This window comes from Oncorhynchus gorbuscha, linkage group LG01 (assembly GCF_021184085.1).
Source record: "Oncorhynchus gorbuscha isolate QuinsamMale2020 ecotype Even-year linkage group LG01, OgorEven_v1.0, whole genome shotgun sequence".
NCBI lineage: Eukaryota > Metazoa > Chordata > Actinopteri > Salmoniformes > Salmonidae > Oncorhynchus > Oncorhynchus gorbuscha.
The window spans coordinates 63,889,277-64,033,455 of record NC_060173.1 but is presented as its reverse complement, the minus strand read 5'-3'; the positions used below and the strand labels follow the sequence as shown (position 1 = coordinate 64,033,455).

At 43.6% G+C, this 144,179-nt stretch overlaps 1 protein-coding gene, 1 long non-coding RNA gene and 1 pseudogene across 3 annotated transcripts; 1 reads left to right on the top strand and 2 right to left on the bottom strand.

Annotated features, from left to right (window-relative positions):
* Positions 1–47,969: 47,969 nt before the first annotated feature.
* Positions 47,970–53,994, bottom strand: LOC124013478. Its single transcript, XR_006834885.1, has 4 exons — positions 53,839–53,994; positions 49,020–49,252; positions 48,833–48,923; positions 47,970–48,758 (listed from the first exon to the last, which is right to left on the bottom strand). It is a non-coding gene; the product is annotated as an uncharacterized LOC124013478 (long non-coding RNA).
* On the bottom strand, positions 50,426–51,477 carry LOC124013390 (annotated as a pseudogene).
* Positions 53,995–63,053: 9,059 nt separating the features above from the next.
* slc39a10 (solute carrier family 39 member 10) lies at positions 63,054–123,279 on the top strand. Of its 2 annotated transcripts, XM_046358202.1 has the most exons (12): positions 63,054–63,192; positions 79,860–79,942; positions 80,474–80,502; positions 87,866–89,068; positions 89,250–89,427; positions 101,581–101,756; positions 107,481–107,660; positions 113,924–114,044; positions 114,372–114,683; positions 114,843–114,923; positions 118,741–118,931; positions 120,048–123,279. In XM_046358202.1, the coding sequence occupies exons 3-12, from the start codon at positions 80,500–80,502 to the stop codon at positions 120,198–120,200; spliced, it is 2,598 nt and encodes an 865-aa protein (XP_046214158.1). In that variant the 5' UTR covers positions 63,054–63,192; positions 79,860–79,942; positions 80,474–80,499; the 3' UTR covers positions 120,201–123,279. The 2 variants fall into 2 exon arrangements, with proteins under 2 accessions (XP_046214158.1, XP_046214166.1); XM_046358210.1 differs by lacking the exons at positions 63,054–63,192; positions 79,860–79,942; positions 80,474–80,502 and adding an exon at positions 82,552–82,644.
* Positions 123,280–144,179: the final 20,900 nt, after the last annotated feature.

The following is a 144,179-nucleotide window of genomic DNA, read 5'->3' as shown; positions in this document are numbered from 1 at the left end:
CATTTAAATATCACATTTACATAAGTATTCAGACCCTTTACTCAGTACTTTGTTGAAGCACCTTTGGCAGCGATTACAGCCTTGACTCTTCTTGGGTATGGTGCTACAAGGTTGACACACCTGTATTTGGAGAGTTTCTCCTCTTCTTCTCTGCAGATCCCCTCAAGCTCTGTCCAGTTGGATGGGGAGCGTTGCTGAACAGTTATTTTTAGGTCTCTCCAGAGATGTTCGATCGGGTTCAAGTCCGGGCTCTGGCTGGGCAATTCAGAGACATTCAGAGACTTGTCCCAAATAAACTCCTGCAGTGTCTTGGCTGTGTGTTTAGCGTCATTGTCCTGTTGGAAGGTGAACCTTCCCCAGTCCCAGTCTCAGTTCCGGAGCGCTCTGGAGCAGGTTTTCATCAAGGATCTCTCTGTACCTTGCTCGGTTCATCTTTGCCTCGATCCTGACTAGTCTCCCAGTCCTTGCTGCTGAAAAACATCCCCAAAACACGATGCTGCCACCACCATGCTTCCCCATAGGGATGGTGCCAGGTTTCCTCCAGACGTGACTCTTGGTTTTCAGGCCAAAGAGTTCAATCTTGGTTTCACCAGACTACTCAAAACGGGCTGTCATGTGCCTTTTACTAAGGACTGGCTTCTGTTTGACCGCTCTACCGTATATGCCTGATTGGAGTGCTGGAGAGATGTTTGTCCTTCTGGAAGTTTCTCCCATCTCCACAGAGGAACTCTAGAGCTCTGTCAGAGTGACCATTGGGTTCTTGGTCATCTCCCTGACCAAGGCTCTTCTCGCCCGATTGCTCAGGTTGGCCGGTCGGCCAGCTCTAGGAAGAATCTTGGTGGTTCCAAACTTCTTCCATTTTACAATCAAGTTGTAAAAACATCTCAAGGATGATCAATGGAAACAGGATGCACCTGAGCTCAATTTCAAGTCTCAATGCAAAGGGTTTGAATACTTGTGTAAGTAAGGTATTTCAGTTTTATTTTATACATTTGCGAAAGATCTAGCAACCTGTTTTATGTCATTATGGGTTCTTGTGCGTAGATTGTTGAGGATTTTGTTTTATTTTATCCATTTTAGAATAAGTCTGTACAAAATGTGGGAAAATTCTAGGGGTCTGAATGCTTTCCTAAGACACTGTACCTGTCCTTGCATTTTATAGATCAAGGAATGAGGGGGATTCCAGAAATACTGACTTTGCCTGCTTGTATGCATGTCATGTTTCTCATATAAAAAAGAAGATAAACCATAAAGAATGGTGGCCCTTTCCACACCATGAACATGGTTTTGTCTGTTGATTTGTGTTTTTCCACTGTGTGTCACTTCTCTGTGTAGCCCTGTTTGGTCACGAGCAGTGCTTTTGTATCTTGGTCACCTAGAGGAAAGGCAACTTAGTGTTTCTTATATAGCCTCTACTGGTCTTTGTTCGTAAGAATTGTTGTTTCTTTTATTATTTATTTTTAACGAGCCATGATTTTAGCTTTCTCTGAGGGAGGGGCTGAATCCATCTGCATTTGTTCTGACAGGGCTGTCACAAAGACCTACCACTAATCTGTCCTTTATTAGATCATCACGTAATTGTCCATAATCACAATGTTCACTGAGCTCATGCAAAGCAATGATGAACCTGTCCACTGATTACCAACTTTCCTGAATGTGTTTATTAATTTGAGCTCTTTAAAAATCACATTCCATTTTGGCAGAAAGTGGCTGTTTAGCGCTGCTGTGACAGTGTCATATATCATTAGCTTGTTAGCTAACAGATTTCAGGAGCGTACTATAGCTTTGGCCTTTGCTTCCTCTGCGTCAAGAAGCAGTGTGGCTTGGCAGGGACGTGTTTCGACCTCTCGACCTTCACCTCTCCCAAGTCCATACAGGTGTTGCAGCGATAGAACAAGACTGTAACTACCAATTGGGGAGAAAAAGGGGTAAAAAGAATTATGAAAATAAGCTATTCTTACCCCTTCATTTATTCAAAATGTTGTTGTGTTACAGACTGAATTCAAAATGGATTAAAATAGTTAATACCCCATAATGACAAAGTGAAAACAATCTTTGTGAAGGCAAGTAAAAGCCTTCTGCATCTAATTCTAGTCCTATATTATACATTAGAATGATGAAGATAAGAACAACAATAATTATTTAATTTAACTGTTGAAAGTGAGGAAGGAATGAAGCAACAATAGAGAAAGAGGAGGTAGGCTAAAGAAGTTAGGGGAAATGTTATGAAAGGTATATATGCCTCAGCCTACTAATTATACAAATAGGCCCTATTATATTTTTAAATTTGCTAGACTATACTCGTCACTTTGTAGGCTGCATGTTCTGCACCAGAATCGCATGTTCTCACCTGCTTTATCATGGTTTGAACGATTCCAGTCCATATAATAACATATAATACAATTTTTGTTTTAAAAAAATCCACCTTTATTTAACCAGGTAGGCTAGTTGAGAACAAGTTCTCATTTACAACTGCGACCTGGCCAAGATAAAGCATAGCAGTGTGAACAGACAACAGAGTTACACATGGAGTAAACAATTAACAAGTCAGTAACACAGTAGAAAAAAAAGAGTTGATATACATGGTGTGCAAAAGGCATGAGGAGGTAGGCGAATAATTACAATTTTTCAGATTAACACTGGCGTGATAAATGATCAGATGGTCATGTACAGGTAGAGATACTGGTGTGCAAAAGAGCAGAAAAGTAAATAAATAATACAGTGCAGTAATGCAGTTCACGCTCAAAAAGATAAGCCAACTGGAGATAGTTTAATTTATTTACCCAAGAGAATAATAAACATAAATGTCACACTTACATAAATATTCAGATGGTTTACTTTGGAACTTTGTTGAAGCACCTTTGGCAATTACAGCCTCAAGTCTTTTTGGGTATGACACTACAAGCTTCGCACATCTGTATTTGGAGAGTTTCTCCCATTCTTCTCTGCATATCCTCTCATGCTCTCTCAGGTTGGATGGGGAGTGTCGTTGCACAGTTATTATCAGGTCATATTTTTTATCGGGTTCAAGGACATTCAGGGACTTGTCCTGAAGCGTTGTCTTGGCTGTGCGTTAGGGTCGTTGTCCTGTTGGAAGACTCCGAAGTCTCCCAGTCCTGCTGCTGAAAAACATCCCCACAGCATGATGCTGCCATTTGCATGCTTCACCGTACTGACGGTGCCAGGTTTCCTCCAGATGTGACACATGGCATTCAGATTGCCAAGGATTTCAGTCTTGGTTTCATCAGACAAGATAATCTTGTTTCTTAGGATCAGAGAGTCCTTAAGGTGACTTTTGGCAAACTCCAAGCGGGCAGTAATGTGCCTTTTACTGAAGAGTGGCTTTCGCCTGGCTACTCTACCATAAAGGCCTGACTGGTTGTCCTTCTGGAAGGTAATCCCATCTCCACAGAGAAACTGTGGAGCTCTGTCAGAGTGACCATTGGGTCCCTGGTCACCTCCTTGACCAAGGCGCCCCCGATTGCTCATTTTGTCCGGGCGGTTCCAAACTTAAGAATGATGGAAGACACTGTGTTCTTGGGGAAATGTGTTGGTGTTGGTACCCTTCCCCAGATCTGTGCCTCTACTGACAATTCCTTCAACCTCATGGCTTGTTTTTTTCTCTGACATGCACTGTCAACTGTGGGTCCTTATATAAACAGGTGTGTGCCTTTCCCAATCATGCCAATCAATTGAATTTACCACAGGTTAACTCCAATCAAGATGTAGAAACATCTCAAGGATGATCAATGGAAACCGGATGCACTTTAATTAAATTTGAGTCTCATAGCAAAGGGTCTGAATACTTATCTAAATAAGGTATTTCTGTTTCTGTTTTTGATACATTTGTTAAAATTACTAAAAAACTGCTTTTGCTTTGTCATTATGGGGTATTATTTGTAGATTGATGAGGAAAAACATGTATTTAAGCCATTTTAGAATAAGGCTGTAACGTAACAAAATGTGTAAAAAGTAAAGGTGTCTGAATACTTTCCAAATGCACCATAGATGGATACATCTATGGGTTTTATGTTTTTCCCATCACTTGTAATGTGCAGTAACCTATATCATACGTGTGTTGAATAATAGCACAACCATTTGTTTTTTGGGGGGCTTGGCCTCATTAAATGCCTTTAATATAGGGCTCATAAAATGTACAGTTGAAGTCGGAAGTTTACATTTACATTTACATTTACATTTAAGTCATTTAGCAGACGCTCTTATCCAGAGCGACTTACAAATTGGTGCATTCACCTTAAGACATCCAGTGGAACAGCCACTTACAATAGTGCATCTAAATCTTTTAAGGGGGGGGGTGAGAAGGATTACTTTATCCTATCCTAGGTATTCCTTAGTTTACATACAGTTAGGTTGGAGTCATTGAAACTAATTTTCTAACCACTCCACAAATGTCTTGTTAACAAACTATAGTTTGGCAAGTAGGTTAGAACATCTACTTCTAACATTTAAGCAATTTTCCAACAATTGTTTACAGACAGATTATTTCACTTATAATTCATTGTCTCACAATTCCAATGGGTCATAAGTTTACATACACTAAGTTGACTGTGCCTTTAAACATCTTGAAACATTCCAGAAAATGATGTCATGGCTTTAGAAGCTTCTGATAGGCTAATTGACATCTTTTTAGTCAATTGGAGGTGTACCTGTGGATGTAATTCAAGGCCTACCTTCAAACTCAGTGCCTCTTTGCTTGACATCATGGGAAAATCAAAAGAAATCAGCCAAGACCAGCCAAGAAAATTGTGGACCTTCACAAGACTGGTTCATACTTGGGAGCAATTTCCAAACGCCTGAAGGTGCCACGTTCATCGGTACAAACAATAGTACGCAAGTATTAACACCATGAGATCACGCAGCCGTCATACCGCTCAGGAAAGAGACAAACGTACACTGGTGCAACAAGTGCAAATCAATCCCAGAGCAACAGCAAAGGACCTTGTTAAGATGCTGGAGGAAACAGGTACAAAAGTATCTATATCCACGGTAAAACAAGTCCAATATTGACATAAGCTGAAAGCCCGCTCAGCAAGGAAGAAGCCACTGCTCCTAAACCGCAAATAAAAAAGTCAGACTGGTTTGCAACTGCACATGGGGACAAAGATTGTACTTTTTGGAGAAATGTGTTATGAAATGTAATGTCATGTAATATTTTAAATTGTATATAACTGCCTTAATGTTGCAGGACCCCAGAAAGAATAGCTGCTGCCTTGGCAGGAACAAATGGGGATCCTTAATAAATACAAAATACCGAAACATACAGTTTTGATTGACGCAACAGTCAGCTGGCCACACTGTTTTTTCACAGAAACATTTTGCACAAACACAGTCTTTACAAATGTATGTACAGTGGGGCAAAAAAGTATTTAGTCAGCCACCAATTGTGCAAGTTCTCCCACTTAAAAAGATGAGAGATGCCTGTAATTTTCACCAGTCTCCATCATTCAACTATGACAGACACAAAACACACCAAAAAATCCAGAAAATCATATTGTAGGAGTTTTAATGAATTTATTTGCAAATTATGGTGGAAAACAAGTATTTGGTCACCTACAAACAAGCAAGATTTCTGGCTCTCACAGACCTGTAACTTCTTCTTTAAGAGGCTCCTCTGTCCTCTGTCCTCCACTCGTTACCTGTATTAATGGCACCTGTTTGAACTTGTTATCAGTCTAAAAGACACCTGTCCACAACCTCAAACAGTCACACTCCAAACTCCACCATGGTCAAGACCAAAGAGCTGTCAAAGGACACCAGAAACAAAATTGTACACCTGCACCAGGCTGGGAAGACTGAATCTGCAATAGGTAAGCAGCTTGGTTGGAAGAAATCAACTGTGGAAGCAATTATTAGGAAATGGAAGACATACAAGACCACTGATAATCTCCCTCGATCTGGGGCTCCACTCAAGATCTCGCCCCGTGGGGTCAAAATGATCACAAGAACGGTGAGCAAAAATCCCAGAACCACACGGGGGGAACTAGTGAATGACCTGCAGAGAGCTGGGACCAAAGTAACAAAGCCTACCATCAGTAACACACTACGCCGCCAGGGACTCAAATCCTGCAGTGCCAGACGTGTCCCCCTGCTTAAGCCAGTACATGTCCAGGCCCGTCTGAAGTTTGCTAGAGAGCATTTGGATGATCCAGAAGAAGATTGGGGGAATGTCATATGGTCAGATGAAACCAAAATATAACTTTTTGGTAAAACCTCAACTCGTCGTGTTTGGAGGACAGAGAATGCTGAGTTGCATCCAAAGAACACCATACCTACTGTGAAGCATGGGGGTGGAAACATCATGCTTTGGGGCTGTTTTTCTGCAAAGGGACCAGGACGACTGATCCGTGTAAAGGAAAGAATGAATGGTGCTGTTTATCATGAGATTTTGAGTGAAAACCTCCTTCCATCAGCAAGGGCATTGAAGATGAAACGTGGCTGGGTCTTTCAGCATGACAATGATCCCAAACACACCACCCAGGCAACGAAGGAGTGGCTTCATAAGAAGCATTTTAGGGTCCTGGAGTGGCCTAAGCCAGTCTCCAGATCTCAACCCCATAGAAAATCTTTGGAGGGAGTTGAAAGTCCGTGTTGCCCAGCAACAGCCTCAAAACATCACTGCTCTAGGGTAGATCTGCATGGAGGAATGGGCCAAAATACCAGCAACAGTGAATGAAAACCTTGTGAAGAAAATGTTTAACCTCTGTCATTGCCAACAAATGGTATATAACAAAGTATTGAGATAAACTTTTGTTATTGACTAAATACTTATTTTCCACCATAATTTGCTAATAAATTCATTAAAAATCCTACAATGTGATTTTCTGGATTTTTTCTCTCATTTTGTCTGTCATAGTTGATGAATATTACAAGCCTCTCTCATCTTTTTAAGTGGGAGAACTTGCACAATTGGTGGCTGACTAAATACTTTTTTGCCCCACTGTATGTACTGAATGTGACCAGTTTATTTTTGGAAGCAATGTTTAGACATTCACAGAAGTAGCATCAACATAACACAATCATCCAAACCTTAAAATATAGAATACATCAGTCCTAGTGCTAACTGATTAAATATTGACATAACACAAGCGGTCATACTTAGCTAACTCTCGCTGGACAGAAACCACAATATGAATTAGCTAATAGCAATTTACATTTACATTTACATTACATTTAAGTCATTTAGCAGACGCTCTTATCCAGAGCGACTTACAAATTGGTGCATTCACCGAGTTCTCACTGTTAAGTTAAAATCGAGACATTAACATCTGCAGATCAATATTAAATTAACACCATCTTCTAATAGACAATAATAATAGCAACAACAACAACAACAACAACTCAAATAGAATCCGCCCGTAGAGCTGCTCACGGCAGGAATGTACACTCGCTTAAAAAAAATAGGAAGAATGTTTTAAAAAGTGAGAGGGACTCAACAACTGAGGGTGAGGCGTCAGCCAGTAAGTAACTGTTTCACACAGCTCTCAGATCAGGCACTTTAAAGTCAAACGCAGGTCATTGGGTTTCATAGCTTCAAGGCGGTCGGTTTCTACTGATTCAGGGCCAGTTTCACAATATAAATATAATTCCTAGAAGGGAAATAGCCCTTCAGATCACGGCAATTTGACTGCACCCTTCATTGGTACACTCAAAATGGCCGCTAGCCAACCCATCAGCTCCCCACTGACTTGAATGGGGATGCCCACTGTAGGAAATATATTTCTATAAGATTGGTGGTTGGTTCCATTCGTTCATTTAGGCGTTGGTGTTGTTGTACTCATTTCATAGCAATTTACAAGCTAATTACTATTTACAATTCATCACATCATGGGTGAGCTCAACATTGATCGAAATAATTTATTAAAACACTTTCTAAAAATGTAAAGTAATCCGACGATGGGAAGTTTGTGCCCGCCACCATGTTTGTTTTTTCACGGCAACCTAAGATAAGAAGAGGAGACAAGATTAGTTTGGATTGTTTGTAGAAGGTATGTCACTTCCCTTCATTCACTTCCAGAAGTTTACTCAAAAGATGAGTGAACCATTCCATCACCTCATTTTGTTATAACATCTTTGGTCTGACAAACATTTACTTGCCACCCAGTATGCATTGTATAATGTCAAAAACATACCGCCACACATAGCTGGCAAATAGCTTAGCATTAGCTCATCATAATCAGTACAAACTTCAAAAAAGTGTTTTACACACATCATAGGTGTCCATTACCATCTGTGCAATAATCGAAATGCATGATTTGGCATCAGTATTTGAAAATGTGAATAAAACTGTAAATACATTATGCGCCATACATACTGTATGGTTCAGTAGATCCGAGAACACAATATACAAAAAATAAGGCACTTACTTTGATAGGAACGCACACATGTCCAAAGTTATTATTTGTAAGGAGAAGAACAATGAAGGCAATGCGAGCGCCAGCCAGAAAATGTCCCAGGTGAAGAAGTTAGTGGAAGACTGTGCAAATGTCTGCATACTTGGTCTGCATCTGTGGAAACACTGGGAGAGTGCTTGGGCTTTCCTCAAAGAGAGGGAAGTTTGTCCTGGTCAGAAAACTCTCAGACATAAATTGTCTGCAACAGTGAAATGGGTTATTTCTATGTGAATTTATGAAGGGAGGTGGAATACACCTCAAATAAAACTGTTCTTAGAAAATAAACTTGTTAGAAAATAATTAGAAATGTACAAATTGAAACACAGCCTTTAGATAACTAGCAGGCAGAGTGTCTTGGTTTGAGGGCAGTTCGGGTTAACTGTCCTGTTGCGTAACAATAACATTTTGGAACAGTGAGTGAGTGCATTCTGACATCATGTGCATGAAAAAACTCACACTAGGGGCGACCGTAAAAAAATACCAAATTGAAAGCTGAAATGTCTTTAGTCAGTAAGTATTCAAACCCTTTGTTATTTCAAGCCTAAACAAGTTCAGGAGTAAAAATGTGATTACCAAATCACATAATCATTTCAAGGGTGTCACGCCCTGGTTGAAGTATTTTGTATTTATCTTCATGTATTGGGTCAGGCCAGGGTGTGGCATGGGTTTTTTGTATTGTGTTGTGTTTGTCTTGGGGTGTTGGTATTGGGATTGTAGCTTAGTGGGATATCTAGCAAAGTCTATGGCTGTCTGGAGTGGTTCTCAATCAGAGGCAGGTGTTTATCGTTGTCTCTGATTGGGAACCATATTTAGGCAGCCATATTTTTTGAGTTTGTTGTGGGTGATTGTCCTTAGTGTCTTTGTTCCTGTCGCTGTGTTAGTTGACAAGTATAGGCTGTTTCGGTTTTCGTTACGTTTATTGTTTTGTAGTGTTTGTGTTTATTCGTGTTTACGTTTGTTTGATTAAACATGGATCGCAATCTACACGCTGCGTTTTGGTCCGACTCTCCTTCACCACACCTAGAAAACCGTTACAAAGGGACTCATTCTGTGTTCAATAATAGGGGTTAACATGATTTTTGAATGACTACCACATCTCTGTACCACACACATACAATTATCTGTTAAGGTCCGTCAATTGAGTTGTGAATGTCAATCACAGATTCAACCACAAAGACCAGGGAGGTTTTCCAATACCTCACAAAGAAGGGCACCTATTGGTAGATGGATAAAAAAAGCAGACATTGAATATCCCTTTGAGCATAGTGAAGCTATTAATTAAGCTTTGGATGGTGCATCAATACACCCAATCATTACAAAGATACAGGCGTCCTTCCTAACTCAGTTGCCAGAGCGGAAGGCAACTGCTCAGGGATTTCACCATTAGGCCAATTGTGATTTTAAAATAGACAAAGAGTTGAATGAATGTGATAGGAGGAAACTGAGGATGGATCCACATCATTGTAGTTACTACACAATACTAACCTAAATGACAGAGTGAAAAGAAGGGAAAAATGCATGCTGTTTGCAACAAGGCACTTAAATAATACTCCCCCACCCAAAAAAATAATAATTGGGGGCAATTCACTGAGTACCACTCTTCATATTTTCAAGCATGGTGGTGGCTGCATCATGTTGTGGGTATACTTGTAATCATCAAGGACTTTTGTTTAAGGAAACGGAATAGAGCTAGGAACAGAATACAGATATAGGCACAGGAAAATCCTATAGGAAAACCTGTTACAGTCTGCTTTCCAACAAACTGTTGGAAAGCAGTACAATAACAGAAAACACAAGGCCAAATCTACACTGGAGTTGCTTACCAAGATGGCACTGAATGGTCCTGAGTGGCCTAGTTACACTTTTTACTTCAATCTACTTGAAAATGTATGGCAAGACTTGAAAATGGCCATCAAGCAATCATCAACAATCAACTTGACAGAGTTTAAATATTTTTTTAAACAATAATGTCCAAATAGTGTACAATCCAGGTGTGCAAATCTCTTAGAGACGTATCCAAAAAGACTAAAGTTGCTTCTAGAAAGTATTGACTCAAGGGAGTGAATACTTGTGTAAATGAGATATTTCTGTATTTCATTTGCAATACATTTTAAAACATTTCTAAAACATGTTTTTACTTTGTCATTATGGGCTATTGTGTGTAGATGGGTGAGAAAGAAAAATAATATTAAAGTCATTTTGAATTCAGGCTATAATACAACAAAATATCAATGGGTATGGGGTATGAATACTTTCTGAATGCACTGTACCTACACTGTACCTGGCACACTCATTTGCTAATTCATACAATGTGTTGTATGGCTTTGATGAATATCACCAATATTGCAAATAACAGATAATTAAGGGGGGAAAATTCAGGGAAAGAATCTAATTTAGTCCGTTCTTTGAATTTTTTATCTCAATTACAAATAAGGAATTATTGCACAGTGGAACTTTGATATAAGATAAGGGAGTCAGAACTGTCACAAGCTGTCTTGTGACCATCTAAATATAATTATTAGAATGTGACTACCCATTCAAGTCAATGTGCCATGATGGGTGGACCAGCAGCCAGAAAGTAAAACAGGAAATAAAACTGGAAAGTTTCCGCCGGTGTAGAAACCCAAATGGCACATGAACTTCAAAGAGTGGAGTGTTCAATGATCAATCTATTCCTTGACGGATGTGTCGAGTAGTATGTGTGAGTTATTTTTAATCCCAGCATTTGGATAGATCCAAATAAAACAGATATTTCCTAGGTTGTATCATAATGTCTCCATTTACATCACACACACACACACACACACACACACACACACACACACACACACACACACACACACACACACACACACACACACACACACACACACACACACACACACACACACACACACACACACACACACACACACACACACACACACACACACACACACACACACACACACACTGTTCCAAAAAAATGGAGCTCAATAGGAGAAAGCCCTGCCACCAGCTGTTTGCTTAGAAATTCTAGGGACAATTAGGAGGCCTGTGTCTTGTGACTGTAGCGTACGTGTAGGTATGCACGGCAGGACCAAATCAGAGAGATAGGTAGGAGCAAGCCCATGTAATGCTTTGTAGGTTAGCAGTAAAACCTTGAAATCAGCCCTTGCCTTCACAGGAAGCCAGTGTAGGGAGGCTAGCACTGGAGTAATATGATAAAATGTTTTGGTTCTAGTCAGGATTCTAGCAGCCGTATTTAGCACTAACTGAAGTTTATTTAGTGCTTTATCCGGGTAGCTGGAAAGTAGAGCATTGCAGTAGTCTAATCTAGAAGTGACAAAAGCATGGATACATTTTTCTGCATCATTTTCGGACAGATGGCACTTGGCTCGATGCCCACTCTAGCCCGGCCGATACGCGGAGTTGGTATGTAAAAAAAACATGACATAATACAGAACATTAATAGACAAGAACAGCTGTCACGTTCTGACCTTTATTTAATTTGTTTTGTCATTATTTAGTATGGTCAGAGCGTGAGTTGGGGTGGGCAGTCTATGTTTGTTTTTCTATGATTTGGGTATTTCTATGTTTCGGCCTAGTATGGTTCTCAATCAGAGGCAGGTGTCATTAGTTGTCTCTGATTGAGAATCATACTTAGGTAGTCTGGGTTTCACTGTGTGTTTGTGGGTGATTGTTCATGTCTCTGTGTTTGCACCAGATAGGACTGTTTAGGTTTTCTCACATTTATTGTTTTGATAGTCTATTCATGTATAGTTTTCTTTATTAAAGAACCATGAATAAGTCGCTCTGGATAAGAGCGTCTGCTAAATGACTTAAATGACTTAAATGTAATGTAAATGTAATAGAAACCACGCTGCATTTTGGTCCGCCTCTCCTTCAACTCAATAAAACTGTTACAACAGCTCAAGGACATAACTACATAATTTTTAAAAAGGCATATGTAGCCTACATATCAATACACACAAACTATCTAGGTCAAAATAGGGGAGAGGCGTTGTGCCGTGAGTTGTTGCTTTATTTGTTTTTTAAACCAGGTTCGCTGTTCATTTGAGAAATATGAGATGGAACAGAGTTCCATGCAAGAATGGCTCTATATAATACTGTACGCTTTCTTGAATTTGTTCTGGATTTGGGGACTGTGAAAATACACGTGGTGACATGTCTGATGGGTAAGTGTGCGAGTCAGAACAGTGTGTAAATTGACTACAAACAATTCGGGATTTTTATAATAAAGAATTGATGCAATTAGTCTCTCCTCTACTTTTAGCCAAGACAGACTAGCATGCATAGAATTAATATTTGCACTTTGAATACAATGAAGAGCTAGGCATGCTGCTCTGTTCTGGGCCAGCTGCAACTTAACTAGGTCTTTCTTTAATAATGAAAATAAGACAACTAGAGCCTGCAGGACTTGCTTTTTGGAGTGTGGCGTCAAAAAAGCAGAGCATCTCTTTATTACAGACAGACCTCTTCCCACCAAGTAATTTAGTCTCCTCAACTTTGTCAACAGCCACACCATTCATTACCAGTTCTAGAGGTCTAGAACTTGGGGAATGATTTGTACCAAATACAATGCTTTAATTTTTAGAGATGTTCAGGACCAGTTTATTACTGGCCAAACATTCCAAAACAAACTGCAACTCTTTGTTAAGGTTTTCAGTGACTTCATTAGCTGTGGTTGATGTACATACAGTGCCTTCGGAAAGTATTCAGAGCCCTTGACTTTTTCCACATTTTGTTACGTAACAGCCTTATTCAAAAATGTATTAAATAGTTTTTTCCCCTCAAATCTACACACAATAACCCATAATGCAAAGCAAAACAATTTTTTAGAAATATTTGTTAATTTATCAAAAAAAATATATAATGAAATATCACATTTACATAAGTATTCAGACCCTTTCATCAGTACTTTGTTGAAGCACCTTTGGGAGCGATTACAGCCTCAAGACTTCTTGGGTATGACACTACAAGCCTGGCACACCTGTATTTGGGGAGTTTCTCCCATTCTTCTCCACAGATCTTCTCAAGCTCTGTCAGATTGGATGGGGAGCGTCACTGCACAGCTATTTTCAGCTTTCTCCGGCGATGTTTGAGCGGGTTCAAGTCTGAGCTCTGGCTGGGCCACTCAAGGACATTCAGAGACTTATCCCGAAGCCACTCCAGTGTTGTCTTGGCTGTGTGCCACTCCTGTGTTGTCTTGGCTGTGTGCTTAAGGTCGTTGTCCTATTGGAAGGTGAACCTTCGCCCCAGTCAAGGATCTCTCTGTACTTTGTTCCGTTCATCTTTCCCTCGATCTTGACTAGTCTCCCAGTCCCTGCCACTGTAAAAAAATCCCAAAGCATAATGCTGCCACCACCATGCTTCACCGTAGGGATGGAGCCAAGTTTCCTCCAGACGCTTGGCATTCAGTCCAAAGAGTTCAATCTTGGTTTCATCAGACCAGGGAACCTTGTTTCTCATGGTCTGAGAGTCCTTTAGGTGCCTTTTGGTAAACTCCAAGTGGGCTGTCATATGCCTTTTACTGAAGAGTGTCTTCGTGTATCATCAAATTAACTATCTAAGTGAGTCTCAGAAATGTATATATGTATATGAACATTATATGATGTTAGAAAGTTGACTTCATGAACCTTATTTCTAAGGCTACACATATTAATATGGGCTATTTTCAGCCATTTGCTGGGTAGATTATCAAAGATAGAAATAATATATGTGTGTTGCTGGGTTGAAGCTAGGCTTAGCACTCTCATCCCTTCCAGGCTTTTGGGAGGGAGGGTGGACAATGAGCCTGTCATAGTGGGAGCAAAGCAAGGTCCCCACGCTCTCTGGCAGCTTTCATGGCTGGGATAAGTTCTTTCCTCTTCTGGCGCACAGCTTCGGGATAGTCCTCATTGAGGAAGGTATATGTTCCTCAAGTTCTTGGCTCTTTCCAGAACAGATACAGTGCAAAAGTATTCATCCCCCTTGGCATTTTTCCTATTTTGTTGCATTACAACCTGTAATTTAAATAGATTTTTATTTGGATTTCATGCAATTGACATACACAAAATAGTCCAAATTGGTGAAGTGAAATGAAAAAAACTACTTGTTTCCAAAAAAACAACGGAAAGTGGTGCATGCATATGTATTCACCCCCTTTGATATGAAGCCCCTAAATAAGATCTAGTGTAACCAATTACCTTCAGAAGTCACATAATTAGTTAAATAAAGTCCAGCTGTGTGCAATCTAAGTGTCACATTAAATCTATTATTTAAAAAAATAATTATTGAAATAATATGGCACCACAACAAACCTGCCAAAAAGAGGGCTGCCTACCAAAACTCATGGACCAGGCAAGCAGAACATTAATCAGAGAGGCAACAAAGAAACCAAAGATAACCCTGAAGGGGCTGCAAAGCTCCACAGCGGAGATTGGAGTATTTTTCTTCGTATATGTTTTGTGAATATTTATTTTATTTTATCTCAATTTCCATCTACGGACTGAACATACTCTCCTGCAACCTGCCTCACCCAATGTGGTATGGACCTGCTATTTTTTACACTTTAGAAACCGAACCCCCATCAGAAGCTAGCCAGCTAAGTAGCTACTAGCTAGCGGTCATCACCGTTAACTTGTACACCAGCGTGAAATCAACGCAGAGAATATCGGACTGCTTTTTCTCTACCAGATCTCCGGATTCCTAACGCAAGCTCTGAACCTTTACAAAGGATCATCGCAGCTAGCTAGCTGCTATCCGAGTGGCTAGTCCTTGCTAACGTCTCTATCCCGAAGCAAGCACCAGTTAGCCTGGAGCTAGCCTGGAGCTAGGCCCATCTCCCGGCTAGCCAAAGAGGTCCATCAGCCAATTCTTTGGCTACAATACCTATTTTACCAATTGGCCTGGACCCTTTAATTGCCGACACGGAGCCCCACCGATCCATCACGACTGGTCTGCCGACCTAACCGTCCGAGGGGGGTTTCAACAGGCTTTTCCGTTGCGACGTCCACCGAAGGCCCATCTGCTAGCCTGCTACCCCCGGCCCGCTAGCTGTCTGAATCGCCGTGTCTCCAGCTCGCCTAGCTACTCACTGAACCCTATGATCACTCAGCTACACATGCCTCTCCCTAATGTCAATATGCCTTGTCTATTGCTGTTTTGGTTTGTGATTGTCTTATTTCACTGTAGAGCCTCCATCCCTGCTCAATATGCCTTAGCTAGCCCCTTTGTTCCACCCCCCACCCCTCCACCCCCCCAGTGACGTCAGCTGACTTAAAGGGTGTCTCTAGAGAAAAAACCTCTCTCATCGTCACTCACTGCCTAGGTTTACCTTCGCTGTATTCACATCCTACCATACTGTACATCTGTACATTATGCCTTGAATCTATTATTCCACTCCCAGAAATCTCCTCCTTTTACTCTCTGTTCTGAACGCACTAGACGGTCAGTTCTTATAGTCTTTAGCCGTACCCTTATCCTACTCCTCTTCTGTTTCTCTGGTGATGTAGAGGTTAACCCAGGCCCTGCAGCCCCTAGCTCCACTCCCATTCCCCAGGCGCTCTCATTTGTTGACTTCTGTAACCGTAAAAGCCTTGGTTTCATGCATGCATTAGAAGCCTCCTCCCTGTTTGTTTTATTCACTGCTTTAGCGCACTCGGCCAACCCGGATGTCCTAGCCGTGTCTGAATCCTGGCTTAGGAAGGCCACCAAAAATCCTGAAATTTCCATCCCTAACTAAAACATTTTGCGACAAGACAGAACTGCCAAAGGGCGCACAACCCCCCTTGGGTTGTGCCGTGGCGGAGATCTTTGTGGGCTATACTCAGCCTTGTCTCAGGATGGTAAGTTGGTGGTTGAAGATATCCCTCTAGTGGTGTGGGGGCTGTGTTTTAGCAAAGTGGGTGGGGTTATATCCTTCCTGTTTGGCCCTGTCCGGGGGTGTCCTTCGATGGGGCCACAGTGTCTCCTGACCCCTCCTGTCTCAGCCTCCAGTATTTATGCTGCAGTAGTTTGTGTCGGGGGGCTAGGGTCAGTTTGTTATATCTGGAGTACTTCTCCTGTCCTATTTGGTGTCCTGTGTGAATTTAAGTGTGCTCTCTCTAATTCTCTCATTCTTTCTCTCTCTCGGAGGACCTGAGCCCTAGGACCATGCCTCAGGACTACCTGACATGACTCCTTGCTGTCCACAGTCCACTTGGCCGTGCTGCTGCTCCAGTTTCAACTGTTCTGCCTTATTATTATTGGACCATGCTGGTCATTTATGAACATTTGAACATCTTGGCCATGTTCTGTTATCTCCACCCGGCACAGCCAGAAGAGGACTGGGCACCCCTCATAACCTGGTTCCTCTCTCGGTTTCCTCCTAGGTTTTGGCCTTTCTAGGGAGTTTTTCCAAGCCACCATGCTTCTACACCTGCATTGCTTGCTGTTTGGGGTTTTAGGCTGGTTCTCTGTTCAGCACTTTGATATACTGTATCAGCTGTTGTAAGAAGGGCTATATAAATACATTTGATTTGATTTTAACTGTAAAGTTTGGTGGATGATGAATAATGGTCTGGGGCTGCTTTTCATGGTTCGGGCTTGGCCCTTTAGTTCTAGTGAAGCGAAATCTTAATTATCCAGCATACACTGACATTCTAGACAATTCTATACTTCCAACATCGTGGCAATATTTTAGGGAAGGCCCTTTCCTGTTTCATCATGACAATGCCCCCGTGCACAAAGCGAGGTCCGTACAGAAATGGTTTATTGAGATTGGTCTGGAAGAATTTGACTGGCCTGCACAGAGCCCTGACCTCAACCCCATAGAACACATTTGGGATGAATTGGAATGCCGACTGCGAGCCAGGCCATATTGCCCAATGTCAGTGCTCTTGTGGCACTAATACTCACGTGGCTGAATGGAAGAGTGGAGGCTGTTATGGCAGCAAAGGGGGGACTAACTCCATATTAAGGCCCATGATTTTGGAATGAGATGTTTGACAAGCAGTTGGTGACCACATACTTTTGGTCATGTAGTGTATATAGGGTTTATTGTCATGTATTGTATTGTCATGTCTTGTCCCTGTGCTTTCTCTTCTCTTCGTTTCCCCCTGCTGGTCTTATTAGGTTTCTTTCTCTCTCTCTATTCCTCTCTCTCTCTATCGTTCCGTTCCTGCTCCCAGCTGTTCCTCATTCTCCTAACGACCTCGTTTACTCTTTCACACCTGTCCCCTATTTTGCCCTCTGATTAAGTCTCTATTTCTCTCTCTGTTTCTGCCTTATCTTCAGATGCTGCGTGTGAGCAGGTGTCTCTGTCAGCTACGGCCCGCGCCTACGCGAAGGGACCTGCAGTCTGTTGCCGCTTATCCTGCAATTCCCCTCTACAACTAGAGGATTTCTGTTTTCCCCGTTTGGACATTTCCTGTAAAGGATTGAGGATTATGTTATTTCTGTTTGGACTTAAATAAACTCAGTTTCTGATAAGTCGCTTTTGGGTCCTCACTCACCTGCATAACATTTATACATCACAGAGTCTTCATAAGCACATACATGCTTCACACAATATCTACAAGTTTATGGCATACTGTATAAACGTGTGTATAAAGGATGTAGGGCGCATCGAAGAGGAGTCTCTGGAGTAGAGGTCTTCACGGGTCTGGGTGGACCCAAAATAGCAGAGACCTGGGCCCGATCTGACAATGCTGTTTGATTGAGTGGACCCGAATCCACCCGACCACGACTCTGCATAGCCTATAGCGTATTTATTTTACACTAATAACGCTGCATTTATTGACATATAGAATGCCTAGCCGACATGTAAAAACCCATTTGTTAACCAGAAGAGCACGCCCCCATCCTAAGGTAAGTGCTGTGTGTGAAGAGGGTGGCTGTCATCAGTTGTGATAGTGTCCATTTCTCCATTTCTCAAGCACACCACAACCATCAGCTCTTAAAAACTGTCTGTGACAACCATAGGCCTGTGGATTAATGCAGAGATTAATGCAGGGGTTTACCGGTGATGAAGCACTTGTTAGAAGGCCCATGGTGGGCCCAAATGTCAGAATAAACAACAACAACAAAATATATATTCTTCACATGTTCAGTCAGAAGTTGTCACGCCAACTCATTCAAAGGTTTTTCTTTATTTTTGGTATTTTCTACATTGTAAAATAGTAGTGAATTACATCAAAACTATGAAATAACACATGGAATCATGTAATAACCCAAAAAATGTTAAATAAATCTAAATATATTTTGTATGTGAGATTCTTCAAAGTAGCCACCCTTTGCCTCGATGACAGCTTTGCACACTGTTGTTATTGTCTCAACCATCTTCACCTGGAATGCTTTTCCAACAGTCTTGAAGGAGTTCCCACAAATGCTGAGCACTTATTGGCTGCATTTCCTTCACTCTGCGGTCCAACTCATCACAAACCATCTCAGTTGGGTTGAGGTTGGGTGATTGTGGAGGCCAGGTCATCTGATGCAGCCCTCCATCACTCTCCTTTTTGGTCAAATAGCACTTACACAGCCTGGAGGTGTTGGGTCAATGAAAGTCCCACTAAGTGCAAACCAGATGGGATGGTGTATAGATGCAGAATGATGTGGTAGAGTGCCTTGAATGCTAAATAAAAATCACAGACAGTGTCACCAGCAAAACACATCATACCTCCTACTCCATGCTTCACGGTGGGAACTACACATTAAGAGATAATCCACTCATCTACTCTGTCTCACAAAGACACAGCTGTTGGAACCAAAATTCTTAAATTTAGACTCACCAGGACACATTTCCACCGGTCTAATTGTCCATTGTTCATGTTTCTTGGCCCAAACAAGTCTCTCTTCTTATCGGTGTCCTCTAGTAGTGGTTTCTTTGCAGCAATTTCGAATCAAATCAAATTGTATTTGTCACATACACATGGTTAGCAGATGTTGCAAGAAATGCTTGTGCTTCTTGTTCCGACAATGCAGTAATAACCAACAAGTAATCTAACTAACAATTCCAAAACTACTGTCTTATACACAGTGTAAGGGGATAAAGAATATGTACATAAAGATATATGAATGAGTGATGGTACAGAGCAGCATAGGCAAGATACAGTAGATGGTATCGAGTACAGTATATACATATGAGATGAGTATGTAAACAAAGTGGCATAGTGAAAGTGGCTAGTGATACATGTATTACATAAGGATGCAGTAGATGATATAGAGTACAGTATATACGTATGCATATGAGATTAATAATGTAGGGTATGTAATATTATATTAGGTAGCATTGTTTAAAGTGGCTAGTGATATATTTGACATAATTTCCCATCAATTCCCATTATTAAAGTGGCTGGAGTTGAGTCAGTGTCAGTGTGTTGGCAGCAGCCACTCAATGTTAGTGGTGGCTGTTTAACAGTCTGATGGCCTTGAGATAGAAGCTGTTTTTCAGTCTCTCGGTCCCAGCTTTGATGCACCTGTACTGACCTCGCCTTCTGGATGATAGTGGGGTGAACAGGCAGTGGCTTGGGTGGTTGATGTCCTTGATGATCTTTATGGCCTTCCTGTAACATCGGGTGGTGTAGGTGTCCTGGAAGGCAGGTAGTTTGCCCCCGGTGATGCGTTGTGCAGACCTCACTACCCTCTGGGGAGCCATACGGTTGTGGGCGGAGCAGTTGCCGTACCAGGCGGTGATACATCCCGCCAGGATGCTATCGATTGTGCATCTGTAGAAGTTTGTGAGTGCTGTTGGTGGCAAGCCAAATTTCTTCAGCCTCCTGAGGTTGAAGAGGCACTGCTGCGCCTTCTTCACGATGCTGTCTGTGTGAGTGGACCAATTCAGTTTGTCTGTGATGTGTATGCCGAGGAACTTAAAAATTACTACCCTCTCCACTACTGTTCCATCGATGTGGATAGGGGGGTGTTCCCTCTGCTGTTTCCTGAAGTCCACAATCATCTCCTTAGTTTAGTTGACGTTGAGTGTGAGGTTATTTTCCTGACACCACACTCCGAGGGCCCTCACCTCCTCCCTGTAGGCCGTCTCGTCGTTGTTGGTAATCAAGCCTACCACTGTTGTGTCGTCCGCAAACTTGATGATTGAGTTGGAGGCGTGTACAGGCGTGTACAGGAGAGGGCTCAGAACGCACCCTTGTGGGGCCCCAGTGTTGAGGATCAGTGGGGTGGAGATGTTGTTGCCTACCCTCACCACCTGGGGGTGTCAGGAAGTCCAGTACCCAGTTGCACAGTGCGGGGTCGAGACCCAGGGTCTCGAGCTTGATGACGAGCTTGGAGGGTACTATGGTGTTGAATGCCGAGCTGTAGTCGATGAACAGCATTCTCACATAGGTATTCCACTTGTCCAGATGGGTTAGGGCAGTGTGCAGTGTGGTTGAGATTGCATCGTCTGTGGACCTATTTGGGCGGTAAGCAAATTGGAGTGGGTCTAGGGTGTCAGGTAGGGTGGAGGTGATATGGTCCTTGACTAGTCTCTCAAAGCACTTCATGATGACGGAAGTGAGTGCTACGGGGCAGTAGTCGTTTAGCTCAGTTACCTTAGCTTTCTTGGGAACAGGAACAATGGTGGCCCTCTTGAAGCATGTGGGAACAGCAGACTGGTATAGGGATTGATTGAATATGTCCGTAAACGCACCGGCCAGCTGGTCTGCGCATGCTCTGAGGGCGTGGCTGGGGATGCCGTCTGGCCTGCAGCCTTGCGAGGGTTAACACGTTTAAATGTTTTACTCACCTCGGCTGCAGTGATGGAGAGTCCGCATGTTTTCGTTGCAGGCCGTGTCAGTGGCACTGTATTGTCCTCAAAGCGGGCAAAAAAGTTATTTAGTCTGCCTGGGAGCAAGACATCCTGGTCCGTGACTGGGCTGGTTTTCTTCTTGTAGTCCGTGATTGACTGTAGACCCTGCCACATACCTCTTGTGTCTGAGCCGTTGAATTGAGATTCTACTTTACATTTACATTACATTTAAGTCATTTAGCAGACGCTCTTATCCAGAGCGACTTACAAATTGGTGCATTCACCTTATGACATCCAGTGGAACAGCCACTTTACAATAATGCATCTAAATCTTTTAAGGGGGGGTGAGAAGGATTACTTTATCCTATCCTAGGTATTCCTTAAAGAGGTGGGGTTTCAGGTGTCTCCGGAAGGTGGTGATTGACTCCGCTGTCCTGGCGTCGTGAGGGAGTTTGTTCCACCATTGGGGGGGGCCAGAGCAGCGAACAGTTTTGACTTTGTCTCTATACTGACGCTTAGCTTGTTTGATAGCCTTTCGGAGGGAATAGCTGCACTGTTTGTATTCGGTCATGTTACCAGTCACCTTGCCCTGATTAAAAGCAGTGGTTCACGCTTTCAGTTTCACATGAATGCTGCCATCAATCCACGGTTTCTGGTTCGGGAATGTTTTAATCGTTGCTATGGGAACGACATCTTCAGCGCACGTTCTAATGAACTCGCACACCGAATCAGCGTATTCGTCAATGTTGTTATCTGACGCAATACGAAACATATCCCAGTCCACGTGATGGAAGCAGTCTTGGAGTGAGGAATCAGCTTGGTCGGACCAGCATTGGACAGCGTTGTTTTAGTTTCTGTCTGTAGGCAGGGATCAACAAAATGGAATCGTGGTCAGCTTTTCCGAAAGGAGGGCGGGGCAGGGCCTTATATGTGTCGTGGAAGTTAGAGTAACAATGATCCAAGGTTTTTCCACCCCTGGTTGCGCAATCGATATTCTGATAAAATTTAGGGAGTCTTGTTTTCAGATTAGCCTTGTTAAAATCCCCAGCTACAATGAATGCAGCCTCCGGATAAATGGATTCCAGTTTGCAAAGAGTCAAATAAAGTTTGTTCAGAGCCATCGATGTGTCTGCTTGGGGGGGAATATATACGGCTGTGATTATAATCGAAGAGAATTCTCTTGGTAGATAATGCGGTCGACATTTGATTGTGAGGAATTCTAAATCAGGTGAACAGAAGGATTTGAGTTCCTGTATGTTTCTTTGATCACACCATGTCTCGTTAGCCATAAGGCATACGCCCCCGCCCCTCTTCTTACCAGAAAGATCTTTGTTTCTGTCGGCGCGATGCGTGGAGAAACCCACCTCCGATAGCGTCTCTCCAGTGAGCCATGTTTCCGTGAAGCAAAGAACGTTACAGTCTCTGATGTCCCTCTGGAATGCTACCCTTGCTCGGATTTCATCAACCTTGTTGTCAAGAGACTGGACATTGGCGAGAAGAATGCTAGGGAGTGGTGCACGATGTGCCCGTCTCCGGAGTCTGACCAGAAGAACACCTCGTTTCCCTCTTTTACGGAGTCGTTTTTTTGGGGGGGGTCGCCGGCTGGGATCCATTCCGTTGTCCTGGTTGAAAGGCAGAACACAGGATCCGCGTCGCGAAAATCATATTCTTGGAAGTACTGATGGTGAGTTGACGCTGATCTTATATTCAGTAGTTCTTCTCGACTGTATGTAATGAAGCCTAAGATGACCTGGGGTACTAATGTAAGAAATAACATGTAAAAAAACAAAAAATTGCATAGTTTCCTAGGAACGCGAAGCGAGGCGGCCATCTCTGTCGGCGCCGGAAGTGTGTCAATTTGACAATGAAGGCCTGATTCACACTGTCTCCTCTGAACAGTTGATGTTGAGATGTGTTCATTACATGAACTCTGTGAAGCATTTATTTGGGCTGCAATTTCTGAGGTTGGTAACTCTAATGAACTTATCCTCTGCAGCAGAGGTAACTATGGGTCTTTCTTTCCTGTGTTTTGATCCTCATGAGAGCCAGTTTCATCATGGCGCTTTTTGCGACTGCACTTGAAGAAAAAGTTATTTTCCGGATTGACTGACCTTCATGGCTTAAAGTAATGATGGACTGTCATTTCTCTTTCTATTCTGCTTATTTGAGCGGTTCTTGTCATAATATGGACTCGGTCTTTTACCAAATAGGGTTATCTTCAGTATACCACCGCTGCCTTGTCACAACACAACTGGCTCCAATGCATTAAGAAGGAAAGAAAATCCACAAATTAACTTTTAAGAAGGTACACCTGTTAATAGAAATGCATTCCAGGTGGCTACCTCATGAAGCTGGTTGAGAGAATGCCAAGAGTGTGCAAAGCTGTCAAGGCAAAGGGTGGCTACTTTGAAGAATCTCAAATATAACATATATATAAAGATGTTTCTGGTTACTGCATGATTCCATATGTGTTATTTCATAGTTTTGATGTCTTCACTATTATTCTACAATGTATATATTTTTTTTATAAATAAAAACCCTGGAATGAGTAGGTGTGTCCAAACGTTTGACTGGTACTGTATATTTAAGTGATAATGCCAGAGAAGGCGTGTTTGGAGGTTATATTTGTGACAATACAGAGGCGGATGCAAGATGCAAGCAACGATGGTTTAACCTGTTAGTCCTACCCACACCGTATTCGGTAGCGTAATCATAGCCTCAAGCTCATTACCATAACGCAACGTTAGCGATTTCTAAAAATCGCAAATGAAATGAAATAAATATGCCTATCCTCAAGCTTATCCTTTTCTTAACAATCCTGTCGTCTCAGATTTTCAAAATATGCTTTAGAACCAGAGAAAATCAATAATTTGTGTAAGAGTGGTGATAGCTAGCTTAGCATTTAGCATTAGCATTTAGCACGCAACATATTCACAAAAACCAGCAAAGGGATCAAATAAAATAATTTACCTTTGAAGAACTTCAGATGTTTCAATGAGGAGACTCTCAGTTACATAGCAGATGTCCAGTTTTTCCTGAAAGATGCTTGTGTAGGACACAACGTTCCGTTTTGTTACTATGCATTTGGCTACCGAAACTAACCGAAAATTCAGTCACCTACACGTCAAACTTTTTTCCGAATTAACTCCATAATATCGACTGAAACATGGAAAACGTTGTTTGAATCCATCCTCAAGGTGTTTTGTCATATATCTCTTCATTGAAATGCCATTCCTGGAAGCCTGCATTGTTCTCAGATTCGGATGGAAAAATACTGGTAGGTGACTTTTGCGCACCAATTTCCACACAGACACCGTGCGGGACCCCTGGTAAATGTAGTCTCTTATGGTCAATCTTCCAATGATATGCCTACAAATACGTCACAATGCTGCAGACACCTTGGGGAAACAATAGGAAGTGTCCGTTCATTCCTGTCGCATTCACAGCCGTATAAGGCGATCATGGAACACATGCCATCAGAAATCCTGTTGATTTCCTGGTCGCTCAAACATCTTGGTTTTGCCTGTAGGTTTTGTTCTAAGGCACTCACAGTGAAAATCTTTGCAGTTCTGGAATCGTCAGAGTGTCTTCTTTCCAAAACTATCATTTCCAAGCATAGTCGAGCATCTTTTCGTGACAAAATATTGCGCTAAAAACGGGCACGTCTTTTTATCCAAAAATGAAATACTGCCCCTAGAGTCTTAACCGGTTAATGCATACAGTTTACAGCAGCAACAGGACAGACAGACTGTACTCAGATGGAATCCGACCCAGGGACTAGGGCGCATCTTCCGAAGATAGCGTGCTGAGAAATCCACTGGAGTGTGTCCGGATGGGTAGGAAGGAGCACAGCAGATAATCCACACAAGGGTGGCGAGAGAAGAGCACAGACACACGACACAACCTCAGGGAAGTAACAACGATCTGACAACAAGAAACACTGGTTACAGAACATATAAAGGGAAGATAAGTGGTCCAGCTGGCGCAGACAATCAGGCCGAGATTGGGAACCACGCCCACACAAACACGGGAGAGAGAGAGAGAGAGAGAGAGAAAGAGAAAGAGAGAGGGAGGCAGTGGATTCATGAACCGTGACAATACCCCCCCCCCCCCCTAGGAACGCCTCTTGGCGTTCCCAGGCGAATTTACCTGTCGATTGAAATCATCGATAAGGGAGTGATCCAGAATGTCCCTAGCAGGTACCCAACTTCTCTCCTCCGGGCCGTAACCCTCCCAGTCCACCAGGTACTGGAATCCGCGTCCCCTCCTTCTAGAGTACAAAATACGATTGACAGAAAAGGTCAACAAGTCGTGGCGGCGGGGGAACCGGGACCGGCGGGTTAATGTGTGCCTGAAACAGAGGTTTTTATTTTAGACACATGAAAGGTAGGATGAATTTTCCTATACGCCGGAGGAAGCTTGAGCCGGACCGCCACCGGACTAATGATCCTGGTGACTTTGAACGGGCCGATAAATTTGGGGGCAAGCTTGTTCGAAACGGATCGGAGTGGAATGTTCTTAGTAGAAAGCCACACTCTTTGGCCAACGACGTATACCGGAGGCTTCGACCGGTGGCGATCGGCCTTAGCCTTGGTGCGCGCCCCCACCCGGAGAAGAGTCTCACGGGCTCTGCTCCATGCGTGACGGCACCTCTGGATGAAAGCGTGAGCGGAAGGAACAGTGACCTCGGACTCCGTACTGGGAAAGATAGGTGGCTGGTAACCTAAACTACACTCAAACTGAGAGAGACCCGTAGCTGCCACTGGCAACGAATTGTGAGCGTACTCAACCATAGAGAGTTGTTGACTCCAGGAAGAGGGATTCTTAGAAACCAAACATCGCAACACTCTCCAAATCTTGGTTGGCCCTCTCCGTTTGACCGTTGCTCTGGGGATGAAACCCTGAAGACAGGCTGACACTCGCTCCCAGTAACCTACAAAACTCTTGCCAAAACTTGGACACAAATTGGGGCCCCCTGTCAGAAACTACGTCCATCGGCAGGCCATGTAAGCGAAAGACGTGATCCACGACAGTTACCGCTGTCTCCTTGGCAGATGGTAATTTAGGCAAGGGAATAAAATGAGCCGCCTTCGAGAACCGGTCCACCACGGTCAACACAACCGTCTTGCCCTGGGAGGGCGGGAGGCTGGTAACAAAATCTAGCGCGATGTGGGACCAGGGTCTCGAAGGGACCGACAGCGGTTGGAGTAACCCATCTGGGGGTCGATTAGAAGTCTTCCCAGTGGCACAAACCGAGCAAGCCAAGACAAAACTGTGAATGTCACGAGCCATCAGTGGCCACCAAAAGCATTGCTTAACCAAAAAGCTAGTGCGGCTGACAACTGGATGACACGCTACGTTGGAGCAATGCCCCCACCGAATAACATCGGACCGACACCCCTCCGGCACAAACAACCGATTAGGCGGGCAACCGGGCGGAGGCGTTACCCCTTCTAAGGCCGTTTTGACCCTCGATTCAACCTCCCATGTGAGTGTGGATACCACTAGGGTCCCGGGTAGGATGCACTCAGGAGTGGATGGGCGTTCGGAATGGTCAAAAATGCGAGAAAGGGAATCGGGTTTGACATTCTTGGAACCCGGGCGATACGAGAGAGAGAAGTCAAAACGTCCGAAAAAGAGTGCCCACCGCGCCTGCCTGGAGTTGAGTCGCTTGGCGGTTCTGATATATTCCAAATTTTTGTGATCGTTCCAAACTATAAAAGGTACCCCCGAACCCTCTAACCAATGGCGCCACTCCTCCAGTGCTAACTTCACTGCCAACAACTCTCTGTTGCCAATGTCGTAGTTGCGTTCCGCAGGTGATAACCGATGGGAAAGGAACGCACAAGGGTGCATCTTGTCGTCAGAAGAGGAACGTTGGGAAAGTACCGCACCTACCCCCACCTCTGAAGCGTCCACCTCCACTACGAACTGACGCGAGGGATCGGGAGCTATGAGGATGGGAGCCGAAACAAAGCGGCTCTTGAGTTTGGCGAATTCAGCCTCGGCTGTATCGGACCACCTGAACGTCACTCTGGGGGAGGTTAAGGCGGTAAGAGGAGCGACTATCTGACTAAAGTTGCGAACGAAACGCCGGTAGAAATTGGCGAATCCCAGAAACCTCTGTAGGGCCTTACGGGAATCTGGGCTTGGCCAATCCACCACAGTCTTAACCTTGTCAGGATCCATGCGAATACCTTCAGTCGAGACGATGTAACCTAGGAATGGAACGGATTGTGCATGAAAAATGCATTTCTCCGCCTTGACAAAAAGTCCATTCTCCAACAACCTCTGAAGCACTCGTCTGACGTGCTGAACGTGTTCCTGGAGAGAAGAAGAAAAAATCAGTATGTCATCCAGGTAAACATATATGAACTGATCAATCATATCTCTCAGCACGTCATTGACGAGTGCCTGGAAAACCGCTGGGGAGTTGGATAGCCCAAAAGGCATGACCAAATATTCGAAGTGCCCTCTGGGGGTGTTAAACGGTCTTCCATTCGTCCCCCCCTTATGTGAACCAAATGATATGCATTACGTAAATCCAACTTAGTGAACACAGATGCTCCCTGTAACCTTTCGAAGGCTGAGGACATCAACGGTAAGGGATAGGTATTCTTCACTGTGATGTTATTCAACCCACGGTAATCAATGCAAGGACGCAGAGATCCGTCCTTCTTCCCCACAAAGAAGAACCCGCCCCCGCTGGAGAAGAGGAAGGACGAATGAATCCAGATGCCAGAGAATCAGAGATGTATCTCTCCATAGCCTCCCTCTCAGGAACAGAGAGTGAATATAACTTGCCTTTAGGCGGAGACTCACCTGCCAATAATTCTATTGCACAGTCATAGGGACGATGCGGAGGAAGAGAAGCAGCACGGGACTTACTGAACACCTCCTTCAGGTCGAGGTATTCAACGGGCACGTTAGACAAATCCACTGCCTCCTCTAGAAACACAGAATCAGACACAGACGAACAGGCAGACACTAAACAGGACTCAAGACACTTGTTACTCCACATGAATATGGAGTTATGACCCCAGTCAACTCTGGGGTTGTGTTGGGTGAGCCAAGGGTGGCCGAGAACTAATGGTGCAAGGGGTGAGTCCATGAGTAGAAATGATAGTGTCTCAGTGTGATTGCCAGAAGTGATGAGGGTGATAGGTTCAGTGGTGTGAGAAATGTTGGGGAGTTCTTGACCATTGAGAGCGTTGACGGATATCTTGTGCGTGAGTGATGTGATAGGAATCTGGAGTTTGTGAGCGAGCTTGAAGTCCATGAAATTACCCTCTGCACCTGAGTCCAGTAAGGCTTGGGTGTCGTGCGTGTGGGTGGCCCATCTTAGTCTTACCGGGAGGAGAGTAGATGATGAGGTCTTCTCTGTGGTGACACCACCCGATAGTAGCCTCCTGTTTACTACCGGGCCTGATCTTTTACCGGGCAGGAGTGGATAAAGTGGCCCGCTCTACCACAGTAGAGACAGTCCTTGGGATCTCCGCCTCTCCCTCTCTTCCCGGGAGAGGCGAGCTCTCCCCAGCTGCATGGCTTCGTGAGTGGAGGCTGAACTGGCCGTGTTCCCGCCGCTGGCATGCCCGCCCTCCGTGTCGTTATACGGTCTGTTAGGGCATGCTCGGCGGCCAATACGACTCAGACGAGCATCGACCCTCAAGGCTAGTTCCACTAGTCCATTTAAACTCCTGGGAAGGTCCAGAACATAAATCTCCTTCTGGATCCGGTCCTCCAGCCCATGCAGGAACATGTCCCACTGCGCCTCCTCGTTCCACTGACACTCTGCGGCCAGAGTGCGGAATTGGATGGAGTATTCCGATACTGAACGGTCTCCTTGGCGAAGGTCAGCGAGTAGTCTGGCCGCCTCCCTACCCGCCATGGCCCGATCGAAGACCCTTCTCATCTCCTCGGAGAGTGTCTGGAAAGAGGTGCAGCATGGGTCCTGGTTCGCCCACACCGCCGTTCCCCAAAGAGCCGCTTTGCCTGATAGCAGTGTGAGTACGAATGCTACCTTAGACTGTTCACGGTTGAAGGTCCGTGGCTGCAACGAGAAATGCATGGAACATCTCGTAAGAAAAGCTCTGCAATAGTCAGGATCATCTGAATAACCCTCTGGTGTCGGTAGCCGTGGCTCTAGCTGGGAATCCGGCTCTGGCGGGGCGGGTTGAACTGCCGGTGTAGGTGGCGCAGCGGAACCCCTCAGATGTTGTAATTGTTGGGTCAGCTGGGATACCTGCGTCGCAAGGGCTTGTACTGCCCGACCTGTGCTGGAGATGTTCTCCTCTTGTTGATCCATTCTCGTGATACTGCGGGAAATGAATTCGGTCAGACTCGTTGAACTCGCTGCATCCATGGTCTGGTCAGATCGTTCTGTGACAATACAGAGGCGGATGCAAGATGCAAGCAACGATGGTTTAATGCATACAGTTTACAGCAGCAACAGGACAGACAGACTGTACTCAGATGGAATCCGACCCAGGGACTAGGGCGCATCTTCCGAAGATAGCGTGCTGAGAAATCCAGGGGAGTGTGTCCGGATGGGTAGGAAGGAGCACAGCAGATAATCCACACAAGGGCGGCGAGAGAAGAGCACAGACACACGACACAACCTCAGGGAAGTAACAACGATCTGACAACAAGAAACACTGGTTACAGAACATATAAAGGGAAGATAAGTGGTTCCAGCTGGCACAGACAATCAGGCTGAGATTGGGAACCACGCCCACACAAACACGAGAGAGAGAGAGAGAGAGAGAGAGAGAGAGAGAGAGAGAGAGAGAGAGAGAGAGAGAGAGAGAGAGAGAGAGAGAGAGAGAGAGAGAGAGAGAGAGAGAGAGAGAGAGAGAGAGAGAGAGAGAGAGAGAGAGAGAGAGAGAGAGAGAGGGAGAGAGAGAGAGAGAGGCAGTGGATTCATGAACCGTGACAATATTGGCACGGTATTGTCGAGGGCCAGCAAACCATTCCAATATATCCTCCAAACACTGGCTTCGAGGCCATTATCACTTTTAAACAACGGGTTACCAACATATTCAAATAATGATTTACAGTGCATTCGGAAGGTATTCAGACCCTTTCCCTTTTTCCACATTTTGTTACGTTACAGCCTTGTTCTAAATTGGATTAAATGAATGCTTTTCCTCATAAATCTACACATGACCTTTAATGATGAAGCGAAAACATTAAAAAACAAAATACCTTTGTTACATAAGTTTTCAGACCCTTTTCTATGAGACTCGAAATTAAGCTCAGGTGCGTCCTGTTTCCATTAATCATCCTTGAGATGTTTCTACAACTTGGTTGGAGTCCACCTGTGGTAAATTCATTTCATTGGACAGGATTTTAAAAATATAGATATTTTACCTTTCTTTAACTAGGCAAGTCAGTTAAGAACAAATTTTTATTTACAAAGACGGCCTTGGAACAGTGGGTTAACTGCCTTGTTCAGAGGCAGAACAACAGATTTTTATCTTGTTAGCTCGGGGATTTGATCTAGCAAACTTTCAGTTACTGGCCCAATGCTGTAACCACTAGGCTACCTGCCACACCTGAGCTTGAGCCTGTCTATGTAGACACACCTGTCTATATAAGGTCCCACAGTTGACAGTGAATTTCAGAGCAAAATTCTGTCTGCAATGAAGCCTTTTTGTGAGAAACTCATTCTGATTGGCCAGGACTGTCTCCCCAGTGGGTGGGCCAATGCCCTCCCTGGCTGTGCCCCTGCCCAGTCATGTGAAATCCATAGATTAGGGCCTAACAAATTCATTTCAATTGACTGATTTCCTTCTATGAACTGTAACTCAGTAAAAAAGTTGAAATTGTTGCATGTTGCGTTTATATTCTTATTCAGTTTAAATCTCTATTGTAGCCTAATACCTCTGAACAGCTCACATACAGAATCCATTTCTCAATTGTCTGAAGGCTTAAAAATCCTTATTTTAATAACTCCTCTCCTACCCTTTATTTACACTGATTGAAGTGGATTTAACAAGTGACCTCAATATACAGGTGTCCATAATGTTTTGTACACTCTGCAATATACACTATCTATGTGTCGCTTCACTGTCCTGGGCTATTGTTTGTTTGAATTCAAGACCAGATTGATGTCAGTGTCTGAGCAGCCACTTATTTCAGTCATTTGTGTGGTATTAAAAAAGATTCAGCTACTTCCTTCTGTCATGTAAATTCTGTAGAATTGCATGAAATGCATTTTTAAAAGGCAAACAAAATTTCAGGACCTCGGTAAAAAAAAATCCCCATGTGTGGAAATCCTATAAACAACTCTGCTTAACTGTAACGCATGCCACATCGCAAATGTTATTATGGGTTTATTATAAAGGGGATTTTTCTTCAACAGAAAATTGACCATGCATCAAATTGCTTCTTGGTGCACAGACAGAATTAGCATGACAGTTTGTATTTTTACCATCATATCAAAAAGAGGAAGATCAAGGAGCGAGTAATGTAACAGATTTCAAGAGCTCATTTTGGAACCGAGAACATAGGAGCGGACCTTGAAATACTTCTTGATATACCAGGTACGGTTTCGCCTACTCTGTGCTTTTCTCACATGTAACTAAAAAGCAACGAAAGTTCCTCCCATTTCACAGATGTGTGTTTCTCATAGCCTTTGGGAGATAAATGTTTTACCTCTTGTCATTTGGTACTATGCAACTTATAGTTGCCAACTTTATCTAACAGTAAAGTAATTTCCCTAACAACAATATATGGGTTACAAATAACTAAAATACCTTAATCTCAAGAAAGCAGCTTTTACACAGAGTACCCACTGAAAAGTCTGTGCACAGCCCTGGCTGTAGGCTATCGCTGGTGGTGGAGTTGCTGGTGGGACTGCTGTGTTTGTGGGTGGCTGGGTGCGAGCAAGCATTTTGAACTGACATTTATTCTGTATCCGGTATTGTTTTTGATAAATTAGAGATAATAGTCAAGTTTAAGTGTCACAGCATTAAGACAGGAGGTACCCAGCAATTGTGAGACAGCCTACTGTCCCCAGTTTTCTCTTTCACCAATTTTTATGTGGACATTTTCAGCACCCTTGACACGACTTCCCTAGAACTCTGAACCCCCCCAGAGGCCGCTTCTTGGAGGACAGCCATTACCGACAGCACTCCTTGGGCCGACCGGACACCATAGAGCGGGGAGTGTTGAACAGCTCAGGACTTTTCATTCTTGGTTTTGTACCACAGACCTTTAGGGACATTCACATACATTTAAATAGGTATTTTACTCCAGTATCAGCCTCTTGTCTGGGTTACTTGCTCCAAACAGAATTAAATAACCTGTGTATTTAGAGTATTGCGTAAGAGTCCTAAACTCTATAAACTTGGTTGCTGACAGTATCACTATACCTGGTTAGCTGGTTAGCCGGGAGCCAGCGCGAGCATCATGCGGTGACATCACCCAGCCTGACTTGAAGTAGTGTCGCCCCGTGGCTCTTGTTCAATTAAGAAGTCTGGTTTTGACTAGGGGAAGATCTCAATTGCATACTCCTCACATCCTCTTACCTTTCTCCTTCTCAAAACCCATTGGATGAGAAAGCCAGAGATCGCACCCCTCTGACCTCCTCAAATGTGACGAGGATGCTAGGTTTTTTGACAAGAAGGAAAATATGGCGGAATTGGACGCAGATGTGGATCTTGAATCTAATGGCGGTAGAATCATGAAGAATTGGACTATTGTCTAAAAGAATGGAGCAAAGTAGCATACAGTGGTGAGAATGTTATAGGGTTATGGTTTGTTAATGAGGAACAGCTGATTGGTAATCCTATCTTGAAGAATCCATTTGATATATCAAATCTGTTGGAGAGCATACAGGGTAAAGTGAAGGCTTTGAGGATCACGAGAGGCGGGCTTGTTAAGATCTTTTGTACTTCTGAGGATCAACCGATTTGAAAACTTAGACATGTCGTGTGTGTCTCTTCAGGAACAGGGCAACGCCAAAGGGGTTAATATCTGGTCGATGTTGCAGAGATTAAAAATATTCTTGGATGAATTGATGCATGTCGGATGACTCGTGTGGTGAATAAAGAAAAAGTGATGAGTATTTGTTATTTTGTTTTCTAATATGGAGTCTCTCCCTCAAGTGCAGTTGGTTGTATAAACTAGAGTATAAGCATTTATCCAAAGAACAATGCAGTGTGATCACTGTAAAGCTTTTGGACATGTTCCAAGTGTTTACAGAAGGGGGAAGCCGAGCTCATATGTGTTTTAAAAGTGATGAAAATGTTGCAATTGTGGTGGGAAAAATGAAGCCATGTTTTTGGAATGCCCAACAAGGGTGAAAGAGAATGAGGTGGCCAAAGTCAGGGCTGCACAGAGCATTTCATTTTCAGCAGCTGTTAAAAAGGTTGAGGGTTGAATGGTGCTCCTGAAGAGTCCATGATGGTGGCCTTCACTGCAGGCTGCTGAGGTTGCCTTTCCACATCAGGACCCGGCTATTTTAAAGGTGGACTTTGTGGCCTTTATAGCTATGGTGATTAATTGCACTGCCAAGATGGAGAGGAAGTCCAGGGAAATAGAGATCATTGTTGATTCGGCAGAAAGGTTTCTGGGACTGAAAGACTTCACGGTGGAGGAGATACACGGAGTATTGTCACAATCCGTACCCTACTCAGGGCCCTAGAACAGGCCCTGAGAAGAGAGATATGGAGATTTGAAGGATGGAAGAAGTGGGAGTTTTGTTTTTGTCAGTGTACTATTTTATTTGGGGTGGATTCGTTTTCCCTATCACGTATAGATTTTCTTTTAATCTTTTTAACCCCATCCAGTTGGTGATGGCAATAAACCCACAGGAGAGAGGATGTGAGGAGTACGCAATTGAGATCTTCCTCAAGTCTTCAATCACAAAACAGACTGGGAAATCCTTGAGCACTCTATCATTTCCAAAAGATAGCATTGGCTCATCGAGCGCTGCTGAGGTCAATGGGTCAGATGGCCATCCCCACCAGACATTTTTGTGGTGTTAGCAATATCTTCAAAACTTGTAAATCAGGTATTGCGTGAAGTCCGTAGACCAGCATAAACCATTCAGCTGACCCCTAAAGAAGACTTGCAAAGTGCATTGGTGAATGGTATTTGCACATACCCATCACTGAGCTATAATAAGAACGAGACAACCTCCAACCGTTTTCATCGAAATCTACTAATGGTCGCATACGCCAAACTTTCTAGTTCCAGTTTTACTGGGACTACTCTGCCTGTGCACTAGTACCGGAGTGCGTGCATGAGCAGCAACATCACAGGCATGAGCGCAGGAAGCTTTTGGCCATTCTGCCATTGTTTCTGGATGTGAATCTGCGTGAATGTGATAAGTAGGGGAGGGGAAATCTGCTTTTGCAGCACCACTGGTGGGGACCACAACCATGCACTCTAAACATACAAGTTGTATGCAAGTAACTTATTGAGGACTAAATCAAACTTACTCTAGCTGGCTCTATATGTGTACTTCAGGAGCCCTTGAATTTGTATATGTTCTATTCACCACAATGCAATCATAACAATAGATACTTGTTACACAATGAAACATTTGTGAAAAGTTTCTGCAAAAGTTCTGCAGTGACGATTTGCCTGTTAATAATTTGATCTGTGTCCCAGCTAATCAATAAGGTTACCTAGTGTATAACATGTACACAAATTCAAAATTATACAGTATTTGATAAAGGTTTTATGTACAAGAAGTATAATATTCAAACTCCAGGATTCTAGAAGATGATCACAACATTATATATTTACAGAGCCACTGACATTGTGAGTTATGGCAAACAAATATTAGGAGTGAAATCAGATATACTGTTTGCTGTGATATTACGGGGTCCATACTTTCTAACCCCTGCAAAGAGATCTCTTCGACCTGCCTTTTCAACATGAGTACGGCACGGGGTACTTTATTTCTGTTCTGCTATTCAAAAACAAGTGCTGCATCAGAGTAAAAAGGACAAGATAAAGAACCCCTTACAGAAGTGAAAGGTTGTGCACCCTGATGTAAACTACATGCTAATCTGCTTCTACACGTTATCAGTAAATAGTTCAATAAAGTCACCTGATTGTTTTCTTTCTTGTTCTACACAAATGCCATCAAGACCTCCAGTGGGGTCAGGTTACTTACCGACTGCTGCTGGTCCGGTGTCAGTTGATATAAGAGAATGGAGTTGGACGTTTACATTTACATTTACATTTAAGTCATTTAGCAGATGCTCTTATCCAGAGCGACTTACAAATTGGTGCATTCACCTTATGACATCCAGTGGAACAGTCACTTTACAATAGTGCATCTAAATCTTAAAGGGGGGTGAGAGGGATTACTTATCCTATCCTAGGTATTCCTTAAAGAGGTGGGGTTTCAGGTGTCTCCAGAAGGTGGTGATTGACTCCGCTGTCCTGGCTCCGCTGTTTAACATTGCAGCCCTGAGGGATTGGTGGAGGAGGAACTGCACTTCACATGACTACAGGAGACTGTTTAGTAACTCTCCGACCAGTCATACTAGAGTGAAATTCCACAGTCTATTCATATGTAATAAATAACCAATTATGAGCAGATATTAAACAATAAAAATGTTTAAACTTCAGAACAGCCCACCAACTAACCTTCCAGCTTCTAAGAAACACACACAAAATGTGAAAATACAACAGCGAAAGGATTTGTGCGTAAAAACGTTAATCTGTTCGGCTGGGTAGCAAACAGGCCAAATCAAGGGAAATTGAGCAATGTCTGTTGTCCCTTACAGATATTTGACAGTTTGATGAGCTGAACTGGTGATGGCTCTTCTCTGCATCTGGGGGCATAGTGTCCATCAACAGGGCACGGATATGAGAAGCCAGAAGGAGGAGGAGTTAAGGGGTTCCCCAGGCATGCGTGTAAAAAATATACTGGATGGAAATTATAGTGAGCAGACTACGTCATTGTAAGTAAGACATTTGTGCAACTAGAAATATATCACACATCTAAACAGCTGAAGTTGGAAGGTTACATACACCTTAGCCAAATATATTTAAACTCAGTTTTTCACAATTCCTGAACTTTAATCCTAGTAAAACTTCCCTGTCTTAGATCAGTTAGGATCACCACTTTATTGTAAGAATGTGAAATGTCAGAATAATGTTAGAGGGAAGGATTTATTTAAGCTTTTATTTCTTTCATCACAATCCCAGTCGGTCACAAGTTTACATACACACAATTAGTATTTGGTAGCATTGCCTTTAAATTGTTTAACTTGGGTCAAACGTTTTGGGTAGCCTTCCACAAGCTTCCCACAATAAGTTGGGTGAATTTTGGACATTCCTCCTGACAGAGCTGGTGTAACTGAGTCAGGTTTGTAGGCCTCCTTGCTCGCACAAGCTTTTTCAGTTCTGCCCACAAATGTTCTATGGGGTTAAGGTCAGGGCTTTGTGATGGCCAGTCCAATACCTTGACTCTGTTGTCCTAAAGTCCTTTTGCCACAACTTTGAAAGTATACTTGGGGTCACTGTCCATTTGGAAGACCCATTTGCGACCAAGCTTCAACTTCCTGGCTGATGTCTTGAGATGTTGCTTCAATATATCCACATAATTTTATTTTCTCATGATGCCATCTATTTTGTGACGTGGACCAGTCCCACCTGCAGCAAAGCAACCCCACAACATGATAATGCCACCCCCGTGCTTCACGGTTGGGATGGTGTTCTTCGGTTTGCAAGCCTCCACCTTTTTCCTCCAAACATAACAAGGGTCATTATGGCCAAACAGTTCTATCAGACCAGACGACATTTCTCCAAAAAGTACAATCTTTCTTCCCATGTGCAGTTGCAAACCGTAGACTGGCATTTTTTATGGCAGTGGCTTCTTCCTTGTTGAGCAGCCTTTCAGGTTATGTCAATATAGAACTCGTTTAACTGTGGATATAGATACTTTTGTACCTGTTTCCTCCAGCATCTTCACAAGGTCATTTGCTCTTGTTCTGGGATTGATTTGCACTTTTCGCACCAAAGTGCGTTCATCTCTAGGAGACAGAATGCGTCTCCTTCCTGAGCGCTATGATGGCTGTGTGGTCCCATGGTGTTTATAATTACGTACTATTGTTTAGATTAATGTGGTACCTTCAGGCGTTTGGAAATTGCTCCCAAGAGTGAACCAGACTTGTGGATGTCTACAATATGCGTTTAAAGGTAGGCCTTGAAATACATCCACAGGTACACCTCCAATTGACTCGAATGATGTCAATTAGCCAATCAGAGGCTTCTAACACCATGGCATAATTTTCTGGCATTTTCCAAGCTATTTAAAGGCACAGTCAACTTAGTGTATGTCAACTTCTGACCAACTGAAATTGTGATACAGTGAATTATAAGTGAAATAATCTGTCTATAAATTGTTGGAAAAATTACTTGTGTCATGCACAAAGTAATGTCCTAACCGACTTGCAAAAACTATAGTTCGTTAACAAGAAATTTGTGGAGTTGTCATGCAGGTGATAGAGGACCCAAAAGCGACTTAACAGAAACAGAGTTTATTTAAATCCAAACAGGGAATAACAAAAATCCTCTAGTCTGTAGAGGGGAATAACTAGAGAAGCGGCCACAGACTGCAGGTCGCTTCGGGTAGGCGCAGGCCGTAGTTGATAGAGCCACCTGCTCACACGCAGCATCTGATGAAGGCAAAAAACACGACAGGACAGGGCGAAACACAATCACAGCATGGTGAATACAAAACAAGGAACCGACGGGACAGGAACGGATCACAAAGGAATAAATAGGGACTCTAATCAGGGGAAAGGATCGGGAACAGGTGTGGGAAGACTAAATGATGATTAGGGGAATAGGAAACAGCTGGGAGCAGGAACGGAACGATAGAGAGAAGAGAGAGCGAGAGAGTGAGAGAGGGAGGGGGAGAGAGGGGATAGAAGGAGGGAAAGAACCAAATAAGACCAGCAGAGGGAAACGAATAGAATGGGGAAGCAAAATGACAAGATGATATAAGACAAAACATGACAGTACCCCCCCACTCACCGAGCGCCTCCTGGCGCTCTCGAGGAGGAACACTGGCGGCAACGGAGGAAATCATAGATCAAACGGTCCAGCACGTCCCGAGAAAGAACCCAACTCCTCTCCTCAGGACCGTAACGAAAAACGATAAAAGGGAAACTAGGGTACTACTCTAAAAAAAAAAAAAATAGAACTAGGGACAGACTGAGACACAGCAAGGGCAGGAACAAGAACAGGAGAGATGCGATGGCAGGGAACAGACTGAGACCCAGCAAGACCAGGAGCAGAAGCAGAAAAAAATTACCAGACTTCTTCTGCGCGCAGTCTGAACACGCAGCCACGAAACGGCGCGTGTCACGCTCCTGAGTCGGCCACCAAAAGCGCTGGCGAATAGACGCAAGAGTGCCTCGAACACCGGGATGACCAGCTAACTTGGCAGAGTGAGCCCACTGAAGAACAGCCAGACGAGTGGAAACAGGAACGAAAAGGAGGTTACTAGGACAAGCGCGCGGCGACGCAGTGTGCGTGAGTGCTTGCTTAACCTGTCTTTCAATTCCCCAGACTGTCAACCCGACAACACGCCCATAAGGAAGAATCCCCTCGAGATCAGTAGAAGCCACAGAAGAACTAAACAGACGGGATAAGGCATCAGGCTTGGTGTTCTTGCTACCCGGACGGTAAGAAATCACAAACTCGAAACGAGCGAAAAACAACGCCCAACGAGCTTGACGGGCATTAAGTCGTTTGGCAGAACGGATGTACTCAAGGTTCTTATGGTCTGTCCAAACGACAAAAGGAACGGTCGCCCCCTCCAACCACTGTCGCCATTCGCCTAGGGCTAAGCGGATGGCGAGCAGTTCACGGTTACCCACATCATAGTTGCGCTCAGATGGCGACAGGCGATGAGAAAAATAAGCGCAAGGATGAACCTTATCGTCAGACTGGAAGCGCTGGGATAGAATGGCTCCCACGCCTACCTCTGAAGCGTCAACCTCGACAATGAATTGTCTAGTGAAGTCAGGAGTAACGAGGATAGGAGCGGACGTAAAACGTTCTTTTAGAAGATCAAAAGCTCCCTGGGCGGAACCGGACCACTTAAAACACGTCTTGACAGAAGTAAGAGCTGTGAGAGGGGCAGCAACTTGACCGAAATTACGAATGAAACGCCGATAGAAATTAGCGAAACCTAAAAAGCGCTGCAACTCGACACGTGACCTTGGAACGGGCCAATCACTGACAGCTTGGACCTTAGCGGAATCCATCTGAATGCCTTCAGCGGAAATAACGGAACCGAGAAAAGTAACGGAGGAGACATGAAAAGAGCACTTCTCAGCCTTTACGTAGAGACAATTCTCTAAAAGGCGCTGTAGAACACGTCGAACGTGCTGAACATGAATCTCGAGTGACGGAGAAAAAATCAGGATATCGTCAAGATAGACAAAAACAAAAATGTTCAGCATGTCTCTCAGAACATCATTAACTAATGCCTGAAAAACAGCTGGCGCATTGGCGAGACCGAACGGCAGAACCCGGTACTCAAAATGCCCTAACGGAGTGTTAAACGCCGTTTTCCACTCGTCCCCCTCTCTGATGCGCACGAGATGGTAAGCGTTACGAAGGTCCAACTTAGTAAAGCACCTGGCTCCCTGCAGAATCTCGAAGGCTGATGACATAAGGGGAAGCGGATAACGATTCTTAACCGTTATGTCATTCAGCCCTCGATAATCCACGCAGGGGCGCAGAGTACCGTCCTTCTTCTTAACAAAAAAGAACCCCGCCCCGGCCGGAGAAGAAGAAGGCACTATGGTACCGGCGTCAAGAGACACAGACAAATAATCCTCGAAAAGCCTTACGTTCGGGAGCCGACAGAGAGTATAGTCTACCTCGAGGGGGAGTGGTCCCCGGAAGGAGATCAATACTACAATCATACGACCGGTGAGGAGGAAGGGAGTTGGCTCGGGACCGACTGAAGACCGTGCGCAGATCATGATATTCCTCCGGCACTCCTGTCAAATCGCCAGGTTCCTCCTGAGAAGTAGGGACAGAAGAAACAGGAGGGATGGCAGACATTAAACACTTCACATGACAAGAAACGTTCCAGGATAGGATAGAATTACTAGACCAATTAATAGAAGGATTATGACATACTAGCCAGGGATGACCCAAAACAACAGGAGTAAACGGTGAACGGAAAATCAAAAAAGAAATAGTCTCACTGTGGTTACCAGATACTGTGAGAGTTAAAGGTAGTGTCTCAAATTTGATACTGGGAAGATGACTACCATCTAAGGCAAACATGGGCGTAGGCTTGTCTAACGGTCTGAAAGGAATGTTATGTTTCCGAACCCATGCTTCGTCCATGAAACAACCCTCAGCCCCAGAGTCAATCAAGGCACTGCATGTAGCACCCGAACCGGTCCAGCGTAGATGGACCGACATAGTAGTACAAGATCTAGATGAAGAGACCAGAGTAGTAGCGCTCACCAGTAGCCCTCCGCTTACTGATGGGCTCTGGCCTCTTACTGGACATGAATTAACAAAATGTCCAGCAACTCCGCAATAGAGGCACAGGCGGTTGGTGATCCTCCGTTCCCTCTCCTTAGTCGAGAAGCGAATCCCTCCCAGCTGCATGGGCTCAGTCTCAAAGCCAGAGGAGGGAGATGGTTGCGATGCGGAGCAGGGAAACACCGTTGATGCGAGCTCTCTTCCACGAGCCCGGTGACGAAGATCTACCCGTCGTTCTATGCGGATGGCGAGAGCAATCAAAGAGTCCACATCTGAAGGAACCTCCCGGGAGAGAATCTCATCCTTAACCACTGCGTGGAGTCCCTCCAGAAAACGAGCGAGCAGCGCCGGCTCGTTCCACTCACTAGAGGCAGCAAGAGTGCGAAACTCAATAGAATAATCCGTTATGGACCGTTCACCTTGGCATAAGGAAGCCAGGGCCCTAGAAGCCTCCCTACCAAAAACTGAACGGTCAAAAACCCGAATCATCTCCTCTTTAAAGTTCTGGAACTTGTTAGAGCAATCAGCCCTTGCCTCCCAGATAGCTGTGCCCCATTCTCGAGCCCGGCCAGTAAGGAGTGAAATGACGTAAGCAACCCGAGCTCTCTCTCTAGAGTATGTGTTGGGTTGGAGAGAGAACACAATCTCACACTGCGTGAGAAAGGAGCGGCACTCAGTGGGCTGCCCGGAGTAGCAAGGTGGGTTATTAACCCTAGGTTCTGGAGGCTCGGCAGGCCAGGAAGTAACAGGTGGCACGAGACGTAGACTCTGGAACTGTCCAGAGAGGTCGGAAACCTGAGCGGCCAGGTTCTCCACGGCATGGCGAGCAGCAGACAATTCCTGCTCGTGTCTGCCGAGCATGGCTCCTTGGATCTCGACGGCAGTGTAACGAGCGTCTGAAGTCGCTGGGTCCATTCCTTGGTCGGTTCCTTCTGTCATGCAGGTGATAGAGGACCCAAAAGCGACTTAACAGAAACAGAGTTTATTTAAATCCAAACAGGGAATAACAAAAATCCTCTAGTCTGTAGAGGGGAATAACTAGAGAAGCGGCCACAGACTGCAGGTCGCTTCGGGTAGGCGCAGGCCGTAGTTGATAGAGCCACCTGCTCACACGCAGCATCTGATGAAGGCAAAAAACACGACAGGACAGGGCGAAACACAATCACAGCATGGTGAATACAAAACAAGGAACCGACGGGACAGGAACGGATCACAAAGGAATAAATAGGGACTCTAATCAGGGGAAAGGATCGGGAACAGGTGTGGGAAGACTAAATGATGATTAGGGGAATAGGAAACAGCTGGGAGCAGGAACGGAACGATAGAGAGAAGAGAGAGCGAGAGAGTGAGAGAGGGAGGGGGAGAGAGAGGGATAGAAGGAGGGAAAGAACCAAATAAGACCAGCAGAGGGAAACGAATAGAATGGGGAAGCAAAATGACAAGATGATATAAGACAAAACATGACAGGAGTGGTTGAAAAACGAGTTTTAATGACTCCAACCTAAGTATGTAAACTTCCGACTTCAACTGTATATCCTCATAGTCCGCCCCATCCCGCATGCGGTCTCGTTATTACAGCCTCAAGCTCATTACCATAACGCAATGTTAGCGATTTCTAAAAATCGCAAATGAAATGAAATAAACATGCCTGCTCTCAAGCTTATCCTTTTCTTAACAATCCTGTCGTCTCAGATTTTCAAAATATGCTTTAGAACCAGAGAAAATCAATCATTTGTGTAAGAGTGGTGATAGCTAGCTTAGCATTTAGCGTTAGCATTTAGCACGCAACATATTCACAAAAACCAGCAAAGGGATCAAATAAAATAATTTACCTTTGAAGAACTTCAGATGTTTCAATGAGGAGACTCTCAGTTACATAGCAGATGTCCAGTTTTTCCTGAAAGATTCTTGTGTAGGACACAACGTTCCGTTTTGTTACTATGCATTTGGCTACCGAAACTAACCGAAAATTCAGTCACCTACATGTCAAACTTTTTTCCGAATTAACTCCATAATATCGACTGAAACATGGAAAACGTTGTTTGAATCAATCCTCAAGGTGTTTTGTCATATATCTCTTCATTGAAATGCCGTCCCTGGAAGCCTGCATTCTTCTCTGATTCGGATGGAAAAATACTGGTAGCTGACTTTTGCGCACCAATTTCCACACAGACACCGTGCGGGACCCCTGGTAAATGTAGTTCCTTATGGTCAATCTTCCAATGATATGCCTACAAATACGTCACAATGCTGCAGACACCTTGGGGAAATGCTAGAAAGTGTCCGTTCATTCCTGTCGCATTCACAGCCATATAAGGCGATCATAGAAAACGTACCTTCAGAAATCCTGTTCATTTCTTGGTCGCTCAAACATCTTGGTTTTGCCTGTAGCTTTTGGTCTAAGGCACTCACAGTGAAAATCGTTGCAGTTCTGGAAACGTCAGAGTGTCTTCTTTCCAAAACTATCAATTCCAAGCATAGTCGAGCATCTTTTCGTGACAAAATATTGCGCTTAAAACGGGCACGTCTTTTTATCCAAAAATGAAATACTGCCCCTAGAGTCTTAAGAGGATATCCACCATATCTACCATTATGAGCAAAAATCATGTTAAGAATCAGAGAATACTGAACACTTTTAACTTTATCAGGAGGGCTGCAATATCCACGTCCTGCCTGTAGAGTCTTATTACATACAGCCGGGAGGAACTATTGGATATAAGAGCAACGTCAACTTACCAACATTACGACCAGGAATACAACTTTCCTGAAGCGGATTCTCTGTTTGGACCACCACCCAGGACAATGGATCGGATCCCAGTAGGCGACCCAAAACAACGGCTCTGCAGAAGGGGCAGACGGAGAGGTCTACTGGTCAGGCTCCGTAGACAGGCTCGTCGCTCACCGCTCCTGAGTATGCTACTCGCCAATGTCCAGTCTCTTGACTACAAGGTATACAAAATTCGAGCAAGACTTCCCTTCCAGAGAGACGTCAGAGATTGTAACATTCTCTGTTTGTCACGATCGTCGTATGGAGTAGACCAAAGCGCAGTGTGGTTAGAATACATTCTTCTTTATTGAAGGAAGAACACGAAGAACACTTAAACAAAACGATAAGATGAACGTGACCGCTAACGAAACACTGAGCTAACGGGCAACATAACATAGACAATAACCCACAAAATACCCAAAGAGGATGGCTGCCTAAATATGGTTCCCAATCAGAGGCAACGATATACACCTGCCTCTAATTGAGAACCAATCTAGGCAACCATAGGCATATATAAACACCTAGATGGTAAACAACCCCATAAACCTACAAAACCCTCAGACAGTACAAAAAACACATACATCACACATGTCACACCCTGACCTAACCAAAACAATAAAGAAAACAAAGAATACTACGGTCAGGGCGTGACACTGTTTCACTGAAATATGGCTCAATTGGGATATGTTATCAGAGTAGCTTCAGGCATCACGCCGACAGCAACAAACACCTCTCTGGTAAGAAGAAGGGCGGGGTTGAATACCTTATGATTAACGAGTCATGGTGTGATCATAACAACATACAGGAACTCAAGTCCTTTTGTTCACCTGACCTAGAATTCCTTACAATCAAATGCCGACCACATTATCTACCAAGAGAATTCTCTTCGATTATAATCACAGCCGTGTATATCCCCCCAAGCAGACACATCAACGGCCCTGAAAGAACTTCATTGGATTCTATGTAAACGGGAAACCACATACAGTGAGGGAAAAAAGTATTTGATCCCATGCTGATTTAATGACTTGGAGAAGATCTGCAAAGAGGAGTGGGACAAAATCCCTCCTGAGATGTGTGCAAAACTGGTAGCCAACTACAAGAAACGTCTGACCTCTGTGATTGCCAACAAGGGTTTTGCCACCAAGTACTAAGTCATGTTTTGCAGAGGGGTCAAATACTTATTTCCCTCATTAAAATGCAAATCAATTTATAACATTTTTGACATGCATTTTTCTGGATTTTGTTGTTGTTATTCTGTCTCTCACTGTTCAATTAAACCTACCATTAAAATTATAGACGGATGACTTCTTTGTCAGTGGGCAAACGTACAAAATCAGCAGGGGATCAAATACTTTTTTCCCTCACTGTATCCTGAGGCTGCATTTATTGAACCTGGGGATTTTTTAACAAGGCTAATCTGAAAACAAGGCTCCCTAAATTATATCAGCATATCGAATGCGCGACCCGGGCTGGCAAAATTTTGGATCAATGCTACACTAACTTCTGCGACGCATACAAAGCACTTCCTCGCCCTCCTTTCCGGCAAATCTGACCACGACTCCATTTTGTTGCTCCCAGCCTATAGACATAAACTAAAACAGGAAATGCCCTTGCTCAGGACTGTTCAACGCTGGTCCGAACAATCTGATTCCACGCTTCAAAATTGCGTTGATCGTGTGGATTGGGACATGTTCCGGATCGCCTCAGACAACAACATTGATGTATATGCGGATTCGGTGAGAGAGTTTATTTGCAAGTGCATCGGTGATGTTGTACCCACAGTGACTATTAAAACCTTCCCAACCAGAAACCTGGATTGATGGCAGCATTCGAGTAAAACTAAAGTGCGAACCACTGCTTTTAATCATGGCAAGGCAACTGGAAACATGACCGAATACAAACAGTGTAGCTATTCCCTCTCCAAGGCAATCAAACAAGCTAAGCATCAGTATAGAGACAGTGTAGAGTCGCAATTCAACGGCTCAGACACAAGACGTATGTGACAGTGTCTACAGTGAATCGCGGATTACAAAAAGAAATCCAACCCCGTCGCGGACATTGATGTCTTGCTCCCAGACAAACTAAACAACTTCTTTACTTCTTTGCTCATTTTGAGGACAATACAGTGCCACTGACACGGCCCGCTACCAAACCGTCGGTTTTGAATGCTTCTTCAGAACACCATGTCTCAAACTACGCCTCAGGAGTTCCAGAGTCGCGTTTGGGTCCTCCTTCACTGCGGTGTGAGATTGTGTTCTCTCCAACCCCACACATACTCTAGAGAGAGAGCTCGGAGTTGCTTTCGTCATTTACCTGGCCGGGCTCGAGAATGGGGCACAGCTATCTGGGAGGCAAGGGCTGATTGCTCTAACAGATTCCAGCTCTCCTCTCGCCATCCGCATAGAACGACGGGAAGATCTTCGTCACCGGGCTCGTGGAAAAGAGCTCGCATCAACGGTGTTTCCTGCTCCGCATCGCAACCATCTCCCTCTGGCTTTGAGACTGAGCCCATGCAGCTGGGAGGGATTCATCTCGAATAAGGAGAGGGAACAGAGGATCACCGCCTGCAGCCAATGTGATTAAAACATTTAAACGTGTTAACCGTCGCAGGGCTGCCGGCCTAGACGGCATCCCTATCAGCATCCTTAGAGCATGCACAGACCAGCTGGCTGGTGTGTTTATGGACATATTCAATCAATTCTTATCCCAGTCTGCTGTTCTCACATGCTTCAAGAAGACCACCATTGTTCCTGTTCACAAGAAAGCTAAGGTAACTGAGCTAAATGACTATCGCCCCGTAGCACTCACTTCCGTCAACATTAAGTGCTTTGAGAGACTAGTCAAGGATCATATCACCTCCTCCCTACCTGACACCCTAGACCCACTCCAATTTGCTTACCACCAAAATATGTCCACAGACGACACAATCACACTGCCCTAACCCATCTGGAAAAGAAGAATACCTATGTAAGAATGCTGTTCAGCGATTACAGCTCGTCATTTAACACCATAGTACCCTCCAAACTCGACCCCACCCTATGCAACTGTGGCCACGAAAGAGCCGCTTCCTTATGTCAACGGTTTTCAGGCATCTAGTTGGCTTTGAGACTGAGCCCATGGCCTTTTGTTAATGATGTTCTTCTGAACATTTTGCTTATTTCTCCGTCATCGAGATTCATGTTCAGCACGTTCCAGTATCATGGACTTTCTGAAGGGGCGCCCTCAGGTGGTGAAGGTAGGAAACAACATCTCCACCCCGCTGATCCTCAACGCTGGGGCCCCACAAGGGTGCGTTCTCAGCCCTCTCCTGTACTCCCTGTTCACCCATGACTGCGTGGCCATGGCAACTCAATCATCAAGTTTGCAGACGACACTACAGTGGTAGGCTTGATTACCAACAATGACGAGACGGCCTACAGGGAGGAGGTTAGGGCCCTCGAAGTGTGGTGTCAGGAAAATAACCTCACACTCAATGTCAACAAAACAAAGGAGATGATCGTGGACTTCAGGAAACAGCAGAGGCAGCACCCCCTTATACACATCGACGGGACAGTAGTGGAAAAGGTTTAAGTTCCTCAGTGTACACATCACGGGCAAACTGAAATGGTCCACCCACACAGACAGCGTGGTGAAGAAGGAGCAACAGCGCCTCAGGAGGCTAGAGAAATTTGGCTTGTTAACAAAAACACTCACAAACGCAGGATTAAGAGTTGACTCGTTGGCTTTCCACATTGGTCCTTGAGTTCCGTGTCTCCCAGGTCGTCAATCCCGTCAAGCTCATCTTCGTCGCGTCCATCCTGTCTTCCATGTCTCCTGTGTTAAGCCCTTTCTTAGCACCCCGTTCGTCTTCCCTCCCCCCCTCCGTCCTTGTCGAGGCGCACCTATTACAAGTCTTTTACAGATGCACAATCGAGAGCATCCTGTTGGGCTGTATCACCGCCTGGTACGGCAACTGCACCGCCATCAACTGCAAGGCTCTCCAGAGGGTGGTCCCGTCTGCACAACGCATCACCATGGGGAAACTACCTGCGCTCCAGGACACCTACACCACCCGATGTCACAGGAAGGTCAAAAACATTGTCAAGGACAACAACCACCCGAGCCACTGCCTGTTCACCCCATTTTCATCCAGAAGGCGAGGTCAGTACAGGTGCATTAAAGCTGGGACCGAGAGACTGAAAAACAACTTCTATCGCAAAGCCATCAGACTGTTAAACAGCCATCACTAACATTGAGTGGCTGCTGCCAACATACTGACTCAAATCACTAGCCACTTTAATAATAAAAAATGGGATGTAATAAATGTATCACTAGTCACTTTAAACAATTCCACATTATATAATGTTCACATACTCTACATTACTCATCTCATATGGATATACTGTACTCCACCATCTACTGCATCTTGCCTATGCCGTTCAGCCATAGCTCATCCATATATTTATATGTACACATTCTTATTCATTCCTTTACACTTGTGTGTTTAAGGTAGTTGTTGTGAAATTGTTAGATTACTTGTTAGATATTACTGCATGGTCGGAACTAGAAGCATAAGCATTTCGCTACACTCACATTAACATCTGCTAACCATGTGTATGTGGCCAATAAAATTTGATTTGATTTGAGGAGACAGGGGAGAGCACAGAAGAGAGAGAGAGGAGAGGGGTGACAGAGAGGATAGGAGTGAGAAAGACAGAGGACATCATTTAACCTCATCATGACTTGCCCAAAAGTCTGATGACATCCAAGCTATTCCATATCTAGGCTTTCCACAAAGGTCACTTAGATCACAGTGTTGTACTTCTAAAGCCATATGATGATGGCTCTCATCAAAGATCATAAAACATTTTAGATGCACACAAGCACCATTGTCAATCCAACTGTAGAGAGTAAAGAATTCGTATTTAACCAAGAAGCTGTACTACTGTGCCATTGAAGATCTCCAGCATGGTTTGTCGGTATTGGATCCTTTGCTCAGCTGAGGTTTGGGAACATCGCCTGGTGACATCAGCGGCATGTAGTCAGCAAGGTAGCTCTCTAGTAGAGGCAAGGAATCAACAGCAGCTGGCCTGGAACTGGCATGCGATTACCAATTTTAGCTGGAACACACAGGCAGAACTCAGTTAAGTGGCATCTGAAAACAAAAGGTAAATGACACCCAATAAAGAAAGGGCCATGGGTAAGGGTTATGCAATGAAGAAGCATGCAAAAAAATAAAATCACAGCCAAATGAGATGGAGAGCAATGGTTTGTCGTCATTGGATCCACTGAGGTGTGGGAACATCGCCTAGTGACGTCAGAGGCCTGCAGCACCACTGTAATAAGCCATGTAGTTCTCTGGTAGAGGCAAGAAAACAGCAGCGGCGGCAGCGTTGCTTTGAGACTGAAACACACAGGAGGACCTCAGGTGAGTGGCATGTGAACACAACTGATACTCACAACAATGAAAAATCTTACCTCTGCAGGGCTTCCTCCTCGGCGGCGTCCTGCCAAGGTAGACACCAGTCAATTCCAGGCCGCCGCACTACTTCTGAGTGAGGGCACCTGACTATAACAAAAGTACCTCAGCCTCATCTACGCTACTTACACAGTAATTGTTATCCTGTGCAGCAGATGATTTTGCATGATCGATGTAGCTACTTACCTCTGTACCTACTGTATTCCTTGTCTTTCCCTGGGGAATTGTGACTACTCAGCGAAGAAAAAAAAAGGTGGGCACAGAAATCGGGGTGAGGTAGAATTTTCTCTTGTTATCATGCCCAAAACATTCATCTTCAAAGAGATGGGCAGAGACGAGAGTGTTGGGTTGGTTTCCAATTCATCCACCTGACATTTGCTACCAACTGCTGCAGCCTGGGATGGTCATTAAATGGGAACCTGTGGAAAAATATGATGTATTTTATAGCAGGCTAGTTCTTAGCCAAGTGTAAACAGTAAATCTGACAAATATACTAAATATTCCCTAGGAACAACATCCCAAGGAACAAATTAAACACAGTGAAATGGATTCCAGTAAAAGTTCAATAGTGTGTCTTTATACATTTAAGCAAAAAACCATTAAACAAGATCATTTGAGACCTATGAAACCCACCTACACCACCAATAGAATAAACCATTACACCTCCCATAGAACCCCACAGTGGAGGAGTCATAATACCCATAAAACCTGGCTGTCAAACAGGGAAATGGTTCCAATTGTTTTTCCACCATCCATTTTTCCTCATAGGGGAGTTTTGTGTAGGCTTTACCCGGGGGGGGGGGTAGATATTTACTATCTACTCTGATTAGAAAAATAGCATCAATGTAGACCTCATGCAAAACTACAAATCCCTGTAAGCTCCTGTCCATTATCGCTAGCTGACACCTGACACCAACAGGTATTGTCTTTATTATATAACTTGCAAGAGGCAGTTCACAGAATTGTCCATTTAAAGAAATGTAGCCAATTTATTAATTACTACATTTAGCTAACAGATAGTTAATCCAAAGATTCTTACCTTTGACTCGATTCGGCAGTCTCGTCCAGATTATCATGGCATTTGTAGTTATTTATGATAGCCACATCAGCATTTAATTGTTGTGAGGTAAATACACATATATATATATATATATATATATATATATATAAATAAAAAACAAAAAATGACAAAATATGTAGTGTTCATCCCATGTTTCATGAGCTCAAAAAAAGATCCCAGAAATGTTCAATACACACAAAAAAACATATTGCTCTCAAATTTGGTACACAAATGAGTTTACATCCCTGTTATTGAGCATTTCTCCAAAGATAATCAACCACCGAACTGACCCCAACCTTTGAACGATAGTGTATATATCACATTCACATAAGTATTCAGACCCTGTACTCAGTACTTTGTTGAAACACCTTTGGCGGCGATTACAGCCGAGTGCCATCTTCGGTATGACACTACAAGCTTGGCACACCTGTATATACCATTCTTAATATATAATAATAATATATGCCATTTAGCAGACGCTTTTATCCAAAGCGACTTACAGTCATGTGTGCATACATTCTACGTACATTCTTGTTGGCGTTCAAGAAACAGAACATTGATGGATTCCTCCACCGATCTAGATTTGTACGCTGTTTATGAAGAGTTAAAAGATTCCAAATAAACTGTAGTAGAAACAGTTTTAGCTTAACACTGTTGGTTAACTGAGGCTTACACAGCCACACACACACAGACAGACTGTGTTTCAGCACCTCCAAAGAGGACTCTTGGCTGTGTGACTCAAAGCAATGACTCATTCATTGCACGGTGCCATGAGGTGTGTGCACCACACTGTCATACGCTGACTACTAAAGTCTTTCCTACAAGTAAAAGAGACCAGGTGTCACTGCAGGAGTGTTATGGGAAGAACATGGACATTGTGTGTTTCATTTCATTTGGTGCCTTTAAAATTTCTTACTGGAGTCTAATTTTGTTCTTTTGAATATATATATATATTTTTTTCCCCTTTTTAAATCTATATTCAATAAATGTTCATAAATGTAAGAGGAATTAAAGTTATGTTATCTCACATTATGTCATGGGTTACATGCTGAGTTTAACTTTTAATCCAGGAGCTGCCTTGTTGTGGAAGCCTCCAATCCAAACAAGTCCCTGAGAGTCGATGAACTCCCCGTCACCCTCCAACCTGTTCTTGCTGAAGCTGCCGCAGTATTTGCTGAAGCTGCCGCAGGTCCCGTCAGAGAAGCTGTATGTCCCTGTGCCATGATACATGTTGTCTTTGAAGTCCCCTTCATACAGGGCCCCAGAGGGATGCTCCAGAGTCCCTCGGCCATTCATCTTGTCATCATGCCACTCTCCAGTGTACGTGACACCACTGGCTGAGGTGTGTTTGCCCATACCACGCCTCACCACGACTCCCTCTGTGGACCCGTGGCACTCTCCTTCATATTGGGAAAATGTAGGATACTTGCAAATTCCCTTCCTCTTCGCTTTCTGTGACCTTTCCTTTTTTCTTCTCTGACATTTTAGTAATGCTTCGTCAAATTGAATTTACTCAATATAGTTAGAGCTTTTAGCTAACTTTAGCTGGCTGTCAAGCTAGTCAATACATTTCGGATTTGTTGCTAGTTCAAACATGGCAATATCTTATTCAATTTTGTCGTGCTGGTCTAGCTGATGTTGTCGCGATGCATTTCCTAAACTTTATATACATTCTTCTCTGCATATCCTCTCAAGCTCTGTCAGGTTGGACGGTGAACGTCGCTGCACAGTTATTTTCAGGTCTCTCCAGAGATGTTCGATCTGGTTCAAGTCCGGGCTCTGGCTGGGCCACTCAAGGACATTCAAAGACTTGTCCAAAAACCACTCCTGCATTGTCTTGGCTGTGTGCTTATGGTCGTTGTCCTGTTGGAAGGTGAACCTTCACCCCAGTCAGAGGTCCTGAGTGCTCTGGAGAAGGTTTTCATCAAGGATCTCTCTGTACTTTGCTCCGTTCATCTTTCCCTTGATCCTGACTAGTATCCCAGTCCCTGCGGGTGAAAAACATTACCACAGCATGATGCTGCCACCACCATGCTTCACGCTTGGCATTTAGGCCGAAGAGTTCCATCTTGGTTTAATCAGACCAGATAATCTTGTTTCTGTTTCCTTTAGGTGCCTTTTGGCAAACTCCAAGCGAGCTGTCATGTGCATTTTACTGAGGAGTGGCTTCCGTCTGGCCACTACCATAAAGGCCTGATTGGTGAAGTGCTGCAGGATGGTCGTCCTTCTGGAAGGTTCTCCCATCTCCACAGAGGAACTCTGGAGCTTTAGAATGAAGGAGGCCACTATGTTCTTGTGGACTTTCAATGTTGCAGACAATTTTTGGTAGCCTTCCCCTACACAATCCTGTCTCAAAGATCTATGGGCAATCTATGGGCAATTCCTTCAACCTCATGGCTCAGTTTTTGCTCTGACATTCTCTGTCAACTGTGTGCCTTTCCAAATCATGTCCAATCAATTTAATTTACCACAGGTGGACAATCAAGTTGCAGAAACATCTTAAGGATGATCAATTGAAACAGGAGCTCAATTTCAAGTCTCATAGCAAAAGTTCTGAATACTTATGTAAATAAGGTATCTGATTTTTATTTTTAATACATGAAACATTTCTAAAAACCTGCTTTCACTTTGTCATTATGGGGTAGTATGTAGATCAAGTTTAATCAATTTCAGAATAAGGCTGTAACGTAACAAAATTTGTATAAAGTCAAGGGGTCTGAATACTTTCCGAATGCGCTGTACAATCATATTCACTCCATTGTAGGTCCCCTAGGGCTGTTCCAACACAAAGTAAAGACGTCAAAGTCCATAAACATTTTATATATGTAATTTGTTTGATAACATTACAGATTTTACCAGGGGTCTGAAACGTTTCCATTTTAAGGGACCCCGACCCCACGTTTGGGTAGAACTGGCAGTGGTCTAGATTATCAGGATATCTACTCCCCCTTAGACCACGTTACCTGATTCTTCTAAAATAACTTTGCCGTCAAGCAATTTAGACACAATGATCAATGTGTCTACACTCTGTCTTATTTTTACTTTACATTTGAGCTATACTGAACAAATACCTGAAAGGCAACATGAAACTTAAAAAAAAAATTGTACTTATTTACAGTTCTAATAATAAAATTGTTACATTTAATTAATTTCATCAGGCACTAATCTATGGAATTCACATGACTGGGCAGGGGTGCAACCATGGGTGGGCCTGGGAGGGCATGTGTGTTTTCCTCCCACAAAAGGGCATTATTATAGACAGAAACACTCCTCAGCATCCCTACTCCCTTCATACGATCCCCCAGGTGAAGAAGCCGGATGTGGAGGTCCACGGCTGGCGTGGTTACACGTGGTCTGTGGTTGAGGCCAGTTGGACGTACTGCCAAATTCTCTAAAACGACGTTGGCGGCAGCTTATGGTTGAGAAATGAACATTAAATTCTCTGGCAACAGCTCTGGTGGACATTTCTGCAGTTGCAATGCCAATTGCATGCTCCCTCAAAACTTGAATCTGTGGCATTGTGTGACACAACAGCACATTTCAAGTGGCATTTTATTGTCCCCAGCACAAGGTACACCTGTGTAATGAGAATGCTTTTTAATCAGCTTCTTGATATTTCACACCTGTCAGGTGGATGGAGTATCTTGGCAAAGGAGAAATGCTCACTAATAGTGAGGTAAACAAATTTGTTCACTACATTTGAGAGTTAAGCTTTTTGTTGGTATGGAAAATGTCTCCATTTCATTTTCCAGCTCATGAAGCACGGTACCAACATGTTGCTTTTATATTTTAGTTTAGTGTAGATAGTAATGGTGTTTACCTAGCCAACTATAGATACATAGCTATCCTAAATCAATGACATTCAATTTGGGCTAACAATGTGGGCTAACCCACACAGACAGCTGTGTGTTGTGTTATGCTATTAGTTGGTTGTGTTGTACTTACTAGTACCCAGTGTTCACGGGGTCCAACATTCCAATCAACGTGCTATATGTCAATCACGGGAATGCCTGGAAAGTTCTGATGCCGGGTGTAGTGTCTTAACACTTAGTACTTATTTATGTAATAAGAAAGACTCTGAATACAAGCAATTGAACTGGAGCTTCACATTTACTCAAACTAGTTAGTACCAGAATAACATAGAACAACACTGCGCATGACCAAGGGTACTCCATCCTTAAAGGGGACATCAGTAATTAACAGAACATAACATTCCTTCTCTTATACAATCAGAGTTACTTTTACCAAACCACAACTGAAACATTTCCCAGAACTTGTTGTAGTTATTTTGCATCTTTTAATTTGAACTTGAACCGTTTGTTTTTGTTTGTTTGTTTATAAGTCTAGTCTGTCTGGTGGACGGTTCCTTCGTTCTGGGTAGCGCCTCGGATTGTCTGGAGGCTCCTGAACATCCTCAGTGTGTGCTTGTTCCATCATAGCTTCTGCTATAGCAGCACTTTCATCGACACGTTCCCTTCTTTCAGCCTGGGGTCTCTTTACTGACCCACCGTCCTCTACAGTTCCCTGTGTGTCACTCTCAGGAGCTCTCTGTGCCTGTTTCTCTCGATTGTTGTGCTGTTTTCCGTGGAATGCATTTGGTTAATTGTAAAGTGACTGTTCCACTGGATGTCATAAGGTGAATGCACCAATTTGTAAGTCGCTCTGGATAAGAGCGTCTGCTAAATGACTTAAATGTAAATGTTAATGTGATGCCGCCACATTATGTCGGGGCTAACTTGAACCTGGTAAGTTCTGGATCCCGTTTGTGTGTGTACGGTCCCTCTTGTCCATTTCCCTCCTCTTCTGTAGTCTCACACCATCACTTCCTGTCCTGTTTGGAGATGGCGCTCCCGGCCACCGGAGAGCATCTTGGCTTGTTTGTTCAGCACTTCATTACGCCTGTTTGGCTTCATGATGTCCAGCTGTGTGTGGAGAGGCCTCCCGAACATCAGTGCGGCTGGGCTTTCATTTGTCGTGGCATGTGGGGTGTTTCGGTAGGAGGCCAGGAACTTGGCCAGTTTCGTTTGCAAAGTCCCTTCGTCTCGTTTTGCTGCACGGAGTCCTTGCTTTAGGGTTTGCACAAAGCGTTCTGCCAACCCATTGGTGGCAGGGTGGTACGGAGCTGAGGTTGAGTGTTTGATTCCATTTACTGACATGAATCTTGTAAACTGGTCACTTACAAAAGCTTGCGCGTTGTCACTTACCAGCTGCAGCGGCAAACTGAAGCGTGCAAACGTTGTTCTGAGACACTCTATCATCTGAGTTGAGGTGGAGGAGTCAGTGCAAAACACCTCTGGCCATTTGGAATGGGCATCCACTATAACCAGAAACATGTGCTTTTCAAAGGGACCAGCGTAGTCCACATGAATTCTCTGCCATGGCTCTGCGGGCCATTCCCATGGGTGTACTGGGACAGGAGCAGGCATGTGAAGGATTTCCAAACATCCGCTACAGTTCTTTGCCATATTTTCTATCTGTTGGTCCAGACCTGGCCACCAGAAGTGGCTCCTTACGAGCAGCTTCATTTTGACAATTCCAACATGACCTTCATGTAGTTGCTGCAAGACTTGATGTTGGCATTTCTGGGGTATCATGACTCTCATTCCCCACATCAAACATCCTTGGTACGTTGTAATTTCGTTTCTCCGCTGGAAATTCGGAGTCAGCTCCTTTCTGCCAGTAGCTGGCCATCCTGACATGGTGTAGGTGTACACTTTTGACAAGGTCACATCTTTCCTTGTCTCCTGTTTGATAACTGTGCTTGTGACTGGTAGGGCCTCGAGCTGAGCGGTATGGAACATGTCCACTGCATCCATCCTCTTTTGTCTTTCTCTTGTACACGGCAGTCTGGATAATCCATCTGCATTTGTGTGGAGGGATGACGGCTTAAACTCAATGTCATATACATATGACTGGCAAGGAACAGGGCATATCGCTGTAACCTAGCTGCTGTCATTGCCGGAATGCCTATCTTTGGACTGAAAATGGAAAGCAACGGCTGGTGATCTGTAACCAGTGTGAAACGCTTGCCATATAGGTATGCGTGGAATTTATTGACGCCCCACACTAGTGCCAGTGCTTCTTTGTCGATTTGTGAGTCATTTTTCTCTGCATCATTCAATGTTCGTGACGCAAATGCAACTGGCCTCTCTGACCCATCTTTCAGTGTGTGTGAATGGACTGCCCCTAATCCATAAGGGGACGCATCACAAGCCAACTTCACTGGCATTTCAGGGTCGTAATGCATCAGGACTTGTTCAGATGTTATGAGATGTTATGAGCCGTTTTGCCTCCAGAAATGCATTTTCACAATGCTCTGTCCACCGCCATGTCCTTTTCTTCTCCAGGAGCTGATTTAGAGGCTGGAGTACTGCTGAAAGGTTTGGGAGGAATCTTCTGTAGTAATTGATCAGTCCCGTGAAAGATCTCACTTCTGTGATATTTTGTGGTCATGGTGCCTGTACCACTGCCTCGATTTTGTCCTGTGTTTTGTGCAATCCATTGCAGTCAATCTCATGTCCACAGAAGACAATCTTGTCTTTGAAGAACTCACACTTCTTTAAGTTTGCCTGTAGACCATACTCTTTCAGTCTTTTCAGGACCTCTTCCAGGTTAGCCAGGTGCTCTTTGTCGGTGCGTCCTGTTATGATCATGTCGTCCAGGATACACTGGGTTCCTGGGATTCCTTGCAGAATCTGGTCAATAGTTTGTTGCCAAATGGCTGGGGCTGATGCAATGCCAAAAACCAGGCGGTTATACCTGTATAGACCTTTGTGTGTGTTTATTGTCAGGTACTGTTTGGAACTCTCTTCAACCGGTAGCTGCAGGTAAGCCTGTTTCAGATCGATTTTACTGAAGTGTTTCCCACCAGCTAGTGCATCAAAGATGTCATCCAGACGTGGTAGGGGGTATTGGTCCACATGCAACATTGAATTCACAGTTACCTTGAAGTCACCCACACATTCTAACAGACCCGTCTTTCTTCACAATAGGAACTACGGGTGTGGCACATTCACTTCTGTCCACTTTCGTCAGGATCCCTGTACCCTGCAAGCGATCGATTTCCGCTTCCACCTTTGGTCTCAGGGAGTATGGAACAGATCTGGCTTTGCAGAAATTTGGGGATGCGTCATCTCTTAGTACAAGTTTTGCTGTGAAGCCTTTTACTGTTCCCATCTCATCACTGAAAACTGTGTTGTAATTTCTTTCGCAAGTGTTCCAGTGTTTGGTCTGTGCCTTTATCTTTGGACTGGAATGTGTGGTGCATTTTCAAGTTACACCAATTCAGCTTTATTTTTGAAAGCCATTCCCTGCCAAATAATGGGGGGCCAGTTCCAGGCACCACATACAGCTGTAACTGCTGTGTTTGCCCCCCATAATGCACTTTGACCTACAACGCCCCCATTGGGCTCAATCTCTCTCCTGAGTATGTCTTCAGCAACACATTTGTGTTCTTCAGCTTGATAGCCTTAAAGTGCTCATTGTAGACAGTAGTGGAAATTATAGACACTGCAGATCCTGTGTCCAGCTCCATTTTGAGGGGTTTGCCTTCGATATCTGAGGTCACCCATATTATGCTACTGCTGGAAGAAGTCACTGTGTTTAACTCCATTGTACCAATTAATCGTTCATCTGAATCACTGCCACTGTTCTCTGCTAGTGCATTCACAGACCCTTTAATTTTCTCAGTTTTCCTGTTGTGACTGAATTTAGCTTTGCATGCTCTTTGAATATGCCCCCTTCTACTGCATTTGTGACAAATTTCGTCTTTGAAACGGCAGTCCTCTGCTCTGTGACCATCTCTGTCACACCTGTTGCATTTGTTGGCCACACGGGGGCGCTGTCGACTGCGTGAAAACTTGTGCAGGGAAATTTGTGACAGGTCAGTACTTCTTTCACTTTGCAACTCAAATGCATCTTTAGACGCGATTTCCATAGCCACAGCAATTTCAAGAGCCTTTGCAAACGTGAGCTCTGATTCTGTGAGCAAACGTTTTTGAATGTGTTCATGTTTCAGTCCACAAACAAATCTATCTCTTAATGTGTCATTTAGGTTCTCTCCCATTTACATTTAAGTCATTTAGCAGACGCTCTTATCCAGAGCGACTTACAACTGGCAATGTTCAGACAGTTTCTTCAACACTGCTACATATGTACTAACACCCTCCCCCCCATTCTGATCTCTCTTGTGGAAACGAAAACGTTCCGCGATGAGGAGTGGTTTAGGTGATAGGTGATTTTGCAATATCTCCACAATCTCTGTGAATGTTGTATTTGAGGGCTTCAGAGGGGCAGTCAGATCTCTTAGCAAACTGTATGTTTTTGGGCCAATTAAACTCAACAACGGTGGTACTCTTTTGTTATCAGCAATGTCGTTTGCAATGAAGTACTGTTCCAGTCGTTCAATGTAAGTTGCCCAGTTTTCTTGCGTGTCATCAAACACATCTATTTTCCCGATGCTAGCCATTCTCTTTACCTCCGGCTCCACGGGTCTTTGATCTGCCGCCTCGTTCTCGTCAGCTCTCCCCTCATCTTCACTGCTTGCTAGCTGTTGTGCTACAGGGTCAAAATCTCCCTCTCTTCCTACGAACTCCATCTGTATTCGTGATGCACACTGCAGGTAATCATCCTCGTCGCCATTGTAGTGTCTTAACACTTAGTACTTATTTATGTAATAAGAAAGACTCTGAATACAAGCAATTGAACTGGAGCTTCACATTTACTCAAACTAGTTAGTACCAGAATAACATAGAACAACACTGCGCATGACCAAGGGTGCTCCATCCTTAAAGGGGACATCAGTAATTAACAGAACATAACACCGGGCATCCTGGTGGTTGGTGGAATGGCGTGGTTTGGCAGGCGAATGGAGCATTGCAAGTTAAGACCATTTTTAGCCATTGTTCTCTCTCTTACGTCTGGTCTTCACAAGAGAATGTCACGGTTGTTTTATAGGGTACCTTTAATTCATTTGGCGTGAGCTACAGCCAAACAGCCTGTGTGGTGTTGGGTTAACAAATCGTAAACTCAACCCTCTGGACAATTGTTCCTTTATCATCTAGCCAGGTCATTACATTGGTGTCAGAAGTAAAAACATAGATAAATGTTAGCCAGCTAGCTAGCTGACTACCGTGGCTCGCTTACGTACGTGAGAACGGGGGTTTAAAATGCCCTCTCTCGGCAGGCGTATGCTCACATGCCCCCCTCCGTGCAGAGCGAGCTAGCACGGGACCAGTAGATACAGGTGCTCTCTCCTACGGAGCTGCGCATACAGACCAGCTGGCTCATCCTGAGTCACTGCAGATAGCCTCGGAGATGGCTTTGGAGATGGAGCTTGTGTGGGCTGGGGCTTCGGTTGGGGTGCAGGGAGACAGACCAACTGTGCGGCTTGGGGGCAGAGCAGCCCAGAGCCAGAAAAACCTGCATGGGTGGCTGAAATGACTGAACTCATTTGTGCTGTGTCGCTACAGGCGAGACGAAACACACACCCTGGTCCCGGGGGTCTTCTGGGGGTGTAGCCAGCCAGGCTATCTGCGCCGGGATTGCCCAATGTCCCCCAGGGAGGGCTGGCAGTCACCATGCCCCTCCTAATGTGACATTCACACAACCCATTTCCTCCAACACTTAAAGCAGCAGAGATTAATGGCTGCCCTGCCTCCCCCACATATGTGTGTGACTTTTCCCCCCAGCCCAGCTACCCCAGATGGGAGAGGATAGGACACTGTCTGCAGTGAGGGAGATATGGGGGAAGAACTGTGTTGGTCTTGAACCTGAGCAGCAGAAACAGTTGTGGCAGTTGCTGTTTGAACTCAAAGACAGCTTTGCACTGAGTGAGGAAGTGGTGGGTCAGACTCATCTGGTGCAGCATGAGATCGACACAGGTGATGCTCGGCCCATCAAGATGCGTCCCCGTCGTATCCCGCTGGTACGCCAGCAGGCGGCAGACAAGGTTGTGTGGGAGATGCAGCGGGCAGACTTAATCAAGTCCTCAGGCAGCCCCTGTCGTCATGGTTCCTAAGAAGGGGGGCAAGCTGAGGTTCTGTGCGGACTACAGGCAGCTGAATGAGGTAACCAGGAAGAACTCATATCGATACGTGGTATGGGGTGAGTTGATGGAACTGGTTAGGGGGTCCTCTTGGTTCTCCTCACCAGACCTCTGCAGTGGCTACTGGCAGGTGCCCCTCTCCCCAGAGGCCAGAGCCAAAACTGCGTTCTCCACTAAGAGAGGACACGTGTAGGTCAAGGTCCTGTGCTTCGCTCCAGCTACTTTTGAGCGTTTGATGGACAGGGTTCTGGATGGCATCCCCCAACAGCAGTGTCTGGTATACCTTGACGACATCCTGGCCCACGGCAGCTCCTTCCAGTCAGCCCTGGGGGCACTACGGCATGTGCTGGAGAGGGTGGCTGCCGCAGGCCTGAAGCTTCACCCCAAGAAGTGCCACTTCATGAGGAGAGAGGTGTCCTTCTTGGGCCACCGAGTGGGGAAGGAGGGTACCAGCACCATGGAGGACAAGGTGGGGGCTATCCAAGACTGGCCCACCTCCACTGACCAGCAATCAGCTGAAGAGCTTCCTGGGCCTGGCCTGGTACTACAGGAGGTTTTTACGGTTCTTCTCAAGCATTGCTGCTCCCCTGAACCGCCTGCTGCCGAAGGACAAGGCCTTCACTTGGACAGCAGAGTGTGAGAAGGCCTTCAACAGCCTCAAAGGTGATCGAGGCCCCAGTGTCATCACCTTGCCCTTTATCCTGGACACAGTCGCGAGCAATGTGGGCATGGGTGGGGTGCTGACCCAGTTGGGGCCAGAGGGGACAGAGAGAGTGGTGGCGTACTTCAGCAAAACATTTGACAAACATGAGCGCCGCTACTGTTTCACCCAGCGGAGGCTCCTTCCTTTTGTGGCTTCCATCAAACACTTCAAGTACTACCTGGGTGGCCTGCCCTTTACTGTAAGGGCTGACCACTCTGCTCTCCAGTGGCTCATGTCTTTCAGAGAGCCAGAGGGGCAGGTGGCACATTGGTTGGAGGAGCTTCAGCCGGACGACTTCACTGTGCAGGGGCACGCACAGGGCAGGGGCACGTCATTTCAATGCCATGTCCCGTCAGCCTTGTACTGTAGACGGGTGCCGCCACTGTGAGCGGAAAGAGGTCCATGAGAGAGAGCTGTGTGCAGAGGAGGGGGTCTGTACCACAGTGTGTTAGGCGAGCGGGCCGGTCTGCTGTGAGCTGCAGACTGTTGACGTGGTGGAATGGAGACAGCAGCAGAGACGGACACAGACCTACAGCCGGTGCTACAGTAGGTAGAGGAGCAGCTGAGGCCACCGTGGGAAGGGTTGGCAGCTCTCTCACTCACGACCAAAAGCTTCTGGTCAAAGTTTGAGAGACAGCGGCTGGCTGATGGCATACTACAGCGGGCATGGAAGGAGTCAGCTACGGGAGAGGAGAGGTGGCAGGTGGTGGTTCCAAAAGCATTATAGAAAGCTGTGCTCCAGAGCACTCATGGGGGGGGGTGGGGACTGGACACTTTGGGGTCACAAAAACACTCCGCCGCCTCCGTCAGGACTTTTACTGGGGGCAGCACAAGAGGGATGTGGAGGACTTTTGCCGCCGCTGTGACAACTGCACAGTGAGAAAGGACCCTCATGCTCAGCTCCAACAGTTCCCAGTTGGGGCTCCCATGGAGAGGGTGGGAGTGGATATAGTTGGGCCTTTCCCCACCAGACACTGGAAGCCACTGGGTGCTCACGGCCATGGACTATTTCACAAAATTGCCCGAGGCCTATGCTCTGCCTGACCAGGAGGCAGAGACCATCGTCGACGCCCTGACAGCGGGGATGTTCAGCAGGTTTGGAGCTGCGGAGTCCATCCACAGCAACCAAGGGAGAAACTTTGAGTCCCGTGTGTTTGCCACCATGTGTCAGAGGCTGGGTAGGCACAAGACCCCACTACTCCTCTCCATCCTCAAAGTGATGGCTTTGTGGAGCTCTTCAACAAAACGCTTGGACAGCAGCTGGCCATCGTCTCTTCCAAACACCAGCGTGACTGGGGCAAGCACCTGCCTATGGTCCTCATGGCATGCAGCTCCGCTGTCCAAGACTCCACCTCCTGCACACCTGCCCTCCTCATGCTGGGGACAGAGATCCGCACCACTGCAGAGACGGCGCTTGGTCGTCCCCTGAATAGCCCTCCTGTTACCCAGGGGCCCGGAGACTCTAGGACCGCCTGGAGACAGCCCACACCTTCGCCAGAGAGCAGCTGGTGAATGCAGGTGTGAGGCAAAAGAGGAACTATGACGTGCACACCCGGGGAAGGCACTTTGTGGCTGGGGAGCTGGTCTGGGTCTATAGCCCCCTAAGAAAGAAAGGCAGACGCCCCAAGTTGGACAGCCACTGGTTGGGGCCCTGCAGCATCCCGGAGAAGGTAGGGGAAGTTGTTTACCGGGTGTAGCATTCTCCCAGGAGGAGAAAGGTGGCACTGCACCGGGACAGGTTAGCCCCATACAGAGGGGCCTCTTCTCCTCAAACCCCAGGGACCCCCACAATTCCCCTATCTGGCAATGACATTCTCCAGGCACCACTGACAAGGCTCCAGACAACAGTCTCCCTCCCTGTGTTCCACAGCGTGGTTCCCCGTTCCCGCATCCTTGTCCCCCATATCCCTGCCTTCATCCCCTGGGCACCAGAGGTGCAGCCCCCTGCCACAGACTGTGCCCCGTTTCACATCTGGCCACTCTGCGACCATCACGGCCATGCAGGCAAAGGAGACCTCCGGGTTGCTTCAGAGACTTTGTTTGTTCTCTCAGGGATGAGGGACTTTGTGGTGGGGGGGCTGTGTAGCGACTTCTCTTCCTATTGCTTTCTATTCTTCTGGCAATGTTCAACAGGTGCAAAGAACCCCCCCGCACGAGAACGCGTGAATGATTTCCCTTCAGCGTGTTCATGTGACAGAAGATCGCAACTTCACAGCATGAATCTAAAATGTTAATAACTTAGTCTGTGAATGATGGGATAAAACCTGCCTCTGAGACAATTATTTGAATAATTCAATTTATGTTTTGTTCACAAAGTTGATGACTAAAGTGTCTTATTTGGAATTAAAAAACGTGACTTCTCTTTCGGGCGGTCTATAAGAATTGTCTTTCTAGGCCTGTAAACTGCAGTACCGAAAAGGCCCTCTTGATTGTCGTGGGAAGCAGGCCCCCTTGGAAACCCATTGGCTGTTTGTGAGTCGCTGCTCAGTGAACGGGTTGCTTTTTTTTTGAGTACGGAGCTGAGAGGAGATGCACACGGCACTCGAGTGAGGTAACTATATAAAAAAAAACCATTTGTTTTCTTTCACTCCCACAACATGGAACCGGACAGAATTTGCTACAACATGCAGATGTAGCTAGTTGGCTACATTCATTTATCTGTTAAATTAAATAACGTAGCAGAAGTCTAAAACGCCCAGCTTTGTTTAAATGGCTAACGTTAGCTAGCACATTTCCTGTGCGTTGTCGGCTAGCTAACCTTAGTTAGCTATTTGGAATTTTGCATATTGTAGTACTTTGACGTCTTGAAACTAAAATGGCTAGCTTGCTAGCTAGCTAACTTTGTCAACTAGGTGCATTAATTTATCCAATGCCACTACGGTATGAGTAGCAACGTATTGTGAAAGTAGCTAGCTACGTCTTGTAAAAATATTTAACAGCAAGCTAACTTAGGCACGCTGTGTTGCATGCAGCCATTGCAGGGACCAGACTACGCGTGGTGCACCATAGCTAATGTTAGCTAGCTATTATACCGGCCTAACTGGTTCCGCGTGGGAGATTAACGCAACTAGCTGGTTAACTAACCACAACAAACTGCGTTTCAAACTTTAACCGACCTACGATGGGAAGCCGAGAAACTAAAACGGCAACTAGTTTACTAGCAACCTACGTTGGTGGCTTGTAACGTTATGCAGTCCATGTGTACGGCTGTGCTTGTCTGAACGATAACATTTCCGTTAAATTAAATGTCGAATAATTTGTTGGTGGGTAAATCAGTCCTTGTTAAAGTAGCTACGCTAATGTGTCCTAAGCCTGTGTTGTGATTCAGTATTAGCAATGCGCGATAGTTCTATTTGTAGCTAATTTGGTGAGAAATTACAATAGTATCTACGAACTATAACTGCAGGTATTGGGCCTGGTAGACAGGCACTGAATCAATGTTTGCCTTGCATCTAGACCACTGCAGTGGCTCACAGCCTTTTTCTTAACCGCGGCACAATGATGAGATAAATTGTGGCACACATACTTTTCTTAATTTAGTTAGTGGCAATGACCTCATTCGAATCCGTACTTTGTCATAGATTAAGTAGGGTTTAAACTATTTGTTTCCTTACTCACGATGGTTAATTCGTGTGTACCCGTTTAAAACTGTCCCGCTGAAGGTGCACATTTCTAATAAAAATATGTGTAGCGCAGGTAGAATAGGTCGGGACGGTCTAGAGATGAGCATTGTAAAGGTGCTACCACAGATACAAGACTAACTTTTTTTCTGTAGCAGAGGCTTTGCATAAGCACAGGCAAATCCTAACGGTTTTCAGACTAAGAAAAGTGATAAATGACTTTGTTCATGATGCACACCCCTCAAATATAAGAACTGCTTCAGTGCACTGAACTTGAATCAACAATACAGATGTACATTTTATTTTACTAGGCAAGTCTGTTAAGAACACATTCTTATTTTCAATGATGGCCTAGGAACAGTGGGGTAACTACCTTGTTCAGGGACAGAACACTTTATTTATTTTTTTACACCTTGTCAGCTCAGGGATTTGATCTTGCAACCTTTCGGTTACTAGTTTAATGCTCTAACCACTAGGCTACCTGTCGCCCCATCTGCATAATCATCTGCTATTCAATGTATTATCTGATTCACTTTCTTTCTTGCTGCGCTGGTGCTCAAGTCGAAATCCCACGTTCATTCTACAGGCCACTTTTTTTTGAGTGTTCCGAAGTTGAACCATTTGTCTAGACACAGGTCTAGTGGCTATTTTTAAGTCTGTTACAAGGTCACACTCAATACCCCACATTTAGCTGAACATGTTCCCAGAAATGTTAAAGGTTCAATGCAGTGTTTTTTTTTTATCTCAATATCAATTAATTTCTGGGTAACAATTAAGTCTCTTACTGTGATTGTTTGAAATTAAAATGGTCATACAGACACAGCTTCTTAGCAATGAACAATTTTGCTAGGGTTGTTGCTTTACGTGGGATGGGGGTAAACTGAAAATTTGCTGTTATTGGCCAAGCGGTTTGGAACTCTCTAATTGGTTTAACTTATTTACAGCATGGCAACAACACCATGGATGACCAAAACAGGCAGAAATGTCAGGCAGTCTTTTCAATCTGCTCTTACATTGAAATGGCATTATCATCACCATTTTCACAATTTCATTGTATACTTTTTCCAACCTTGTAGTGTGGAAATATATTGAGTGTACAAAACATTAGGAACACCTGCTCTTTCCATGACATCAACTGACCAGGTAAAGGCTATGATCCCTTATTGTCGTCACCTGTTAAATCCACTTCAATCATTGTAGATGAAGGGTAGGAGACGGGTTAAAAGATTTAAGCCTTGAGACAAAAGACATTGATTGTGTATGTGTGACATTCCGAGGGTGAGTGGGCAAGACAAAATATTTCAGTGCCTTTGAACGGGGTATGGTAGTAGTTGCCAGGCACACCGGTTTGCGTCAAGGACTGCAACACTGCTGGGCTTTTCACATTCAACAGTTTTCAACGTGTATCAGGAATGGTCCACCACCTATAGGACATCGAGCAAATTTGGCACAACTGTGGGAAGCATTTGAGTCAACATGTGCCAGCATCCTTGTGCAAGGATTTTGACACCTTGTAGAGTCCATGTGCTGATTAAATTGAGGCTGTTCTGGGGGTACAAGGAGTTGCAACTAAATACTATTATTTAGTTTCCAATGTATTCCCAATGTTATGTACACAGTGTGTATATAGAACAGTTAAATCACATTTTTGACTCCACTATGCCTTTAAAAGCAAAGCTATATGTGCATTACCATTATCTACATAAGGAGATAACCTGATCAAAAGGTATAAGGCGACCATACAGATGTAGTTAAATTTCAATGAAAGCCATTATGTTGAAATTTTAGTTGTTTGTAGGAATATGTCTTCTAAAGTCTTAAACCTTGGAAGCCGATAAGCCTACCGTACCCTCCCAAGAACTATGCATTATGGGAAATTCCAGTAGTTTTGCAACCCTACACTGGAGCAATCTCTGGTTATTTGTGAATGTGGACATATTTGTTCCGGTATTGATGCTACTACAAATGGTACCCAGAATGTTCTGTTAATTTGCCCTATAGCTTAGAAAGTACTTCAAAACACAAATACTGCCTTAAATTGTTGAAGTAGAATGGTCTATTTTGTTTCAAATTATATTTACATTTTGTGCTTACTGAACATTACCTGGCCGGGTGGTGATCTCGCCAGAGTCATCCTAAGCATGTCAGGTGCTTGCACTGTACATGGAGGGTCCATGCTTAATGGTTGCGTAATACATATTTTCTTAACACTCCGCACATTATTTTTGTGTGGATTTGGAAATCCCACAAGCTTAGCCCTATGTAATGACAAGGTGGGGTATTGGCAAACATTTCCACCGTGTCTAGGCCTATGTTTTTGTTATTTAACAGCAACTTTTTACCTAGCCCTATATAACATGAATATATATTATGACTTTCATAACTTGCATTTTGTGCAGTGTCTCTATTGTACTTCTTACGGCTGAATGCAAATTTCCTTCAACAGTGGCAAACACGCATGTACACTGACCAGCCTGGTAACTAGATGCAGTAGAATTAAGCTTTACAGAGTAGCCTTATTCAGAATTACTGTAACACTGCAAATCAGGTGCAGCTGGACAACGTATTGTAAAATGCACAAGCAACAGCTCTAATGTTAATCATTGCTTGTAAACATTTCCTTCCTCTTTTAGTATGTCTGAGGGATTGTATAGGGGGAAATATCTATGTGTATAATGTGGATATCATATTGGGCCAGTATATTTGTGACTTTTGAGTCTAATTTCAGAATGTGTTCTATGGATATTGTCATTCCAGTCGGTTTCTTAAAAGTACACCAATGTGAAACTGCACAATTCCAAGGTCAACTTTGAAAATGAGTTTTTGCCGAAACTGAACAGGACACGAGTAAGCAGTCAAAGCTTCCTCTAGCCACAAATATTTTCCACGAAGATTCACAGTATGCCTAATGACATATCCGGTTTTCCAGACGCCAATATAAAACCCCATATCCATATTTGAAACAAGCCATTCCACTGCGTTATTATTATTCAGGTTATTACTTATAAATATTAAGAAACAAATTAAGAAATGCCAGGTTGGAGAGGATACTGTTGCATTTTAGTATTGACACACAATATTAACAGTCAAAATGAAGATGTGTGTGTGTGTGTGTGTATATATATATATATGCCTACCTTGTCTGTTGGCTTTTCTGTATATCTTTTTATATATATATATATATATATATATATATATATATATATATATATATATATATATATATATATATATATATATATATATATATATATATATATATATATACACACACATCCTATTTTCTGCATATTCTCTCAACCAGCTCAATTGGAATGCTTTTCCGGCAGGCTTGAAGGAGTTCCCACATAGAATGAGCACTTGTTGGCTGCTTTTTCTTCACTCTGTGGTCCAACTTATCGGTTGGGATAACTCTCCTTCTTGGTCAAATAGCCCTTACACAGCATGGAGGTGTGTTTTGGGTCATTGTCCTGTTGAAAAATAAATGATAGTCCCATTAAGCGCAAACCAGATGGGATGGCTTATAGCTGCAGAATGCTGTGGTAGGCATGCTGGTTAAGTGTGTCTTGAATTCTAAATAAAGCACAGACTGTGTCACTAGCAAAGCACCATCACACCACCACCTCCGTGCTTCACGGTGGGAAATGTACACGTGGAGATCATCCTTTCACCTTCTCTGTGTCTCACAAAGACAGTGGTTGGAACCCCAAAATCTGGACTCATCAGCCCAAAGGACAGATTTCCACTTGGCCCAAGCAAGTCTCTTCTTACTGGTGTCACTTAGTTGTGGTTTCTTTGCAGCAGTTAGACTACGAAGGCCTGATTCATGCGGTCTCTGAACAACAGAGGTACTCTGGGTCTTCCCTTCCTGTTGTGGTCCTCATGAGAGCCAGTTTCATCATTGTGCTTGATGTTTTTTGCGACTGCAATTGAAGATCCTTGGTTGTTAATTTTCCGCATTGACTGACCTTCATGTCTTCAAAGTAATGCTGGTATGTCGTTTCTCTTTGCTTATGTTAACTGTTCTTGCCGTAATATGGACTTGGTCTTTTACCAAATAAGGTTATCTTCTGTATACCACCCCTACCATGTCACAACACAACTGGCTCCAATGCATTAAGAAGGAAAGAAATTCCACATTTTTAACAAGCCAGAAGAGGAATACTGGTCCTGCGCTGTTTTTCATTGTTCAGGCTTGGCCCATTAGTTCCAGTAAAAGGAAATCTTAACGCTACAGCATATAATGATATTCTAGATGATTCTGTACTTTCAAGAGAATTCAGTGCCTGACCACCCTAATGCTCTTGTGGTTGAAGCAAGTCCCCGATTGAAACATTCCAACATCTACTTGAAAGTCTTCCCAGAAGAGTGGAGGTTGTTATAGCGGCAAAGGGTGGACCAACTCCATATTAAAGCCCATGATTTTGGAATGAGATGTTCATTGAGCAGATGTCCACATACTTTTAGTCATGTGTATTTTCTTCAAAGGCAGGACACCTTTTTTAATGAAATAATGTAGCTTAAATCATGACCAGGACCATTTTGATTCTTATTAAAGTGATTTTTGAGTCCAGACAGGCTACTTAGGAAACTTTCTTGATGGACAAAAATGGGACTAGAGAGAATCGGCAAACTCAAACAAGCACACCCTCGTAAAAGCGCCCATAAATCAACACCAACAGTGTATGTCAGATGAGCAAACATTCCTCCATTCATTAAATGTTTTTTTTAATGTATTTTTATTTTTTATTACGCATAGATTATATGATATTGGAAGTATGAAGGGGACGAGTATGAAGATAAACTTGGCAATCCTTCAAATAGGCTATGGACAAGTTGCGTGTAGGCTATTTATCAGTGCCACTGATGGAGGGGGAGTGTTGGAAAGATTTTTCAAATACTGTAAGGAACTATTACATTTTTGAAAGGATAACATTTTGTAAAAAAAAAAAAGGTGAAGAAAAAATGACAGATGCCCGGCTGAGCACTTTCCTAGATTTGACATTTGCAAGAAGCAGGCCAGGTACTTCTATGCGTGCCCAGGTGCGCACTCTGTCAACATTAACAGGGCAGAGAAACCAGATGCATGCGCATTGCTCACATGGAGCGCGTAAATGATGGGAGCCATTGAAATAAACCAATACTTTTTTTTCTCAAGTGTAGCCGGTTTTGAATTCTGTAAACAAAGTTTCCACTGAGAATGAAATGGTAAACTACTGTAATTAGCACATGCAAGACATTAACATAACCAAATGACTAATAAATGGAAATTTGCCTGTTTTACAAACTGTAGGTTACCGCATGGGCATTCATGAAAGTGCATTGCTGGCTGTGCACTAACCTAGGCTACTATTCTACTTTATCACCTAGGGCATCATACTGGGCAGGATCATTGCTGATTAGTCGATACATTAAGAATTATACCATACCATGCCAGGTTGGAGAGGAATGGTGCCTTGTCCATTTGAGCCAACATCAGCGCATTCTAGTTAAAGCATCAAAGGAAAGTTTGAAAGATGTAGAAAGTTTTTAATAGACAAAGTCAGCTGAACAATTGCTTATAATCATTAGTCAACACTCCCACCATTAGGTAAAATTTATCTACATGAAAATAAAGTTATAAAACATTTTAAATGTCATCCTAAAATGAATGTAGGCCTATTTTTTAAACGGTTTTTACAGTTATTTTCATGAGTCTTCATCCATAACCAACCACGGTTATTCAATAACCGTCACATGTCTACTCATCATATCATTTGGTTCTTTCGCTCTGTCAGTTTCTCGGTCTCTTTCACTCTCCCAATGATATGTCAGCATGTTGCCTCACGAATGTCATGCCCATTTGTGCCCTCTTGCGTAACTCACCAGACTCTGGCTTCTTGCTCAGTCTGTATACGCATGCACAAATCATCTGGACCCCCACCCCTTCCAGAAAATGTCCGGTTCATTAACTCTGATCCCATCTCCAAGACATGCACACACTCTGTCCCCTCCCTTTGTACACCACGTCCCACACACAAACGAGTTAGCCTACGTCAACTGATTTAAAGACTTTAAAACAGCCAACCAGTTCCAATAGTAACCCAGAAAAGCATTGGGTGTGAGAGGATTCCTTCTTTTGTTCCTCTAGGTCTTGAGATAAAGGTAAGCTGTACCTTTTTGAGCCCTCCCCAAGTGCTGTTTAGGTTTCAGTCGTCCCTGTTTTGACATGGTTTGCTAATAAGTTTTTACCTGGTTGCAGACGTAGCCTCGGTCCGTCCCTCTCATCCTGCGGTTAACTCGTCCCCAGCCTGTAGCCGTCAGCATCACACATACATTCAGTTTTAAAGATCTCATGCTGAATTGCACCAGCTTACGGTGGGACTCACGCTAGGAGCCTGAGTCCATCCACCCCTTGTTAAAGTAACCAAGGGTCATTGCCGTGTTTCTAACGGGATGGATTGGTTGTGAATGGCCGTGCAACACTGCACTATCCCGAGTGAGTGGAAAAACTAGCTATCCATGTGACCAAATGCAGTTGATAAGTGAACATGTCAATGTTGAATGAATGAATTTATGTTGCTTCTCCAGTGTACAGTGCATTTGTAAAGTATTCATACCCCTTGAATTTTCCACATTTTCTTACGTTACAGCCTTATTCCAAAATGAATGAAAGTTTTCCCCCTCAATCTACACACAATACCCCATAAGTTGTTTTTTAATGTTTGCAAATTTATGAAGAAAACTATCACATTCCCATAATTATTCAGACCCTTTACTCGGTACTTTGTTGAAGCACCCCTGGCAGCGATTACATCCTTGAGTCTTCTTGGGTATGACACTACAAGCTTGGCACACCTGTCTTTGGAGTTTTTCCCGATCTCCTCTTCAGATCCTCTCAAGCTCTCAGGTTGGATGGGAAGTGTCGTTGCACAGCTATTTTCAGGTCTTTCCAGAGATGCTCGATCAGGTTCAAGTCCGAGCTCTGGCTGGGCCAATCAAGGACATTCAGAGACTTGTCCAGAAGCCACTCCTGCATTGTCTTGGCTCGATCCTGCGGCTGAAAAACATCCCCACAGCATGCTGCTGCTGCTACCACCATGCTTCACTGTAAGGATGGTGCCAGCGTTCCTCCAGATGTGATGCTTGGCATTCAGGCCAAAGACTTCAAACTTGGTTTAATCGGACCAGAGAATCTTGTTTCTTATGGTCCGAGTCCTTTAGGTGCCTTTTGGCAAACTAAGCGGGCTGTCGTGCCTTTTTTTTTTTTACAGAGGAATCGCCTTCATTTGGCCCCTCTACCACGAAGGCCTGATTGGTGGAGTGCTGCAGGATGTTTGTCTTTCTGAAAGTTCCTCCCATCTTCACATAGGAACTCTGGAGATCTGTCAGTGACCATCGGGTTCTTGGTCACCTCCCTGACCAAGGCCCTTCTCCCCCCGGTTTCTCAGTTTGGCCGGGCAGCCAGCTCTAGAAAGAGTTTTGGTGGTTCCAAACGTATTCCATTTTAAGAATGATGGAGGCCGCTGTGTTCCTGGGGACCTTCAATGCTGCAGAAATCTTTTGGGACCCATCCCCAGATCTGTGCTCTACGTTCAATTCATTTGACCTCATGACTTGGTTTTTGCTCTGACGTGCACTGTCAACTGTGGGACCTTATATAGACAGGTGTGTGACTTTCCAAATCCTGTCCAATCAATTGAATTTACCACAGCTGTGCTGACATAATTGCAGAAGGGTTTTCTAATGATCAATTAGCCAATTCAAGTTTATTATTTTAAAAGGCTAACACAACATGCCAGTGGAATACAGGAGTGATGGTTGCTGATAATGGGCCTGTGTAGATATTCCATGAAAAAAATCCACTGTTTCCAGCTACAATAGACATTAACAATGTCTGTCAACACTGTATTTTGATCGATTTTAATTTGCATTTGAACGCTAGTGTATTTTTAATTAATACATTTGCAAAACATTTCTAAATCTGTTTTCGCTTTGCCATTATTGGGTATTGTATGTAGTTTAATGAGGATTTAAAACATGTTTTTAAACTATTTTAGAATGATGCTGTAAATTAACTGTAAAAATTCAAGGGGTCTGAATACTAAGTACTATACCAGTTTAGTTGCCCTTTCTGCTCTGTAAAGTCTGGCTCACAAACCAGTCAGATATACAGTAGAAAAGTAGCCTAGTTAAAACCCAAAACATTTCTTAGTCTCCACTTTTATAGGAGTTTATTTTCTATTGTTGTGGTCTGTGTTCAATTCAGTTTGATATAGTCTGCCAAAGTGGAAATTTCTAAAATGTAGATTCACAGTTTACATCTTATGAAGGCTGAGATGTATTATTAGTAGTGAGAGCTAACCAGGTGCATGATTCAGTGACAGGGCACTACCCTTGTCCTGACTTCACCCCCCCCCCCCCCCCCCACAGTACTGTCTGCAGAGATGCAACAACAGACCTGGACATGTTTCACACACACACACACACACACACACACACACACACACACACACGGTGAAGAGGATCGAGCACTTCAAGTTCCCCCATGTCCACATCGTTAAGGAATTATCATGGCCCACACCAACACTGTCGTAAAGAAGGTACAACAAAGCCCTTTCCCCCTCAGGAGTCTGAAAAGAGTCGGCATGGGCCCTTACGTCCTCAAAGTTCTTCAGCTGCACCATTGAGAGCATCTTGACTGGCTGAATCACCGTTTGGTATGGCAACTGCTTGGATCTGACCGCAAGGGTAGTGCGTACAGCCCATTACATCACCGGGTCCAAGCTCCCTGCACTTCAGGACCTCTGTACCAGGCGGTGTCAGAAGAAGGCCCTAAAATGTTCAGACTCCAGCCACTTAAATCATAGACCGTTATCCCTGAGAACGCGCAGTACCGATGCAGTTAGTCTGGAACCAACAGGACCCTGAACAACTTCTACCCTCAAACCGTAAGACTGCTAAATAGTTAGTCCAGTAGCTATTAGTTATATAGGTAACCACCTTCTATGACAATTTTTGCCCCACTCTTTTGACTCCTCACATACAGTGGGGCAAAAAAGTATTTAGTCAGCCACCAATTGTGCAAGTTCTCCCACTTAAAAAGATGAGAGGCCTGTAATTTTTCATCATGGGTACACTTCAACTATGACAGACAAAACGAGAGAAAAAAAATCCAGAAAATCACATTGTAGGATTTTTAATTTATTTCTAAATTATGGTGGAAAATGCGTATTTGGTCAATAACAAAAGTTATCTCAATACTTTGTCATTGCCAACAAAGGGTATATAACAGAGGTCAAACGTTTTCTGTAAGTCCTCACGGTTTTCACACTGTTGCTGGTATTTTGGCCCATTCCTCCATGCAGATCTCCTCTAGAGCAGTGATGTTTTGGGGCTGTTGCTGGGCAACACTGACTTTCAACTCCCTCCAAAGATTTTCTATGGAGTTAAGATCTGGAGACTGGCTTGGCCACTCCAGGACCTTGAAATGCTTCTTATGAACCCACTCCTTCGTTGCCCGGGTGGTGTGTTTGGGATCATTGTCATGCTGAAAGACCCAGCCACTTTTCATCTTCAATGCCCTTGCTAATGGGAGGTTTTCACTCGGTCTCACGATACATGGCCCCATTCATTCTTTCCTTTACACGGATCAGTCGTCCTGGTCCCTTTGCAGAAAAACAGCCCCAAAGCATGATGTTTCCACCCCCATGCTTCATAGTAGGTATGTATGGTGTTCTTTGGATGCAAATCAGCATTCTTTGTGCTCCAAACACGACGAGTGGAGTTTTTACCAAAAAGTTACATTTTGGTTTCATCTGACCGTATGACATTCTCCCAATCTTTTTCTGGATCATCCAAATGCTCTCTAGCAAATTTCAGACGGGCCTGGACATGTACTGGCTTAAGCAGGGGGACACGTCTGGCACTGCAGGATTTGAGTCCCTGGCGGCGTAGTGTGTTATTGATGGTAGGCTTTGTTACTTTGGTCCCAGCTCTCTGCAGTTAATTCACTAGGTCCCCCAGTGTGGTTCTGGGATTTTTGCTCACCGTTCTTGTGATAATTTTGACCCCACGGGGTGAGATCTTGCGTGGAGTCCCATATCGAGGGAGATTATCAGTGTTCTTGTATGTCTTCCATTTCCTAATAATTGCTCCCACAGTTGATTTCTTCTAACCAAGCTGCTTACCTATTGCAGATTCAGTCTTCCCAGCCTGGTGCAGGTCTACAATTTTGTTTCTGGTGTCCTTTGACAGCTCTTTGGTCTTGGCCATAGTGGAGTTTGACTGTTTGAGGTTGTGGACAGGTGTCTTTTATACTGATAACAAGTTCAAACAGGTGCCATTAATACAGGTAATGAGTGGAGGACAGAGGAGCCTCGAAGTTACAGGTCTGTGAGAGCCAGAAATCTTGCTTGTTTGTAGGTGACCAAATACTTATTTCCCACAATTTGCAAATAAATTAAAAATCCTACAATGTGATTTTTCTGGATTTTTTTTCTTCTAATTTTGTCTGTCATCGTCAAAGTGTACCTATGATGAAAATTACATGCCTCGTCTTAAGTGGGAGAACTTGCACAGTTGGTGGCTGACTAAATACTTTTTTGCCCCACTGTATGTTGCTGCTACTACTACTGTTTATTATCTATCCTGTTGCCTAGTAAATTGATCCTTACCTATATGTACAGATCTACCTCGTACTGGTACCGTGTGTGTGTATACCTAAGTTATTGTTACTTGTGTATTTGTTCCGCATGTTAATATTTTTCTAGTTATTTTTGTTTTCTTCTGCAGTGGTGGGAAGGGCCTGTATGTAAGCAGTTCACTGTTAAGTCTACACCCATTTTTATTATTTTTACGAAGCATGTGACAATTCTATTTGTCTCACACAGACTGAGATGAGGAGGAAGCTGTAGCCGTGTGAGAGTCATATGACGCGGCTTAAGGGCTCCCTTCTCTCCCACCACCTCGTGTCTAAAGATGAGCGATAGAGAAAAAGCCTTGACTGTCTGCACGCCAGGAATGCACCGCTGCTTCTGCCAGGCACTCTGATAATTTTCACTAGACTGCTAGTTATTGGACCATGTTGTATAAGCCTAGGTCGTGTATAAGTCAAAGCCTGTGAGGCTTAGGTGTTTGCATAACCATCAGATAATAAACTGTGCTAGTTCTTTGAATGTGGAGGCCTGTGGATTTGTGCAGAAAGTATTCAGACCCCACAATTTGGGAAAATTCATGTTTCAGCCTTATTCTAAAATTGAGGGGACAAACTATTTAATCAATCTACAGACAATACCGCTTAATGATAAAGAACATGTTTTATTTTTTAGCCATTCTTTCTACTTTTTTTACATTTACATTAGTTGAGACCCTTTACTCAGTACTTTCAGTACTCTACTCTTCTTGGGTATGATACTACAAGCTTGGCACACCTGTATTTGGAGTTTGTCTCAAGCTCTGTCGGGTAGGGTGGGGAGCGTCACTGCACAGCTATTTTCAGGCCTCCAAAGATGTTCAATCGGGTTCGAGTCCGGGCTCTGACTGGGCTGCTGAATGACTTTCGGAGACTTGTCCAGAAACCACTCCTGCGTTGACTTGGCTGTGTGCTTAGGGTAATTGTCCTGTTGGAAGGTGAACCGTTGCCCAAATCTGAGGTCCTGAGCGAACTGGAGCAGGTTTTCTTCAAGCATATCTCGGTACTTTGCTCCCTTCATTATTCCCTCAATCCTGACAAGTCTCCCAGGCCCTGCCGCTGGAAAATATCCCCACAGCATGATCTGCCACCACCATGCTTCACCTTAAGGATCGTGCCAGGTTTCCTCCATATGTGACGCTTGGCATTCAGGCCAATAGGTCATCCCCCTATTGTTCAGTTTGGCCCGGCGGTCAGCTCTAGGAGGGTCTTGGTGGTTCCAAACTTCTTCCTTTTAAGAATGATGGTGGCTGCTGTGCTCTTGGGGAGCTTCAATGCTGCAAACATTTTTTGGTACCCTTTCCCAGATCTGTGCCTTGAGACAATTCTGTCTCAAATTACATTTTATTTGTCACATGCGCTGAATGCAACAGGTGTGAACCTTTACAGTGAAATGCTTACTTACAAGTCCTTAACACATTTTCTTAAAGCATTGTTGGTTAACCTCTCTAGGGTACTTAGGATGCTAACGTCCCACCTGACCAACATCCAGTGACAGTGCAGGGCGCCAAATTCAAACAGAAATCTCATAACTACAATTCCTCAAACATACATGTATTATACACCCTTTTTTTAAAGAAACTTGTTAATTCCACCACAGTGTCCGATTTCAAAAAGGCTTTACGACAAAAGCACACCATGCGATTATGTTAGGTCAGTACCTAGTCACAAAAAACACAGGCATTTTTCCAGCCAAAGAGAGGAGTCACAAAAAGCAGAAATCGAGAGAATTAATCACTAACCTTTGATCTTAATCAGATGGCACTCATAGGACTTCATGTTACACAGTACATGTATGTTTTGTTTGATAAAGTTCATATTTGTATCCAAAAATCTCTGTTTTACATTGGCGCGTTAGGTTTTGCCTCTAAAACATCTGGTGATTTTGCAGAGAGCTGTCAATTTACAGAAATACTCATCATAAATGTTGATAAATACAACCATTTTGCATGGAATTAAAGATGTTAAGGAGAAGTACCTCTTCAGTCGACTCTACTTTTTCGAACATTCTGTTAAAAATCGCGCAACATTTCAGCGCCCTGCTACTCATGCCAGGAATATAGTATATGCATATGATTAGTATGTGTGGATAGAAAACACTCAGACGTTTATAATACTGGTTAAATCACGGCTGTGACTTTAACAGAACGTGCGTTTCATTGAAAAGTGCAGGAAAATCTGATCACTGAAAGTGGAAAAATATATCCATCCGCCGCTTCAACCCATTGTTATGGGCGAAAGACATTAAATAGGGCTGAGGTTGCAGTACCTACAGCTTCCACACGATGTCAACAGTCTTGTCATTTGCCTAGGATTTGTTTCTTGGTCAAACGAACAAGAGACAGCCCATTTCTTCTGGTCTCCGACCGGATATTTTGGTTGAGAAATACACGGACAGTATTTCAAGATGGATCCCTATAGAAAACACTTCGTCTCGTGATTAATTTGATCGCTTATTAACGTTTACTAATACCTAATGTTGAATTACAAAAGTATTTCGAAGTGTTTTGTGAAAGTTTATCGTCAACTTTTTTAATTAAAAAAAATGATGTTACAAGACGCTATTTTTTTCCGTTTATCACAGTCTTCATAGATCGATATCTAGGCTATATATGGACCGATTTAATCGAAAAAAAAGACCCAATAGTGATTATGGGACATCTAGGAGTGCCAACAAAGAAGATGGTCAAAGGTAATGAATGTTTTATATTTTATTTGTGCGGTTTGTGTAGCGCCGACTATGCTAATTATTTTGTTTACGTCCCCTGCGGGTCTTTTGGGGTGTTACATGCTATCAGATAATAGCTTCTCATGCTTTTGCCGAAAAGCATTTTAAAAATCTGACTTGTTGCCTGGATTCACGAGTGTAGCTTTAATTCAATAACCTGCATGTGTATTTTAATGAACGTTTGAGTTTTAACTAATACTATTAGCATTTGCATTTTCAGAGTTCTAGATGGGCCGCCTGCGTGCCAGGTAGGAGCAAGAGGTTAATGCAACCGCTGTGTCAGATTTCAAAAAAGCTTTACGGAAATAGCACACCATGGAATAATCGGAGTACAGCGCTCCGAGACCAAAATAAGCAATACAGATACCTGCCATGTTGTGGAGTCAACAGAAGTCAGAAATGGCATTATAAATATTCACTTACCTTTGCTGATCTTCATCAGAATGCACTCCCAGGAATCCCAGTTCCACAATACATTTTAGTTTTGTTAGATAAAGTCCATAATTTGTCCAAATACCTCCCCTTTTTGTTCGTATTTAGTACAGTAATCCAAATGTGCAGGCACTTGGTCCAGGCAAAGTCAAAATATATATTACAGTTTGTAGGTACATGTCAAACGATGTATATAATCAATCTTGGTATAGAGGTCCTGGATGGCGGGAAGCTTGGCCCCAGTGATGTACTGGTCTGTATGCACTATCCTCTGGTGCCTTGCGGTCAGATGCTAAGCAGTTGCTGCTCTCGCTGGTGCAGCTGTAGAACCTTTTGAGGATTTGAGAACTAATGTTAAGTCCTTTTAGTTTCCTGAGGAATTGGCTTTGTCGTGCCCTCTTCACGACCATCTTATGTTTGGACCATGATAGTTGGACACCATGGAACTTGAAGTTCTCATCCTGCTCCACTGCAGCCCCGTCGATGAGAATTGGGGCATGCTCGGTCCTCCTTTTCCTATAGTCCACAATCGGAGCTCTACGGACAATTCCTTCGACCTCATTGTTTGGTTTTTGTTCTGACATGCACTGTCAACAGTGGGACCTTTTTATATAGACCGGTGTGTGCCTTTCCAAGTCATGTCCAATCAATTGAATTTACCACAGATGGAATCCAAGTTGTAGAAACATCAAGGATGAACAATGGAAACAGGATGAGCTCAATTTCGAGTCTCGTAGCAAGGGTCTGAATACTTTAGTAAATTGATTTTTTTATTTGTAATAAATTAGCAAAAATGTTTTGTCTATTTGCTTTGTCTTTATGGGGTATTGTGGGTAGATTTGACTTTGTTTAAAAAAAAAAGTTATAAGGCTGTAATGAAACAAAATGTGGAAAAAGTCTGTCTTAGTACTTTCCAAATGCACTGTATGTGAGGGTCCTACAAATAGGACCTCTGTATACATATTTTGAAGGCTTCGAATGAGCTTCAATTTGCATCGTCAAATTCATAAAACCACTGACATTTTACAATATGTAATACGTGTTTTCGGATTAATGTACTCCCAATGTTTTTGTCGTCCAAGAAGAAGCACGAAGTATAAATTAAAACCATTTCATTTTTATCTAGGCCTACACATTTTAACCACAATTCTCGCCAGCTGTATGTCTTTCTTTCGAACAGCTTGCCAGTCTAAAAATGTTTTTTTTAGAAGTACTGGCTGGCAGCGTTCAGTAAAAAAAAAAAAAACACTGCGTAATCTAATGTAAAACACAAAACAGCCTGTATCTAGCGGTTTTTATGGTTCTGTGAGTCTTTAGCTCGAGCGACTCGAGTGTGTCTAATCCAGTACGCGACCAAAGCTGCGGGAGGTGTAGCTACTTGAATTTAGGAAAGTAAAATGTATAAATTACATTTTAATTGACTGCATTTTTATTTAATTATATTGTCTTGAAGCCTATTCAACACAGAATGGGACTGTATACGGAAGTAAATCAAAGGTGGTAATTTTCCCACTGTATTCTGTTTACCAACTCTGTTCAACCCTCTTGGAAAGCTAGCCTATCCTCCGGCAGGATTTCCACCCCAAATCTATTCTAACACACTTGCTTCAACTGATCAGCTGCTTCTCTGTGAACTGATTAGCTGATCAGGTGTGTAGGACTGGCCACTCCAGCTGGACATCAAATAAGCCATTTGATATCTGTCAAAACCCTGCATTTCAGTTGTCATTGACGTTTTTGATAATTGGTCACACGTCTCTCTTCAGCTCAACAGTTGGTATTTCTGAAAGAACTGGAAAAGGCCCTATCACGTCAGCATTGGGGGCCAAGGCGGAGCAGTATTACTACAGTAAGTTTAACGTTTCCAAACAGTTATTTTGTTTAATTTGGTTAACTAGGAAATGTGTTTGCTACTAAAGATGGGTTATGTTGAGTCTTTTCTTGGAACCCAGAACCAAACCTCTTGTGCGCTGGCTAGTTATTCAATTTGACTTTGGGGGTTGGTGTTCAAACCTGTACTGAACGGAAGCGGACAGTTCTCTCTAGCTGTCTCTGAATGCTGTTAATCCGCTGTCTGTCACAACAGGCTAGGTATAGCAGAGTCAAAAATCCCTAATTGTTGTGTAAATTATGGTTGAAATTGTATAACTTAAAAGAATATCATGTGAATTCACGAGCTGGGTTGTAGTGCGTTGGGTTACATCACTCGCTGACCTTTTTAATTGGCCGTCTGAAATAAAAAAACAAACACTGGTTGTGGTGCATAACACGCAAGCCTGACTAAATCCTGAAAATACACTAAGCCCGAGGGGTCTCGAGTTGTGTGTGTCAAAGTATATGTGCTTTATACTAAACAGAGAATTGGTCTTTTCATTCACAGTTGAATTGAAGAAGGCGCCCTTGGATATGGTGAGTTAATGACCCGCCCCCCCTGGCTAGAAGTTCAAGTACAGTATTCTTTGGCTACTGTAACCAAAAGCTTTACCTATGTGTTTAGACCCCACCCACACAGCGGGGTATACTACAAAGCAGGATTAATGAGTTAGCTGGCAAACTTTGATAAACAAGAAATTGATTTTCTTGTTTAAGAAGGCAATATATGTGTGTTTTGGTTGTTGGGTCATTTAGGTCCTGTCCATTTCAAGCTTTCAATAAAAACTTTTCAGAATATTTAGGCAAGTTGGCTAGTGTACCCCTCCCCAAAATATTTTTTGTTTAAGGTTGTTTGTATCTCATAAACAAGAATGTTTTTGTGTCATTGAACATTTTTGAATGTTTAATTTAGAATAACTAGGTACTTTTTAGTTGCTTGACTTTAGGGGTCCCTGAAAAACAAGGATATAATGAACGAACTGAAATTAACAGCTGCACAGCCAAAACATCTCGCATTTTATGAAACGAAAACAGTTTGACAGAGATTAAAAAATATTAAGTAACTTCATATTTTGAGTGTAGATTAAACTTTTGGCACGATGTTCCTTAGAGGGCCCAGTGGTATCGAAATTTTGGGGCGGCAGCATAGGTTAGAGTGTTGGACTAGTAACCGGAAGGTTGCGAGTTCAAACCCACGAGCTGACAAGCCCGTAGCACGCGCTCCAGCAGGTATATTTCACGGGTCCCCACAAAGCAAATTCCTCCTTTGGCCGCCTTTCCTTCCAGTTCTCTGCTGCCAATGACTGGAACAAAGTGCAAATGTCACTGAAGCTGGAGACTCATATCTCCATCACTAACTTTAAGCATCAGCTGTCAGAGCAGATTACAGATCATTGCACCTGTACATAGCCCATCTGTAAATAGCCCTCTGTCGTTCTGCCCCTGAACAGGCAGTTAACCCACTGTTCCCAGGCCGTCATTGAAAATAAGAATGTGTTCTTAACTGACTTGCCTGGTTAAATAAAGGTAAAATAAAAAAAAAGATTTGTCTTGTGTATGTCTCAAACCTTTAAGGAGCATTAGTGGTGTGGATATGACTTATAGGTCATAAGTGGGTTTTTTCCCCAGCACATTCTTCAACAAATTGTTTTATTTATTTCACCTTTTATTTAACCAGGTAGGCCAGTTGAACAAGTTCTCATTTACAACTACGACCTGAGTTACATGGAATGGAATAAATAAATGTGGAATACATGGAATAAATAAATGTACAGTCAACACAATATAAAATTATATATACAGTGTGTGCAAATGAAGTAAGATTAGGACGGTAAAGGCAATAAATAGGCCATAGTGGTGAAATAATTACAATTTAGCAATTACACGAGTGAAAGGTGTGCAAGTAGAGATACTGGGGTACAAAGGCTAAAAAACAATAATAATATGGAGATGGTTGGGTGGGTGGGCTATTTACAGATGGGCTATGTACAGGTGCAATGCTCTGTAATCTGCTCTGACAGCTGATGCTTAAAGTTAGTGATGGAAATATGAGTCTCCAGCTTCAGTGACATTTGCACTTTGTTCCAGTCATTGGCAGTAGAGAACTGGAAGGAAAGGCGGCCAAAGGAGGAATTTGCTTTGTGGGGACCCGTGAAATATACCTGCTGGAGCGCGTGCTACGGGTGGTTGCTGGTTTGGTGACCAGTGAGCTGAGAAGGCAGGGCTTTACCTAGCAAAGACTTATAGATGACCCGGAGCCAGTGGATTTGGCAACGAATGTGAAACGAGGGCCAGCCAACAAGGGCATATATTAACCTGTCACAACACACAGGTCGCAGTGGTGGGTAGTATATGGGGCTTTGGTGATAAAGTGGAAATTATTGTAGTTCACATATCTCAAACCTTGTGAAAGCACTCAACAACGAATGTATTCAGTAGACCACACACACCATGCTCTGTTTTGTTAGAGGTGTGTTCTTAAAATAGGTTAGTCTTGCCCTATCTCCACGTGGGTTCATAGGTCAGCCCAGACTCATGTTTATAAACGGTGTCTTGTCGGAAGCAGCTGCGAAGTAGCCTTGTAATCACATTGCCGTTTGCAACCGAAAAGCTGCACTGCTGTCACACTCTGCCTTAACTTGATTTCACGCATCACTTGGGCAAGCAAGGCACTCTTTGGTAAGTAGCCTACTCTGCTTTCCTTGGATTTTTGACTGGGAAAGGTTAGTATCACATTGATTTGACTGTACATCATTTTTAGCAGTTCATTCCCACTTTAATTGTTACATGGTAATATAGTGTGCAACAGGCTGCACTTGGCAATACGTTATTTGTGTCTTGAAATAATTGTCAGTATATTGCTTGTGTTTCACAAGTGTATAAAGTCACTCATATAAATGTTTTATATTTGTAAGTATCATGCATTGGATGCATATTATCAAGCAGCCCTTTGGTACCACTTAATGACTGGATCCTAGTATTTGCACCTCCTTATCCTAAGTCTGGTATAAGGAAGTTGGTCATTGATTAGCTCTGGTATTGGCAGGATTATCGACTATGCTTGGGTAGAAGACTAGGGATCTGTACTAGGTTTTCAGAATTGCCTGAGATGCGCATGGTGATCTGACATCAACACTACCACAAACATATGTTTGCCTAAAAGGTAGTATTTATATAAAGTAGCCTGACGTAATGAAGCATGGGTAGCAGACAGTCTTTCTAGCTGTAGAATGTTTACAAATAATTGTATGATGCAGTACTCTACCCTAGGAGGGGCAGATCATAGCAAAAATAACATGGCCTGTTTAATCTCAGTTACTGATATATAAAAATGAGAAGAAAAAAATCTTTATGCACCAGTCCATCAATTTAAGTACCCCAATAAAAAAATGAATCTGTCAGTTCAAGCTACAGATACCAGTTTCAATTGCAGTCTCTGCGTCTCAATCCACCGCATCTGCTTATGTCGCCCTTCTGCATCTGCTGTCAAAAGTGGTAGAACTACAGGGCCGTTTGGCGGACCAGGAAACACCCCGAAAATTGGTCTTCTCACAAACGTCTGTAGCAGTTTTGCATACAAACTCATTTAACCACTCTATAGAAAGGGGAGACTCTCTTATGAACAGGATGTTCTCTGTTTTGCTCTATGACGCCCCCCCCCCCAACAATGCCCCTCATCTCTGTCAATTTTGCCATTTTATGAATGCTTTTAATCTTTTCCATGGCATAGTGTGTTAATGGCCATATTCAATAATTTATCAAAATGTTCATTTTTGGGGGATACTTAAAGGGTTCCTAAATTCCAAATCAAATAGCTAAATGATCCACAGTATGACCTTAAACAATTCCATATGTCATACAAGGTTGTATTACTCCAGGGTTTACGAATGACAAGAATTTAAACAAAATATGTTTAAAACAATCTTATGGATGCAAGGACTGACAGATCATGACATCTAGAGCACTGTCTAATGAATTTTAACTTTACCCCAGGCCCATCCCTTAGCTGTATACCAAAACAAGTGGCGGAGCTGCCATTAAACATATCCCAGACTGTATCTTTAAAGGCATACAATCCTCAAATCAAACTCTCTGCTTTCAATCATATTGGGATTGTCCTAAAGTCAAGATGTGTCCATGTCCCCCCCCCAAATTCCTTAGCGGTCTTAATGGGCGTGTAAAGAACCTTCCTGTAATGTGACCAGAAACGGGATGCACACTTTGAATCTGTAGATGACTAGCCTAGCAATAACCAATGCTAAATACATTAAATGTATTCGATACAGAATCCCTTGAATCTAAAAAAAAAAATGTTAGCTGACACAAGCTAATTCAGTGCCTTTCAGTTACTGACATAATGAGAGAAACTGCTTATGCACAACCAAATAGAAACATTTCCCCTTGTACATTCTCTCTTCTCACTCTTTAACAGTATGTTTTTTTTGGGGGGGGGGATTGATCCGATGGCCTGTAAAAGGCCACCAATTGCCCATCCCTGGTCTAGAGGATCCTGTATGCCAATCATGGCTGTGTATATAAATCTGTTTGACACGATCAGACAGCATTTTGATGACAAGGCTCAGGGAAATAAATGATCAAAACCATATTTGGAGTTATTTTCATGAAATAAACACTGATTTTTATTAGACAGAGTGATTAAAACACAATTATAAAGACTGCATGTGGCGTTGAACTACACATAAATCGCTCTGCCATTTCCTGGTTGCTAAAATTCTAATATTTCAGTTCATGTGACAAAATAAGTATAGTGTAGAGAATCATTGTACCATCTAAACCACTGTGAAATATATTTTCCAGTAACAAAAGTATTGTATTTTCAGCTGTTTGAAGCTGGTGTACAAAATAAAGACTCAACTTCAATGGGAAGCTTAGAAATGGGGCACAGAACAATTCTACAGCCTCTTAGACTTGCTTTCAGTGTGTTACAGATCTTCTTACTTTTCTATGATCATTTGCTCTGGTCTCCCAAAAAGTTAAACATTGCCACTTTTTTAAATAAAAAAAATTATATGGAGCCAAGGATGCAGAGCAGTGATCACCTTTCAAACAATTACACCGTTGACCGATTTTTTTTTTTTTTTTTTTTTTTTAATTTTAATGTCTTGGTGCTTTGTTGCACAATTGTTGTATTTGTTCCATTCCCTCTAGGACTCAAGACTGCTAAAGATTGTCTAGCTACTTTTTCTTTGAACTTCTCATTTCAAAGATCATGGGCATTAATATGGAGTTGGTCCCCCCCCCCCTTTGCTGCTATAAGACTGCTCTTCTGGGAAGGCTTTCCACTAGATGTTGGAACATTGCTGCGTGGCTGCTTCCATTCAGCCACGAGCATTAGTGAGGTCTGCCACTGATGTTGGGCGATTAGGCCTGGCTCGCTGTTGGCGTTCCAATTCATCCCAAAGCTGTTAGATGGAGTTGAGGTCAGGGCTTTGTGCAGGCCAGTCAAGTTCTTCCACACTGATCTCAACAAACCATTTCTGTATGGACCTTGCTTTGTGCATGGGAGCATTGTTATGCTGGAACAGGAAAAGTCCTTCCCCAAACTGTTGCCACAAAGTTGGAAGCACAGAATCGTCTAGAATGACATTGTATGCTGTAGCGTTAAGATTTCCCTTCACGGGAACTAAGGGGCCTAGCCCAAACCATGAAATACAGCCCCAGACCATTATTCCTCCTCCACCAAATTTTACATTGGCACTATTTATTTGGTCCGGTAGCGTTGTCCTAGTATCCGACAAACCCAGATTAATCTGACGGTGCTTGATTTTGTACAGCTGTCAGCAATGGGTTTGGCTGAAATGGCCAAATCCACTAATTTGAAGTGGTGTCCACATACTTTTGTTTATATAATACGCGTCAAAGGTTTGGACACCTATTCATTCCAGGGTTTTTCTTTATTTTTACTATTTTCTTCATTGTAGAATAATAATGAAGCCATCAAAACTATGAAATAACATGTGGAATGATGCAGTAACCAAAGTCCAGATATATTTTATGTTTGAGATTCTTCAAAGTAGCCACCCTTTGCCTTGACAGCTTTGTACACTCTTGGAATTCTCAACCAGCTTCATGAGGTAGTCACCTGGAATGCATTTCAATTAACAGGTGTGCCTTAAGTTAACTTGTGGAATTTCTTTCCTTCTTAATGCATTGGAGCCAATCAGTTGTTTTTTGACAAGATAGTGGTGGTATACAGAAGAGAACCCTATTTGGTAAAATATCAAGTCTGTATTGTGGCAAGAACGACTCAAATAAACAAAGAGAAACAACAGTCCATTACTTCAAGGCATGAAGGTCAGCCATTCTGGAAAATTTCAAAAGCTTTGAATGTTTTTTTCAAGTGCATTGGCAAAAACCATCGGGCCCTATGATGAAACTGGCTCTCATGATGACCGCCATTGGAAAGCCAGACCCAGAGTTACCTCTGCTGCAGAGGATAAGTTAATTAGTTACCAGCCTCAAATTGCAGCCCAAATAAATACTTTGAAGTTCAAGTAACAGACATCAACATCAACTGTTCAGTGGAGACTGCATGAATCAAGCCTTCATGGTCGAATTTCTGCAAAGAAACCACTACTAAAGGACGCCGAGGAACACGACCAATGGACATTAGACCAGTGGAAATCTGTCCTTTGGGCTGATTTGAGGTTTTTGGGCCAATTTTAGGTTTTTGCTTCTGTTTGCCGTGTCTTTGTGAGACACATGTAGGAGGAAGTGTGATGGTCTGGGGGTGCTTTGCTGGTGACACTGTCTGTGATTTTATTTTAAAATTCAGGGCACACTTAACTAGCATGGCTACCACAGAATTCTGCATCGATACGCCATCCGATCTGGTTTGTGCTTAGTGGGACTATAATTTGTTTTTCAACAGGACATTGACCCAACACCTCCAGGCTGTGTAAGGGCTATTTAACCAAAGAGTGATGCGGTGCTGTATCAGATGACCTGGCCTCCACAATCACCCGACCTCAACACAATTGAGATGGTTTGGGATGAGTTCTACCGCAGAGTGAAGGAAAAGCAGCCAACAAGTGCTCAGCATATGTGGGAACTCCTTCAAGACTGTTCAAGGTGAAGCTGGATGAGAAAATCCCAAGAGTGTGTAAAGGCAAAGGGTGGCTACTTTGAAGAATCTAAAATGTTTTTTGGGGGGGGGTTCTGCATGATTCCATGTGTTATTTCATAGTTTTGATGTGTTCACTTTTTCTACAATGTAGAAAATAGTCAAACTAAAGAAACCCTTGAATGAGTAGGTGTCCAAACTTTTGACTGGTAAAAAGTGCAAATATATGAATTCTGTATAAACGACAGAACACAGCACACTACAAATGTTTTGAAAATGTAATAAAAATAAGTGATTTGGTAGTGTGGTGTACTTTCAATCTGTGTCTTCAATACGGTTGCTGGTCTACGGGTTTCAATGCTCTCTTTAGTTTGGCTTCTTCAGTTTGTCTGGGGTCTGTCCCAAGCACTGTCTGTGTGTCTAGCATCAAAGCAAGGGTACCCTTGCTAACCTTGCTAACAATCCCCATTGCCTTCAAACTCTGATCTTTGCAGTTAGTTATTCCCATTCAACTCCCTAGCATCCCCCTTACCCCCAGGCCCCTCTGGAGATCTTATGAAGATCATTTGACTGGAATGCTATGTCTGCCTCTGGCGGAAAAACATGAAGGGAAAAAAGCACATTTCTCACACTTTCTCCGGCTAGCTCTTTGGGGAGTTTATTGTGCTCAGGCTGCAATTAGATGAAAGCCCATTTGTCCAGTCTTTTATTTTAAATCAGATTGGTTATTATGAGATCAGTTGGGTAGCTACTTCATCAATTTCTAGGCTTATAACAAAGTTTCTTATGTGTGTGTGTTCTCTTTACCCATTTTAGGGGTGTCATAGCGGGGAGACGATGCGGGTCCACACTCACACCAAGTTCTGCTTCCTATGTGTTCTCACCTTCCTGTTCCACCAGTGCAGCCACTGCCACGGTGACAGCCAGCACCATCACCACGGCCATCACCAAGGCGACCATAGCGGCGCTGGTGAACATGATGGTCATGAACACGCCCACAGCGACCTGCAGATCTCCCAGGCTCCTTACGTGGGCGGAGGAGGGTCTGGTGGGGAAATGGATGTGCAGAACAAGGGTCCTGGTGAGGTGCTAGAGCTGGAGCAGCGCTTCTACATCCACCAACTGTTCCGGCGTTACGGCCAGCGCGGCCAGCTGGACTTCCGTGGCTTCCAGAGCCTGCTGCTCAGCCTGGGTCTGGGGGAGGTGAAGGTGGTGGGCTTGGAGCATGAGGAGCTGGGCCACGATCACGTTGCCCACCTGGACCTGCTGGAGGTCCAGGAGGGGCTCCACTCACACTCGCCCACCCACGAAGAGCCAGGGCATGGCCATGGGCATAGACACCAGCATACACGGGGGAAGCCCCATGCACACTACCACCCACACACAGATCCAGGGCCAACTCACTCCCCCTGCAACCAGCTGGCGACTGGTGCCAGTCTCACTGTAGATGATGGTCCATTGGAGGATCACGACCACAAACATGACCACGGCCCAGTAAAAGACGGTGACCACACTCATGATCATAAACCAAATCATGACCACAAACAAGACAAAGAGCACAAACTCAAAGAGAGCCAACAGCTCAACCATGAAGACCACAGCAACAAGACTCAGCCTCATCATGATCATGACCTCAAATCCCACACACACCCCCATCACTCACAAAACAACACAGACAGTCCTCAAGCACATCAAGAGCAGCCGTCCACAGCCCCGGCACAGGCCAGCCAGGAGCAGCAACCAGGGGCCGAGGCTTCAGAGGTCCCCAGTGCCAAGCCCTCTGCCCCACTTACCCTACCTCCAGAATCCAAGCCCAGGAGGCCAAGGAAACCCAAAGGCCAGTGGGCACGAAACCAAGACCACCATAACCACAGTCAGGAACATGACCACGTGCATGATCACAGTCTTAGTTCTGCGCCTAGGGGGAAGAGGGCGGCAGGTGAGCCCCACTTGAGCCCCATGTTACCGGTGCCAGCCCTGCCCAGGCATCAAGAGGACGTGGTTCATCAGCATGAGGAGGTGGGGCTTATTTATGTGTGATGAATACACAATGTTTTTATTTATATATATAATATATATATATATATAATATATGAAATGGATTTGCATAAACTGAGTAGTAAAGGATGTGTGATGACATGGTACTGTTTGATGAACCTTTTCACCCTTGTCCACCATCTCTTCCTTCCTCAATTTCCAGTGTCTGAATCTGACCCAGCTCCTCAACTACTATGGCCTGAGTCCAGACTCCCGCATCTTGCCCAGCCAGTTCACCTACTTGTGCCCGGCCCTGCTCTACCAGATTGACAGCCGCGTCTGTATCCGCCACTATCACCAGGTGGACTTGGGGCAGGCCGCCCTGGAACCAGCCAACTCCGGTAAGGCCCTGTGATTTCACTCGGTGACAGTAATGCATTTATGTATCTTACCTCATCCACTAACAAGGTGCCCATTGTGACTTTTGTGTCAATGTGACAATTGCAGTACTCGTGTCCAAAAGCCTAGATAATAATATTGGATTGTTCTGTGGATGTAAGGCTTTGAATCTGTTTTGAATGGTGCAACTCACACATGGGTGGCAGTATTAGGGCCTATGTACACAATAGATGTCAGTCACACCCTTCTGTACACACTTAGCTTCTGTTTCAAACAAAATGAGCACTGCAAACTACAGTATTTTTTTCAGCAAATACAACCCTGCTTCTTAGGTAGCACATAGTGAGCTTGAAGGCTCTTCTGTGTCGAGTGAGAACACATACTCAGAAACATGCCAATAGCTTTGTGACAGTCTCATGATTTGACGTGTGCCTTAACTTTTATGTCAAAGTTTATTTGCCATCAGCATTTCCCAAGGCTCTGCAGAACTTTGCCAAAACATAAGGGCTGCACAAAGGTTGATCTTACTTATGTTTTTGTCCTTTTATTGGTGTGGTGAATTGATACTACTTGGGGCTGGATAGGCCTAAGTGTTTTTCTGTTTTGACATGCGTATGATGCAATGGCACTCTCAGTACTGCAATTTAGCTTTTAGCTGCCAAGTACTACTACTAAAGTGTTCTTACCCATGACAATACATCTAAATGGAAAAGGCCTTTGACAACAACATTTAGCAAAACTACCAATCGGGGAATACTTCCTGTCGAACCTCAATTCTTCACAGTTTCAAATATCTTCCAACTCGCTTAATCATATCACATGGTCTCCACTGGTCATTTCACAGTAGCTCCATCATTTGATATGTTTAATATTCAAAAAAAAATTTTTTGAAGAGTAAGCATAGCCAAAATATTATTAAAATCAGCACGGCCAATTCAGTTGTTTGTCTCAATGCTCTTTAAACGGCAGGGTTCCAAACTGTTTCATGAGGGATTGGAAAAGGCTGTCAAACCATCACACTGAAGTGCGAAGGGTGTTCCATTTTGTTTTTGTTGCTCATATTACATGGTTTATACGTTCCGAAAATACCTCATATTGTGACAACTTAGCATGTCACACCTAAGCATGTAACTGTGTTGACAGTCATTGTTCTAAAAGTAATTTTGCATGCTGAAAAACTCCAGGCAATATCAGTAGCATACTGTAATCAAACTGCACACTGTGCCCAGCTTTGAGCGATGACCAGCGAGCGGTAGATGGCCTGTTCTTGCACATCTGCGAGGCACCTTTATCATCCAAATGCAAAAATGGTTTGTGATATTAGGCTTTATTAGTTGAGTGACAACCTACAGTATATAATTTGCTAGGTTATTGTTGTCAATGCACGATGAAAGTAAGCCCTCATCTGGCTACACAGTGCCTTCAAAGTATTTATACCCCCTTGACTTATTCCACATTTTGTTATTACAGCCTGAATTACCCATCAGCCATCTACACACAAACCCAATAATGACAAAAATGATCATGACAAATTTGGTACGTTTACTGAAAATTAAATACAGAAATGCACTGCTCAAAAAAATAAAGGGAACACTAAAATAACACATCCTAGATCTGAAGAATGACATTTTATTATTAAATACTTTCTTTACATAGTTTAATGTGCTGACAACAAAATCAGACAAATTATCAATGGAAATCAAATTGATCAACCCATGGAGGTCTGGATTTGGAGTCACACTCAAAATTAAAGTGGAAAACCACACTACAGGCTGATCCAACTTTGATGTAATGTCCTTAAAACAAGTCAAAATAAGGCTCGTGTGTGTGTGTGTGTGTGTGTGTGTGTGTGTGTGTGTGTGTGTGGCCTCCACGTGCCTGTATGACCTCCCTACAATGCCTGGGCATGCTCCTGATGAGGTGGTGGATGGTCTCCTGAGGGATCTCCTCCCAGACCTGGACTAAAGCATCTGCCAACTCCTGGACAGTCTGTTTGGTGGATGGAGCGAGACATGATGTCCCAGCTGTGCTCAATTGGATTCAGGTCTGGGGAACGGGCGGGCCAGTCCATAGCACCAATGCCTTCCTCTTGCAGGAAGTGCTGACACACTCCAGCCACATGAAGTCTTGCATTAGGAGGAACCCAGGGCCAACCGCAGCAGCATATGGTCTCACAAGGGGTCTGAGGATCTCATCTCGGTACCTAATGGCAATCAGGCTACCTCTGGCCCTTCCCAAAGAAATGCTACCCCACACCATGACTGACCCACCGCCAAACCGGTCTTGCTGGAGGATGTTGCAGGCAGCAGAACATTCTCCACGGTGTCTCCAGACTGTCACGTCTGTCACGAGCTCAGTGTGAACCTGCTTTAATCTGTGAAAAGCACAGGGCGCCAGTGGCGAATTTGCCAATCTTGGTTTTCTCTGGCAAATGCCAAACGTCCTGCACGGTGTTGGGCTGTAAGCACAACCCCCACCTGTGGACATCGGTCCCTCATACCACCCTCATGGGAGGGTGTTGTTTCTGACCGTTTGAGCAGAAACATGCACATTTGTGGCCTGCTGGAGGTCATTTTGCAGGGCTCTGGCAGTGCTCCTCCGTGCACAAAGGCTGAGGTAGCGGTCCTGCTGCTGGGTTGTTGACCTTCTACGGCCTCCTCCACGTCTCCTGATGTACTGGCCTGTCTCCTGGTAGCGCCTCCATGCTCTGGACACTAAGCTGACAGACACAGCAAACCTTCTTGCCACAGCTCGTATTGATGTGCCATCCTGGATGAGCTGCACTACCTGAGCCACTTGTGTGGGTTGTAGACTCAGTCTCATGCTACCACTAGAGTGAAAGCACCGCCAGCATTCAAAAGTGACCAAAACATCAGCCAGGAAGCATAGGAACTGAGAAGTGGTCTGTGGTTATCACCTACAGAACCGCTCCTTTATTGGGGGAGTCTTGCTAATTGCCTCTTATTTCCACCTGTTGTCTATTCCATTTGCACAACAGCATGTGAAATGTATTGTCAATCAGTGTTGCTTCGTAAGTGGACAGTTTGATTTTACAGAAGTGTGACTTGGAGTTACATTGTGTTGTTTAAGTGTTCCCTTTATTTTTTTGAGCAGTGTATATCATTGCATAAGTGTTCACACACCTGAGTCAATACTTTGTCACCTTTTGGCAGTGAATAGAGCTTTGAATCTTTCATGGTAGTTCTTTAAGAACTTTCCACACCTGGATTGTGCAACATTTGCCCATTTTTATTCTAAAAAAATATTCAAGATCTGTCATTGACCATTTTCAAGTCTTGCCATAGATTATCAAGTAGATTTTAAGTCAACTAAACTATGCCATGTCTTTTTGGTAAGCAACTCCAGTGTAGATTTGGCCTTGCTTTAGGTTATTGTCCTTCTGAAAGGTGAATTCATCCCCCAGTGTCTGGTGTAAAGCAGACTGAACCAGGTTTTCCTCTAGGATTTTGCCTGTCCTTAGATCCGTTTTTTTGTCCTGAAACTTTTTTTTACAGTTTTACTTTTAGTGCCTTGTTGCGAACAGGATGCATGTTTTGTATTTTGTAAGGATCAAATCTTTCAACGATGACAAAGTTAGCAGAATGTTGGTCAAAATCCATCTCATTCCATCCTCTCCCACTGCCGGCCGCTGGGCTTCCTCTTTACCATATTTGGGAGTGAGTGGAAACGGCAACCGGATGCTTCACGTTTATACATCCGGAGAAATATCTGGCTCATTGTTCTGTCTCTGCCTGTATCTTTGTAGTGACTGGGTGTATTGATACACCATCCAAATTGTAATAAGTTCACCATGCTCAAAGGGTTATTCAATATCTGCTGCTTTATTATTTTTACCTGTCTACCAATAGGTGCCCTTTACAAGGCATGGGAAAACCTCGCTGGTCTTTGTGGTTGAATCTGTGTTCACTGCTCTGAGGGACCTTAAAGATAATTATATGCTTGGGGTACAGAGATGGGGTATCGTCGTTCAAAAATCATGTTAAACACTATATCATTGCCGACAGAATGAAATTTATTATGTGTCTTGTTAAGGACATTTTACTCCTGAACTTATTTAGGCTTGCGGTAACAAAGGGGTTGAATACTCAAGACATTTCAGCTTTTAATTAATTTGTAACCATTTTGGAAGACAATTTAACTTTGACATTATGGGGTATTTAAATTCAGGCTGTAACACAAAACGTGTAACAAGTCAAGGGGTTTAAATACTTTCTGAAGGTACTAAATCTTTCATTAACACACAAACTCCAGAGTCCCGATGCAACATTTGTGCGGTGTGGCTGAAGTCCACTATAAAAACGAAGCTCATTAAGATGGCACTGAAAAAGGAAAGCGGGCACGGATGACTCCTCCTCATTGGTGAAGGACTGGAGTCTCTCCCATGGTGCAGCGAGAGACACCAGTAGGGCATCCCTCCCTTGGAGAGAGCCTACCTCTTGTTTACTCCCTGTAAACTTCCACTTGTGTGCTCAGAAAATGTCCTGTAAGTTCTCATTCTTTTTTTTTTCTCACACTGCCAATTAGGACAGTCTTTCTTTCTGGGCCACGGCTCGAAGGAGAATCATAATTTGAGTGAGGACCAGTTCTCGTGTCTTTTCCCCTCCTTCCCCATATTTCCACCCGGCTGTACCTGATAGGGGTAATTAGAGGGAGGGGGGGCGTGGAGTATGAGTTATGCAAGTGTGAAGGACCCGCCAGTGATGTTCTGTCTGATTTACAGTTGCCTCAGGATTATAGGGGGTTTTGCCTGATGTGACGAGTAAGATATTACTCAACGGTAGCAACTGCCTCTGTGGCAAGAGGATACATTTCAAAACAATAGACATGTTGCAAGAGTATGAAGAAAAACACTTATCTCCAGGAAAAACATCAGGGACAGACTGATATTCTGCAAAAGGTACAGGGATTGGACTGCTGAGGACTGGGGTAAATTCATTTTCTCTGAATCCCCTTTCCGATTGTTTGGGGCATCTGGGAAAAAAGCTTGTCTGGAGAAGACGAGGTGAGCGCTACCATCAGTCCCGTGTCATGCCAACAGTAAAGCATCCTGAGACCATTCATGTGTGGGGTTGCTTCTCGGCCAAGGGCTCACTCACAATTTTGCCTAAGAACACAGCCATGAATAAAGAATGGTACCAACACATCCTCAGAGAGCAACTTCTCCCAACTATCTAGGAACAGTTTGGTGACCAACAATACCTTTTCCAGCACGATGGAGCACCTTGCCATAAGGCAAAAGTGATAACTAAGTGGCTCGGGGAACAGAACATTGATATTTTGGTTCCTTGGCCAGGAAACTCCCCAGACCATAATCCCATTGAAAACTTGTGGTCAATCCTCAAGAGGCGGGTGGACAAAAACCCACAAATTCTGACAACCTCTAAGCATTGATTATGCAAGAATGGGCTGCCATCAGTAAGGATGTGGCGCAGAAGTTAATTGACAGCATGCCAGGGTGGATTGCAGAAGTCTTGAAAAAGAAGGGTCAACACTGGAAATATTGACTTTTTGCATCAACTTCATGTAATTGTCAATAAAAGCCTTTGACACTTATGAAATGCTTCTAATTATACTTCAGTATTCCATAGTAAACATCAAAAATATCTAAAGACACTGAATTGGCAAACTTTGTGGAAATTAATGTGTCATTCTCAAACTTTTGGCCACTACTATATACCGAATATGTCCACATCCCCATTAGACTATTTTATTGGTAAACTACACAGTAATGTAAATATATGGTCCAATATGTAATATAGTACACGTTGTCATTTCCTTTTAATCCAGAGGTTAGTATCCCTCCTACTTTTTCTAAGTGTGGATTTAAAAGAGAACATGAATCAGTGTACAATGACACCTTTTTGTTTTTAAGCCCTGGATTTCTGTTTTTAACAACTAACATTTTGATGGCAATAATAAATAGATTTGCCCATAGTGGAAAAACCTGTCTTACTATTGACTATTATATTTTTATTTTTACTTTCTGAGATGCAGTTTGCCAAAAGGCACCTACAAGTGGGCTGTCATGTGGCTTCCATCTAGCCACTCTACCATAAAGGCCTGATTGGTGGAGTGCGGCAGAGATGGTTGTCCTTCTGGAAGATTCTCCCATATCTGCAGAGGAACTCTAGAGCTCTGTCAAGGTGACCATCGGGTTCTTGGTCACCTCCCTGACCAAGGTCCTTCTCCCCTGGTTGCTCAGTTTTGCTGCGCGGCCAACTTTAGGAAGAGTCTGTGGTTCCAAGCGTTTTCCATTTAAGAATGATCGAGACCACTGTGTTCTAGGGGACCTTCAATGCTGCAGTAATTTGGTACCCTTCCCCAGTGCTGTGCACAATCCTGTCTCGGAGCTCAATGTACAATTCATTCAACCACATGGCTTAGTTTTTGCTCTGACATGTACTGTCAACTGTGGGACCTTATATCGATGGGTGTGTGCCTTCCCAAATCCTGAATTTACCACCGGTGGACTCCAAGTTGTAGATTTAAAAATATATATATATATTTAACCTTTTAACTAGAAACATCTCAAGGATGATCCATGGAAACCGGAGCTCAATTTCGATTCTCCCACAAGGGTCTGAATACTTATGTAAGTGAGGAATGTTTTTTTTATTTTATAAATGTGCAAAAAAATTGCCTGTTTTTGGTTTGTGAGGTATTTTGAATAGATTGAGGAAAATATATTTAATATATTTTAGAATAAGTCTAACTTAACACACTGAAGGGGTCTGAATACTTTCCCAATGCACTGTCTACCAGTACATTTGTAACAACATATTTCTTTTTAAAGCATTTACATTTACATTTAAGTCATTTAGCAGATGCTCTTATCCAGAGCGACATTTCTTAACTTCTATTAGATCAAATAGGCCTCGTCTCATTTAGCAATTACATTTTATGTTGACCAAATCCAACACTCCCCACTTTCAGATTTTGGATGAGTCAGCTCTTGTTTCACCTCTTCCTCTCTGACACTATTTAATTTAAAAGGCCAAGCAACTGGTATGAATGCGGAATATGAAGTGGCAACACAACAAATACTGATGCAGAATCTTCTAATAATAATGGTTGGCACTAAAGTGAAAAGATGGGTTTCATCAACATATACATTATTGACACATGATTATGGTGACAAAGTTAACAGCTGCAACATTAGCTTGCTTGGCCATATACCTAAAATCTCATTGGTTGAAGTTGTTCAACTTCAGAAGCACTAAAATGCATTCATGTCATCTTCACCAACTGGGAGCTACGAGAATAAGGACTACCTGACTGCGACAGTTTACCTGGCTCAAAGGTTAGCCACCTTTGTGGCATATGCACATTCGCTTCATGGGCATCAACACCTGAAGGGTGTGTCACAAAGCAGGATAGAGCAGTTGGTGACCAACTTTGGTAAACATTTTCAATTTAACTCAGGATAACCGGAGGGGCGTGGCTCACAACTGCAGCATATTATAGGATGTTTGCTGCAACAAGGGTGTGTGGACAATGTTGTTCCAGTCCTTAAGTCCCCCCCCCTCCATGCAGATGGGAGGGTAGAGGTAGTTTTTTATTAATGCCCTTTGGAATGTCAGTGGTGCTAAACTCAAACCATTTGAAGCTCCCCTGATGGCCATTAAAAGGGATTAAGCCAGAGAGGGGACACTAACCTTGACTCGCATAAACCAGATGTTTTCATACAAATCCCAATGTAACATCCCTAGCCACTTAACCTCTTGGTGTTAGGGAGCAGTATTTTCATTTTTGGAAAAAAAACATTCCTGTTTTAAACGGGATATTTTGTCAGGTAAAGATGCTAGTATATAATTGACAGCTTTGGATAGAAAACACTAACGTTTCCAAAACGGTAAAGATATTGTCTGTGATTATAACAGAACTGATGTTGCAGGCGAAAGCCTGAGAAAAATCCAATCCGGAAGTGGCCCAGGGTTTGAAAGCGCTGCGTTCCATTGACTCCCTATTCAGCTGTGAATGTACCGTCAATGAGCTTACGCTTTCTACTATTCCCCAAGGTGTCTACAGCATTGTGACGTAGTTTTACGCATTTCTGTTGAAGAATAGCCATAGGCGGCCACATTGCGTACGTGGTCACATGGTGGCTCCGAGAGATTCTCTCGTAAAATAGAGGTAGCCATCATTCCAATCCGTCCTAGTGAAAAACTAATTGTCCCGACGGATATATTATCGAATAGATATTAGAAAAACACCTTGAGGATGGATTCTAAACAACGTTTGCCATGTTTCTGTCGATATTATGGAGCTATTTGGAATACTTTTCGCCGTTGTGGTGACCGTGATTTCTCAGCCAAACGTGAAGAACAAACTGCGCTATTTCGCCTCCAAAAATAATATTTTGTGAAAAAATGTACTTTGGCTGTCTACCTGGGAGTCTCGTGAGTGTCGTGGAAATTTCCTCTATTTACCTAATCATGGGAGCAAACCACACACACACGTCAGAGTTAGTTATAAAAGTCCATCTTTAATTATGAGCTCTTATCACAATCCTGTGACTCTCAGATAATCCAGTGTCTCCCCAGTGAATTCTCTGAGAGGCCCCTTACAATGCAACTGAGTTCCTTTAATAGCAAAGACACACATAGTCAGACAGCATAGACATAACTCATCGTTCAGCCTTGTCTCCTTTCATAAACCAAATCCTCCATATCAACAGGCATATATCAAATTGTCATTTATATTACAACCCACTCTAAACACAAACTCCTGGACAAACTCACGGAAAGGAGAGTGACCCTACAGGTCAACAAAGAGGGAGCATAGAATGATTCCACACTGCAAACCCTCCTTTCCCCACTCTGAATGGTAGGGAGTAAAAGATATGTTTACACATGACACTTTGACCTCTCCCCTCTCATGTGGCCCATGCAACTTAGTCCTGACATAGAACAGATAACTGCCAATGGCCACCACTATAGTACAACAAAATACATTCTTATGAGAAGTAACTTACACACATTAGATGAATATTAAACATCTTACAAATGTTACCAACAAATTCTGATATATTATTGAATAGATATTAGAAACACATTGAGGATGGATTCTAAACAACGTTTGCCATGTTTCTGTCGATATTATGGAGCTAATTTGGAATATTTTTCGCCGTTGTGGTGACCGTGATTTCTCAGCCAAACGTGAAAAACAAACAGCTATTTCGCCTACAAAAATAATATTTGGGGAATTTTTTTTAACTTTGGCTGTCTACCTGGGAGTCTCGTGAGTGAAAACATCCGAAGCTCATCAAAGGTAAACGATTTAATTTGATTGCTTTTCTGATTTCCATGACAAGGTTGCCTGCTGCTAGGAAGGCATAATGCTATGCTAGGCTATGATAAACTTACACAAATGCTTGTCTAGCATTGGTTGTAAAGCATATTTTGAAAATCTGAGATGACATGGTGATTAACAAAAGGCTAAGCTGTGTTCCAATATATTTCACTTGTGATTTTCATGAATAGGACGATTTTCTAGGAAGATTTGTCCGTTGCGTTATGCTAATCAGTGTCAGATGATGACAACTGTCCCGTTCACGGGATGTGGTGTCAACAAAAGGTTAAACAGAGCCATGTACATCATTAATTTGGTCCCCTATGAATCCACATGCTATTTACCGGTTTCACTACTTCTGGAGTTTATTCAGTAGACATAACATTTAACTCTTTGACAGTTTTAAGGGCCCAATGCAGCTGTATTTATCTATATCAAATAATTTATTGGCAAAAATTGCACTGCATTTAAATGTTCCTCATCAATCTACACACAATACCCCATAATGACGAAGCAAAAACTATTTATATACTTTCGCACATTTAAAAAATAAACTGTATTTACGTAAGTGAATACTCAAAATTGAGCTCAGATGCATCCTGTTTCCAGTGATCATCCTTGATGTTTCTACAACTTGATTGGAGTCCACATGTGGTAAATTCAATGATTGGACATGATTTGGAAAGGCGCACACATTTCCTATATAAGGTCCCACAGTTGACAGTGCATGTCAAAGCAAAAACCAAGCCACGGTCGAAGGAATTGTCAGTAGAGCTCAGACAGGATTGTGTCGAAACAGATCTGGGGAAGGGTACCAAAACATTTATTCAGCATTGATGGTCCCCAAGAACAGTGGCCTCCATCATTCTTAAATGGTAGAAGTTTGGAACCACCAAGACTCTTCCTAGAGTTGGCCGCCCTGCCAAACTGAACAATTGGGGGAGAAGGACCTTGATCAGGGATGTGACCAAGAACCCGATGGTCACTATGACAGAGCTCCAGAGTTTCTCTGTGGCAATTGAAGAACCTTCCCAGAAGGACAACCATCTGTAGCACGACACCAATCAGGCCTTTTCTCATGGTGGTGGCCAGACAGAAGCCACTCTTCAGTAAAAGGCACATGACAGCCCACTTGGAGTTTGCCTAAAGGACTATCAGACCATGAGAAACAAGATTCTCTGGTCTAATGAAACCAAGTTTGAAGTCTTTGGCCAGAATGCAGGCATCACGTCTGGAGGTAACCTGGCACCATCCCTATGGTGATGCATGGTGGTTGCAGCATCATGCTGTATGGATGTTTTTTCAGCGGCAGTGACCGGGAGACTAGTCCGGATCGAGGCAAAGATGAACAGAGCAAAGTACAGAGAGCTCCTTGATGAAAACCTGATCCAGAGCGCTCATGTGTTATTAGCAGAGCGGTTTGGATCCCTCTTTTGTTATTGGTCTATCAACCAACTTACCACATGGTGATTTCACCTTGGAAAGCTGAAATTCTCACCATGCAAACCTGCTGATTAGGTCATGTGTAGATTGTATTTTCAACCAGCAACTATGAGGAAATAATACTTTTATGGTGTTTATTCTCGTCAGCTGTACAATATGATTTAAAACTGTTTTAAAGCTTACTTTTGACTGCACTGGGCCTGCCTCCTGTTTCCAAAAGGACTTGCAGCATTTGTAGATTTAATGATTTTTAATCTTCCATTTGGGCAAAGCAATAGCAACTGCTTAATTCACTCCCTCTACAGCTATTCAGGGATCACTTTTTTTCAGTAACCACCTGAGACTAGGCAGATGAAAAGATGCATGACCAGGTGTTTTATTCATTTGTTTTTTTGTATAAATTTGGACTATCTTTGTTTGATCTATTTGATCTTAGCGTTAAGACCACTCACTCTTCTTCCTAGGTTGCTGACGCTACTTTGGAATATACCTCTGAAACGACTAGGGATGAACAGGTCCATGAACACTTGGTTTAACCTATCCATTCGAGAGACCAGTGACCACTCCAAGAGAAGGAAAAAAGTATTCACTATTCAAATCTTTCCAAAGGCTGCATTATTTGATCCCGTGAGAGCGTTTGTGATCACTGTGAAGTGTAAGAAGACACATGTCGCATGCAGGTCCACTAAAAGTAACTTGAATACCCTGCCCTATAAAAATAACTAGAAAACAATGGTATACATTTGCTTTTGAGGCTTCAAGGAAAGGGTTTCTCCCACAGAATTTTGTGGTTATGTAGGGTTACATGTATAATAACCTGAACAAACTAACTAAGGCACCGTTATTAGTCAGGCCACCTCCAAAACGGGCTACGCAATCTTCACAACATATTCATCAAACCCCAATTCATTTTGACTTGGCAAGAAGGGACTGTCGCAGTCCACCCTTGACATCAATTGTCTGGATGATGAGCCTGTATTTTCAAACTGATCCTGTCATGACCATATACTTTTATGACTTTTTTGATACATTGTTTTAGTTTTAATTATGGGCCTCTGTTTTGAATAAATGTTCACGGAGCAAGGACAAAATTAACTCCTAATGACATCTACCAACGTGGCTCTGTGTGTAGCTATCGCTTTCAACATCGTTTGAAGTGGTTGTTTACAAAATCTCACTCAAGGTAAGCCTATGAATATCAACAGCTTGTGGACGGTAGACATTTTTCTCTGCAGGGTGACAGGTTTCTGACTATGGTGTCACTCCCCCCTTCACAATATTTTTGGCAGTCTATGCATAATGCTCCTTCCCTTACGAGTTGTGGTATGACTCTTTCGGTCTTTTTCTTCACTCTCACACCATCTTTGTCTCTCTCACCCCCTTTCTCTGTTTGTGTGTAGTGTGGGTCTGGATGTGGGGCTTTGTCTCCATCACCATTATCAGCCTGCTGTCCCTACTGGGTGTAATACTGGTGCCCATCCTCAACCAGGGCTGCTTCAAGTTCCTGCTCACCTTCCTGGTTGCCCTGGCTGTGGGCACGCTCAGCGGAGACGCCCTGCTCCACCTGCTGCCACATGTGAGTACTTCTGGCTCCACTGACCCTGTGACACCTCAGTTTCTCAGCCACCATTGCACCCAATCTACACACATCCACCAACAAGTTCAGAGACTTGTTTGGGTTGGTGCATTTTTTGCTTTGTCATTAAGGGGTACTGTGGACGGATTGAGGGGCAAAAACACATTTTAATCCATTTTAGAACGAGGCTGTAATGTAACAATGTGGAAAAGGGCACTGTTAGTACCTTACTGTAATAGATTCCATTTAAATGGGCAAAATAGCTTTTTAGCATTTTTGCTGTGACTTTCTGGGAGTGGTCTGAGTGGGGAGGGGAATCTGAAAACTAGCTGTTACTAGCAGAGGTTTGGATCTCTCTTGTTATTGGTCTATCTACCTATTTACCGCATGGTGATTTCACCTTGGAAAGCTGCTGATTAGGTCCTGTGTAGATTGTATTTTCAACCAGTAACTTTGAGGAAATTAACACCGATTTTTAACTTTTTTTTTTATACTTCTACAGTGTTCGTTTCATCAGCTGTACAATATGTTATAATACACAGGAAACACTTCATTTTGAAGGCACTGAGCCTTTAAGTTGAATTTCCCTAATAGGAATACTTTTTACAGGATGTCAGATTGACGATTCACCTGCTGCCCCACGTGAATTAAAGCTATACTTGGAAGAGGGGAGCGGGGCACCCCCACAACAAGAATGGAAATATCTATGCGGGCCCCCCAAAAATAAAGATATTAACATCCGGCACCCCTAAGAGTCAATGTCAGGGCCTAAAAATGTTTAATGCCTACCAGACACTGGCATGTAGATTGATACATCTACCAGCCACTCAGATTTTTTTTACCAACCAAAATATTTGTTTTGCGTTACACTAAAAAACTGAAAACAAAATGGATGAGCATGCTTAGTACTGTTTCTAAAGCAAGATATGTATTACTAGTAAGAATTAATGTGGTATCTTTCTCAGTTTAATGTAATGTTTTGTGACCTGAGTGTTTTTAACAAATATCACAGATTCTGCTGCCCCTTTAAGGGTTACTGTGGAATTTTGGCTCTTTTTTGCTGACTGATCTTTGACTCATTCAGTCATAAGTCCTCTTTTGACTAATTTAGTTAATTTGAGTCATTCATGCCCAGAGCATTCAGGACCCTCTACTGGGCATCGATGAACTGAATTCTCGAAGTCGTGAACCAGAGTCTTAAGAATCAAATGTCGTTCACCATAGGTGGCTCATTGGAGCTGTCATTTGTGACTGAAACATGTACTTTAAACAATGTACATGTGTGTATTGCTGGGCATGCAAACACAATATTATTTATCGATGTGTTTATTACAAGGTCTAGACTGGTTGTGGCCGCAACTGGACTAGATTTTGAGCAACTCTTGGCGAAATGCATTCCTTGACTGCTGTGAGGGTGATGAGCACAATTTTGTTTGCGAGCTGCAGCGCTCCAAATGTTTCATTCTCGAGTTTGAGTTTGTTGAGCTGTGTATGTTTTGGTTCTACAAAGCTGTTTCCAGCATTACATTCAATAATCAATTAATGGCGTTCATTAATGCACCATGCAATCAATTGTCAGTTCCTCCACACATATGCCAGACAGCTGGTGGTCGGCGCACGTCTCTGGAGCCGCTGAGACAGCGGAACGTGTATTAATCCTGCTTTAGGACTCATTACGACCGGCACAAGCAGATCAAACGAACGACTTAAATTAACAAGTCACTCATGAAAGACAAATTACTCAAGTCAGTAAAAATAGTAGTTCAAAACTAATTACTTGTTTGCGAACTGCACATCACTAGTGTGCCTGTGAGAATCTAACTAGTAGAGGCTGACGACATCTCTTTGCCTGCAGTGGAAGCAAACTCAAACATTTAGACAACTTGTGGACAGAACAATGTAAATATCCAAGAAACAAAAGTCTCACTTTACTAGTTAGACCAACTGTGTGCAGCCCCCCAGACAAGCAGTGTTGCTGCGCCGAGGTGGGGTACAACGTTCGGATTAGATTGTGCATTAACATGTGTGAAACAGAATGGCATAAATACTTAGAAAAATAAGTGCTGCAGTATCAGTTCTATTAATCACAACTCGCATGTGCCCATACTTGACTTGTGACTATTTTTTTAAATAAAATTGCCGCACTGTAGAGCCCTGAGTAACTACCCGCCAAAACCTACCTGCATTTGGTGTGTGGTGGGTGTTTAATTTTAGGCCTTGATCCATATGCAATTCGAACACTGAGTAGGCCAACTTCTCTGCCCTGTACCACCCACACATCCACCTCGCATGCCATCTGTTCCCGCGTAGCCATGGCACCCAATCCACACACACCCACTTACCACATTCTGGCCCAACGTTAGAGCGTTCAGATAGAAGTGGATTGCGTAGAGCAGGCATGATTTAGTTATTCTTGCCGAATAAGAAATATGGTGTTGACTCTTCATGACGTTTTCAGCTGCAAAGTTCTAAACATTGCACCCCACTGCGTAAACCCCTGCCATCGCCAGACCAACTCATTCACTATAAGATCCTGTACCCTTACCACTGGTGCCCTCAGTGGAATGCCAATATAGTGCCACACATACAGTGCCAACTCCCCTCACAGCCCGCAGCCTGACAGCTCCTTGTGAAGTATCACACACATTACTCATTCAGATTTTTTTTTGTGTAATATGACTGCTCTAGTTGAATTAGCCTTTTGCATTATCCCAGACAATCGTTCTCCACAACCTGCATTCAGACCACCCCAGAAAATCAGCTCCCTGCAAACTATTCCATCCAGACTTCCTCACCTCTGTGTTTTTATGCCAGTCATCAATCCATCACCGCTAGTAGCGATGAAATAATTGCCTTGACATTTCATACTGTTAACAAGTTCAGGAATCCTGGCCATGAAATATAAAAAAGTTACTAGCTTCTCTGTTATTTTAAAGAACACTGGTGCTAAACAGTACGTTTGTTGCTAAATGGCACTATGCTTATCCTTGTAATTTCTCTTGGCCAAATATTATATTCACAAATGTAAATTGAGTTTTCATTTCACTGTTACAATTTTATAATCAAATCAAATCAAATCAAATGTATTTATATAGCCCTTCGTACATCAGCTGATATCTCAAAGTGCTGTACAGAAACCCAGCCTAAAACCCCAAACAGCAAACAATGCAGGTGTAAAAGCACGGTGGCTAGGAAAAACTCCCTAGAAAGGCCAAAACCTAGGAAGAAACCTAGAGAGGAACCGGGCTATGTGGGGTGGCCAGTCCTCTTCTGGCTGTGCCGGGTAGAGATTATAACAGAACATGACCAAGATGTTCAAATGTTCATAAATGACCAGCATGGTCAAATAATAATAAGGCAGAACAGTTGAAACTGGAGCAGCAGCACAGTCAGGTGGACTGGGGACAGCAAGGAGCCATCATGTCAGGTAGTCCTGGGGCACGGTCCTAGGGCTCAGGTCCTCCGAGAGAGAGAAAGAAAGAGGGAATTAGAGAGAGCATATGTGGGGTGGCCAGTCCTCTTCTGGCTGTGCCGGGTGGAGATTATAACAGAACGTGGCCAAGATGTTCAAATGTTAAGTCCCTCAAGCCTCAAAACATTAGAAGTCATGTCTGTTAATGTCTCATTGCCTTGTCACATCTAAAAATGCCCCTAATTGGTGTTTTATTTTTTCATTGTATACACAGAAATGTCTCTGTATTGATGTGTAATATTGATATTATTTTTGCAATAAACAAGTTTTTCAGCACTATGCTAAAATAGTTACATTCATTGAATTTCGAAAGTACATCGTATCTAGTCTGGGTACCAGCCTTTTTTGCCAACATTCCATGTTCAGCAATCAATGTTCAATATGCAGCTGGATGTCCGGCAGGGTTGCTAATTGGTTTTTGGAAATTACATTCATATTTTCCATGACAACGTGCAGCTTCAGAATTATACAAAGTCAAAAACAACAATTTAGCTGTTAGCTAGGCAAGTTGTTGCATTTTAAAATCAAAGCTGCAATGTTTTGTTTGAATTGCAGTATATCTTTAGTTTGAGAATTTAATCAAATCAAGCTTTATACAGCCAGCACATTTCAGACATCGAGTGCATCACATATTTGTAAGTCGCTCTGGATAAGAGCGTCTGCTAAATGACTTAAATGTAATGTAAAAAATAAATAAATAAATGAAAATAAGAGCTTAAATATTTACTACACAACAAACATGGTGATAAAACACTAAAGAAGGAGCGAAACTGAATGACTAAATATGCGTTTTAAACAGGCAGTTAACCCACTAGGGCCGTCATTGAAAATAAGAATTTGTTCTTAACTGACTTGCCTAGTTAAATAAAGGTTAAAAAAAATGCATGGATGAGGCTATGTATCAGCCTGAGAGAAAAACAGCCACACCTTGCCAATGCTCCTCATGTGGTAAAGCTATTTTAGTCACATTCCTAATGTGTGATTCGAAATGTAGGTCCGACTCTAAAATAACATGTTGGTTTTTCAACCTGGTGTTCTTTATTACCTGTGAATTAAAATGTGAGGCCAGATTCTCTCTGTCTCTCTGTCTCTCTGTGCTTTGGCTCCAACAGTAAGTACCTTGGTCTTTGTCTTGATTTAGCTGGAGAAGTTGTGAGCAATCCAAGTATTTATCACAAATACAGTCTAATAATTTATCTGTGGAGTTGAAATCCTCTGGTGACACTAAGTGTACCGTAGCAGTGAAAATCGTGTGAGGGAGTAAAAACTGACCGGTACCATTTGTTTTTTTCTCCGTTACTGTATGTTCACCAAGGGTGAAAAACTTTATGCTGGTTCAATAGGTTCTAAACCAATTTACTTCTCCAGTATGTCCAGAAGGGCATCATGGTCAAAAATGTAGAAATGAGCTAGCAACTTTTCAGACTGATTTTTGTCTGGACAAAAACAAAAAAAACTGCACAGAACAATGAGCCATATGTTTCACCGAATGTATAAATCTGAAGCATCTGGTTAGCATTTCCACTCACCACTGAATATAGTGGCCGACAGTCGGAGAAGATGGAGCGAGATGCTTTTAAAAAAAAAATTACCGTTTGGGAGCGTAGGCTATATCACCTGTTTACGTTCATTCGCACATTTTTCATGCCTCTGACATACGGTAATGATGATTAAAAAGTGCTGTAATAGCCTACAGTTTTCTTGACCTTTTTGTTTTAATTAATGTGATAGGCTCATGTTTTACCGCTACGCCGTACCACACTTTATTTTGCCGTGACACCGCCTTATTTTAACCCATGGTTATTGCACGTGTACTTCAGAGTAGGCATGTGCCAATAGGTCTGTGCTTGGCTCTGCCCACCTCGCTTGTTCTGCCCACTGATTCATTTTCTTCCATTGGAAACGACGATGTGGTCTCTTGGGTTAGTTATAAAAATCTTTGCTTATGTGATCTGTGAAGAAAATAAATGTTTATGTAGTTCCAATATTTGCATAACTTTTGTGATTTGGAGTACAGCTATGAGGGTTATCGAATCAGGATCAAATCTTCATCTCCTCGGTCATTAATGATAGAATGTTCATATTTGAAGATTGAAGAAAGGCCAGTCTCTTTGACAAATGAGAGGCGAGGAGTGGAATGTTAGCTAATAAGACTGGTACTCCGGCTACACTACCACAATTTCCTATTACATACCAGTGGAAACAAGACTGTAAAATAGTGCAACCAATGTTTTTTTGTTTTCATCTTGTAGGCTCAAGGGGAGCACGACCACAGCCACGGTGAGTCAGGAAACAAGAGCAACACTAAAGAGGTGGACATGCTCACTGCCTTTGATGGGGTCTGGAAGGGCCTGACAGCGCTGGCTGGAATCTACTTCCTCTTCATCATTGAGCACTGCCTCGGCATGTTCAAACACTACAAAGACGCAGGGGTAAGGAGAAGCCATGCTCCCATACCTGATTGAATGCTATAGAAATAACTTAATAACTAGGTGTTTACCAGAGGTGGGACTAAGTCATTGTTTTAGAAGTCACAAGTAAGTCTCCAGTCTGCACTCAAGTCCCAAGTCTAGACAGCCAAGTTTCGAGTCCTAAACAAGTCATGTGCTCTACACCAAATGTAATACAATTTCATATTTATAACAAGAGTAATGGTTAGTATATTACATTTACACAAAACATGAATGATTTTTAAAAAATGTATTACTTGCCAAATAAACGTTATATTTCTATGGAAGTATATGGATAGCCATGAGAAAGACAAACCACCCCCCCCCCCCTAATCGGGCGATGTAGGCTTTTGCACAATCGCCCAACCTCCACACACAGAGAGGGTTTGTGTGTTGTTACAGTAGGATAACGTATGTCAATGGTTTCAGGAACAGCAGTAACATCAGGCAGGATTTTGGTTTCCAACTGCTTGGCCAGTTGTAGCGCAATCTTTGGTGCAATGATCACATTCTCCGGTGTGAGAAACAGTCACTTAGCAAACTGAGCCACCAATAGTCGGCAGAACCCAGACACAGCAGTACTTGAGACGGTGTTTTAATAAAGTAAAAAGGAAAGTTCTTCAGGCAAAAATATAAATCCACAACGTCAAAAGTAATTCCAAGAGAAAAAGGTAATCCTCCAAGTCGAAAGGTAAATCCACAAGGTGGTAGGTACAGCAGACAAAAGCCTCAAAAGGTAATCAAAAACAAATGAGAACAAAAACCGAGTACCACGAGAGTCCAACTGGAGCAACAAATGAGAAAAGAACTAAGGAAAACTAATGGTTTAAATACATTCAAGGGAAACTAGGCACAGGTGCAAATAATAACTGGAAACAAGAAAACAAAAGGGTCAAAAAGCACGAGTGCATCTAGTGTCCAACACCGGAACATTCCTGACACCACGCACAATTTGATTGGCTGCTGTCTGATTCGAATTGTAATCCGTTAAATGAAGTTTATGCGCTGCACACTAAGCGTCATTTCATTATTATTTGGGTTTGTGTAGCGTATCAAGTCAAAAGGCTCAAGTCCAAGTTAAGTCTCGAGTCATTGGTGTCAAAGTCGAGTTGCAAGTCACCATATTTGTGACTCGAGTGCACACCACTGGTATTTACTATTGTGAACTTACCTGGTAAGTAAGACATAAGGTATTTATGAGGTGAAAGAGTAAATTGTAGGAAATACTGTGCCTTAAAGTATTCACCCCCCAATGACATTTTCCACATTTTGTTGTTAGTCTGAATTTAAATTGATTTGATGTTGTATCAATGATCTACACATAATAACCCATAATATCAGTGTAGTTATGATTTTAGAAATGTTTACAAATTAATAAAAAATAACGCTGAAATATGCTTAACAAGTCACGGATTCACTGTGTTTAACATGATTTTTAAATGATTACCCTGTCTATGTACCTTTATACAGTTGAAGTCGGAAGTTTACATACACTTAGGTTGGAGTCATTAACTTGTTTTTCAACCACTCCACATTTCTTGTTAACAAACTATAGTTTTGGCAAGTTGGTTAGCCTCTCTGGGATATGTGGGACAGTAGCGTCCCACTTGGCCAAAAGCTAGGGAGAAAATGCAGAGCGCCAAATTCAAATAAATTCCTATAAAAATCTAACTTTCATGAAATCACACATGTAAGATACCAAATTAAAGCTACACGTGTTGTGAATCCAGCCAACATGTCAGATTTCAAAAAGGCTTTTTGGCGAAAGCAAACAATGCGATTATCTGAGGATAGCACCTCCGTAAACAAAAGAACATTTCAATCATTTCAACATTTCAATTGATCCAGAACAACACCGGTTTCAACTTGTGCCAACGTGACGACAAAATATCTAAAAAGTTACCTGTAAACTTTGCCAAAACATTTCAAATTACTTTTGTAATACAACTTTTGGTATTTTTTTAAATAATCGATAAAAAGTAAAGACTGGATGATCTGTGTTCAATACAAGAAGAAAACAAACTCAAGCATGCTTTCTGGTCATGCGCCTCTATCAAACAGTACACATGAAGTGACCCTCGTTCAAGATGGCCTTACTTCTTCATTACACAGGAATGACCTCAACCAATTTCTAAAGACTGGAGACATATATAGTAGAAGCGGTAGGAACTGCAAGCAAGTCCCTTAAATCTGAATTCACAATGAAAACTCATTGAAAAGAGGGTGACCTAAAAAAAAAAGATGCATCTGAATGGTTTGTCCTCGGTTTCGCCTGCTAAATAAGTTCTGTTATACTCAAAGACATGATTCAAACAGTTTTAGAAACTTCAGAGTTTTCTATCCAAATCTACTAATGTTTATCTTATCTCCAAAATTCCAAATGCTGCCCCCTATCCTAGAGAAGTTAAGACATCTACTCTGTTTTCCAAAAATTGTTTCGACCGATTTATTTCAGTTATTCACTATCACAATTCCAGTGGGTTAGAACTTTACTACATATACACCATGTTGACTGTGCCTTTTAAACGGCTTGGGAAATTCCAGAAAATTGTCATGGCTTTAGAAGGTTCTGATAGGCGAATTGACATCATTTGAGTCAATTGGAGGTATACCTGTGGATGTATTTCAAGGCCTACCTTCAAACTCAGTGCCTCCTTGCTTGACGTCATGGGAAAATCTAAAGAAATAAGCCATGACCTCAGGAAAAAGAATTGTAGACCTCTACAAGTCTGGTTCATCCTTCTTAGCAATTTCCAAACATCTGAAGGTACCATGTTAATCTGTACAAACAATAGTACGCAAGTATAAACACCATGGTACCATGCAGCCATCAAAGGTGATGCGTTCTGTCTCCTAGAGATGAATGTACTTTGGTGCGAAAAGTGCAAATCAATCCCAAAACAACCGCAAAGTACCTTGTGAAGATGCTGGAGGAAACTGGTACAAAAGTATCTATATCCACAGTAAAACAAGTCCTAGATCGACATAACCTGAACGGCCGCTCAGCAAGGCAGAAGCCATTGCTCCAAAACCGCCATTTAAAAAAAAGACTATGGTTTGCAACTGCACATGGAGACAAAGATCGTACTTTTTGGAGAAATGTCCTCTGGTCTGATGAAACAAAAATATAACTGTTTGGCCATAATGACCATTATGTTTGGAGGAAAAAGGGGGAGGCTTGCAAGCCGAAGAACACATTTACATTACATTTACATTTAAGTCATTTAGCAGACGCTCTTATCCAGAGCGACTTACAAATTGGTGCATTCACCTTATGACATCCAGTGGAACAGCCACTTTACAATAATGCATCTAAATATTTTAAGGGGGGGGGGTGAGAAGGATTACTTTATCCTATCCTAGGTATTCCTTAAAGAGGTGGGGTTTCAGGTGTCTCCGGAAGGTGGTGATTGACTCCGCTGTCCTGGCGTCGTGAGGGAGTTTGTTCCACCATTGGGGGAGCCAGAGCAGCGAACAGTTTTGACTGGGCTGAGCGGGAACTGTACTTCCTCAGTGGTAGGGAAACGAGCAGGCCAGAGGTGGATGAACGCAGTGCCCTTATTTGGGTGTAGGGCCTGATCAGAGCCTGGAGGTACTGAGGTGCCGTTCCCCTCACAGCTCCGTAGGCAAGCACCATGGTCTTGCAGCGGATGCGAGCTTCAACTGGAAGCCAGTGGAGAGAGCGGAGGAGCGGGGTGACGTGAGAACTTGGGAAGGTTGAACACTAGACGGGCTGCGGCGTTCTGGATGAGTTGTAGGGGTTTAATGGCACAGGCAGGGAGCCCAGCCAACAGCGAGTTGCAGTAATCCAGACGGGAGATGACAAGTGCCTGGATTAGGACCTGCGCCGCTTCCTGTGTGAGGCAGGGTCGTACTCTGCGGATGTTGTAGAGCATGAACCTACAGGAACGGGCCACCGCCTTGATGTTGAGAACGACAGGGTGTTGTCCAGGATCACGCCAAGGTTCTTAGCGCTCTGGGAGGAGGACACAATGGAGTTGTCAACCGTGATGGCGAGATCATGGAACGGGCAGTCCTTCCCCGGGTGGAAGAGCAGCTCCGTCTTGCCGAAGTTCAGCTTGAGGTGGTGATCCGTCATCCACACTGATATGTCTGCCAGACATGCAGAGATGCGATTCGCCACCTGGTCATCAGAAGGGGGAAAGGAGAAGATTAATTGTGTGTCGTCTGCATAGCAATGATAGGAGAGACCATGTGAGGTTATGACAGAGCCAAGTGACTTGGTGTATAGCACCATCCCAACCGTGAAACACGGGGGTGGCAGCATCATGTTGTGGCGGTGCTTTGCCCACAGGAGGAAATGGTGCACTTCAAAAAATAAATGGCATTATGAGTTACATTTATTTCGAGATATTGAAGCAACATCAAGACATCAGTTAAAGCTTGGTCACAATTGGATCTTCCAAAAGGATAATGACCCCAAGCATACTTCCAAAGTTGTGGAAAATGGCTTAAGGACAACAAAGTCCAGGTATTGGAGTGGCCATCACAAAGCCCTGACCTCAATCCCATAGAACATTTGTGGGCAGAACTGAAAGAGTGGGCGAGCAAGGAGGCCTACCCACCTGACTCCGTTACACCAGCTCTGTCAGCAGGAATGGGCCAGAATTTACTCAGCTTATTGTGGGAAGCTTGTGGAAGGCTACCTGAAAAGTTTGACCCAAGTTTAAAAAAATTAAAGGCAATGCTACAAAATACTAATTGAGTGTATATACACTTCTGACCCACTGGGAATGTGATGTAATAAATAATAGCTGAAATGGATCACTCTATTATTCTGACATTTCACATTCTTACAATAAAGTGGTGATCCTAAAACTGGCCTAAAACAGGGATTTTTTTACCTAGATTAAATGTCAGGTATTGTGGAAAACTGAGTTCAAATGTATTTGGCTCAGGTGTATGTAAACTTCCGACTTCAAATGTCCTAATTACAGTTATGCAGAAATTGCTCCAACATTTCCTGGTTGTTAAAATTCTAATAGTTTGCCTTTCAGTTTGTGACAAAAGAAGATTGGACAATGATTCTCTACAATATAATCTAAATCACTTTGAAATATATTTTCAATAACCAAAAATATTGTATTTTCAGCATTTTGACGCTGGTGTACAAAACCAAAAGTAAAAGATGCAAATAACAAACTTAAGCACAGGAAACTTAGTAATAGCGCACATTAAACAGATCTACCGCTTCTTAGTCTTGCTTTCATTGAGTGACAGATCTGTAACTCATTTGTCATTATGACCGGGTTGCCCAAAAAGTTACATTGCAGCAGAGCTTCAAGATTTAAAACTAATAATGGGCTAATATTGTGTCTCGGCTGTAAGTGCTGCCAAAGGTGATTTTAACATTTGTGTCAGGTGGTTGAATTACATATCTAATCAAGATTTGTTTTTTTATTTTCGATTAATTACAAAAAAAAAGTTATAATTTTTTCTTCCTCTTTGACAGAGTAGATTGTCGATCGTTGACAAAAAAATTACAATCCATTTCATTCCCTCTTTGTAACAACAAAATATGGAAAAGGTGGTGTGAATACTTTCTAAAGGCACTGTAGTAGTAAAGGTAACTGCCAAAATAAAGGAAACGCCAACATAGCATCTTTGGGCCGTTGGGCCACCAGAACAGCTTCAATCCGCCTTGGCATAGAAGTGTCTGAAACTTTATTGGAGGGGTGGACACCGTTCTTTCACGAGAAAATCCTGGAGTCGCCTCTTCACTGTTGACGTTGAGACTGGTGTTTTGCAGGTACTATTTAATGAAGCTGCCAGTTGAGGACTTGTGAGGCGTCTGTTTCTCAAGCAAGACACTTATGTACTTGTCCTCTTGCTCAGTTGTGCACCTGGGCCTCCCACTCTTTTCTGGTTGGTCTAATCATGGACACTGATTGGTTAAAACCGCATTCCAGCCTGTGTCTATTCCACAAGTTACCACTGGCTGCAGAACAAAAAAAACTGAACGACTGGGTCACGTCTCTGGCAACCAATAGAACAAACAACCAGCTGGCTTGGGTAGCAACCCTAGATTTGTGTCGGGACTATCTTGTGGAAGGATGAAATAGTATGAATAAATTCATCAAAATATTTTTAATGAAAATGTCAATTATTTTAGTGTGTTTGTAACCCCGTTTCTCAGGAATTGTCACTTAGTGGGTGAATAGCTATACTTGAGCTAGCAAACAAGTCTTTCTTTCTATTAATGTGTCTATTCTTTCTTCCTTCAGGGAACCTTCTGTCGTAGGAAGAAGAGGGGTGAGGAGGCCAAGATTGGCAGGAAGCTGTCCGATCACAAGTTGAATCGACGCTCGGACGCAGAGTGGCTTCACCTCAAGCCTCTCACAGAGGGTGAGAGGGTGTCCTGTCCTAAAGTGAACTATAACACGAGTAGGATTGTTACCACACTTAAAATGAGTGGAAGATTTGTGTGAGACGTGTGTAGCTTGGAATTTTTTGTGTAGGAGGATGATTATACTATGCATGACAAACGTACCATGTGTGTTTTTACTTTTTATATATATATATATATGTATATGTATATATATATATGTATATGTATATGTATGCAAGGCTGTATTGCCAGCTTTGTGTGCTTGTGTTTTGTAGGACATGCCATGTACAGTATATCCTGAACTTGGCATTTAGTAACAGCTTTCTACTCCTTTCCCCCTCAAGGTCTGGACAGCACGGCCATCTCCTGCGACAACGGCCACAATGACACCCAGCTTACAGAGCTGCAGCCACCTGACTCGCCCAGCAACAAGACGCCACTGGCCCCTGCAGACTTGCTTACCAAGGAGAATGGCCGTCGGCCCAAGAAACACGGGCACAACCACGGTGGGCATTCTCACGGAGGTGGGCATGGGCACTCACATGGCGGGAACTGCCACTCGGACCAGGAGATGAAGGACGCGGGCATCGCCAGCATCGCCTGGATGGTCATCATGGGTGATGGCATGCACAACTTCAGCGACGGCCTGGCCATAGGTGAGCAGTAAGCCACCACGTTGTAAAATATTTTGTTTTTGGTTACTTATCTGGCTAGGTAAAGGCTGAATTAATAAAGATTAGACTGTATTATACTGTTCTGTAACGTAATGAAGTCTGTGTCAATGTTCTTGTTGTTGAATGTTGTTTCTTTGACAGGTGCTGCCTTCAGTGCAAATATTACCGGTGGCATCAGTACATCTGTTGCAGTGTTCTGCCATGAATTGCCTCACGAACTGGGTAAGTGCACCATTCCCGGTCCGAGAAGCGCTTCAGAGCCATCAATCGTCAAACAACATCCATTATTTTGCCAAAACTCATTTCACAATTGACTCAAAAAGCTTGGATAATTAACCCATCCCCAAGAACAATGTGTTGGGCATTGGAGAGAATGCACATTGCCTACTATCTGTTAAACAGACACTAGGAAATCTCTTTATATTAATTAATTTTTTTATTGGACCTAATTGACCCATTAAATAAGACTAATTGACACGTCAAATAAGTTTATTTAAAAAAACATTTACGCTTTTTTTGAAGCAGTAAGTCCCATTGAGACAGAGGTCTCTTTGCAAGGGAGCCCTTCATGACAAGACCGGCAGCAATTACACATTAAACTTTCAATCAAGGCAGGAGCTTATGAAACAGACTATTTATTTTTACACGGTTAACACCTCTGTTACAGTGTAGACCTTGTGATTGAACTTTTTATGCAATTTATTGAATTGCAGCCACACTCATGCCTCACGGCTGCTCATTGACATTCATAACACTCCACACCATTCACAGAAACTCTGCTATTCATTGAGGTAGAGATGACCGACAGATTCACTGTCGATCCACTAGTCATCAAGATTCTTTGTGGCACAAAGGTGTGATGAATGAGGAACCCCACTGACAATAAAACATTGATTCAACCTCTAAAAATACTTTGGCCTCTGTGCCATGGCTTGTGCTGTGCCCATGCAGCAGGGCATTTTTTGTTCATTTGTGTGTCTGTTAGTAGCAAGCAGAGTGAATAGGCTGATCGACAGTGTCTCTGCACACTAATGATGGCTGCTGCCGTAGACATGACGTCTGAGTGTGGGTCTCTAGTCTGAGTGATGTATAGACCAGACTAAAGCAGAAATGAACACTATTAATTTGTCTACATGCTCCCCCTCATGTTGTTGTTAACTAATAGCGTCTTGCTGTTTCGGTTGGCTGACTGTTTCAAATATTACTTGATGAACCACAATGTGTTTAAGGAGAATAGAATAAATGAATGGATAATGTTGCCATTCTGTTAGCAATGCAACTCCACTCAATGGTTAACAATTGTTATAGTCACAAATTTTGTAGTATACTGTAGAAACTATCATAACTGTTGATGATTAAGAGAAGAAGCATCTAGAGTTGTAGGAGAGAAGAATGTACCTATTTGAAAGCTATGAAAAACGTGTAAAAGTAGCTCTCATGCGGGAAAGCTTAGAGACCCCTGGTCTGGGGCATCTATGGGTAAAATAGTTTAGCATTGTATGCTCCTTTTTAAGGTGTATTGCAGCAGATTTGTATAGGTTCTACTATAACATGAGTAGGCCTAAGATGCGTTGTGTTCAATATATTTCCATTCTTCATTGACTGGCTCCAACCCTAAGGGAGCATCTGCTTGCCATCCCCTCACTCCACCCCACGCTATCAACACTCGGACCAGTCATCTCCTCCTAAAAAGTGACGCCAGCGCATTTTCAAAGTGAGCCTCTCCCGTCGCTCCAAAGACAAATGCCTCCTCCAGGCTCTAACACCCCACCAAGAAGTTCATTGGCAGTGATGGGTGTGTTAATTGCACGCAGCAACACTGTCAAGATGGGCAGCTTTGAGTGCGTGACGACAGATCAGAACCGACCGAAACATGGTCCTCAGTAAACACCAGAGGAAGCAAAGTGGAGACTGGATAGTGGTAATGGTGGGAGACCACGGCTCGGCGCTCTCTCTTTTTATTTGATTGATGGATACGAGGAGACCGGAGTGATAATATATTCATTGTGGTAATTAGCCGGGAAAAGGGAACACTCTGTATGGCGTGGAGTAAATGTAGGTCAGCGTCTATTCATTTCTCACTGAATCTAGGGCTTTTCCGGTGAGAGTTGGGCTTTCTTCCCACAGCTGCGCTGGCAGTGAGTGAGGAGGATGGTGTATGTGCATATGTTATCCTAGGTGATTTCAACATTCACATTGATTCAACAAAATGTTACTCTGTTACGGATTCCTGAACATGCTTGACTGTCTCAACCTGGTACAGCATGTCAATGTCTCCACACAATAGTGGGCATACACTAGTCCTCATCATTGAAGAAGTCCCTGCCTCAGACCTGGATGAACATGAGCTAGGTGTATCTGACCATAGGGCCATGACAATGTCTGTGACTACTCCTGCAGGTGAGCTTCACCTGAAGTGCACTATTAAATTCAGAAAAGTCACTTCACACATCCCTCTTCCAGGAATCTGTTCATCCTACCCTACAAGCTGACGAAAGGGTCGACCTGTATAATATCACCCTAAGCAACATCTTAAACAGCCTTGCCCCTGAAAAACACGTCAAGTATCCTTCCAACTATCAAATCACATTTTATTTGTCACGTGCGCAAATTACAACCGGTGTAGACCTTAGTGAAATGCTTACTTACAAGCCCTTAATTTCTTGCGTCGAGCAATCCCGCATCCGGGAGCGTAATCATAGCCTCAAGCTCATTACCATAACGCAACGTTAACTATTCATGAAAATCGCAAATTAAATGAAATAAATATCTTGGCTCACAAGCTTAGCCTTTTAACAACACTGTCATCTCAGATTTTCAAAATCTGCTTTTCAACCATAGCTACACAAGCATTTGTGTAAGCGTATTGATAGCTGGCATAGCATTAAGCCTAGCATTCAGCAGGCAACATTTTCACAAAAACAAGAACCATTCAAATAAAATAATTTACCTTTGAAGAACTTCGGATGTTTTCAATGAGGAGACTCTCAGTTAGATAGCAAATGTTCAGTTTTTCCAAAAATATTATTTGTGTAGGAGAAATCGCTCCGTTTTGTTCATCACGTTTGGCTAAGAGAAAATTCAGTCATTACAACGCCAAACTTTTTTCCAAATTACCTCCATAATATCGACAAAAACATGGCAAACGTAGTTTAGAATCAATCCTCAATCCTGTCTTTGCTATGTAACGACATTTGGGTCTTTGCGTATAAAAAAATATACTATATAACACTTTGACGTGTCATATAACACTATTTTACGTGTCAAATATGCTTGTTGACCAATCAGGACCTGAATATGACTGCACGTCACATAATAATTTAACACGTTCATACATTTTTTACGTAGTTATTACACATTGAAAGTCACAGCTCTTCAGTAAGGTTATTCTTTTGCCAATGTTTGTCCATGGAGATTGCATTGCCGTCTGCTATATTTTATACACCCATCAGAAATAGCTGAATACACTCATTTGAAGGAGTGTCCACATACATGTGTATAAATAGTGGTGAAGCAGCCAGTTAAGATGCTCTCAATGCTGCAGCTGTATAAAGTTGAGGATCTGAGGTGCCAGGCCAAATCTTTTCAACCTCCTGATTGGGATGAGGCGCTTATTGCGCCTTCAAGACTGTTGTGTGAGAGGACCATATTAAGTCCTTAGTGGTGGACACAGGAACTTGAAGCTCTCAACCTGCTCCACTACAATGTGGATGTGGGCGTGCTCGCCCTTCCGTTTCCTGTAGGCCACGATCAGCTCCTGTTGTCTTGCAGACGTTGAGGGAGTGGTTCTTGTCCTGGCACCACACTGCTAGGTCTCTGACCTCTCTGTAAGCTGTCTCATTGTCGTCAGTGATCAGACCCACCATCGTCTTGTCAGCAAACTTGATGATCAGTAAGTAACACCATTTTGTGGGTATCGATGAGTATCAAATGGTTGCATACAGTTAGTGTGAGGTGAGTGACTGAGTGAATACTGTCACGTGTGTTGGCCAGCCCATGTAATTCTTACCTGGTCATCCTTGTGCTTTTCTGGCTCCAGGTGACTTTGCGGTGCTTCTGAAGGCTGGCATGTCGGTGAAACAGGCCATTGTGTATAACCTACTCTCTGCCCTCATGGCCTACGTGGGCATGATGATCGGCACAGCCGTGGGCCAGTACACACACAACGTCACCAGCTGGATCTTCGCAGTCACCGCTGGCATGTTCCTCTATGTGGCTCTGGTGGACATGGTGAGTTGTTAGTTGTACAGTGAAACAATCTCAACCATTTCACAACCTGTTTTAACATGGGCAGTGCCATAGAAGGCTTTCGCCATTCTAAAGTAGTCGACAGGGTGGGACCTCATGGTTTAATTACAAAATTCCATACTGGTTAGCAGGAAGGATCAGCCAATTCATTATTTATGTCCTGAGCAAATTGCAGCACTCCAGATGGCATGAAATGACCAAACCTTGGCTTTATGCCTTTTCAAACTAAACACATCCCAGCACAGTAGATGGTGGTAGGCACCTTTTCAGTTTGTTTTACGAACCACCAATAAACTTGTAGAAGAAATTGACAACTACTGTAAAATAGTGACAGCCCTTGATGGTGCTTCCCACGCAGTCACAGAAGCAAAACTCGGGTGGGCTCTTTCCACCCCCGAATGCAGAGATTACCTAACTGGGGGTTCTGATTTGAAAATGGGGTTGCAAGAAAAAATATATACAATCTGTCAAATTAATTTGCTGCTTAATCCATAGAACCGCAGTTACGTGAAAGCTATTAGCGGTTGGGATAAACTGAGCGGTTACAGTTTTTTCTACAAATGTGGCTTTTCATTTGTTGGTAGCTTTAACCTATTATGACCTGGTTCCTGAAAGTTAAGACTTAACAACACGTACCTCGACTGTGCTCACAAGCGCAGGACTTATTAGAACAGTGAACAAGACTAGGCATCAAATCAGAACAAAATTACTTTGGGTGGGATTTTCCACATACAGAATTATTCCCTGATGTTTTCCTTAACTTCTCAATACCTCTCTGGTGCATTTGTCACTTCAAACCATACTTCCTTCAGATTGAAGTTCTGTCTGACTGAAATTGTAATTGACTGTCATAGCCCCAAATGGAAAAGTAAATGCTGGCTGTTGATTACGTAACTATTTTGTCATGGTGTGGTCACAATTGTCTAAAATCAAAATGGCATCACGGGCATAAGGTTTGGTAACACCTCACCTAATGTCGAAGTCCAGTACAGTTGAATGGTCTCTATCGCCTCTCGTGTCTAACGTTAATACAGTGTAGCCCCCTCTTAATTTTCCTGTATTGTGTCTGACTACATTGTGACCTCTTGCTCCCTCTAGTTACCAGAGATGCTCCATGGCGACAGCGAGGAACACAAGCGCTGTCAGCTGGGCCACTTTGTCCTGCAGAACCTTGGCCTGCTCACCGGTTTCTCCATCATGCTGCTCATTGCCATCTTCGAAGACCAGATAGTTTTTGACTTTGGCTTCTAGCGGTGGAGGGTGGGGCCGGTTGGTACTAGGGAAGGCAAATGTGAGGTTGTGTCGGTACTTGTGCTGTTTGGCCTTTAAATAGTGCTTTGTTTGTTCTGTGGTGGTCCAGTGTCCTGCATGCATAGTGATTGAGCTCTCATTCATGCTCCTTGTGCCTCTCCATTCTGTAGCTCAAAGCAGTGGCTTATACATATCCCCCCCCATTCTGTTGCCTTTCTCTGTTCCATTGAGTTATTCCTTTCAGCTCCTAGGTTCTATCCTATGCTCCTTCCCATGTAGCTTAGATGCTGTATCGAAGGTACACCTCAAGGTTACACTCTCACCAACAAACACCTCTTTAGTTGATATTGATAAGGCCACATTCCTTTCGGAGACTAGCTTATGCAAGTAACACTTTGATCAAAAGGAATGTCACATTCCAATTGGTCTAAATACATTTGTCGACAATATAAGTTCACATATCGGCGGCTCGCCTCAGTATCAGCAGGTGTGCTCCACTACCTTTGAGCTTCTCTCTCAGATAGTGGACAGAGTTCCTCACCCGACTGTGTAAGATGGATAACCTCCTAACCTGGAGATTTCTCCAGACTGCTTCCCACCGGTGCAGGGCCCTCTCCTACAGAGAGGAAGCTGTCATGGCCCAGCAGCCCTCTGCTCATCCATCATAACCCTGTGCAGTGTGTAGTCTTATGTCGTTCCCACTCCCTTTATCTGTTATCAACCCTGTGGCTTGTCCCATTATCCATGCCTAGTGCACCTGTGGTGCCTTCCCCTTGGCCCCCCCCCATCCATCGTAAACTTGTGAAATCTGTCCCGCTGTGTATCAACATTTATTGTCTAAAGCCGTGGCTGTGCCAAGTCCATTGTGGTGGCTTTGCCAATGAACATACTGTAATAGAGTAGCTAGGAGCTAGCTCGTCCGTAGACTCGGAAATGTTAAAGGAAAGTGGTGCTGAAGCCCAAATTTGTCCCCAGGCATTGCATGAGTCAACAGGTCTGTATTGAAGGTCTTCGCCCTGTTGCTCTGCAAAATAATTGAACCACAGCTTAGCTATGCATTTTGCCAAAAAATGTGAACGCTACTACCCCAACCTTAAAAGAGCGATTGAGTGTCTAATTATAATGTCTCGGTGTTCATTTGCAGCAGTCTCCATATTTATATATTTTTTGGTCTTGTTTTTATGGCTAATTTGAGAAGCATTGTGGGTATTGAAGGTTTCATTTCATGTTAAATGTAGACTCGGTGACGCACAAAGTAAACAGAATATTAACTCAATTTCCACATCAACTAAGAGTGTTAAAGCACGGGGCCTTAAGTTCTCCACTGTTTTGGTCCTGTAGCTACCACGCTATAGCGGTGTAAATTGCACCCGAGCACATGATCAGATACTGTGTGACTATTGGAGAGCAGTCTTGCATCGCGCTCGTCTCAATATCTGCGGTACTGATTCATAGCGCTGAGTCGATCTCTAAAATGATATGGGAGAAAAAAAGTTGGATTACCTAGATGTATATTAAGAACCAAGAAATATTGCCCAACTGCATTTGGAGGACTGAGTCTGTAAACAAACATTTGACATTTTACAAAATGAAACTTGCATGCCCTAAATCCTATGTGAATTTAAGTTAGTATTTTCTTGTGTCGAAGAAACAGTGTTACTTTGCGTTTACTCCATTATTGACGGCACTAGCTTGTTTTTGTAGCCAAATACATGACCCATGCATTGTGTTGTGGTATTTTCTTATTTTTAAATGGGTTACTGTAAGTCTTGATTACCCCATCGCAATCGGGCAAAGTCAGAAGTCAATTAGATTGAGAGCGTATAGTATATTAACTTTGTGCTTATTACATGGGGGTTACACTAGTTACCTTACCCATGTTAAGACCGTTTTCAGCATCATAAGCACAGGAACAGTGTAAATCTAAAGAGTGTCACTTGTATTGTTAAACCCTGAGATGTTTGAATACTGTGTTGCGTATCATTCCTCCCAAACCAGTTTAAGAAAGTACTTGTATCAAATAATACATTTTCCTGTGTCATTTTGAAATTGTTCTTTGACAATCTGGAAAAGAACAAGCATGTCAATGGCCTTTATCACTGCTAAAAATATGCTTTGTCTATATATTTGAATATGTTCAAATTAGCACACTTTGCACTTGTGTAATTGATATTCGACTTGTAATCAAACCGTATAACTAGAAGGTTATCAGATGTTCCTTAGTTTTTTTTAATCAATCATTAGTTGTATATTTTTGGTTAAATGGGTGTATGAGACACCACGCCGACTGTGCCAAAAGTGGCCCATTTGGGTTTTCTTTACCATAATTCTGTGCTTGCCGTCGCCTCCTGACATTCCATTGGCTGTCTGCTGCTCGAGTGCTAAGCTAGCCAGCCTGGCAGCTTCACCTGCTGGATCACATTGAAATGTGCAACCTCCATTTATCCTGTCACTGTGTGACATCCATCGTCTTGTCTTATTGGCTGTGAATCATCGTCAATCACATTAAACTAATGTACTTGATTGGATTGAATCATGCATGAGGCATGAGTGCAATGGAACAGGAAAATGTTTTGGATGTAATTGTTTCTCTGCTTTTGTATAGAAAAATGTAAATTAAAAAGACTAGTCAAATGTTGTTTTTTTAAACCGATCAACTGTAGCGATGAGGAATTATTTGGGGCCTGCTGAGCCTATTGGTAGAGCTTTCATGTTTTAGAACATTAATGTTAATTTGTTTTTCATAGTTTTTCAACATGAGAAAACAAATAGAAATATGGGCTGAATAGGAGCCTGCAATGTCGCTATATTCTTTTAACAATACATTTTTCATGCAATGGAGAAGGTTACAAGTGTCTAGCCACAATTTAGATTACCATGCCCCAAAGAATATCAGAATCTCTTTACTGGACTAGGAGCAGCAAATACAAAATAATATGAAGGTCCATGATTGTTTGGTTTTTAATTTGATACATTGTTTACAAACCTGGATATCTAAATGTAGGCATTGCATTTATCATCCTCGCTGATTGTCTGTGCATTCTCTGTCTGGAAAGGAAAATAAAGTTTGCAAAGAGCCCCTTTTGTGTGACCTTTTTGCAATAACCAGGAATTTCTAAAAAATGAAATTGCTTAATTTTAGAATATATCTTCCTGAGACTAGTACAACAGTCTTCAAGAGAACTTACAATGTTATTGTTGCTCAGTTGAACTTTCCTGTTCTTGTTCTAAGGGTGTGTTCAGTTCATTAAACGCTTTGCTATGTTGTGTGATCGTTTGTACTGAACAGCACGATACCCCAAACAAGTACATCTTTCTTCAACTGTCTTCAAGGTAGGTTTGCTCCTGTTGATGGTGTTATGAATCAACACTAGTTCAGGAGAGGACCCGGAGGACCATCAAACGGCTGCTATGAAACCCTTAACAAGGAGTTGCAGTCAGTTTTGGAATGGGTGGCCAGTCATAAACTGGCCCTGAACATCTAAAACAAAGAGCATTGTATTTGGCACAAATCATTCCCTAAGCTCTACACCTCAGCCCGATCTGGTAATGAATGTTGTGGCTGTCGATCAAGTTGAGACTAAATTACTTGGTGTGACCTTAGATTGTAAACTGTCATGTTCAACACCTATAGATTCAAAGTTGTAATGTCCATAATAAAGAGATGCTCTGCTTATTAGACACCACACTCCAAAAAGCAAGTCATGCAGGGTTTTTTTTTTGCCTTATCTTGATTTATGTCCAGTCATGTTCTCAAGTGTTGTAAAGAGACCTAGTTCAGCTGCAGCTGGCCCAGGACCGAGCAGCATGTCTTGCTCTTCATTGTAATCAGAGGGCTAATATAAATGCTATGTAGGCCAGTCTTTCTTGGTTAAGTTGAGACACTTTTTTTATAAACAATGTGTTAAATTCCAAATTGTTTGCATAGTCAACTTACACACAGCTCTGACCCCACCAGACATGCCACCAAGGGTCTTTTCACAGTCCCCAAATCCAGAACTAATTCAAGAGAGCCATTATTGCATGGAACTTCCATCTCATATTGCTCAAATGAACAGCAAACCTGGTTTCAAAAAATAAAGCCACACGTCACGGCACACCGTCTCTACCCTATTTGACCTAGATATTTTGCGTGTATGTATTGATATGTTGGCTGTTTGTGCCGATTTTTAACTGTCGTTCTGTTCTTGCCTATTAATGTTCTGTATTATGTCATGTTTTGTGTATACCCCAGGAAGAGAAGCACAAAATGCTTATTTCTCTCATTTTGTGCAAAAATTTGTTTACATCCCTGGTAAGTGAGCGTTTTTCCTCTGCAAAGATATTCCATTCACCTGACAGGTGTAGCATATCAAGAAACTGATTATGAAACAGCATGATCATTACACAGTTGCACTTTGTGCTGGGGAGAATAAAAAGCCACTCTAAAATGTGCAGTTTTGTCACACAACGCAACTGATGTCTCAAGTTGAGGGAGCATGCAATTGGCATGCTGGCTGCAGGAATGTCCACCAGAGTTGTTGCCAGAGAATTGAATGTTCATTTCTCTACAATAAGCCACCTCATTGTTTTAGAGAATTTAGTATGTCACGTGTATGGTGTTGTGTGGGCGAGCGGTTTGTTGATGTCAACGTTGTGAACAGAGTGCCCCATGGTGGCAGTGGGGTTTTGGTATGGGCAGGCATAAGCTACGGAGAATGAACACAATTGCATTTTATCAATGGTAATTTGAATGCACAGAGATACCATGACTAGATCAAGGGGCCAATTGTCGTGCCATTCATCCGCCGCCATCACCTCATGTTTCAGCATGATAATGCACGGCCCCATGTTGCAAGGATCTGTACACAATTCCTGGAAGCTGAAAAAGGCACAGTCCTTCCATGGCTTGCATACTCACCAGATGTATCACCCGTTGCTCTTTTGCGATGCCCTGGATTGACATGTATGAGGAGAGTGTGTTCCATTTCCCGCCAGTATCCAGAAACTTCGCACAACCATTGAAGATGTGTGACAACATTCCACAGGCCACATCAACAGCCTGATCGACTCTATGCAAGTGTTACGGATACAAGTATCCTGTGTGTGTGTTTTTCTTTTCTCTCCTTCTCCCCTCACAGGTGGCAATAATCAGCCACCAATCAATCAGAAGACACACATTTCCTACCCAATCACAGTTCCTTTCCCTTGGTTTAAAACCCCTGTCAGTTGTTTGCTCAAGAGCTCAATCTCTCTGTAAATGCCATATGTTTGTAGAGCTCGCTGGTGCACTCTCTCTGACTATGTCTCTCTATCTCTCGCTCTTTACACGTTAAACCATGTGTTTGACGGTAATTTAGTTGTCTGTGGGTATTTCGTTCTCACTTTTACTTTTTCACTATTATAATTTGCATGAGTTAGGTTACAGGTCTCGTTACCATCTCCCCTAGACTGTCGGGCCAAAAGGGATTCGTAACAGCAAGCGAGATGTGTAAACACTGTATGAGGCAAATGGTGGTCACAGCAGATACTGACTGGTTTTCTGATCTTACGCCCCTACCTTGTTTAAGGTATGTGACCAATGAATTTGTTTCATTTGACTGATTTCCTGTAATCTTTGAAATTGTTGCATGTTACATAAATATTTATGTTCAGTATATACAGTGCCTTCAGAAACTATTCATACCTCTTGACTTATTCCACATTTTGTTGTGTTGTAGCCTGAAAACATTTTTTTTTTTTAAATCTTACCCATCTACACAAAGTGACAAAGTGGAAAAAAATGTTTTTAGACATTTTTGCAGATTTGTTGAAAATGAAATGCAGAAATGTTTTCATTTACATAAGCATTCACACCCCTGAGTCAATACTTTGTAGAAGCACATTTGGCAGTGATTACAGCTATACGTCTTTCTGGGTAAGTCTCTAAGAGCTTTCCATTACATTTACATTTAAGTCATTTAGCAGACGCTCTTATCCAGAGCGACTTACAAATTGGTGCATTCACCTTATGACATCCAGTGGAACAGCCACTTTACAATAGTGCATCTAAATCTTTTAAGGGGGGGGTAGAAGGATTACTTTATCCTATCCTAGGTATTCCTTAAAGAGGTGGGGTTTCAGGTGTCTCCGGAAGGTGGTGATTGATTCCGCTGTCCTGGCGTCGTGAGGGAGTTTGTTCCACCATTGGGGGGCCAGAGCAGCGAACAGTTTTGACTGGGCTGAGCGGGAACTGTACTTCCTCAGTGGTAGGGAGGCGAGCAGGCCAGAGGTGGATGAACGCAGTGCCCTTGTTTGGGTGTAGGGCCTGATCAGAGCCTGGAGGTACTGAGGTGCCGTTCCCCTCACAGCTCTGTAGGCAAGCACCATGGTCTTGTAGCGGATGCGAGCTTCAACTGGAAGCCAGTGGAGAGAGTGGAGGAGCGGGGTGACGTGAGAACTTGGGAAGGTTGAACACCAGACGTGCGTTCTGGATGAGTTGTAGGGGTTTAATGGCACAGGCAGGGAGCCCAGCCAACAGCGAGTTGCAGTAATCCAGACGGGAGATGACAAGTGCCTGGATTAGGACCTGCGCCGCTTCCTGTGTGAGGCAGGGTCGTACTCTGCGGATGTTGTAGAGCATGAACCTACAGGAACGGGCCACCGCCTTGATGTTAGTTGAGAACGACAGGGTGTCGTCCAGGATCACGCCAAGGTTCTTAGCGCTCTGGGAGGAGGACACAATGGAGTTGTCAACCGTGATGGCGAGATCATGGAACGGTCAGTCCTTCCCCGGGAGGAAGAGCAGCTCCGTCTTGCCGAGGTTCAGCTTGAGGTGGTGATCCGTCATCCACACTGATATGTCTGCCAGACATGCAGAGATGCGATTCGCCACCTGGTCATCAGAAGGGGGAAAGGAGAAGATTAATTGTGTGTCGTCTGCATAGCAATGATAGGAGAGACCATGTGAGGTTATGACAGAGCCAAGTGACTTGGTGTATAGCGAGAATAGGAGAAGGCCTAGAACAGAGCCCTGGGGGACACCAGTGGTGAGAGCGCGTGGTGAGGAGACAGATTCTCGCCACGCCACCTGGTAGGAGCGACCTGTCAGGTAGGACGCAATCCAAGCGTGGGCCGCGCCGGAGATGCCCAACTCGGAGAGGAGGATCTGATGGTTCACAGTATCGAAGGCAGCCGATAGGTCTAAAAGGATGAGAGCAGAGGAGAGAGAGTTAGCTTTAGCAGTGCGGAGCGCCTCCGTGATACAGAGAAGAACCGTCTCAGTTGAATGACTAGTCTTGAAACCTGACTGATTTGGATCAAGAAGGTCATTCAGAGAGAGATAGCGGGAGAGCTGGCCAAGGACGGCACGTTCAAGAGTTTTGGAGAGAAAAGAAAGAAGGGATACTGGTCTGTAGTTGTTGACATCGGAGGGATCGAGTGTAGGTTTTTTCAGAAGGGGTGCAACTCTCGCTCTCTTGAAGACGGAAGGGACGTAGCCAGCGGTCAGGCATGAGTTGATGAGCGAGGTGAGGTAAGGGAGAAGGTCTCCGGAAATGGTCTGGAGAAGAGAGGAGGGGATAGGGTCAAGCGGGCAGGTTGTTGGGCGGCCGGCCGTCACAAGACGCGAGATTTCATCTGGAGAGAGAGGGGAGAAAGAGGTCAGAGCACAGGGTAGGGCAGTGTGAGCAGAACCAGCGGTGTCGTTTGACTTAGCAAACGAGGATCGGATGTCGTCGACCTTCTTTTCAAAATGGTTGACGAAGTCATCTGCAGAGAGGGAGGGGGGGGGGTTCAGGAGGGAGGAGAAGGTGGCAAAGAGCTTCCTAGGGTTAGAGGCAGATGCTTGGAATTTAGAGTGGTAGAAAGTGGCTTTAGCAGCAGAGACAGAGGAGGAAAATGTAGAGAGGAGGGAGTGAAAGGATGCCAGGTCCTCAGGGAGGCGAGTTTTCCTCCATTTCCGCTCGGCTGCCCGGAGCCCTGTTCTGTGAGCTCGCAATGAGTCGTCGAGCCACGGAGCGGGAGGGGAGGACCGAGCCGGCCTGGAGGATAGGGGACATAGAGAGTCAAAGGATGCAGAAAGGGAGGAGAGGAGGGTTGAGGAGGCAGAATCAGGAGATAGGTTGGAGAAGGTTTGAGCAGAGGGAAGAGATGATAGGATGGAAGAGGAGAGAGTAGCGGGGGAGAGAGAGCTAAGGTTGGGACGGCGCGATACCATCCGAGTAGGGGCAGTGTGGGAGGTGTTGGATGAGAGCGAGAGGGAAAAGGATACAAGGTAGTGGTCGGAGACTTGGAGGGGAGTTGCAATGAGGTTAGTGGAAGAACAGCATCTAGTAAAGATGAGGTCGAGCGTATTGCCTGCCTTGTGAGTAGGGGGGAAGGTGAGAGGGTGAGGTCAAAAGAGGAGAGGAGTGGAAAGAAGGAGGCAGAGAGGAATGAGTCAAAGGTAGACGTGGGGAGGTTAAAGTCGCCCAGAACTGTGAGAGGTGAGCCGTCCTCAGGAAAGGAGCTTATCAAGGCATCAAGCTCATTGATGAACTCTCCGAGGGAACCTGGAGGGCGATAAATGATACGGATGTTAAGCTTGAAAGGGCTGGTAACTGTGACAGCATGGAATTCAAAGGAGGCGATAGACAGATGGGTAAGGGGAGAAAGAGAGAATGACCACTTGGGAGAGATGTGGATCCCGGTGCCACCACCCCGCTGACCAGAAGCTCTCGGGGTGTGCGAGAACACGTGGGTGGACGAAGAGAGAGCAGTAGGAGTAGCAGTGTTGTCTGTGGTGATCCATGTTTCCGTCAGTGCCAAGAAGTCGAGGGACTGGAGGGAGGCATAGGCTGAGATGAACTCTGCCTTGTTGGCCGCAGATCGGCAGTTCCAGAGGCTACCGGAGACCTGGAACTCCACGTGGGTCGTGCGCGCTGGGACCACCAGATTAGGGTGGCCGCGGCCACGCGGTGTGGAGCGTTTGTATGGTCTGTGCAGAGAGGAGAGAACAGGGATAGACAGACACATAGTTGACAGGCTACAGAAGAGGCTACGCTAATGCAAAAAGGAGATTGGAATGACAAGTGGACTACACGTCTCGAATGTTCAGAAAGTTACGCTTACGTAGCAAGAATCTTATTGACTAAAATTATTAAAATGATAGAGTACTGCTGAAGTAGGCTAGCTGGCAGTGGCTGCGTTGTTGACACTACGTTGTTGACACTACACTAATCAAGTCATTCCGTTGAGTGTAATAGTTTCTACAGTGCTGCTATTCGGGGGCTAGCTGGCTAGCTAGCAGTGTTGATTACGTTACGTTGCGTTAAACGAACGACAATAGCTGGCTAGCTAACCTAGAAAGTCGCTCTAGACTACACAATTATCTTTGATACAAAGACGGCTATGTAGCTAGCTATGTAGCTAGCTACGATCAAACAAATCAAACCGTTGTACTGTAATGAAATGAAGTGAAAATGTGATACTACCTGTGGAGCGAAGCGGAATGCGACCGGGTTGTTGAGTTCTATTCGGAAGACGTTGGCTAGCTGTTGGCTAGCTAGCAGAGTCTCTTACGTTAAGGACGACAAATAGCTGGCTATCTAACCTCGGTAAATTAAGATAATCACTCTAAACTACACAATTATCTTGGATACGAAGACAGCAAAGACAGCTATGTAGCTAGCTAACACTACACTAATCAAGTCGTTCAGTTGAGTGTAATAGTTTCTACAGTGCTGCTAATCGGTGGACGTTTGCTAGCTGGCTAGCTGCTGGGCAGAGCAGTGAAGACTACGTTAGGACGACGAAATACGATAATTACGCAATTGTCTTTGATACAAAGACGGCTATGTAGCTAGCTAAGAAGAAATTGCTAAGATTAGACAAATCAAACCGTTGTACTATAATGAAATGTAATGAAATGTAATGAAAAAGTTATACTACCTGCGGAGCGAAGTGCCGATGCGACCGCTCGCTCCAACCCGGAAGTTCATGGGCGTTTGTTGATTGTGCAACAGGCTACCCTAATTCAGGTGCACTCCCGTGAGAGGTAGCTGCGTTCCATTGCATTTCTAAAGACAAAGGAATTCTCCGGTTGAAACATTATTAAAGATTTATGATAAGACATCCTAAAGATTGATTCTATAAATCGTTTGGCATGTTTCTACGAACTGTAACCAAACTTTTTGACTTTTCGTCTGGCCTGCGCATCGTGAATTTGGTTTTGTGAACTAAAGGTGTGAACAAAAAGGAGGTATTTGGACAGAAATTATGGACTTTATTAAACAAAACAAACATTTATTGTGGAACTGGGATTCCTGGGAGTGCATTCTGATGAACATCATCAAAGGTAAGTGAATATTTATAATGCTATTTCTGACTTCTCCACAACATGGCTGGTACCTGTATGGCTTGTTTTTGTGTCTGAGCACCTTACTCAGATTATTGCATGGTGTGCTTTTTCCATAAGGTTTTTGAAATCTGACACAGCGATTGCTTTAAGAAGTTTATCTAAAGTTCCATGTATAACACTTGAATCTTTTATCAATGTTTATTATGAGTATTTCTATAAATTGATGTGGCTCTGCAAAATCACCGGATGTTTTGGAAGCAAAACATTACTGAACGTTACACGCCAATGTAAACAAATTTTTGGATATAAATATGAACTTTATCGAACAAAACATACAAGTATTGTGTAACATGAAGTCCTATGAGTGTCATCTGATGAACATCAGAGGTTAGTGATTCATCTATATTTCTGCTTTTTGTGACCCCTCTCTTTGGCTGGAAAAATGGCTGTGTTTTTCTGTGACTAGGTACTGACCTAACATAATCGTTTGGTGTGCTTTCGTCGCAAAGCCTTTTTGAAATCGGAGAGTGATGGGATTAACAACAACGATCTTTAAAATGGTGTAAAATACTTGTATGTTTGAGGAATTTTTGTTATTTGATTTCAGTTTGAATTTAGCGCCCTGCCGTTTCACTGGCTGTTGTCATACCGATCCCGTTAGCGGGATCTAAGCCATACAAACTTTTTAACCTCCTCTAGGGTAGGCTAGCCTAAATAATCGATAATATTGATGATAACGTCGTCAATATAAAAGGTAAACAACAATGGCACTCTCTCGGTCGCACTCATGAAAAAGCTCTGTGACACGGCAGGATCCACTCATTCAGACTGCTCTTACTCCCTCATTTTTCAGAATACAAGCCTGAAACCATTTCTAAAGACTGTTGAGAATCTAGTGGAAGGCATAGGAACTGAAATTTGAGTCCTAAGTCAATGGATACTGTAATGGCATTGAATAGAATACTACAACAACAACAAAACATCCTACTTGCTGAATGGATTTCTCAGGTTATCGCCTGCCAAATCAGTTCTGTTATACTCAGACATTATTTTAACAATTTTGGAAACTTGTTTTTTCTATCCAAATTATATGCATGTCCTGTCTCCTGAGCCTGAGTAGTGAAATTACTTCCGGCGCCGACAGATGGCCGCTTCGCGTTCCGAGAAAACTATGCAGTATTTTTTTTTTTTTTTTATGTGTTATTTCTTACATTGGTACCCCAGGTAATCTTAGGTTTCATTACATACAGTCGGGAGGAACGACTGAATATAAGAGCAACGTCAACTCCCCATCATTACAACTAGGAATATGACTTTCCCGAAGCGGATCCTGTTTTCTGCCTTCCACCCAGGACAATGGATCGGATCCCAGCTGGCGACCCAAAACAACGACGTTGTAAAAGAGGCAAACGGAGTGGTCTTCTGGTCAGACTCCGGAGACTGGCTCTTCGCGCACCACTCCCTAAGCATACTACTCTCCAATGTCCAGTCTCAACCATCTGGGGCGGCAGGGTAGCCTAGGTAGCCTTATGATTAATGAGACGTGGTGTGATCATAACATACAGGTACTCAAGTTCTTCTGTTCACCCGATTTAGAATTCCTCACAATAAATGTTGACCGCATTATCTACCAAGGGAATTCTCTTCGATTATAATCACAGCCGTATATATTCCCCCCCAAGCAGACACATCGATGGCCCTGAACGAACTTTATTTGACTCTATGCAAACTGGAAACCACATTTCCCGAGGCTGCATTCATTGTAGCTGGGGATTTTAACAAGGCTAATCTGAAGACAAGACTCCCTCAATTGTATCAGCATATCGATTGCGCAACCAGGGCTGGTAAAACCCTAGATCATTGTTATTCTAAAAGCTGACCACGACTCCATTTTGTTACTCCCAGCCTACAGACAAACTAAAACAAGAAGCTCCCACGCTTAGGTCTGTTAAACGCTCGTCCGACCAATCTGATTCCACGCTTCAAGACTGCTTCGATCACGTGGATTGGGATATGTTCCGCATTGAGTCCAACAACAACATTGACGAATACTCTGATTCGGTGAGCGAGTTCATTAGAAGTGCATTGACGATGTCGTACCCATAGCAATGATTAAAACATTCCCAAACCAGAAACCGTGGATTGATGGTAACATTCGCGTGAAACTGAAAGCGTGAACCACTGCTTTTAACCAGGGCAAGGAGCCCGGAAACATGACCGAATACACACAGTGTAGCTATTCCCTCCTTAAGGCAATCAAACAAGCTAAGCGTCAGTATAGAGACAAAGTAGAGTCTCAATTCAATGGCTCAGACACAAGAGTTGTGGCAGGGTCTAGTCAATCACGGATTACAAAAAGAAAACCAGAGCATGCGCAGACCAGCTGGCTGGTGTGTTTACAGACATATTCAATCAATCCTTATCCCAGTCTGCTGTTCCCACCATGCTTCAAGAGAGCCGCCATTGTCCCTGTTCCCAAGAAAGCTAAGGTAACTGAGCTAAATGACTACTGCCCCGTAGCATTCACTTCCGTTATCATGACGTGCTTTGAGAGACTAGTCAAGGACCATATCACCTCCACCCTACCTGACACCCTAGACCCCCTGGGTCTCGACTCCGCAACTGGGTACTGGACTTCCTGATGGGCCGCCCCCAAGTGGTGAGGGTAGGTAACATCTCCAACCCGCTCATCCTCAAAACTTGGGCACCACAAGGGTGTGTTCTGAGCCCTCTCCTGTACTCCCTGTACATCCACGACTGTGTGGCCATGTACGCCTCCAACTCAATCAGCAAGTTTGTGGACGACACTACAGTGGTAGGCTTGATTACAAACAATGACGAGACGGCCTACAGGGAGGAGGTGAGGGCCCTCGGAGTGTGGTGTCAGCAAAAAACCTCACACTCAACCTCAACAAAACAAAGGAGATAATTGTGGACTTCAGGAAACAGCAGAGGGAGCACCCCCCCCCTATCCACATCGATGGGATAGTAGTGGAGAGGGTAGTAAGTTTTAAGTTCCTCGGCGTACACATCACGGACGAACTGAATTAGTCCACCTACACAGACAGCGTCGTGAAGAAGGCGCAGCAGCGCCTCTTCAACCTCAGGAGGCTGAAGAAATTCTGCTTGTCACCAAAAGCATTCACAAACTTCTACAGATGCACAATCAAGAGCATCCTGTCAGGCTGTATCACCGCCTGGTACGGCAACTGCACTGCCCACATCTGTAAGGCTCTCCACAGGATAGTGAGGTCTGCACAACACATCACCGGGGGCAAACTACCTACCCTCTAGGACACCTACATATTCTTTATCCCTTTACACTTGTGTGTATAAGGTAGTAGTTTTTGGAATTGTTAGGTTAGATTACTCAAATCAAACCAAATATATTTATTTAGCCCTTCGTACATCAGCTGATATCTCAAAGTGCTGTACAGAAACCCAGCCTAAAACGCCAAACAGCAAGCAAGTCCTCTTCTGGCTGTGCCGGGTGGAGATTATAACAGAACATGGCCAAGATTTTCAAATGTTCATAAATGACCAGCATGGTCGAATAATAATAATAAGGCAGAACAGTTGGAACTGAAGCAGCAGCGCAGCCAGGTGGACTGGGGACAGCAAGGAGGCATCATGTCAGGTAGTCCTGGGGCATGGTCCTAGGGCTCAGGTCCTCCTCCGAGAGAGAGAGAGAATTAGAGAAAGCACACAAATTCACACAGGACACCGAATAGGACAGGATAAGTACTCCAGATATAACAAACTGACCCTAGCCCCCCGACACATAAACTACTGCAGCATAAATACTGGAGGCTGAGACAGGAGGGGCCAGGAGACACTGTGGAAGGATATAACCCCACCCACTTTGCCAAAGCACAGCCCCCACACCACTAGAGGGATATCTTCAACCACCAACTTACCATCCTGAGACAAGGCTGAGTATAGCCCACAAAGATCTCCGCCATGGCACAACCCAAGGGGGGGAGGGGCGCCAACCCAGACTGGATGACCACATCAGTGAATCAACCCACTCAGGTGAGGCACCCCTTCCAGGGATGGCATGAGAGAGCCCCAGTAAGCCAGTGACTCAGCCCCTGTAATAGGGTTAGAGGCAGAGAATCCCAGTGGAAAGAGGGGAACTGGCCAGGCAGAGACAGCAAGGGCGGTTCGTTGCTCCAGCGCCTTTCCGTTCACCTTCCCACTCCTGGGCCAGACTACACTCAATCATATGACCCACTGAAGAGATGAGTCTTCAGTAAAGACTTAAAGGTTGAGACCGAGTTTGCGTCTCTGACATGGGTAGGCAGACCGTTCCATAAAAATTGAGCTCTATAGGAGAAAGCCCTGCCTCCAGCTGTTTGCTTAGAAATTCTAGGGACAATTAGGAGGCCTGTGTCTTGTGACCGTAGCGTACGTGTAGATATGTACTGCAGGACCAAATCAGAGAGATAGGTAGGAGCAAGCCCATGTAATGCTTTGTAGGTTAGCAGTAAAACCTTTAAATCAGCCCTTGCTTTAACAGGAAGCCAGTGTAGGGAGGCTAGCACTGGAGTAATATGATCAAATTTTTTGGTTCTAGTCAGGATTCTAGCAGCCGTATTTAGCACTAACTGAAGTTTATTTAGTGCTTTATCCGGGTTGCTGGAAAGTAGAGCATTGCAGTAGTCTAACCAAGAAGTGACAAAAGCATGGATACATTTTTCTGCATTATTTTCGGACAGAAAGTTTCTGATTTTTGCAATGTTACGTAGATGTTCTTCAAAAGAGAGATCAGGGTCCAGAGTAACGCCGAGGTCCTTCACAGTTTTATTTGAGACGACTGTACAAACCATTAAGATGAATTTTCAGATTCAGTTGGTTATTACTGCGTTGTCGGAACTCGAAGCACAAGCATTTCACTACTCTTGCATTAACATCTGCTAACCATGTGTATGTGACAAATAACTTTGATTTGATTTAGAAGGCAGTTTAATTTGGGCATGCTTTTCACTTTGACAGTATGAAGTATTGTGTGTAGTCCAGAAACAAAACAAACATGTTTTATCCATTTTATATTCAGGTTGTAACACAAGAACATTTTGAAAAAATCCATGGGTGAGAATACTTTGAAGGCACTGTATGTGCCTGCTGCTCCAGTTGTGGCTCTGCCCTTGGTCCTCACAGCTGTTACCTCTTAGTTCAGTGAGCCGATTGCCAGCCATGCCCTCTGGCTCACCATTCCCTCTCGACGGCTGCCCTGGCTCTTCCTCCACCAAACACAATCCACTTAAATTGTATCCACTCGCTTTGTCGCCACCTGAGCCACTGCTTCTGCAGCGACTCACCCCTGCTCTCTGCCAGTGACGACCTCTCTCCACATAAGATCCCTCTAGTCAGCATCCTTCTTCCAGCTGTTGTGCTCCAACGACCTGGTTACTACATTTGCCTTCTACAACCATTTGCTGCTATGGCAGCGTAGCCTAGTGGTTAGAGCGTTGGACTAGTAACCGGAAGGTTGCGAGTTCAAACCCCCGAGCTGACAAGGTACAAATCTGTCGTTCTGCCCCTGAACAGGCAGTTAACCCACTGTTCCCATTGAAAATAAGAATATTTTCTTAACTGACTTGCCTGGTTAAATAAAGGTAAAATTGTAAAAAAATATATATAAAAAAATCTGCCAGTGACTACCTCTCCCTTCACCTCCGGTCCTGTTAAAGCCGCCCCCGCAGCATCTCGCATTCCATCCCTACCATCAATGAAGTCCCACATCCCATCTAGCTCAGCCAGTTACATGCCAACTGCTCCTGCCGCGGTTTGGCCCCTGGTGTTACCAGCTGAGACACTCTTCTATATCCGTGAACCAGCAACTGCCAGGTCTACTGCCGGCCATAGCCCTGCCTCACGAAAGTCCGCTCTAACACCGCACCTCATTGCTCATCTCTCAAAACCTGCATTAACTCAAGCATAGTCTTCCAGACCCTGCCTCATTTCACTGACACAAACTACCACATGCACCAAATCCTACCTTATCAGTCTAAAGAGGATTGGGTCCCCAGCTGACCCTGGCTCCTAAAGGTTTTATTCCTTTCCGCTGTCACTGTTGCTTTCTCTCCTGGGGTCTAAGTTTGGGTCACTCCATGGGCATCTCATCCACACGCCTGTACTACCTCAACTATACAGCAGGGCAAAAAAGTATTTAGTCAGCCACCAATTGTGCAAGTTCTCCCACTTAAAAAGATGAGAGGCCTGTAATTTTCATCATAGGTAGACTTTAACTATGACAGACAAAATGAGAGAGAAAAAAATCCAGAAAATCACATTGTAGGATTTTTTAATGAATTTATTTGCAAATTATGGTGGAAAATACATATTTGGTCAATAACAAAAGTTTATCTCAATACTTTGTTATATACCCTTTGTTGGCAATGACAGAGGTCAAACGTTTTCTGTAAGTCTTCACAAGGTTTTCTCACTGTTGCTGGTATTTTGGCCCATTCTTACGAAGCCACTCCTTCGTTGCCTGGGCAGTGTGTTTGGGATCATAGTCATGCTGAAAGACCCAGGCACGTTTCATCTTCAATGCCCTTGCTGATGGAAGGAGGTTTTCACTCAATCGCACGATACATGGCCCCATTCATTCTTTCCTTTACACGGATCAGTCGTCCTGGTCCCTTTGCAGAAAAACAGCCCCAAAGCATGATGTTTCCACCCCCATGCTTTACAGTAGGTATGGTGTTCTTTGGATGCAACTCAGCATTCTTTGTCCTCCAAACACGAGTTGAGTTTTTACCAAAAGGTTATATTTTGGTTTCATCTGACCGTATGACATTCTTCCAATCTTCTTCTGGATCATCCAAATGCTCTCTAGCGAACTTCAGACAGGCCTGGACATGTACTGGCTTAAGCAGGGGGACACGGCTGGCACTGCAGGATTTGAGTCCCTGGCGGCGTAGTGTGTTACTGATGGTAGGCTTTGTTACTTTGGTCCCAGCTCTCTGCAGGTCCCCCCGTGTGGTTCTGGGACTTTTGCTCACTGTTCTTGTGATCATTTTGATCCCAAGGTGTGAGATCTTGCGTGGAGCCCCAGATCGAGGGAGATTGTCAGTGGTCTTGTATGTCTTCCATTTCCTAGTAATTGCTCCCACATTTGATTTCTTCAAACCAAGCTGCTTACCTATTGAGGATTCAGTCTTCCCAGCCTGGTGCAGGTCTACAATTTGGTTTCTGGTGTCCTTTGACAGCTCTTTGGTCTTGGCCATAGTGGAGTTTGGAGTGTGACTGTTTGAGGTTGTGGACGGGTGTCTTTTATACTGATAACAAGTTCAAACAGGTGCCATTAATACAGGTAACGAGTGGAGGACAGAGGAGCCTCATAAAGAAGTTACAGGTCTGTGAGAGCCAGAAATCTTGCTTGTTTGTAGGTGACCAAATACTTATTTTCCACCACAATTTGCAAATAAATTAATTAAATCCTACAATGTGATTTTCTGGATTTCTTTTCTCATTTTGGCTGTCATAGTTGAAGTGTACCTATGATGAAAATTACAGGCCTCTCATCTTTTTAAGTGGGAGAACTTGCACAATTGGTGGCTGACTAAATACTTTTTTGCCCCACTGTTTAGCCAACCGTTCAGCACTTGTAGTCCAGAACGGCTCATTTCCTCTCCAAGGTCCAACTAACTTGGAGTTCTCTTTTTGGGGACTGCCATCACCACAGCAGCCTAACAATGATGTCTACCTGAGACTCCAAGCCAAACTGTACAGAGTCCACCCCTACCACGGATCGTACATCTGCAGCCCGTGGCTTCATCCGGTCCATTCTCATTCCCCTCATGAATCCTCATTTTCACATCCATTAAATTTCCTCAGTAAATATACTAAACCCATTTCCCATGTCTGGTCCTTAATTAAACACCAAAATCACAACATTCTTCAACTGGGTGCGGCTGGTAGCCTAGCGGATAAAAGCTTTTGGCCAGTAACTGAAAGGTCACTGGTTCAAATCCCTGAGCCGACTAGGTAAAACATCTCTGCCCTGGAGCAAGGCACTTAACTCTAATTGCTCCTGTATGTCGCTCTGGATAAAAGCATCTGCTAAGTGACAAATGTAAACTGGTAGTTCAGAACACCACAGTTTACATTGAATTAAACTTTTCAAACGTGTGTGCTGAATTACCTCGAAGGCAGAACCAATGTGATTGGTTGGATGAAAGCTTACAGGTGAGTCAAATTTAAAACAGGCTAGCTGGGAGGTAGGTTGGAGGGTGGTGGAGGGAGTAAAAAACCGGGTTGCAACAAGGTCGCCAGTTAGAATCCCAATCCAAACATTTGTTTTCCACCCTTACCCAACATAGGCCTGGTTTCAATAATTTCAGTGTCAACCCATGATAAACGGCAACATTTGTTTAGGCTATATGCCAGAGGTGTACCTGTGTTGGATCTGTCAAATAGGTGAGTGGCTGCCTTTGTGGTCATTGTCACAAAACCACACCCATCCTTAAATCCCACTCATGTCAGAGAGTTCAGAATGAGAGTGCAGGCTATATAGAAATAATGGCACTTAAATTAAAAGTCATTAAACAAAATAAGGATTTCTATCAGTTTATCAAGGTCTAGATTAATTACATAACACATACCCGTGTTTGAACTTTAAACACGACTGCATGGGATTTCTACAAATGCTACTTGCATGCCATGCATCCAATGGCAGTGTCTGCAATGGGTATAACACTGGGAGCAGCTTGTAAATTTGACAGCTTACAACCCGGTTAATAGCAGGTTAATGCTAATCTTATTGAATCATGCCCCAATCAGTAGGTAGAGGTTACAGTGGCCGGTGAGAGTGAAAATAAGAAAAGGTCCACATCAAATTATGTTAAAACACTAGAGACTAGTGTGTTCCAGGAATATAGTGGCTTTTGTATCTCTTTGATATTTTGAAGGAGAAATTGTGCACCAGTATTGTATTTTAAAGTCCTGTTATAAAAAAATTAACTACCCTTTAATATAGACCACATATAAAATCAGACTTGTTCTATGAATAAAGACTTGCAAGTGTCAACAATAAGCATTTTTTTCAACTTCTATGTAGATTTTAACCCACTTAACCCCAAGATTTCCCAAAGTTTCACCATTATTGTAAATTCAATCCCAATCGCTGAAGACCCATGTAAAAATATAAAGGTAATTTTCGATTGAGCCGTCATATCCATCTTTTACCGTGAATGCAGTCTCCGCGAACGCAGGAACGTGGCCTTTAAATTTCAATCTTGCGCTGTAGTGCAGGTCTTCAGCTCTACAGATTGAATTGAGCCCCAAGTTACTTTGTTCCAGTAACAAAGAACTGCATTAAATCCGTAGCGCCGAAGATCAGCGTTGTAGCGTGATTGAAATTTAAAGGCAATGTTCCAGTATTAGCGGAGACTGCATTCACAGAAAAACGCTGCATATGCCAGATCAATCGGAAATTACCTTGAATTTCAATCACGCAATCTAACGCTTCAGCGATACATTCAATCGAGCCCAAAGTAATGTTTTAAGATTATTTATTTCACATCATTAGTGATTCATTTACGTTTGTCCCACATTTTAATGTAAACGCCGTTACGGGAACTCTCGTTTTAATATGGTGAAACTATTCCTTTTTTAATGTTTTTTAAAATATATATATTGTATAATAATCAAATCCTAGTGTAAAAGCAGGTGGCTGGTTCTAATCTCTTAGGTGTTTTGTTGGGAAAAACGGAGCGGGTCGAGCAAAACCGATTTGTGTTTTTGGTTTGTTTATCTGCGTTGTTTATAAATATTTTAAACTCTTTTTGTACATAATGTTGCTGCTACCATCTCTTATGACCGAAAATAACTTCTAGACATCAGGACTCTGGTTACTCACCACGGACTAGCAGAATCCTTTTTCTTTCAAGATTCTGACGAGGCAGAGGATATAAGGCTGCCTCGGGAACAGGCCCCAGGGATCTGCGAGAAGAGGATGCCGAGAAAGAGAAGCCGGAGACCAGGCTGCCTTCTGAGAAGTAGGAGGTGATCGAATAAATCCTCACTTCCCTCAATTCTGCTAGCAAACATGCAGTCTTTGGACAATAAAATGGACGAGTTACTGGGAAGATTAAACAGCCAGCGGGTCATTAAAAACTGTAACATCTTATGCTTCACAGAGTCGTGGCTCAACGATGACAATATCAACATACAGCTGGCTGGTTATACGATGTACCGGCAGGATAGAACAGCGGCGTCTGGTAAGACAAGGGGAAACGGTCTATATATTTTTGTAAACAACAGCTGGTGCACGATATCTAAGGAAGTCTCGAGCTTTAGCTAGCCTGAGGTAGAGTTTCTCATGATAACCTGCAGACCACACAATGTACCGAGAGAGTTTTCATCTATATTCTTTGTAGCTGTTCTACATACCACCACAGTCAGAGGCTGGCACTAAGATAGCATTGAATGAGCTGTGTTCCGCGAGAAGCAAACAAGAAAATGCTCGCTCCTAGTAGCCGGGGACTTTAATGCAGGGAGATTTCTATCAGCAAGTTAAATATGCAACCAGAGGGAAAATAACTCTGGACCACCTATACTCCACACACAACGATGTATACAAAGCTCTCCCTCGCCCTCCATTTGGCAAATCTGACCATAATTCCATCCTCCTGATCCCTGCTTACAAGCAAAAATTAGTCTGGTCAGATGAAGCAGATGCTAAGCTACAAGGCTTTGTTTCTAGCACAGACTGGAATATGTTCCGGGATTCATTTACATTTACATTTTACATTGAAGTCATTTAGCAGACGCTCTTATCCAGAGCGACTTACAAATTGGTGCATTCACCTATGACATCCAGTGGAACAGCCACTTTACAATAGTGCATCTAAATCTTTTAAGGGGGGGGGGGGGGTGAGAAGGAGTACTTTATCCTATCCTAGGTATTCCTTAAAGAGGTGGGGTTTCAGGTGTCTCCGGAAGGTGGTGATTGACTCCGCTGTCCTGGCGTCGTGAGGGAGTTTGTTCCACCATTGGGGGGGCCAGAGCAGCGAACAGTTTTGACTGGGCTGAGCGGGAACTGTACTTCCTCAGTGGTAGGGAGGCGAGCAGGCCAGAGGTGGATGAACGCAGTGCCCTTGTTTGGGTGTAGGGCCTGATCAGAGCCTGGAGGTACTGAGGTGCCGTTCCCCTCACAGCTCCGTAGGCAAGCACCATGGTCTTGTAGCGGATGCAAGCTTCAACTGGAAGCCAGTGGAGAGAGCGGAGGAGCGGGGTGACGTGAGAGAACTTGGGAAGGTTGAACACCAGACGGGCTGCGGCGTTCTGGATGAGTTGTAGGGGTTTAATGGCACAGGCAGGGAGCCCAGCCAACAGCGAGTTGCAGTAATCCAGACGGGAGATGACAAGTGCCTGGATTAGGACCTGTGCCGCTTCCTGTGTGAGGCAGGGTCGTACTCTGCGGATGTTGTAGAGCATGAACCTACAGGAACGGGCCACCGCCTTGATGTTAGTTGAGAACGACAGGGTGTTGTCCAGGATCACGCCAAGGTTCTTAGCGCTCTGGGAGGAGGACACAATGGAGTTGTCAACCGTGATGGCGAGATCATGGAACGGGCAGTCCTTCCCCGGGAGGAAGAGCAGCTCCGTCTTGCCGAGGTTCAGCTTGAGGTGGTGATCCGTCATCCACACTGATATGTCTGCCAGACATGCAGAGATGCGATTCGCCACCTGGTCATCAGAAGGAGGAAAGGAGAAGATTAGTTGTGTGTCGTCTGCATAGCAATGATAGGAGAGACCATGTGAGGTTATGACAGAGCCAAGTAACTTGGTGTATAGCGAGAATAGGAGAGGGCCTAGAACAGAGCCCTGGGGGACACCAGTGGTGAGAGCGCGTGGTGAGGAGACAGATTCTCGCCACGCCACCTGGTAGGAGCGACCTGTCAGGTAGGACGCAATCCAAGCGTGGGCAACGCCGGAGATGGCCAACTCGGAGAGGGTGGAGAGGAGGATCTGATGGTTCACAGTATCGAAGGCAGCCGATAGCTCTAGAAGGATGAGAGCAGAGGAGAGAGAGTTAGCTTTAGCAGTGCGGAGCGCCTCCGTGATACAGAGAAGAGCAGTCTCAGTTGAATGACTAGTCTTGAAACCTGACTGATTTGGATCAAGAAGGTCATTCTGAGAGAGATAGCGGGAGAGCTGGCCAAGGACGGCACGTTCAAGAATTTTGGAGAGAAAAGAAAGAAGGGATACTGGTCTGTAGTTGTTGACATCGGAGGGATCGAGTGTAGGTTTTTTCAGAAGGGGTGCAACTCTCGCTCTCTTGAAGACGGAAGGGACGTAGCCAGCGGTCAGGGATGAGTTGATGAGCGAGGTGAGGTAAGGGAGAAGGTCTCCGGAAATGGTCTGGAGAAGAGAGGAGGGGATAGGGTCAAGCGGGCAGGTTGTGGGGCGGCCGGCCGTCACAAGACGCGAGATTTCATCTGGAGAGAGAGGGGAGAAAGAGGTCAGAGCACAGGGTAGGGCAGTGTGAGCAGAACCAGCGGTGTCGTTTGACTTAGCAAACGAGGATCGGATGTCGTCGACCTTCTTTTCAAAATGGTTGACGAAGTCATCTGCAGAGAGGGAGGAGGGGGGGGAGGAGGATTCAGGAGGGAGGAGAAGGTGGCAAAGAGCTTCCTAGGGTTAGAGGCAGATGCTTGGAATTTAGAGTGGTAGAAAGTGGCTTTAGCAGCAGAGACAGAGGAGGAAATTGTAGAGAGGAGGGAGTGAAAGGATGCCAGGTCCGCAGGGAGGCGAGTTTTCCTCCATTTCCGCTCGGCTGCCCGGAGCCCTGATTCCTTCAATGGCATTAAGGAGTACACCACATCTGTCATTGGCTTCATCAATAAGTGCATCGATGATGTCATCCCCACAGTGACCGTAGGTACATACTCAACCAGAAGCCATGGATTTACAGGCAGCATCTGCACGGAGCCAAAGCCTAGAGCTGCCGCTTTCAAGGAGCGGGAATCTAACTCGGAAGCTTATAAGAAATCCCACTATGCCCTCCGCCGAACCATGACACAGGCAAAGAGTCAATACAGGACTAAGATCGAGTCGTCCTACACCGGCTCTGATGCTCGTTAGATGTGGCAGGGCCTGCAAACCATTACAGACTACAAAGGGAAGCACAGCCGAGAGCTGCCCCGTGACACGAGCCCACCGGACGAGCTAAACTACTTCTATGCTCGCTTCGAGGCAAATAACACTGAAACATGCATAAGCACCAGCTATACCGGAAGACTGTGTGATCACGCTTTCCGCAGCCGATGTGAGTAAGACCTTTAGACAGGTCAACATTCATAAGGCCACAGGGCCAGACAAATTACCAGGACGTGTACTGCGAGCATGCGCTGACCAACTAGCAAGTGTCTTCACTGACATTTTCAACCTCTCCCTGTCCCAGTCTGTAATACCAACATTTTTTAAGCAGACCACCATAGTGCCTGTGCCCAAGAACACTAAGGTAACCTCCCTAAATGACTACCAACCATAGCACTGACCTCTGCAGCCATGAAGTGCTTTGAAAGGCTGGTTATGGCTCACATCAACACCATTATCCCAGAAACCCTAGACCAACTCCAATTTGCATACCGTCCCAACAGATCCACAGATGATGCAGTCACTATTGCTCTCCACAACACCCTTTCCCACCTGGACAAAAGGAACAC

Coding starts and splice junctions, on each gene's coding strand:
- slc39a10 (XM_046358202.1), top strand. Junction 107,661..113,923: donor AACACTACAAAGACGCAGGG/GTAAGGAGAAGC, acceptor TTCTTCCTTCAG/GGAACCTTCTGTCGTAGGAA. Junction 114,684..114,842: donor CAGCGACGGCCTGGCCATAG/GTGAGCAGTAAG, acceptor TTTCTTTGACAG/GTGCTGCCTTCAGTGCAAAT.